General features: G+C 44.0%; 3 protein-coding genes across 6 annotated transcripts; 1 reads left to right on the top strand and 2 right to left on the bottom strand.

The window, feature by feature from the left end:
• The first annotated feature begins 2,939 nt into the window (after positions 1-2,939).
• Positions 2,940-52,068, top strand: PPEF2 (protein phosphatase with EF-hand domain 2). Its single transcript, XM_050945251.1, has 18 exons — positions 2,940-3,081; positions 13,326-13,398; positions 18,248-18,277; positions 21,166-21,293; positions 23,311-23,368; positions 24,959-25,134; positions 42,066-42,180; positions 43,232-43,278; positions 44,021-44,187; positions 44,276-44,312; positions 44,406-44,555; positions 45,827-46,168; positions 46,549-46,734; positions 47,491-47,633; positions 48,420-48,526; positions 49,013-49,176; positions 50,139-50,226; positions 51,485-52,068. Exons 1-18 carry the CDS (start codon positions 2,983-2,985, stop codon positions 51,700-51,702), a joined length of 2,328 nt encoding a protein of 775 aa, XP_050801208.1. The 5' UTR covers positions 2,940-2,982; the 3' UTR covers positions 51,703-52,068.
• Positions 52,069-52,832: 764 nt separating this feature from the next.
• NUP54 (nucleoporin 54) lies at positions 52,833-82,576 on the bottom strand. Of its 2 annotated transcripts, XM_050945252.1 has the most exons (13): positions 82,410-82,576; positions 80,149-80,310; positions 76,162-76,242; positions 75,903-76,040; positions 73,131-73,357; positions 69,429-69,616; positions 68,341-68,537; positions 57,331-57,385; positions 56,495-56,588; positions 55,073-55,180; positions 54,809-54,928; positions 54,281-54,391; positions 52,833-53,533 (listed from the first exon to the last, which is right to left on the bottom strand). In XM_050945252.1, exons 1-13 carry the CDS (start codon positions 82,459-82,461, stop codon positions 53,405-53,407), a joined length of 1,662 nt encoding a protein of 553 aa, XP_050801209.1. In that variant the 5' UTR covers positions 82,462-82,576; the 3' UTR covers positions 52,833-53,404. The 2 variants fall into 2 exon arrangements, with proteins under 2 accessions (XP_050801209.1, XP_050801210.1); XM_050945253.1 differs by lacking the exon at positions 80,149-80,310 and having other exon boundaries at positions 82,410-82,571.
• A 2,365-nt stretch (positions 82,577-84,941) lies between these two features.
• On the bottom strand, positions 84,942-120,651 carry SCARB2 (scavenger receptor class B member 2). Of its 3 annotated transcripts, none has more exons than XM_050945164.1 (13): positions 120,425-120,651; positions 115,737-115,894; positions 111,893-112,040; positions 104,733-104,921; positions 103,877-103,968; positions 100,379-100,498; positions 99,190-99,368; positions 96,623-96,741; positions 94,312-94,385; positions 93,075-93,126; positions 91,962-92,120; positions 91,761-91,831; positions 84,942-89,241 (listed from the first exon to the last, which is right to left on the bottom strand). In XM_050945164.1, exons 1-12 carry the CDS (start codon positions 120,539-120,541, stop codon positions 91,802-91,804), a joined length of 1,437 nt encoding a protein of 478 aa, XP_050801121.1. In that variant the 5' UTR covers positions 120,542-120,651; the 3' UTR covers positions 84,942-89,241; positions 91,761-91,801. The 3 variants fall into 3 exon arrangements, with proteins under 3 accessions (XP_050801121.1, XP_050801123.1, XP_050801120.1); XM_050945166.1 differs by having other exon boundaries at positions 91,756-91,831; XM_050945163.1 differs by lacking the exon at positions 91,761-91,831.
• Positions 120,652-121,896: the final 1,245 nt, after the last annotated feature.

A 121,896-nucleotide genomic window follows, 5' to 3' on the forward strand; every position in this document is an offset into this window, starting at 1 on the left:
CTCACCAGCGCTGCAACTCTCTAGTGTAGCCATGGCCTGAGGCTACTTAGAATCAAACACGTTGAGATACAAGTACAAAGCCAATATTCATAACAGATACAAAAATGATACACACATACAGACAGCATAATCATAACCAGCAAACTACAACCTTTCCATACACACCCCACTTGACCTCTTCTGTACAAGACCTGGTGGAACCATAGGACCTTGGTTGCAACAATGGTCTATACGATCACAGTTCATGTCAGTAACGTCACACCCTACCACTTAAATACTATTTTTATACTTAATAAAATCATTTTTGTTTGTTAGTAAACCCAGAGTAAGTGATTAATATCTGGGGGAGCAGACAGCTGTGCATATCTCTCTATCAGTGTTGTAGAGGGCAGACAATTTATGAATTTACCCTGTAAAAGCTTTATACAGAGTAAAACGGATGTATTTGGGGTTTGGATCCCATTGGGAACTGGGTATCTGGATGCTGGAGATAAGTGACCTGCTCAGCAGTTTTTAAAGTCTGCAGCTTTGGGGGCATGGACCAGACCTGGATCTTTGTTGCAGCAGGCTAATGTGTCTGGCTCAACAAGGCAGGATTCTAGAGTCCCAAGCTGGCAGGGAAAATGGGCTAAGAGGTAACTTCAGCGTGTCAGGTGACAGTCCCAAGGGGGTCTCTGTAACCGAACCCGTCACAGAAGGTTTTACTAACTTTTAAAAAATTTCATTGGCTTTCTAGCAGATTTTTAAAAGAGAGGGAACTGGTTTTTACTTGTATTTCTGGAATGCAATGTGCACTTTAAATGAATGTACTGATGAGTTTATTAATAATAAAAAGTCTCTGTTTTTGCTTGGCCAGTAAGAAAATACTGAAATAAAAATATTCAGCAGACCCTCTGGCTTGTGTAGGGCTATTTCGTTATTCTTCTTTCATCGGACATGTAAGGGGCCTGTGATCCACATCCATAGCGGAAGCCTCATGGTCTTCTCTTTAGCACCAGCCCTGAGTAAAATAAGCTGAGTGCTGGAGCAATCCCTGGGCAGGTTGGGATGGGCAGTGAGAACTCTGCAAGCACTGCTACAGCACCAGGGTTACAGCAGCTGGTGAGATTGCTGCTCCCCCATGGAACTGTGTCTGGTTAGTGGATAGGCCTGTGTTCTTCCCCCATCCCTCCCCTACCTCCTCTGAGTGGAGAAGGGCCATGCAGAGGTGTATTCTGCAGCACTCGGGGGCCTGGATCCTCAGTGCAGGCTCCATGCATTACGCCTCCCATGGGACCCTGGAATCAGACTGGTTCTCTTGTGTTCCAGCATTTCCTTGGCCCTTAATTGGACTGCAAGGTGATAGGTGATGGCAGGGTATGTTTTCCCAATGATACCCCAGAGCAATTTAAATTGCATTCCCTTAGCATTGCCGTAGAGTGGATGGAAATACTGTTTGTCTTTGATCTGAATTGCTGGTTTTCCCTGAAGATTACCACTCAATCTGAGAGGTGGTTCTTTATGCTAAAGGAGTGCGCAGAGCAACTTTGGACTGTGTTGTAAGTTATCATTTATGTGCTTTCCTCCAGGATAGAACAGCCAGGCGTAGCTTAGGGGATATAATGACACTGAGACTAAGGGGGTTGTGAATGAACAGCGGCTGAATTTCCTTTGCACAGTAGAAATTTTGCAGCTGTGTTCCCTTTGATCGTGCTGTGAACATGCACCCGTCATTCATTCAATTTGTGATGCTGTAGGAAAAACACAGAGTTGGGAGGATTGATTTTAGGTTAATATCTACCCTTATGGTTTCAGTGTTCAGGATCTGATTCCTAATAGGGCACAATTTTCATTGATCTCGGTGGGAATTTAGCCCGAGGCAGGACTGTAAGATGGAACTATAGGTTTTCAAATCAAAAGTTTCCTAGGTAAGAGCTGCAGTAACAACTCTGATTGCAATGTAGACCTACCCTCTGCCAGGGTAACCCCCAGGGCCTTGGTGAAATGGGCGGACATGGCATTCTATATTGAATACTGCACAGTAGGTGTATGCACAGCATGCTAAGATGCAAGCTCCACTGAAATGTACTCAAAATGACTGAAGACGAGACACATGCATGTTTTTCTGGCCTCCACCTGCCCCTTTCTCTTCCCTTTGGAATCACAGAACATCCATATGGTCCTTTCAGCCACGGCTCATGTGAAAAAGTAACAGTAGGCAAGTATTTAGTGTATCTTGACTGTCTTTCTACATAGTTTAAAAAAAAAAAAAGCTGGGGTTTTGCCTTTCTGATTTCCTGTGCAGGACACCTTTAATATAGCAGGACTTCAGGGATTGTTGTCTGGGTGTGGAAGCAAAGGCTGGGCATGCAGCCCTTCCGAAGTCTAGGAGGTTGGACTGCTGGATAAATTCAGACAGCATCTTAGTACCTGTAGTGCTCTTCTGCAATCAAATCTAGATACAATTCATTGCATAGCAAAATAATTTCCAAAGTGATTGCTCCCTTTAAAACATTGATTCACAGCGTCCCTTGCAATATTTTTGAATGGGTCATGTGAGCTTTTCCTAACGGAGCTTTATAGAAACATGCGTCCTTTATCTCATCATGCTGTATCTAGCTAAATGTCATTACGTACTTACCTACGTGCTCTACTTTTACCTGGATAAAGGCACTGCAAGCTTTGCTTTTGACCCAGTTTACTCAGGAGTGTCAGTCATTGAGATAGTGTCATAATTGATGTGATGGGAAGCAGAGGGTTCCAGGAAGAATGTGGGAATAAAGGAAGCCAGACCGATTTCTTAATTCCGTATCTACGTCACTTTAATTTGTAGAGCTGGCAGCCTCTCTCTCATTCACATATCTTTGCATAACAGCCACACCCAAAGCTGGGGAACCAGATCTTCAGCTGGTGTAAATAGGCATAGATCTATGGACTTTTCCTAGAGGTCTTCTGAGTTACATTCGCTAAGGATCTGGCGTGGAATCTTTGTAGTTTATAGATATGATCAGATTACTCATTGCGAGTAACATTTGTTGTGAATATAGCTTTTTTTTTTTCCTGTTTGCAAATGGATCCTGGTTTTGCAGATATTTGTCATCCGTAAGTACCCACTGAATAGTTTATGCAAGCAATTGTCAGTGTGGTTTGTTGCAAACAGTCTTCACAAACACCCAGCAGCAGTTTGATTACTCATGAACAACTAATAACAACTGAACTCCACTGTTTTAATTTGCCTTTAGGGTAACTGCTGTAAATGGTGTGTGCAAGTACCTTTTCTTTTTCTTTGTCTTTTTTTTTATTTTAGAGTTTGGTTGATTTTTGTTTTTCTTTTTCCAAGTGTAACAGGGCCCCACGAGTACCAAAGAGTTGCTGCTGCATATACAGTGTGACTTCTTTTATAATGGTTTCTTTGGGCAGTCTTTTCATTACTTTTCCTAAGCAGAGGATTGCTACAGGGAAAGATGACATAAATTCACTGGGATTCAGTACAGGGATGCTGGAACAATATATATAGTGGTGGTGCTGAGAACCATTGAACCAAACTCTCAACCCTGTATAGGATGGAGACCACTTCAAGCCAGGGCGTGTGGCAGCATCCCCAGCATCTTTAGTTCCAACACCACAATAAGGATTTTTGCATCTATGTGGAGGATGAACCCTTTAGAATTGCCATATACAAGAATGGTGGAGGAGGCTCCTTTCCAGTTCTCCGAATCTAGATTTTAGCTAGGAATGCAAAACTGCGTCCACTGGGATTCACATTTGGTTAAAAACGGTATTATATTCCCAGCAAGCATAGTGGTCCCAGACAAGATAAGTCAACTATGAATTTTCTAGCTATTAACTGCCCTGTGCTAGCAAGGGTATCTGCTGATGGCATCTGTATTACTTTGAAGCTTTTTGTCTGATTAATCCTAAAAGGAACCAAAGGAGGAACAGACAAAGCCATTCTGCAGTTCCAGGAACTGGGAGCTTTCTCTTTTGGGTTTTAATTTGCCTATGTCCCCTGCACTTTATTTCTGCACTACAAAATCCTGACCTGAGCAAGGGACCTTTCCTCCCAAAGTAGGGATTAAGTGGGAACTTTTCCCCCAGAGAAACTTTTCATGTAACAAAAGGCAGCAGGACGGTGTATAAGAGCTGGTTGCTCAGTTAAGACACGAGAGGCCGGTGTGCTACATTTCCCATCCATAATCCCTGCCAGTAATCCTAATCCATTTCAGATCTCTTGCCTTTTGTGTCACATGGGGAGGCTTTGAAAGCTTCTCAAAACAACTGTGCAGTAAATAAATCATAAGGTCTGTGCTCTCTTTGCGGACCAGCACATGTGCTTCATGCTGGACCTGCAAAAGGAAATGGGAATTTTCACAGAGTGGCTAAGGGGAAGATATGCTTGGAGTAGCTCGTTCATCATTTTAAAGCCTCAGATGGGACTGTACAACTAAATCATCTCGGAGACTTTTGATCATGTTGGGCGTCAAAGGCTGTTTATATACATATGTGCAAACACGCACAAACAACAAACCACATTAAAAAACGAAAAACCAGAGAGCTTTGAAGTGTTTATCCAAATAAATTCTTCTTTAAACTAGAGATTGGGGACAAGGTAAGTTTTCTATTTCTTCTTTCTTTGTAGCAGTGTCTTGTGTGATAGTTATTAAATAACTCCTGTGGGGGGAAGGGGACCTTGATAAAGTTCTTTCGCTATCAGCTGTGTGAGACACAGTGTTTTCTAAGCGCAGTTCTCTTTGCCAACACCCCAGCTGCTACTCATGTGCAGATGACTGTGTTTATAAAACATAACAACCCTTATTAGCCTATGTCTGGATCCAATTCTACTGCAGACAGTGGAATGTGTGTGTTTATTATCAGGAGATAAAGTCAAGCTGTTGGGTCTTTAGTGTAAGTTACCTTTAATTTTTTCTTGTTGTTGGACTTTTAATCTTTTTTTATTTTTTTTCTTGCAAAATCTTAATTTGTAGTTGGTGGTGGTTTGTAGATGACATGGTAACATCTTCCTTTTTACAGCAGGCTTGGCCACGTTCCATAGATGGTCCCACTACTTAGTAATGCAGTAGAATCCCGATTATTCCAACTCCCCCTTATCCTATCCAGGGGTGCTGGAGCAATTTGTATAGTGAGGATGCTGAGAGCCAATGAACCAAACCGTAAACCCTGTATATAATGGAAACCACTTCCTCAGATGCGTATAGTGGAAATTTCCAGGGGCAGGTATATATGCAAGCAAGCTACAGATAATGAGGTTAGTTCAATCAGGGAGGATGAGGCCCTGTTCTAGCAGTTGAGGTGTGAAAACCAAGGGAGGAGAAACTGGTTTCGTAGTTGGCAAGCCATTCACAGTCTTTGTTTAATCCTGAGCTGATGGTGTCAAATTTGCAGTTTGGCTGATGTACATAGCAGAGGGGCATTGCTGCCATATGATGGCGTATATTACATTGGTGGACGTGCAGCTCTACACCAGCGACACCATCACAGGACCTAATCAGATCAGCCACAACATCACCGGTTCATTCACCTGCACGTCCACCAATGTAATATACGCCATCAAGTGCCAGCAATGCCCCTCTGCTATGTACATTGGCCAAACTGGACAGTCTCAACAGAAAAGGATAAATGGACACAAATCAGATATTAGGAATGGCAATATACAAAAACCTGTAGGAGAACACTTCAACCTCCCTGGCCACACTATAGCAGACCTTAAGGTGGCCATCCTGCAGCAAAAAAACTTCAGGATCAGACTCAAAGAGAAACTGCTGACCTTCAGTTCATCTGCAAATTTGACACCATCAGCTCAGGATTAAACAAAGACATGCATCTGACAAAGTGGGTATTCACCCACGAAAGTTCATGCTCCAAAACGTCTGTTAGTCTACAAGGTGCCACAGGATTCTTTGCTGCTCTTTCAGTGATGAGAATCGTCACTCCAAAACAAAGATCTATTGTAGACTCAGTTTGATTCCTGACCCAACAGCGGAGTATATATGTTGTATTGGTAGGAGGTGTCGACTCTTGCAAGTCTTGTCTATATTTAAGTGCAAGGGTGTCATAAACAGATAAGTAAGAGTTAATAGAACAGAAGTACTTCATATCTCTTTTGCCTGTAAAGGGTTAACAAGATCAGTGAGCCAGGCTGTCACCTGACCAGAAGACCAATCAGGGGATAGGATACTTTCAAATCTTGAGGGAGGGAAGTTTTTGTGTGTGCTGTTAGATTTTGGTGGTTGTTCACTCTGAGGGCTAAGAGGGACCAGACGTGCAACCAGGTTTCTCTCCAGTCTCTCCGATACAGGCTGTTAAGAGTTCAGAATAGTGAGTACTAGGTAGATAAAGCGAGTTAGGCTTATGGTTCTTTTCTTTATTTGCAAATGTGTATTTGGCTGGAAGGAGTTCAAATTTGTATTTTGCGGAAAGGATTTTAATTTGTACTTGTATACTTAGGCTGGAAGGGTATTCCCAGTGTATGTAGCTGAAAGACCCTGTACCTATTCCATTTTAAATTTACAAAGATAATTTTTACTGTTTTTCTCTCTCTAATTAAAAGTTTCTTGTTTAAGAACCTGATTTTTTTTTGTTCTGGTGTGAGACCCCAGGGGACGGGATCTGTATTCACCAGGGAATTGGTGGGGAGAAAGGAGGGAAGGGGGAGAGAGAGGCTAATTTCTCTCTGTGTTAGGATTACTTTCTCTCTCAGAGAGAGTCTGGGAGGGGAAAAGAAGGAAGCGGAGGGAAGGTGCATTTTCCTCTCTGTTTAAAGATTCAAGGAGTTTGAATCACAGTGATCTTCCAGGGTAACCCAGGGAGGGAAAGCCTGGGAAAGGCAACGGTGAGGGAAAGTGTTTACTTTCCTTGTGGTAAGATCCAGAGGGTCTGGGTCTTGGGGTTCCCCGAGCAAGGTCTTGAGGGGACCAGAGTGTACCAGGCACTGGAATTCCTGGTTGGTGGCAGCACTACAGGTTCTAAGCTGTTAATTAAGCTTAGAGGAATTCATGCTGGTACCCCATCTTTTGGACGCTAAGGTTCAGAGTGGGGAATTATACCATGACAAAGGGTTACAAGACTGCTGAGCAGGGAAATGGCACTGTGCATATGTTTTAGTTTTTTTACGAAGACGTAACTTGTTCTGCTTTGCTGACTGGCTCAATCTGACAGGCAACGCAGTTGTCATTATTTGGTGCTTTTGTTCTTTCTTTATCTTGTGTTTTTTCATCTGTTGGGCTCTGGTTTGAAGAGTAGGTGAGTGTTCTTGGTCATTGTTCAGCTTTTTATCACTGTTGCTTTGCTTTTTAATATCTGCTTATTAGGATGGTCTCCATGCACTTAAACTGTAAACTCATTGGGGCAGGGACTGTCTCTTCTGTGTTTGTGCAACACAATGAGGTCCTTGCACAGGACTAGGGGGCCTAGGACTTTGGTAATACAAATAATAACAACACAACAACACAACTAGGCGGAGAAATGAGATCCCATGTTGCCATGCTTTTGACTGAGCTGTAGTTTTCCAGAAGTAAAGTCTTGTCCTTGAGGTCACGTGAGACAAGGCAGCGGAGGAGACCCAGGAGGGACGATCTGGCTCTGGCAGTAAAATTGAGTCGATGTCTAGGATTAGATGGGAGGATGTTTTCCAGGGCGGCGTTCTGGGATTAAAGCTGACTCTCAACTGGAGGACGTTCTGTGGTGCATCCCGGCTTGGGGCTGGTGTTACATTTGTTGTGATTCTTTCCTATGGCACCCAGCAGTGCCTCCTACCTCCACACATCCCTAAATCACCTGGCAGTGCCCCCTCCCCTCAATCACAGGTCCATGGCCCCTGCCTGCAGAGAGGGTGGGAGGGTCATGGGGAGGAGGCATGTGAAAGGGATAGGGCGGCGGAGGGGAAGTCCCTGTTTGACCCACTCCCTCCCCCTCTCACCTGGTTCATTGGGGGAGTCCCCTCCCACCCAGAGCTCTGTTGACTGACAACACTGTGGACCAGTCACGGCTCTCCTGTGAGGGTGAGGCTCTTCTCAGAGCACCCCACTTCACTTACAACCGTGCAGCTCAGTCAGGGCTCCCCAGGATAGCAGGAGGGTACCACTGCTTCCCCCCCCCACCCCATGGTGCCCCTGCAGTCAGCACAGGGCAGGGAGAGACAGTTTAGACTGGAATGTCCAGGGGTCCCTGTTTGGTGGCTGCTGCCCCTGCTGGCTGGAGTCTAGGGCTGGCTCCTCTCTGCAGTTTTTCCCCAAGGCCCCATGGTGGTGGGGATTTAATGCTGGGTTTACAGCTGCTGTTTGCACAGCTCTCACTTCAGTGGTTTTGCACCGTTCATGGCACCAGAACGGAACTGGATTTTCATATGTAGGTGAGAATAAGCTGTGCACGTGCCCTCTTATTGCAACGCCTTGTAGGCATCGTTACTTTGGCCTGGTCTACACTACGAGTTTACCTTAAATTTAGCAGCGTTAAATCGAATTAACCCTGCACCCGTCCACACAACGAAGCCCTTTACTTGATATAAAGGGCTCTTAAAATCGATTTCTGTACTCCTCCCCGACGAGGGGAGTTGTGCTGAAATCGACATTGCCATTTCGAATTAGGCATAATGTGGCTGCAATTCGACAGTATTGGCCTCTGGGAGCTATCCCACAGTGCGCCATTGTGACCGCTCTGGACAGCAATCTGAACTCAGATGCACTGGCCCAGTAGACAGGAAGAGCCCCACGAACTTTTACATTTTATTTTCTGTTTGCCCAGCGTGGAGCGCTGATCAGCACAGGTGACCATGCAGTCCCAGAATTAAAAAAAAGCTCCAGCACGGACCGTACGGGAGATACTGAATCTGATCTCTGTATGGGGAGATGAATCGGTTCTATCAGAACTCCATTCCAATAGACGAAATGCCAAAACATTTGGAAAAATCTCCAAGGCCATGATGGACAGAGGCCACAACAGGGACTTAACACAGTGCTGCTTGAAACTTAAGGAGCAGAGACAAGCGTACCAGAAAGCCAAAGAATCAAATGGACGCTCATGGAGGAAGGAGCGACTGACGACTGTAGCTATCCCACAATTCCCTCACTCTCCGAAAATGATTTGAATTCTGGGCTGAGCTCCCAAAGCCTGAAGAGTCAAAAACATTGTCATGGGTGGTTCAGGGTATATGTCATCAGCCCCTTACACACACACACACACACACACACACACACACACTCCTGTGAAAGCAAAGGAAAAAAATAGTTTCTCGCCTTTTTTCAATGTCACCATATGTCTACTGGATGCTGCTGGCAGACGCGGTGCTGCAGTGCTACACAGCAGCATCCCCTTGCCTTGCCTTGCAGACGGCAGATGGTACAGCAGGACTGATATCCGTCATTGTCGTCCTGTGGGTGCTCCTGGCTGGCCTCGGTGAGGTTGGCCGGCGGCACCTGGGCAAAAATGGGAATGACTTAAAGTCATTCTCTTCTTTAAGTTTTGTCTAATGGAGATTCAGTCCTGCCTGGAATATCATGCCAGCTGGAGGCTTCTGCCTCAGGCTGCTCTCCCAGTCAGCAGCACCGCACGGTCGCGCCTACCCCAGCCTACTCCTTGCTACCAGGGCTCACAATCAGATACTTAGACTTCTGCATTTGCTGCAAATAAAAAAATTAAGCTGCCATTTAGAACTGTCCCCCAGCATACATATCCTGGGACATTTTGTATTTTACCAGTGTCAACCAAAGGCCCACACACAAATGGAGATTCAGTCCTGCCTGTGCTTCTATCCTAGTGCTTGTCACAGAGTCCCGTTTCCAGCTATAGGCTGAGCAAGTGCAGAATGGTGGTTCACTGTGCTTCGCTGTAAGCCCAACTGCCCTCCGCTCCCCCCTTTGATCTTTGCTTGCAATGAAGTCAGTGTTGTTTCTTATTCCTGCATTCTTTATCACCTCATCACACAAATGGGGAGATAACTGCCAAAGTAGCCCAGAAGGGGTGGGGGAGAAGGGAAGCAACGGGTGAGGTTGTTGCAGGGGCACCCCCTAGAATGCATGCAGCTCATCATTTCTGCGGGATGTCTGGGGCTCTGACCCGGAGCGGCCATTTGCCTCTCTGGTTCTTTAGTAGGCTTGCCTGATATTCTAGGCAGGACTGACTCTCCATTAGACAAAACTTAAAGAAGAGAATGACCTGGGGAGTCATTCCCATTTTTGTACAGCAGCCCCTGACTGATCTCACCGAGGCCGGCCAGGAGCACCCATGACAGCAGCAGATGATACAGTATGACTGGTAACCATCTTTGCTAACTTGCAAAAGGCAAGGGGATGCTGCTATGTAGTGCTGCAGTACTGTGTCTGTCAGCACCATCCAGTAGACATACGGTGACAATGAAAAAAGGCTGAACGGGCTCCATGATTGCTGTGCTATGGCGTCTGCCTGGGCAATCCTGGGAAAAGGGCGTGAAATGATTGTCTGCTGTTGCTTTAACGGAGGGAGGATTGACTGACGACATTTACCCAGAACCACCTGCAACAAATTTTTGGCCCTATTGGGCATTGGGATCTCAACCCAGAATTCCAATGGGCGAGGGAGACTGCGGGAACTATGGGATAGCTACCCACAGTGCAACGCTCCGGAAATCGACGCTAGCCTCGGTACATGGACGCACACCGCCAAATTAATGTGCTTAGTGTGGCTGCATGCACTCGACTTCATACAATCTGTTTCCAAAAATCAATTTCTGTAAAACTGGAATAATCCTGTAGTGTAGACCTACCCTTAGTGTTTGTGAATGCACGTGTCCAGTTTCGGGAGGCAGGTGCAGAGGGCATGGAGAGGGAAAGATGATGGGCCCCCTTCCTCTAGAGCAAAGAGAGCCCCTGGCGGGCTGGGCCGGTTTGTGTACCAGCCGTGTCCACAGGTTCAGCCAATGGGAGCTGCTGAAGGGAGGGGAGTGTAAGACACATACAAAGGCTTTGCTTGCTGACATGGTGTGCTTGGGGCTCACTTCACATCATTCTCAGGCTATGACATCCCCAAATTCCCAATGAAAAGTCTCATGTATAATTTCATACAGTTGTCATCCCATATTTAGAAATGACTAAGTGGTGGCCAGTACGTCCCTCAGCCCGCGCCGCTTCCAGCTGCTCCCATTGGCCTGGAATGGCTAACCGCGGCCACTGGCTGCTGCGATCGGCCGAACCTGCGGATGCAGCAGGTACACAAATCGACCCGGCCCATCAGGGTCTTTCCCTGCACAAGCAGTGGAACAAGTTTGGGAACCACTGCTCTAGAGCTAGGAGGAAAAGCACCCCACTCCCCACCCAATCAGATGATTTCCGTGCTCTTCAAAACTAGTTGAGTTCTGGTCTGCCATTCCCACTATGAATCTCTCCCTTTTTTACCCCTCAGTCAGGTCCTTCCCTGCCACCCTCTGCTTCTCCTTCCTGGCCATCTTTCTGTCACCCAAGAACCCTGTTGACAGTAAACCCCATAGTTTTCACATTGCGCTGTCTGTGACCAATGCTTCACCATAAGTTGAATGTAGGTGGCTGAGAGGTTGGCAGAAATATTGCTGACAGACATGGTCCACGCTTCTTTCATGGCAGCTTCCTAAAACGTAGGCTCCTGTCCCACAAGCTTTTGTACTAAACTTGCCGCCTTCTATCGCAAACCAAAGCAATGCGTCTTCCATCCCCTCCAGTCTCAGAAGGAATGGACAGGAATACCTTAGCTGTGTTAGCCTTCGGGACTCCTCTGCTCATTCCAGTTTCTTCCGTACCTGGAAGGAGTATGAGCTCTTAGGCTGTGTCTGTGGTCTCCAAAATGAATGACAGGTTGAATGATGAAAAAGGAATCCCACTGGCTTGGTTTTTTGATTGTTCCCCAGAGTGAGAGATTTCAAAATGTGGCTGATTCCTAAAATGTGTGCTGGCTGGGTGCTGTCTCGGCACCCTTGGCAATAGTGAGAATTAAAGAGAGTGGCTGGGATCCAAGCAATTCATTGATGGTGTAATACCCCCAGGAGTAAAACCAGAAGGTGAAGAAAAGCGATATTTATTTAACAAAGCTGATTATTTTCTTATGACAGCTTGTTGTTTATTTTAGACCTGCCACTACTCCCGCTGTGATATAGCAAATAGATTTAAATGCCATCCCTGTCCTTTAATTCCTCATAATTAGGGATATATCTTAGGGAGAGGGCATGCTTATGTGTGTGTGCAAACACGGACACCCAATGGAATGAATGATGTAGTGCAGTCTCAGAAATATTTATTGTAATATGTCAGATGTTTCTGACCTGGGACAGGTCCTGATGAAGGGAGGGGAGTGTAAGACACATACAAAGGCTTTGCTTGCTGACATGGTGTGCTTGGGGCTTGCCTCGCATCATTCTCAGGCTATGACATCCCCAAACTCCCAAAGAGAAGTTCCATGTATAATTTCATACGGTTGTCATCTCATATTTAGAAATGACTAAACTTGTTCTGATTAACTTTATTGTAGTTAACCTTTCAGTGGACTACCTGATCCGTCCACTCCACTCCACCCCATGCATACACAGGAAATGCCTGCCTCCAGCCACCTTCTCAACCCATCTTTCCTGCTTCCAGGCTCATCTCAGACATCCTGTCATTTATCTGCACCTCTGCAACCTCTGATTAGTGTGACCCTACCATTCGGGTTGAATTTCTGAATGGACACTTGTAATATGCATTGTTTCCAGGTGAAAATGATCTAATTGCATGGCATGTTTGTGATCCTGACTGGCCTCAGACAAATCTATTTGGTCTGAATTTTAGGCAAATCATAAAATACGATCTAGGGTGCATAGATATTTGTCTAACAACCTTTAACTTTTTATAAATCAAACCAAGGTTCAGACCAGTTAGTCTTGTGGGTTACCTACTCTTTAAACATGGGAGCCTAAAGTTAGCCATCTACATCAATATGTTGATACCTAAGTGCTGTACCTGTTTTAGGCACATAATACAGACTTGGCATGTAGGTACCTAACATTCTAAAACATCTCTGTTTAATTGAAAAACAAAATACCTGCAAAGTTTCCTTCCCTATATCTGACCTGAAACTTAGAACAATCGAACTGGAGACCATGCCGAAAGAATACATCCCAGGTTGTGTGCAGATGCACAGTATGTTGGGAAAATTAGATGTCAGGGTTATACTTGATTCAAGAAAGACCACCTGTAAAGCTGTGGCTTCTGAACCTTACTGAGTATTAATATATTCAGGATTGTCTCCCAGCAGCTTGTGACACAGGGCACTCATCCTGATTCTGACTGAATGATCTTTCTAGTGCTGCTTACTTGATTTTGATGATACTGTATTTATTTGCAACCCCATAGAAACATCGTTTGGAGATCATGGGATGCGGTAGTTCCGCAAATTCCTACTACTTCCTGCGGAAATCGGAAAAAGGTGAGAGCGTCTCATAAAATATTTCAGTCTTTCCTGGTGGATTATAAAGGTCCTGCTAGAAAGTCACAAATATTCAGCATAGAGATGCATCAGCTGTATTTCCTGATGACATTGTGTGGCCCAGTTGTATAGTTGTGTCCCATAAAAACAGACATTCAGTTCCCAAAGAAGATAATGGTAAATAGCTTTTAGCTGAGGCTGAGATTAACGGCAGAGGCAAAGCTGTAAAGCAAGGCAAATCTGTTGCAGTTGTTGCTCATGTTAATTTGTCATTTACTGGTAAACATGCATGTATTGTGCTCCCACGCTCTGATAGTGAGAGCTGTGCTGGCGTGAACATGACTTTATACGGACTTTGAAACTGAAACCAAAACAAGGGCTGTTTTGTGCTGTGGATTTGCCAAACCAAACTGGGATGATGGAGAATTAAGCGCTTTGGCTCTTTTAGAGGTTAGATTTTGTGGTTAAGCAGGATGATAGTATCTATTTTAAATTGTGTTAATGCAATGATCTTCTTGTCTCGTCACTTGTGATTGGGCTTGACAGAGTTTGATTTTTAGTTTTTCTAATTAAAATTGATCACGGCAATGTTTATTTTTGAGATTTTTATTTTTCTGTATTTCAGTTTTCACAGATATAGCTTCATGATGCCAGCTATATGATGGCAATAATGTGTGTTAGTAGCTTTAATATAGTGTAAACTGATTTTTTGTTTGTTTTGGAAATAAATGAAATAAATCAGTTTCTCAACAGAATACACCAGTTATCTAAGGCTACATAACAGTACTGGAATCATTTTGAAAAAAATCAGTGTTTTGATTTTTACTTGTAAAGATTTTTTTTTTTAGCTGAAACCATTCAGCAAAACCACACACAAATTATTGCAATGTTTTGGTGGCACCAAATCTGCATTTATCGCCCAAAAAAGTTTCGGTCAAAAAACCTTGCCCAGCTGTAAATACAATAAGGCATCTAGATATCGATAACCATGGTATCTTAAGTTCAGTGAAGTCCATATATATTGTTATCCATGTTCTGTATGTTCCTATGTGTTCCTCCACATTCCCAAGTAATCTTGGTAAATGCAGCCAGTATCTTACATAAGTATTTTCTATGCAGTGGTGTTGTATCTGTGCAGTGGTGTTGTGTCAGTCCCAGGGTATGAGAGAGACAAGGTGGTTGAGGTAATATCTTTTATTGGAGCAACTTCTGTTGGTGAGAGAGCCATGCTTTAAAGCTTACGCAGATCCTTCAGAGCCATGTAAGCTTGAAAGCTTGGGTCTCTCACCAATAAAAGATATTGCCTCACCCACCTTGTCTCTCTAATAAGTATTTTGTAAACGTTAAAGAGCTCCATGTCACACAGGTACTCCTGGTACACAAACACAATAGATACCTTTGTATGTTCCATGTGCAGAGATACCCCTAACAGAGCATCTTAAACCTTTAACCAAGGCCCTGTCTACTATGCAGCCATGGTATTTGTTGCTGAGTCTATCAGATACCCTAGAATCATGCTTCAGAATCTTTGTTTTAACTGTAATTGTTTCCAGCCCTTATGGTTGTGACTACCACTTTGAAAGGATAGTTGAGTGTACACCTGTTCAGTACTGTCTTCCTGAGTCCATAGACAACCTGAAATACTACCTCTGAGTGGCAACAATGGCTTCCTTCATTTCAAATGCCTGTTAACTCTGAAACCTGCAGATGACACTTTAAATAGAAACATTACTAATTCCATTGCTGATCATTTTACCAGAAACATCCAGTTAATGTTTATTGCACAATCCCAAACTGCATCTCCAGCTGCCAAAAGACTGAGGTGCCCTGTACCCGGCTGTCAAAATAATTAGCTTCCGCCTTCGCATGCAGCTGCGCTAGTCAGTTAAAAATGAGATCTGTTGCATACTGAAAACTAGAACATAAAATGGAATTTAATTTAAAATAAATAAAACCAAGGAGACTGGTCTGAGTGTAATATTCATTTTCAGAGTTCATTCATTTAAAACCTGTCTGTTATTTAATGAGACCGTGATAGAATTTGTCTGCTACATCAGAGTACTACAGAACCAAAGGTGTTGCCGTGGGGTTCAGGCCCAGCTTGCTGCAGCATATACAGGGGCTTGTCTCTAAGAAACTGAACATAATCTTCAGCTTTTCTTCAGATGAGGAATCTGAGTTTTAAGCTATGCAAGTGCAGCTAGATATTGGATTTGTTGTTTGGTCCAAATTGTCCGCTGTGTCCACAAAATCCATGTGGATTCCCTGCCTCTGCAGCTGCATTACTGGTTTTTCCTGGACCTTTCAGATGCACTGCTGCAGAGCTGTGGATTAGAGCCAGATGGACACACATCATCTTCCACCAGCCCCATGGCCATTCTGCGGGCAGTAACCCTGCATTCTGTGGAATCACCTGGGAATGTTTCTGGTGGAAGACATGGGCTGCAGAAACCCTGGCAACATGAAACCTTGACCCATTAGACCCATGCTGCAGTGGAACCAGGAAGGGGACAGCCTGGACAGGGAGCCCAAGAAAGAGTGCAGAGGGCCAGAACTGCACACACACCTCAGAGGATCCACTGGACCCAAGCCCCTGTCCATTTCCCAGTGAGGTGATCTCCGATCTCTGTGATGGAACAGTGGAGAGGAAGCTCCACAAGAGAAACTTCAAAAATGTCATTTCACCGTACTAGATCATTTTCCATATCTAACCTCTGAGTCTCTAAGATGGGGAAAGCACTGCTATAAAACCAAAACCCCACAGCCTCCCCTTGTAGCTCTAGTGTGAAATTTCCACTTCTGTTGCTGTTATAATGAACAAGACCAGATCCTCAGCTGGTGTAGGTTGAGGCTGTGGAGATTCGCTGGGATACACCAGCTGTGGATCTGGCTATCTAGAGTTTTTCACCAATTCCAATTCCAGTTTCTTTATTTAAAGGCCATTCCATTCACTTAATATGGACAGGATTGGTTAAGCTAATTTTCAGTGAGGAAACCAAGTGTGTCGTTTGAGTCTCCCTTTCCCTTCTTTTCAGGCTTGAGATCATTGCGTAAGCTGATCCAAAGTGCCCTGAAGTTAATGAAAGTCTTACCTGGTGGACTTTGGATCAGGATCTAAGAGCAGAGATCTGCCTTTTTGAAGTCGGTTCTTTTTTAACCATTTGGGGCTTTCTCCATTTTTAATTCGTCTGAGAGTTTCCCGCTGCAGCCAGAGTCCCTGCATAATGTCTGAGTAAAATGTAACCCCATTTGTTTTATTAATGCTACAACAGACCACCAGGAAGCTGTCGTCTCTCTCACGTCCTACCTGCTGGTGGTTGGTTGACTTGGCCTCAAACTGATCCTATGTCTCATCTGCTTTTTGTACGTTGCCTGATGCTCCAATGTGATGTTTTGCTGAGCAGTGTGTAAACCCTGCCGCACATCCACCAAAGGACAGAATGGTTTTGCCCATTTGTCCGCATTGGGAAGCAAGGGCGTTGTTGCTTCCTTGAACTTGTTCTCCTGAGCACCCCAACTTTCCTGAATGTTTGAAATTATGGATTGTGAGAGGTGCCTGGTAAGTAACTACTGAATGGGGGTATAACCTTTTGTAGCTCTGACCCCTCCGCTGACTGAAGTCAGAACTAAACTCCAGTCTCTGCCCAGCATTCCTGTGTGCCAGGTACTTATTGCAGGGTGTCAATAGAAAACATGCTCTTCGGGGTGTGGGTGGGGGAGGGAATGGAGCAAACCAAGCCACTTGAAACACTAGGAACCAGGCAGAAAATAAGACACAGTTCTTTCACGTTTTCCTCAAAGTGAATGACATTGTGGTCAACCTGGAAAGGGTGAAATCTTCCATCTTGCTATACACAGCAGGGCCAGAGAGGCACTGGAGATCAATGAGGCATACGAGCAGGAACATGAAGGGGACTCCAGACTGCTAGACAGTTATCTAGGGTTGCCAGTTTTGGTTGGACGTGTTCCTGGAGGTTTCATCACATGACATAGTCTTTAATTAAAGATTAATCTTCAATTCCTGGAGACTCCAGGACAATCCTCAGCAAAAATGTCACTTGTGCCAGCGCCTATTTTCTTTTTGCATGGTAACTGTATTATTTGGGAAATACGGTAGTATGTGACTGTCGGTGAAGACTGCATTGCAATGCATGTGCAGAGGGGCAGTGGTGAAGATGTATATGGTCTTAATGTTGTTATTTCTTGACTTTTGTGTGTTTAGACATGTAACCTTAATGTTATCTCAGAGCAGGATAGATTCTGCCCTGCTTATGCATCAGTTTAAATTTGCCAAAATAATGCACCTTACTTCGTATTTTTGTTGATCTATCTTAAAGTTGCTACGAATCATACATCTTCACTTAGAGTAGGGAACCTGCGCTGTTGATTGATCTACTTTTGATACTGAGTAGAGGTTTGAAAGTAGGGTTTCCTTAATTACACAGGCCTTAAATTAAAATCAGTCTATTCAACTACCTAGTTGTATTTCTAATGTGCTCATCACTGTGGTATTGAGGCAGGTTGACATTCTTCCATGGAAGTTTAATTAAGGGATACTCCTGGAGAAGTCTCATTTGAGTGACCAGATTTGGTTATTAATGATTTCAGACAAGGTGAAAAGGGCAATATTTTATTCACCATTGATTTGGGTTTTATTGAATTGTATTTGCCACAATGAATGGGCATATTTTAGTTTCTTATTACCTCTGTTTGGGTTTGCTGAACAAGCAGAGTTACATACTTTAGTGAATAGTAAAGTATTGGTGTGTATCTGCTGTTCAGTTTACTGCCCATATCCTCATAAAATGTGGGAAAATCTGTTTCTTTTCTCTTTTCTTTTTTAATTCAGTGCAAACACTGCCAGATGCGGCTCACCCAGGTAAGTTGGTTGATTAGAACACATGGCTTTTTCAGTTGTGCAATTGTAATGATATATAAAACAGCACAACAAAACAGTTGCTTACCTTTTGATACATTAGCAGCACTAAATGACCCACATGTGCTGTTAGATGCTCAGTGTATGGTCACTATTGTATCTTTTGTGGATTTAGAAGATCTGGTTTTAAATGTAAATGACTGGTAACTCAATTTTCTGAGGGCTGTCTTTGCTGTTTCTAATGTGCAGTGACTTTAGGGAAAAAGAGAAGGCCTGTTTTACGTAGGGAGATTGGGTTTAAATTTCAGTCCATGAATTCAGTTTAAGACCCTTATATTGATCTTGGTTTCCCAGCTGACTTTACTAGGTGGAATGCCTTTTTCCAAAGGGGGATGAATACGTGGCAATGGGCTCTTTAATCTCACAGACTAAGGTCGGACAATATCCAGTGGCTAGAGGTTGAAATTATACAAATTCAAACCAGAAATAAGATGTATGTTTCTTAACAGTGAGGATAATTAGCCATTGGAATGATTTACCAAGGGTTGTGGGGTGAAGTCTCCATCGCTGGCAATTTTAAAATCAAGATGTGATGTTTTTCTGAAAGATCTGCCCTAGGAAATCTTGTAGGGAGGTTCTGTGGCTTGTATCAGACAGGAGGTCAGATTAGGTGAGCACAGTGCTGGCCTTGGAAGCTATGAATCTGCTGAGCGTGAGGATTGAGACCTCATCTCTCGTTTGTATAATCTGTCACTTCCAGCTTGGATTACTGCAGTGTGCTCCACGATGGGCTAACCTTGCAGATCTCTGGGATGCTGCAGCTGCTGCAGAACATGGTTGCCTGCAGGTTGGCCATAGAAAATACATTACACTAACAGTCCAAAGGCTGCACTAGCTTCCTGTTTGCCCCCAGGTGCAATTTCAGGTGTTCATTTTGATCTTGAAATCTTTGCCTGGTTTAGGTCCTCGCAACCTGAGCTATCTGCCTCCCTTCATGTCCCATTGCCCTGGTGAGATCAGCCAAGGTGCAGTTACTAACAGTCCTTAGATTTGAACAGTTGAGGTTGGTAGCCTCAAATTCACTCTAACCCACTAAGGTCACAAGTTTGCAGCCATTTATAGGGCAGCGTGCAAAGTGTATGTGTTCGTTGTGGCTTTTGACTGTGATGGCTTACAGTAGAATCTTGGAGTTATGAACACCAGAGTTATGATCTGACCAGTCAACCACACACTTCACTTAGAACCAGGAAGTACACTGTCAGGCAGCAGCAGAAACCAGAAAAAAAGAAATACAATACAGTACTGTGTTAAATGTAAACAACTAAAAAAATCGAGGGAAAGCAGCATTTTCTCTTCTGCATAGTAAAGTTTCAAAGCTGTTTTAAGTCAATGTTCAGTTGCAAACTTTTGACAGAACCACCATAACGTTTTGTTCACAGTTATGAACAACCTCCATTCCCAAGGTGTTCATAACTCTGGGGTTCTACGGTACTGGGTGTCCTTGTTCTTAGGGTTGTTCGGGTAGTAACTTGAAGATGTTGCCTTTGTGTTCTGGTTTTTATTAGCGCAGGGAATAGCTGTAAATTCAGGGATTGCTTCATGAATGAGTAAAATGCAAAGCTCTACAGATATATGTGTGCCAAGTATTAGCACGTTTCATTGGCAGGAAGCATGTTTCAAACCCAAGCGGTGGCTTTTATGTGTTTCCAGTGGTTCTGGGGAGTAGACGCTTGTTTCCTATACAGGAATGCATGGATTAGAGGCTTGCCTCAGAGTGAATGGACAAGACTAGCCTACACAAATGTGCTGAGAACTAGGTTAAAGCAGAGGTAGAGATTTCAGGTCTGCTTCATCACTGTGTTAGGCCAGTTCTGTGCCGGTGTAACCCTTCTGAAGTCAATGTAGTGACAGCTGTGTAAAACTGGAGTAGCAGTGATGAATCAGGCCCTGTATTTATTTGACTTAGAGCAGGCAAAGCCTAGCTTTATAGGTACTGGACAGGGTTCAGGCATGGGTTCAAATCCTGGCTCTGCCACAGACTCTCTTTGTGACCTTGGGCAAATCCCTTAATCTCCCCATGCCCCAGCTCCCATCTGTAAAATGAGAATAATGATACTTGAGAGTCAAAAGGTGGTGGAAATTGTCTATTTAGAGTTAAGCTTTTTGAGGCAGGATTTGGTTAAATAATAACAGTGCCATGAGGAGCCACGAGGGAGAGCTAGAAGTGTCTTGGAAGTCTCTGACAATAGAGAGAGATCTATGGGATCAGACTTTTCTTTTCTTTTATGACAGTAAAGAAAATGTTTCTTAGTTAGAATTTACCCTGAAGAACAACTGATAATGTCATGTTAACATCTGAGCTGGCTGGGAAATTTTCAGCAAAACGATTTTGGTTGGAAAACACTCATTTGTTGAAGTAGAAACCGGTCTGATTCAACTAAACTTTCTCGGGGAAGGTTTCCTGAGTCCAGGATGGAACTTAGAGAGGGAGAGAGACCCAATAATAGCCAAGAGCCTGGTGTTTTGGGCACTCACCTGGGATGTGGGAGACCAGGTTTAAGACCCTGCTTTCTCTGATTTGGGGCAGGGTCTTGAACCTGGCGCCCCGCATCTCAGGTGAGTGCCATAACCAGTGGGCTATTGGCTAGTCTCAGGTCTCTCTCGTTCTCTCATTTTTAAATGGGAAAAGATCTTAGTTTCATCCTGATACAAAACCAAATGCCAGAATGGAATTCTCTTTTTCTGGCCGGCCCGAGTTGATTCTTTCCTACGATCCACTCGTGAAGGAGAAAACTCCCTTCTTTCCCTGCATGGCTGGGAGGGAGAAGAGCACTTGCCCGGGTGCTGAGATACTGCAGCCCAGCTCTCTGGTTCTGTTCTTTGTGTCACAGCTTTCAAGGCCGCTGTCCTGATCCAAAGATGGTATCGACGCTATGTTGCCCGGCTAGAGATGCGCCGAAGGTGCACATGGAGAATTTTCCAATCCATAGAGTACTCCTGTGAGCAGGATCAGATCAAGGTATGGTGCTAAAGAGAAGGAGACAATGGAAGCATGTGCCCTCTGTCGTTGTCGTCGTCATAATTCTTATCAGGCCATGGAAGTGCTTAGTGCTTTGCAGACCTACACAGTCCTTTCCCGGAGACGAAGGCCCTGGGATAAGCCTTTCTACACCTGGTTTCAGTTCCCGATTGTGCAGCAGACTTCCTGGGCGACCTTGGGCAAATCGCTTACTTATCCTCTGTGCCTCTGGTCCCTATCTGTACAATGGGGATAATACAACTCCTGTTGTCTGTTTAAATTGAAATCTTTTTAGAGCAGAGACTATGTGCATGTACAGGGCCTTGCACATGCCATCTTTTAGCATTTTATCTAAATCCAGTGGGCCCTGATTGGGTTGAGGCCTTTAGGAGCAACTGCAATAAAAATTGAGTAGTGATGAAGACAAAATACAAGACCCACTGTGTGTGTGTGGGCGGAGGGGAATGGATGAGACGAGGGGAGGAGAAGGGTGACTGTGGGATCATGTGGTAGGTAGGTGAGTAATAGGCATATTTAGAGACTTCCACAATTGAGTTTTAAATATAGAGGAATTTTTTCACAAGCTTCTCTGTTCCCCTTTCTTGTGTTTGTTCCCTGTTCTGCCTGAGTAGACATGAGCTGCATGACACTGCCTGCCAATGAATGGGTGGCATCTTGAGACTTTTGAGATAGACATCTGAAAACTGTTTCTGTGGCTGCCTGGCAGGGAAAGTTGTCTCCTGCAATTAAATAGTAGCTCCTAATCTACTGCCTCCTTTGTTTATATTTCATACTTGGTATTAGTTAATGTCTGTTTTCTGGTAAGGTGTTGACATCCGTATGGCTTCCTAGTCCCCTTCTGGCTCTTTTCACATTGACTTTCTTTTGCCTGTTAGTCCCCGTTCACTTGTATATGATGGAAGCCAGAAATACTTAATCGTGAAGCCACGGGGAGCAAATGAATGAGACCGGGTTGGGTGTAATTTGGTGTCACAGCTCCTCTCTGAAGGTTTATGAACACCAGGAGGGAAGCCACATGAGCTCTTATTGCTTAACTTGGCTCAGCATCTTCTCACTTGTCTGCCGTAAGCAGATACTTACATCTTTTTCTTCAGCATGTGAGATATTTTACATCAGAGAAATGGTAGCTGAAGGGAAGATGGAAATCTGGATAGACCCTCAGAGAGGGATGCTATGATTTCTTGTTTTCCGTACCCCCATCTGCAAACTCTCTTGAAATAAAACAGGGTGGAGTGAAGCGAAGGTAGTAAGGAAAGCCCTGTCTTTTGCATGCACTCCAGAAGCAGTTATAAGGTAATGCTCATCTTCAGCCTGATCCAAAGCCCATTTACATCATTGGAAAGATTTGCGCTGTCTTCACTGGGCGTTGGATGAAGCTCTTTATTCTTGGTCTCCCAGAGCCAGATTTTTTTTACTGTTCTATACCCAATATGCTTCCAGTGGGCTGAACTCATCTGAAAATTTGGCTGTTAACAATAAGCATTAAATTGGAAATTTGGTTAATTAAATATCACTTGACACAGTGTATAATTAATTACTGAAACTTTCCACAGTGGGATATTTTCAGGCAAATGGCTTGGCAAGAGTTAAAAAAAAGATATGAATAAGAGCAGCATCGGTAGTTTCATTGCCCAGGGTAGAAATGAGCAGGACTATACTTCACAGTATGAATTAATAGCCACCTAGAGCTCATGGAGCATTTCCCCCCCATGTTGTAATATTGCACAATTGGCTGCATTTTGTGGGTTTTACATCTTCCATGGAATTATTTTACATTGGCCTCTTTGGGAGAGTGGATACTGGTCTATATAGACCACTGTTCTGCTCCTCAGTGAGAACAGGTGTGACTGTATAGACAGTGCAGTAGGCAAAGGAGGTTGTGGAGGCTCAGGTGAAAAGAGGAACTGTGTTCTGAAGAACACTCCATGGTAGAACTTTTAAAGCTTTAGCTCGTGTCTTAGGGTGATAACATGATGCTCCTTCTTGTCTTCTACAGCTTCACAACTTCTTCAGCTACCTTATGGACCACTTCACACCAAGCAGCAGCAAAGAGAGTAAGCCTGTGTATTCCATACATAGATATGGTACTTGCGGCACTGAAAGCTGCATGCTCAGTGCAGGATGTGGAGAGGGAGGTGGACTCACATGGCTCAACGCTGACACTTCCAGCTGATTAAGGAGTGACCTCACAGGGATCGGAAGGGAGACCTGTCTAGATGTCAGACGGACCCATGACTACAGTGCATGCGTTAGAGGGACCAGGATTATAACGCAGGCCTCAGGAGTTTGAAGTAGTGTCAGGAGTAAAATAGAGAGATCCCCAGGGGGATCTGGAGCAGCCATGACCCCTCTAGGAGTTGGGAGGGGGTCCAAAATATTATTGTTATAGAAGAGCTTGTCATTGTCAGATGTTCCCTAACTACAATAATCAGGGGCCTGTGGATTCCATGATTCTGCAGCTGCAGACTCCCCCCTTGGAGAACTTGCTCCAGAATCTTAATTTTCTTTAAAAATATTAAGTTTCTAGCCCTCGTGGTTGTGACAAGAACTGTAAAAATATGACTGCAAACCAATGCAGTGCTGCCTTCCTGAGTTGATAGACAGCCTGAAAACAATAGCTCTACAGGGTATGGGACTTCTCAGTTTTCCCCAGTGGTGTGTTAACTCTAACTATACAGGTAACCTGTCAGCATTAACTATTTCACTGCTGATCACTTTAGCAAATACATCCAGCTGATGTGCTTATCCCATCATCTCAAAGTGCCTCTCTCGCTTAACTGAGTGCCCCAACTTTTTCTCCCCCAACAAATCCTACAACATGATTCTGTGTTGTCACTACAAAATCCATTTGCGTTACACTGACGATCTGGATACAGAGTAAACTACATTGACTATTATATCAAAATAAATAACACAGGAGACCTGCCCTGGTTATACCATTCATTTTCACATTTAATTCCGGGGGGAAAAACACAAAAAACTCACCACAGACTGGCTGCACCAAATGCTGCAGAAATCAGGAGGGCTTTCAGAAATGCTTGCCATAGAGCATACTGGGCCTTGCCTACATCTAGTCCGAGTCATATCTAGAGCTGCTTGGAAAATTTTTGTTGAAATATTTTTTTTCTGTGGGAAATCCCCATTTTTGTCAAAATTGAAACGTTTAAAAAAATGTTGATTTCAGTGAAAATTCCTGCAGAGAGAGTTTTTTTCAAAATTTGAAAATAATTTCATTTTGGAAAATGCCCAAGTTTCCTTTCAGATGTCTAAATTTCATTTCGGAATTTCAAAATGAAAAGTTTCTAAAACCTCAAAGTTTTCAGAATATCTGTTTTATTGGAGATTTGAAAAATAGTTGTTTTCATTTTGCATTGGAATGAAAAGAAATTTCAAAATGTCGAAATTTCTTCCATGCAGCAAATTCTGAGTTTTGACCAGGTTGAGTTCCCTCCTCTCCTCCTAATGCAGACACAATCTAGTTTCTAACCAGATTATGTGCTTTGGAATCAAGACTAAAATGTTGAGAGGAGCCTGCTGAAGGGTTGTTCTCAAATACCTCTCCAGCCTGATGATCTTCAGCAAGTCATTGAATTTACACATTGGGCCCAATTACCGCCCCCTCTTTTCTTTTAAACTCCATCCAGGGGACTTCATTAGCCGCATGTTGACGGAGGAAGAAAGCTACAAAGACACAGAGCTGGAAAAACTCTGCGACTATGAATCTGTAGAGGTGCTAGATTCCTACACTGGACCCCATCTCTCCTTCCCACTGCTGCCAGATCATGCAACTGCCTTACTCGAAGCTTTCAAACAGAAACAAGTAAGTAACCCCAAAGAGGGACTGTAGTGGTTCCATGTCGTTGCACTGCTATGGAGGTGGGGTAGTAGAAGTATAATTCTAGGGGGTGATCTGCCTCTTTTTGTCCAAACACGTGGTCAGGAATATGAAGGGGAATTTTTTGAGAACATCACCTTCTTTTGCTCCATGGACCCACGGAACCTACATGTGATTATTCTGCAGGCTGCTGACCAAAAAGGTGAACAGAATGTTAGGAACTATTAGGGAAGGAATAGAAAATCAGACAGAAAATACCATATTGCCACTGTATAAATCCATGGTACACCCACATCTGGAGTACTGTGTCCAATTTTGGTCACCCCAGCTCAAAAAAGATATAGTGGAACTGGAAAAGGTTCAGAGAAGGGCAACAAAAATGATTAGGGGTATGGAACAGCTTCCATATAAGGAGAGATTAAATAGATTAGAACTGCTCGTCTTGGAAAAGAGATGACTAAAGGGGGATATGTTAGAGGTCTATAAAATCATGATTGGTGTGGAAAAATAACAAGTGTTATTTACTCTTTCCCAGAGTACAGAAACCAAAGGATACCCAATGAAATTAATAGGCAGCTGATTTAATACTGTACAAGCCAGAGGAATTACTTTTTCACAGAGCATACAGTTGTAGAATGTGTTGCCGTGGGAGGGTGTGATGGCCAAAAGTATAACCTTTTGAGGTCCCTTCCAGTTCTAGGAGATTGGTATATCTCCTATTATTATTATTATTATTATAACTGGGATAAAAAAATCAGGATAAGTTCATGGATCATCAGTGGCTATTAGCCAAGGTAGACAAGGATTTAACCCCATGCTCAGGGTGACCCTAAACCTCTGACTGCTAGAAGGTGGGAGAAGACTTGGTGGATCTCTCCAGAATTGCCATGTTGTTTGCACTCCCCCTGAAGCCCTGATACTGGCCAGAAAGAATACCGAACTAGATGGACCATTGGTCTAACCCAGTATGACCGTCCTTATATTCTTATGTTCAAATTTTTGGCATGTGTAAATGGGCACTGCTCAGTTAAATCAGTAGATTTGGATTCATTGACACCTGTAGAGACTTGGGCCTTACATATTTATCCCCGTTTGAATGGAGAGGTGAGCATCTGTTCACCAGCGAAGCCCTCTTTGTCAACTGATCTAGGAGCAGCTTTGAAGGGAAATCCATTCTCCTTGGCTGGAAGATGAAAGCTGTTATGCTTATAAGAAGCACACGGGATCTTTTTCAGGGGAAAAGGCAATACACTGTGTTTGTTGAAGATACAGCAATTATCATATGCACTCATTCAGACCCCCACACACTGTCCTGCCAGTCGAGGTTATAGTTACCAGTCCAGAGTCCGGACCACTTTAGTGGCCAGCTAGATTGGTCACGGGTAGGTAGGAGCCGGGTTTTGTTGGTCCCGATGCGAAGCTCCAGGGAAGTCTTGGCAGAACGAACCCAAAGTTTCGTGGCAAGGCATCCTGTTTATGTAGTGATTTTCCTTCATTGGGACCAATGAGTTTGCACTGTCCTGCTGTAATCGATTGTTATTTGACAAGTGCTTGTTTTTTTAAATTGTCCTTCTCATCCTTTATCTTGTTCTTTCATCCCGTCTCTCAGGGACTTACCCCATGTTGGTTTTGATCATCACTATCTTGTCCCCATTGATAGGTGCCTGTCTCATCTTTAGAGTCATCAATCTGCCCTCTGACATTTCAATAGGGGCGTGTTGCAGCCTTCTGGCGCCCTTGCGTCTGTCCTCAGTTCCTCCCTAGAACATCTGAATTGATTTACACAGAACATTTTGAACAGCAACATCAATTTGCAATGCAAAAGAAAAACAATCGTTGCATTCTTTTACTTATTTTAAAGTGCTAAACCTACAACAAAGTGGTGACCCTAAAAGGTTTGTTTCTGCCTTGAAATCAACCCAGACTCAGATTCTGGCTGATGTATCTCAACCAATAGCCCGTTAGGCCATTCCTTTCTGCTTTCAGAAAGGGTGGCTGGCAGGATATGGTCAAATCGTACATCAATACATTTAATACATGCTACATTATTATTCTTTATCCTTTTATTCTAAATTATACAAAATGCAAACATAAAATCCTACTACTACATGTTCCCCTTTTGACCCCTCAAGAACCATTCTTGAGTGGGTCATATTTTATACAACTGTTTCATAGCAATATACTGAGAGGCAATTTGAGCTTGTGGTTGTAATTTAACAAACATTCTTTTTGTCCAAGAGCACATACAACACATTCCTAGCAAGCAAACACAGGGCAATATTAACACAACTAGTAATGGGTGAAACATAATAGACAATATGCCCTTAGAGGTTGGGGACCAGCCTGTAAAACATCATACCAGTGATAGGCTGTCAAGTCTTTTTCAGACCTAGCAATTTTTAGCATGTCTCCATTTGCATGTAATATTTGAATGACACGCTTCCCTCTATGTTTATTGTAAAAACAGAGTCACCTTTGTTTCTGACAACAAGCGATCAGTTAGATCGTGCCAATCCAGGCCAAGGGTAACAGAGAAATTAACCAGGGTGGCGGTTTTAGTGCTCTTTGCTTCTTCTATCTTTGGTAAATAGTACGTGTGATTGCTAGTATATAATACACGGGCATTACATCTACATTCATCCACTGGGAGTTGGCTAATACTTGCATCCTCCCAGAATACTGGTTCCTAGGATGTAGCACATACACATTAGCCATTGTACAAACACGTGTCACATTTTCTAGTTCATCCCATACACATGTTCCTAAGGATGTGTTCTTGCTGCATGGTTCTGTGGTGACATGTAGGGACAAGCACACCCATTTCTGAGGGCTTCTGCTCCGTACACCCTCAGGTGTCAAATAATTTCTTCTCTTTCCCAGCCCACTGACCCATAACCCGGGGTAGCCAAAAAGATCCCATGGTTAATTTTGGGAGTGGGCTCACTTTCCATATTTCTGTTTCCACAGATTGTTGGTGAGCAATATCAACAATAATTTCACCTAATAACAATCAGGCTTAACCATGCTGGAAACATACTGCATCCATTCATGTTTGTAGGTGTCAAACAAGGTCCTCGTCCATTGTTTTAAAAGATGCGTTAATACCCAAACATCCCCAGATATTACCCAAAACATTTCGTGTTCAAGTGATGCTAAACTAAGAATTTGCATCTTAGTACATCCTGTGGCCAAGGCAGTTTTATTCCCTAATTCTGTTTGGTGTTTATACAGCAGTCAGGAAGTGGTGTTTAGTCACCACTACATATTCCATGTTGCTTTTTGGTTTCCCAGCCCTGTTTGTACCAAATCCACAGTAGTATCTGCCTGCTTGTGAATGAGACTAGCTTGCAGTTGTGACAAAGTACTTAACTTATTCTTATTGACCTCCAGGTCTACAGTATTCATAATTCCTGCTCCAAATCCAACTCCTCCTAATATGATGTCTACTACATCTCGTTTTGCTCGGCCATTGGGGTGTTGATGTGTTTTTATCAGGGCCGTTATAATAGGAAGGGAGTTGGGTGAACATTTGGGTTCCAGTTTAGACACTTTCAACTGAGTCCAATCCATGCCAATTTTTATTTTTATTAATAGTGGATTTAACAAGACTTTTACTGGATCACTTTGAGTCACAAACAATTTTGGTTTCTTTATCTTAATTGGAGTATAGCTTTTGAATGCACTGTCCGTGATCCAGGTTCTGGTGCATGTGTCTGGGAACCATAGGCTCAATTTACTATGGGGTATTGGACAGTACCCCACAATAACTGTTGTCCCTGTTTTAATAGGCTCATCCCATTGATATGGTAATTGTGGGTAGCTGAAACACCAGATGATATCCCCATAGGGACTTTCTATTTTAACCCCTGTTTCCCAGTGGTTTGGTATTCCTGTGGTGTTTATAAGGTGAACCTTAAATCCCACTTCCCCTTCCCAGGGATGGATATATATATATTTATATATATATATATAGAGAGAGAGAGAGGTATTTCCTAAGGGATTTAAGAGTTGGCTAGTGTTTTTATCATACCATTCCATGAGGATCACAGGTAGGAATCCGTGATTGGTTGGTGGGGAGTGAATTATTCCTTAAAGATTAGCGTATAAGGAGGGCTGCATCTTCTCCCATGATCGTTCGAATTATCTGGGCACTAAAAGTTCCCAGAGGCAGGTAAAGCCAGACCTTACGCTGGAGTCTCATTTTCTCTGCATTAAAATTGTGGTAGTGAAGCAGTGCCTTGTACTCAAGTTCCGGGATGTCCTTTTCTGCAAAGAATTCAAACATCATTATTTTTGTAAACAGTTTAATTTGTGAAACGTGTACCCATTTCAGTTTTCCATCATCTTCAATGTGGTATACCAGTGGGATAAGGCGGTCCACAATGGAGTAAGGGCCTATCCACTTTGATTCCAGTCGGTGGCCCCTTTTTCCCATTTTAAGGTACACGACTTGGTCCCCTGTTTCCCACAGGGCTGCCTTTGCAGGCCTTTATTTCTGAATTATGTTGTTCATGTGTTCGATGGCCTGATTAACCCAATATTGGAAGGTGGTTTTATCTTCTTGTACCTGTTTGAGCTGACATAACCTTAGTCCCAGATTTGGACCTTAGCGTCCAAAATCTGGGGGTTAGCATGAAAACCTCCAAGCTTAGTTACCAGCTTGGACCTGGTACCTGCTGCCACCACCCAAAAAATTAGAGTGTTTTGGGGCACTCTGGTCCCTCTGAAAAACCTTCCCTGGGGACCCCAAGACCCAAATCCCTTGAGTCTCACAACCAAGGGAAATAATCCTTTTTCCCTTCCCCCCTCCAGGTGCTCCTGGAGAGATACACAGACACAAGCTCTGTGAAACTACACAGAGGGACTCCCCCTCTCCGTTCCCAATCCTGGAAACAAAAAGTACTTTCCTATTCCCCCAGAGGGAATGCAAAATCAGGCTAGCGATCCAACACACAAATCTCCCCTTGATTTCTTCCTCCCACCAATTCCCTGGTGAGTACAGACTCAATTTCCCTGAAGTAAAGAAAAACTCCAACAGGTCTTAAAAGAAAGCTTTATATAAAAAGAAAGAAAAATACATACAAATGTTCTCTCTGTATTAGATGATACAACACAGGGTCAATTGCTTAAAAGAATATTGAATAAACAGCCTTATTCAAAAAGAATACAAATCAAAGCACTCCAGCACTTATATTCATGCAAATACCAAAGAAAAGAAACCATATAACTTACTATCTGATCTCTTTGTCCTTACACTTAGAAACAGAAGACTAGAAAGTAGAACTACTTCTCCAAAGCTCAGAGAAAGCAGGCAGACGGAAAACAAAGACTCAGAGACACAATTCCCTCCACCCAAAGTTGAAAAAATCCGGTTTCCTGATTGGTCCTCTGGTCAGGTGCTAGGTGAAAGAGACATTAACCCTTAGCTATCTGTTTATGACACGCCCCCCAAATTGCAGACAGTGGGGAAGCTCACTGGCGGCGATTTCCTTCTAGAACTTGAAAATAAACAGATTAATACAACACATAGACCTTTACATATACTCCTAAGTATATAACTAACAGACTTCTACATTTTAAGAACACTTTTTAACTACTGAATTCTGGGAAACTCTCACGGGAGAGTGCATCAGCTACTTTGTTAGAAGCTCCTGTGATGTGTTGAATTTCAAAATCAAAATCTTGGAGAGCTAAACTCCAACGAAGAAGTTTCTTGTTGTTCCCCTTGGCAGTATGAAGCCACTTTAGTGCAGCATGGTCAGTTTGTAGTTGGAACCGCCGTCCCCAAACATATGGGCGTAGCTTTTCCAGGGCGTACACAATGGCATAGCATTCCTTCTCACTGACTGACCAGTGACTTTCCCTCTCAGACAGTTTCTTGCTGAGAAACACGACAGGATGGAAGTTGTGATCTGTTGCTTCCTGCATGAGCACTGCTCCTATACCACGCTCAGATGCATCTGTGGTTACTAGGAAATGGCTTGTCAAAATCCGGGGCCCTGAGCACAGGGTCCGACATGAGCGTTGCCTTAAGTTGGGTAAAGGCCTTTTGACACTCATCAGTCCACTTAACTGCATTTGGCTGGGTCTTTTTGGTCAGGTCGGTCAGTGGGGCAGCGATTTGGCTGTAGTGGGGTACAAATCGCCTGTAGTATCCGGCCAAGCCTAAGAAGGATTGGACCTGCTTCTTGGACCGTGGGACAGGCCACTTTTGGATAGCATCCACCTTGGCCTGTAGGGGGTTTATGGTTCCTCGACCCACCTGGTGCCCCAGGTAAGTCACTCTGTTTTGGCCTATTTGACACTTTTTGGCCTTAACAGTTAGTCCTGCCTGCCTGATGCGCTCAAAGACCTTTTCCAGGTGTAGTAGGTGTTCGGGCCAGGAGTCTGAAAAAATGGCCACATCATCGAGGTAGGCAACTGCAAATTCTCCCAGTCCAGCTAGTAGACCATCTACCAGCCTCTGGAAGGTGGCGGGTGCATTTCGAAGGCCGAAAGGAAGGACATTGAATTCATACACCCCCGCATGGGTGACGAATGCTGACCTCTCCTTGGCAGGTTCATCTAGCGGTACTTGCCAGTACCCCTTGGTTAAGTCTATTGTAGAGATGAATTGGGCACGTCCCAACTTCTCCAATAGCTCATCGGTACGTGGCATTGGATAGTTGTCCGGACGAGTTACAGCATTTAGCTTACGGTAGTCCACGCAAAAGCGTATTTCCCCATCTGGTTTGGGTACCAGAACCACTGGAGATGCCCATGCACTGGTAGATGAGCGGATTATACCCATCTGCAGCATGTTCTGGATCTCCCGTTCTATAGCAGCTTGGGCATGAGGAGACACCCGGTAGGGTGGGGTTCTGATTGGGTGAGCATTACCTGTATCAATGGAGTGGTATGCCCGTTCAGTCCGTCCTGGGGTGGCTGAGAACAATGGGGCGAAGCTAGTGCACAGCTCCTTGATTTGTTGCCGCTGCAGACGTTCCAGGGTGGTTGAGAGGTTCACCTCTTCCACGCCACCGTCTTTTTTCCCGTCGTAGTAGACACCGTCAGGCCACTCAGCGTCCTCTCCCTGGACTGTAAACTGACAAACCTGTAAGTCTCTGGAATAGAAAGGCTTGAGAGAATTAACATGGTACACTTTAGGCTTTAGTGAGGAATTGGGAAATGCTATGAGGTAGTTTACAGCTCCCAGGCGCTCTTGGACCGTGAATGGCCCTTCCCATGATGCTTCCATCTTATGGGCCTGTTGCGCCTTCAAGACCATAACCTGGTCTCCTACCTTGAAGGACCGATCTCTGGCATGTCTGTCATACCAGGCCTTTTGCTCTTCTTGAGCATCCTTTAGGTTCTCTTTAGCAAGGGCTAAAGAGTGTCGGAGGGTGCTTTGTAGGTTGCTTACAAAGTCCAGAATGTTAGTTCCTGGAGAAGGCGTAAACCCCTCCCATTGCTGCTTCACCAACTGTAATGGCCCCTTAACCTCGTGACCATACACAAGTTCAAATGGTGAAAACCCTAAACTGGGATGTGGTACAGCCCTGTAGGCAAACAGCAACTGCTGCAACACTAGGTCCCAATTATTGGAGAATTCGTTGATGAATTTTCGTATCATGGCCCCCAAAGTTCCATTGAACCTTTCCACCAGGCCATTGGTTTGATGGTGGTACGGGGTGGCAACCAAGTGATTCACCCCATGAGTTTCCCACAGTTTTTCCATGGTCCCTGCCAGGAAATTAGACCCTGAATCTGTAAGGATGTCGCAGGGCCAACCTACTCTGGCAAAGATGTCTGTTAGGGCCAGGCACACAGTGTTAGCCCTGGTGTTGCCTAGAGCGACTGCTTCTGGCCATCGGGTAGCAAAGTCCACTAAAGTCAGTACGTACTGCTTTCCTCTGGGCGTCTTTTTTGGGAAAGGGCCCAGAATATCCACAGCTACTCGCTGAAATGGGACCTCAATTATGGGGAGTGGCTGGAGAGGGGCCTTGACCTGGTCTTGAGGCTTTCCCACTCTTTGGCATACCTCACAAGACCGGACATACTTGGCAACATCCTTGCCCATCCCCTCCCAGTGGAAGGACTTCCCCAACCGGTCCTTGGTTCTGTTCACCCCAGCATGGCCACTGGGATGATCATGGGCTAAGCTTAAGAGCTTCTCCCGGTACTTAGTTGGAACCACCAACTGTTTTTGCGGCTGCCATTCTTCCCGGTGTCCACCAGAAAGAATTTCCTTGTATAAAAGTCCTTGGTCTATAACAAACCGGGATCGATTAGAAGAGCTGAGAGGCGGTGGGGTGCTCCGTGCCGCCGCCCAAGCTTTCTGAAGGCTGTCATCCGCTTCCTGCTCAGTCTGGAACTGTTCCCTTGAGGCTGGGGTCACCAGTTCTTCCTCAGACTGTGGACTTGGGCTTGGTCCCTCTGGAAGTGATGTAGGTGATGGGGTTGTTTCCGTTGCTGGTGAACCGCTCTCCGCTGGTGCACCTGAGGGTATTTCAGGCTCTGGCTGAGCCTTTTGGGTATGGCTGTCTGTTGCTTCTGCCAGTTTTGGCTCGCTGGCGCCCTCTGGCGTTGAGTTTGAAGATGTAGTTGCACTTGCTGGTGCTGGTTGCTGTTCCAGTTCCGGGCCTGGGACTGGAGATGCTGTGGCTGTTTCAGTGGTAGGCATGGAATCCGGGTCCACTACCTCTGTCTGGGTCTCTGGTAACACAGACGGGGCCTCTGTGGACGGTTCAGGAACAGGAATGGGTCTGGAAGCTTGCCTGGTTTGGCTACGTGTAACCATTCCCACTCTCTTGGCCCGCCTCACCTGGTTGGCCAAGTCTTCCCCCAGTAGCATGGGGATAGGATAATTGTCATAGACTGCAAAAGTCCACATTCCTGACCAGCCTTTGTACTGGACAGGCAGTTGAGCTGTAGGCAAGTCTACAGCTTGTGACATGAAGGGGTAAATTGTAACTTTGGCCTTTGGGTTGATGAATTTGGGGTCAACGAAGGATTGGTGGATAGCTGACACTTGTGCCCCCGTGTCTCTCCACGCAGTAACCTTCTTTCCGCCCACTCTCAAATTTTCCCTTCGCTCCAAGGGTATTTGAGAGGCATCCGGGCCTGGGGATCTTTGGTGTGATGGTGGTGTAATGAATTGCACTCGCATGGTGTTCTTGGGACAGTTGGCCTTGATATGTCCCAGTTCATTACACTTAAAGCATCTTCCATCTGATGGGTCACTGGGCCGAGGTGAGTTACTGGAGACTGGTGAGGTTGAAGGGTAGGGTATCTGTGGCTTTACTTGGGTGGTATGTGGGGTCTTTGGCTGTCCTCGGTTGTAGGGTTTATGGTCTGTGTGCCCCCTGGGGTAATCGTTCCCCTTGACAGTAGCTTTCTTGCTTTCTGCCAGTTCCATCCATTTGGCTCCAATCTCCCCCGCCTCAACGATATCTTTGGGATTTCCATCTTGTATGTACCGTGTGATGTCTTCAGGAACACCATCCAAGAACTGCTCCATTTGTATGAGGAGGTTCAGTTCTTCCAAGGTTTGAATGTTGTTTCCTGTTATCCAGGCCTCATAGTTTTTTGCAATGCAGTAGGCGTGTTTGGGAAATGACACCTCGGGTTTCCACTTTTGGGTTCTGAAGCGCCGACGGGCATGATCTGGGGTTATCCCCATCCTGTATCTGGCCTTGGTTAGGAAAAGTTTATAGTCATTCATTTGGTGCTTAGGCATTTCAGCTGCCACCTCTGCTAAAGGTCCACTGAGCTGTGACCTCAATTCTACCATGTACTGGTCTTCGGGGATGTTGTACCCAAGACAGGCTCTTTCAAAATTTTCCAAGAAGGCCTCGGTGTCATCACCTGCCTTGTAGGTGGGAAATTTCCTGTGCTGTGGAGCAATATTTGGCGCCGGGTTGTTAGGGTTGGCTGGCACAGGCAGCCCAGCTTTTGCCATCTCCAGTTCATGTTTTCTCTGTTTTTCCTTCTCTTCATTCTCTTTTTGTTGTTTTTCCATTTCTTTTTGTTGTTTTTCCATTTCTTTTTGGTGTTTTTCCATGTCTCGGCGGTGGGCCGCCTCCTCTTCTTCTTGCTTCCTTCTGTGGGCCAACTCATCTTCTGCTTGTTTCCTTCGGTAGGCCACCTCTTCTTCTTCTAGTTTTCTTTTGTGTGCTGCCTCTTTGGCTGCCTCTTTGGCTGCCTGTTCTCTTTGGTAGGCTGCCTCTTTGATCTGTTCTTCTCTTTCTTTCATCTCCATCTCTTTTTGTTTTATTTCCAGTTGTCGCCTGTGTTCAGCTTCTTTGATTTGTTCTTCGGCCTCAATTTTTGCCTTAGAAGTCATGATTCCTGTTTTCTTGTGTTGGGGTGCCCTCCGGTGTTTATCTTCTGAACTGCAGGTTCTCTGTTGCCTCCTGAAGTCTGCCTAGCAACAGTGCCTTTAGCTAATTTTCCTTTTCTCTCTCTAGCTAATGTTCACTGAAGGGAAACCAGAAAAACCACTTTATTTGCATGCCTATAAGTGCTGGTACTTGCCTCCTAATGGGAGGGCTATTGCATGACAAAAGACCCTTAACATGCAAGCCACAAACTGCGAGAGAGAGCAGAAAAAAAAATTCTCTCTGGTTCCCTTTTAAAACCAACCGTTTCTCTCTGCTAAAAAGCCCTTAGCAGAGAAGAGAAAAATAAAATATTTCCACTGGCTTCTGGATTCTGTCTATATCCCACCAGCTGCACACCATGACATAACCTTAGTCCCAGATTTGGACCTTAGCGTCCAAAATCTGGGGGTTAGCATGAAAACCTCCAAGCTTAGTTACCAGCTTGGACCTGGTACCTGCTGCCACCACCCAAAAAATTAGAGTGTTTTGGGGCACTCTGGTCCCTCTGAAAAACCTTCCCTGGGGACCCCAAGACCCAAATCCCTTGAGTCTCACAACCAAGGGAAATAATCCTTTTTCCCTTCCCCCCTCCAGGTGCTCCTGGAGAGATACACAGACACAAGCTCTGTGAAACTACACAGAGGGACTCCCCCTCTCCGTTCCCAATCCTGGAAACAAAAAGTACTTTCCTATTCCCCCAGAGGGAATGCAAAATCAGGCTAGCGATCCAACACACAAATCTCCCCTTGATTTCTTCCTCCCACCAATTCCCTGGTGAGTACAGACTCAATTTCCCTGAAGTAAAGAAAAACTCCAACAGGTCTTAAAAGAAAGCTTTATATAAAAAGAAAGAAAAATACATACAAATGTTCTCTCTGTATTAGATGATACAACACAGGGTCAATTGCTTAAAAGAATATTGAATAAACAGCCTTATTCAAAAAGAATACAAATCAAAGCACTCCAGCACTTATATTCATGCAAATACCAAAGAAAAGAAACCATATAACTTACTATCTGATCTCTTTGTCCTTACACTTAGAAACAGAAGACTAGAAAGTAGAACTACTTCTCCAAAGCTCAGAGAAAGCAGGCAGACGGAAAACAAAGACTCAGAGACACAATTCCCTCCACCCAAAGTTGAAAAAATCCGGTTTCCTGATTGGTCCTCTGGTCAGGTGCTAGGTGAAAGAGACATTAACCCTTAGCTATCTGTTTATGACAGAGCCATTGAAAATAATCATGCTGGGTTCTGTTAGAGCTCTCTTCTTGACCCTGTACTAGGTAACTAGGATCAATCATTAGGCGCATTGGATATCCAAACAGAATTTGAAAGGGTTGAATTTTTGTCCTTAGTCTATTTCTGCTGCGGATGGCAGCCAAAATCAGAGGCAGTTTATCTGACCAGTCTTTTCTTGTGTGATTTACTTGACCTGAGGCCGGTATGATATATATATAGAGCTTTTCTTTAGTTCCGAAGGCTTGTATCATTTATTGTAAAGATTTCTCCTACAAAGGCTCCCCCATTGTCAGAATCTGTTATTTCAGGGGTGCTATATCTACATACTACCTCATTAAAGAACTTTTTGGCCAACACCCTGGTGTTGTTTTTAGTGGGAAATGCTTCCACCCATCCTGAAAAGGAATCAGTTATTACCAATAAGTACTGGAATCCTTCCTTACTCCTTGGCAATGTATCAATAAAATCAATTTGAACCCTGTGCCACTGCCCAAGCCTTTGTTGGTGCATCATGGGTTGCCAGTGCGGAGGACAAACCTTGTCCTGATTGCACCACACACAATTTTGCACCCATGTTTTAACATAATCTTCCATACACTCCCATTCTGCTACTTGCTTTAGCCTTCTTAAAGTCCCTTCCACTCCTTCATGTATAAACTGATAGCCTACATTAACTAACTCATGTCTTTCTGTTTTTCCTGGAACTCGGTTAAGATGGTCGTAGTGCCATCTGTCGGCTCAGATGCGTCAGCACAGACGTTCCTTTCCTGACATCTAGTTACAACTGCTATGTCGTGTTGTCAGGCTATTGTATCTACCCGGTTATTCCGCATGGCCTTCAAACCTGTTCCTTTACTGTGTGCCCTTATATGTCGCATCTTTAACTGTTGAGGGTTCTTTGTTACCTACTCATAAATCCATGTCCATTCCTCTGAATATGCAATATCCTTTCCATCTGCTGCTTTCCACCTGTTCCTATACCAGTCATGTATCCAAAACGGTATTCCCTTCACACAAAAACCACTGTCAGCATAAATATACACAGGCTATGGGGAATTTTCATATTGTCTTAAAAGCTGATAAATTGCGTGACACTCGGCATGCTGAGCCGATCCATGGTCTAAGTGTCCCTGAATGACTTCCTTTTCTAAGTTAATGGCAGCATATTTTACACATCTTTTCCCTTTTACTACCATTGCACTCCTGTCAGTAAACCAGACGTGCTTTTCTTGACCCCCGGGATCTAATTCTTCCAGTGGGGATGCCTCTACCAAGGCAATTCTTTGCTCCAGAGTGACCTTTGGACATTTATGTTGGTTCCCTTTTTCAATTAAGGCATGTGTTAGCATGTCCGGCTTGGACACCGGTTCTGTGGTCAGCCCTCTGTTAACTAGGATAAGCATCCATTGAGCCATTTGCGTGTTTGAGATTTTACCTCCCATCCATCTCCCTGACAAAATGTACTTGAGGGGAGTGTGGGTGCTTTGGATAGTAATAGGGGCCGTTCCTGTTGGGGGCTCAAAAGATTGTGCTGCCCAGACGGCTGCTAAACATGTACACAGGGATCACAATTCATTTCTGCTCCTGCAATTTCCTGGATTCATATGCTAGCAGCGCTAGCTTTCCCTCTTCATTGTTTTGTAATAGTGTGGCAGCCAAGGCCATGTTATTAGCCATCAAACTGCTACCAAAAAGGCTGTGATTCATCAGGGAAGCGCAGAGCTGGGGCTGTGTTAGCCTTCTGTTTTAAAGCGGAGTCCTGCTCTTCTCCCCATTCCCATTTTGTCTTTTTCTGTAGCAGTTTCCACTGTGGGTGAGTTATTTCAGCATATTTATAAATGTGTGGGCTAAGAAAACTGAATCCTCCTAGCAGAACACTTCAAGAGTGGGCATTGGTAGGGGCCAGCATTTCTACCAGGGCCCTGACCTGTCTCCCTTCTTGTCCAACGACTGCACCCAGGTGTGTAACCTGAGGTGGCACCAACTGAGCCTTGTCTAAGGCTGCTTTGAACCCCGTTTCCTGAATTTGTGCCAAAACGCTTTCTATCAGTGTTTGAGTTTGTGCCTCAGTTTCCCCAAATATCAAAATGTCATCTACATATGAAAGTGCAAAAGGCCTTTCTTGTGGACTCAGCTGGTCTGGCATATCCCACAACATGCCAAGGGGCAATAGCTAGGCTGTTGTGACATCCCTGGGGCAACTGACAAAAGGGCCATTGTTGCTCCTTTATTGTAAAGGCAAACTGATCTTGTGAGTCCGGATGTAGTGGGATGGCAAAGAAACAGTTGGCCAGATCAATAACTGAGAAATATTTAGATGTGGCTTGCACTGTTTGTATGACCACAATAGCCACATTAAGGGGTCATAGGGACGGTGCCCTTATTGATTCTTCTATAGTCAATTGTTAAACGCCAGGACTGGCCGTCTGCCTTTAGCACTGGCCGCACAGGAGAGTTAAAGGATGAATTTGTTTTTCGAATGACCCCCTGTTCTAATTCCTGGATGGTTTTTGCACCAATTGGGCCTCTGCCTCTCTCGGGTAGGAGTATTGTTTTTCAGGAGGCACAAATTCCCCAACAATCTTTAACACAAGAATTCGTTTTACTGCAATCTGTTTTCTTTTGAGTCCATGCTGAGGGGAATTTGAAGCGCCACTTTTCAGCTTGTTGAGCTATAAGTGTGGCTACTGGTCTCTCTCCTCCTTTTGTTAACATAACGTCCTGCCTGATTTTTCCTGAATGGGGAGGGGGAATTTCTAACTTCCAAAGAGCATCTCTGGGCATATTAATCACCACATTGTTTTTGAACAACCAGGCGGATCCCGGAATAATTTCATCAACTGTATCAGGTCCATTTCCACCTGAGACTAGGTTTCCCTTGAGAGGTTTTCCAAGCTACCTGTTTTAATCGTTTTCCTGCTTTTGGGGTTGTTTTGCGTAAGGATACAGCGGCTCCTGTATCTATTAAAGCTAGTGTAGGGGTATAGTCGCCCTGCTGAACGTACACACATGGCTGTCCCCCAGGATCCCAGGAGACTTTGCCTGTGAACCTCCAACTCTGTGCCCCTGCTGATGGTGGGGGTTCCCCATTCAGGCCCCTCTATTTTTGCCCCGGAAAGGGGATTGGGTCTGGGAAGCATTGCAGCAAGGAAGAAGGCGGTGGTGCACTAGGAGTTACACTAGCCACTTCTTTCGGTGGGGTTTGCAACCTCATGGCCTCCCTCACTCCTTCTAGTGTAGGGTTTCCACTGTTCTCGGTTTGCCCCGTGGTGCATTAGTGTTCGCCGGACTATCCGGTGAACCTCCTTTTCCGTGTGCCCACCTCCCTCCTTTGATTGCTGGGAGGAAGCTGTCTGACATTGTCAGAGGTCTGGGTATAACCGATCTCCTTGTCGCTCCCAGTTTCCCTGTCCACAGGATCGTCCTCTAGTGTATCCTCCTCGGGACCCCGTGATTCCCTTTGTGCTGCTCTCATTGGTGTATGTAACTGCTGGTTCTAAAGTAGCGACATAGGCAGCTCTTTCTTTTTTGGGTGGTTATTTGTTGGACCAAACCTCTTAGTTCCCCTAGGGGAGCTGGGCAACCCTCTTGCCAAATTCCAAGTCTCCAGGAGTAGTAGGGGGTTAGGGAAGCAGCAGTCTCTTAAGGATTGTACATTGTACACTGTATCCAGCGCTGTGGCATTGCCCATCTGTGTTAAGCCGGTCATTATCTGCATCAGACCTCATCGGGTTAAATAATTCTTGGTCTTCATTGGGCTCTTGGGTTGTGGCTACGGCTTGTGCTATGAAATTATGCCTGCCTATTTACTTTCCAAAAATTGCCGTTAGAATCAATATGCTTTTGTTCTCGTCGACTCTGATCCTACCTAAGACCACCCCCGAATCTCTGAAGCCGCGCAGACGCCTGTCAAGCAGCAGACTTCAATCGCATTCAGCTCTTCCCTTATTGCGAGCAAAAACGCATTCGAACACCATCTGGAGATAATCCCGTCTCTCTTATTTTAACTTCTCGTAGGTATCTTTGAGAATGTCTGACTGGCTTTGTTTTCATTCTGAATCAAATTTAAAACCCACCAAATTTCCTCTAATACAGAAAGTCTGGTTCCCGCCCAGCTCAGTGAACAAGGTGGTGGCTCCTTGCACAATGGCAGTTCTCTGCGACTTTCTCCCTCAAGAACATTTAAAAACATGACCTCTGGCATTGCTACAAAGGCTTGGCTAGACAAACAGTGAGCGTGCAGCACGCTGGGATGTAAATCTACAGCCCACTAACCTGCTGTGCACTAAGTATCCATGTGGTGCCTGCTGCTGTGTGCATTCAAAGTCCCATCATGAACGTTGATCTGCTCCACTGTGGAATATGGGTTGGTCAGTGCTCACTAGGTGAACAGGCAGGGTTCACTTGGACATTTAGTGCGCAGCAGGCTAGTGTGAGGTGGACTGACAACCTAGCTTGCCAGACACTAACTGTTCATCAAGATGTGCCCTTAGTTCAGCAGCATTAAATAAATCCTAGATATGTGTGCTGTGCCTGGACACAAGGCAACACAAAGTCACACTTTCTGAGGGGAAGACTAAAAATAAACAATGCCTGGAGGAGACTCTTTTCCCACCTGGACTATCTGGTCTGTGGCTCTCTGGAAGAGAGGCAGCAAGCTCTAGTGGATACTGCACTGGACTGGGAGTCAGGAGTCCTGGGGTCTGTCACTGGCTCTGTCACCAGGCTGGCGTAGGACCTTGGGCGAGTCACTTCCCTTCTCTGTTGCTGTTTCCTGTCTCAGCCTATGTCTGTCTCATCTGTTTAGTTTGTAAGCTCTTCCTGGCAGGGACTGTCTCTTCAGTGTATGTACCGTGCCTAGTGCAACAGGGTCCAGATCTCCGTTGGAGTTTGTAGGTGGTAACAGGTAACCACTAAAACAGCTGCCCTGGTCCTGTGCCACAACACCTTCACTCTCACTGTCTCTCAGAGGGCCAGATTTTTAAACGTGTTCAGGCCCCAGCAGCTCCCATTGCTCTCAGTGAGAGGCGCTGTTCAAAAGCTGGCCCCTACCATACTCCCATGTAGAAGAATTGCAGCTGGTCCTTCCTAACTTGGCTACTGCTATGTCAGCTGGGCTGGCCCATGTAAGCAGTCCAGATCTCCTTTCCCCCTGAACCTTTCCTGGTCACCCCGTTACCAGCAGTAGCACGTGAGGTGGCTCTTTCCATTTGGAAGTACCATGCTAACAGCTTGCTCAGTCCGTTCATTTCTGCTCCCCGAATGCTGTCGTGTGGTGAACTTCCCATTCTAATTCCCTCGATTTCTCCCAGTAGCAGCTCCACGCTCATTATGTCTTAAAGCTCCTGCACGAGACCAGGAGACATCTCATGCAGCTGCCAAACATCAATCATGTCTCCACCTGCTACAGTGAGGAGATCACCATCTGCGGTAAGAGCGCTCGAAAGGAAACCCCCTCGAACATCCAGAACTAGCCGCCACGCACACGTGGATGGTGGTGGTTCTTAAATGCAAAACAGTGTAGGCCAAATCCTGCTCTGTAATAGGTGTGTAACCCCAGTGAATGAAATGGTGGCGTATGTGTATAACAGAGCAGGATCTGGTGCTGTTACTTGTGGTGGAGTAGCTTCAAAACGGTATAGCTGGGTCTGTGTATGCAGTGGGACATCAGGTTGGATATCAGAGCTCACCTTTACCTGCTGCATTCAAGTCAAATCAAACCTAACCGTTAGAGGGCCTGAGTCTCCATACTGACCGGGCTTTGCTCAGCCTAGGGAGCTTTGTCAGTTGTATTCTTTCCCTAGTCTAGATCAGTTCAGCTGCTGGAATATAAATAGAGCGGCCCCGAGGCTTGGCCATGTGCGCATATTGTGTCAGTGAATCTAGTGATGCTAGTATTCAGGCTGCTATAGCTCTGCTAGAGCAGTAGAAGTTGTGGAAGGGAAGGGGGCTTGAGTGGGAGTAGATGCATTTTAATAAATGCATCCCATAATGCTCCACGGGAGCAGTTCAGGGGAATCCAAACCATAAAACCCAGTTAATCATTAAGGAGAATGAACAAGGCTTGTGGTGCATCCTAAAGAATTAGCTGCTTTATTGAATAGGCCCAGTTTTGCCATTAGTGTCTGTAGAAGGAACTGAAGGCAGAGCCTCTGTTAGTGCCCCTGGGCACAGGACTTGCCTGTGGGAGATTTGCATATGTGGACGGGAGTGCAATGCATGGTAAGTCGCAGCAAACAGTAATAGATGCTTCTGTGCGACTAAGAAGGGATTTTATTTTTTTAATGATTTGACCTTTTTTGGATGCTTTTTTCTGATAACAACCTCTAGTGGGTCCGGGAAGACGAAAAGCAGTGTTGATTTACAGAAAGCGATTTAATGGCCGTCCCTTTTGCTAAGCAACAGCGTGAACAGCTTTGCTTTGTTAAATACCAGGGAGGAGGAAAGCACGCCCTGAACTGAATGTCTTTTCATGTGTTAGGAGACTTGCATGGCCGGCTGGATGACTTGTTTCTGATATTTTACAAGGTACGTACTGTGCTTTGCTAAGAGTCACACTGGCCCGTCCTACGGCATTTACTCATGGGAGCAGTCCCACTGATTGCAGTGGGGAGTATCCTCCAGGATCAAGCTCTCAAAGCTGCTTTCTCACATTCAGCTCAGTTGGTTTGGAAATGGCTTCTCTAAACAGAAGCTTGTCCCTGGTTGTTCTTCAAATCTGTTATTACAGCTATTGTTCTAGTTGTACGTTTTTTCCAAGGGTTAACAGTCCATTTTTTAAAGCTAGAAGACAACACTTAACTGGTAGCTTTCTTACCACTGATTTGTATCCGTACGTGTAAAGTGATAGGAGGCTGCAGAGCAGATACTGGCCAAGGCGCTCAGGTGGGGTAAACGGGTGAGGATGTCAATGGAACTGCAGCCACTTGGATCACCAGAGGAGTCAGCCAATTGTATCACCAGCCTCCTTCTGCCTAATCCTTTACAGTACAGTTAGCATTATACTGGATGAAATCCCAGCCTTAGAAAAGTCAAGGGGAGTTTTGGCATTAACTCCAGTGGGTCTGGAATTTCACCACAGAGCACAATGACTAGAAGACAGTACTGGTTCTTTTCAGTTGCTGACATGTATGATAAAGATGCTGTGAATCAGGGAAGCTGGAACACAAATATATGTATGGGCGGCGGTTTGGAGAACACAGAGGGGAGGGATTTGCCGTCTGTCCCCTTCTCACCCTATAGCATTTGACCATATTTCTTGTTTGTGTAGAACGGCCTTCCCTCCCCGGAGAAGTCCTATGTGTTCAACGGGGATTTTGTGGACCGAGGCAAACAGTCCGTTGAGATCTTGATCATTCTCTTTGCCTTTCTCTTGGTGTACCCAAAGGAGGTTCATCTGAACCGCGGAAACCACGAGGACCATATGGTCAACTTACGGTATGGGCACGGACTGCAGGGGGGCATTGGAGTACTCATGCTCATTACTAAACGGCTACTCAAAATCATTTCTTCTGTTTCCATCTAGCTATGGTTTCACCAAGGAGGTCATGCAAAAATATAAGGTAGGTTTGCTTTGAAATCTCACATGTTCTTTCCTTTGTCTGGCACACGCTTCCTGGTGCTTCACCTCCTCCTTCCTGCCCTTGTCTTTCTAGGTGCATGGGAAGAAAATTCTGAAAATGCTCCAGAATGTCTTTTGCTGGCTGCCACTGGCCACCTTAATCGATCAGAAAGTCCTAATTGTACACGGCGGGGTGTCTGACATGACTGACCTGGAGCTGCTGGCCAAAATCCAAAGGCACAAGGTACATTTTCTTTCTGGATCCCTTGAAATACAAAGGCACTGCTGGTTTGTGATTGCGAGAGCTTGTTTATTTCTGGTATCCTGGCCATAGAGAATAAAAACCCAGAACATGGCTTTGTAGTGGAAGGATGTTTAGATCCCAGCTTGAAACGGACTGATTTGACTTAACTGAGCATGCACACTAGGTGTAAAGAGGAGCAGAATAGAATAGCCTCTGGGTTTCTTTCCAGTGGGAAGGATATAGTTTCTGTCCTGGCTTGTGATGTATTTTGATGTCGTTAAACGGATTGGCTGAGGCAGCCCCTGTGATCCAAAGGGGGTCAGTAATAAGGGTTAGGACTCTGTCCCCTTGCTCATGGACTGCTTTCCTTGGTAGCACCAGTCCTCTTGCTCTGCACCCCCTGGCTTGTAATTTCTTTTTCAACACTGGGCTCGAGATGGTCTGGTGTGGGTAAGGCACCACAGTGTGATTCAGGAAATGGGGGTTCTGGTCCTGGCTCTGCCCTAGGAAGATTCCGGTGACCTTAGACGAGTTACTGTCTCTCTGTGTGCTATGTTTCACCACACTTCCTGACTATGCAGGGGTTTGGGGAGGACACATTTTCTTCTGAGGGATCCTGCTGTGATAACACCCAAAAGATCTCTCCCTGTAACCCCAAGCCCAGCCAACCCACTCTCAGCTGCTGAAATGCTCTGTAAGCTCCCTTGTAGCTGATCAAATCCTTTCCACATCCCCTCCAGGAATGACAGGAGTCCCTGATCCCCCGCCTCCTTTAATCACTAAACCCTCCTCTTACCTTCCTAAAATCAAGTATCTTTTGCTTATCCGGCTCCCAGCCCTTCCCACTTTCAGCTGGTTTGATTTCTATCCAGGTGCTGGCATGGGTCTCTTGATCATAGGATCAACAGTGAGGCACTGCTCCCATTTTACAGATGGGGAAACTGAGGCATGGAGGGGTGACTTGCCCAAGGTCACCCAGCAGGCAGTGGCAAAGCTGGGAATAGAATCCTGTCTCCACTGGACCATCCTTCCCAGCAGCGCTAGCTCGGTTACATCCTATTTTGCATAGGGCCCCAAAACAGCTAGAGCCAGACCAATAAGAGAGTATGATTAATCTCAATTTAACAGAGGGGGAAACTGAGGCCAGGAGAGCTGCGTGACTTGGCCAAAGCCACAAAGGTGGAGCTCGTGTTGGAGCTAAGGTCCAAACTAGGGAGCTCCTGGCCCCCAGCCTGGTGCCCAGACCCACCCCTCTATCTCTTTTCTTTCAGTTTGTTTCTGTGTTAAGGGGCAAAAAGAGAAAAGAGAAGAGTAGACACGTGGACTCCAAAGTGATAAATGGCGAGAGCCCTGTGGGTGTCGATCCTCCGAGGAGCAGTTCTTTCCCTGGCTCATGCCTCCAGGCTGGGGTAGCTAGCAAGGCCAGCAGGACAGAGCTCTCCCAGTGGGTCCGGCAGACGGTTGAAGAGGAGCTGGAGAAGTGCCGCCGGCAGGTGGGGTTCAGTGAGACTCCGGGAGACAAGGAGCTTACCTGTGTCAGCTCCGTGACCATGACCGAGTCAGAGCTGGAGTCCTGTGAAACAAGCGAGTCTAGCCAAGAAGAATGGAAGCAGGTGAGTTCCACCTTGTGTCGTTTGTGTCTTAGAGAAGACTGCACTAAGAATAATTTAATGTTTGTGGGAAATTAAAGTCCTGGGAAGTCGTCTTCTCCTTTTAATATGTTGTTGCTAGTTTGCTTGTCTCTTTGGGGCAGAGACCATCTTTGTTCTGTGTCTGTACAGCGCCTGGCACAGTGGGGTCCTGGTTCATGATGGGTTCCCAGGTGTTCTGGCTATAATACTAATACAGCGCGTGGTTGTGTGTTGCCGCACTGTGGTATTGGAAATCTCTCAGTACTTAGAGGAAATGATACCTGTGGAATCTCAGATGCTCTGGTGTGTGAAGCATTGGGGCAACCACTGTATGGAGTCCTCGTATGTGTTTGATCTCTCAGATTGTAGATTTATTGTGGAGTGACCCCATGACTCAGGAGGGCTGTAAAATGAATACGGTGCGAGGAGGCGGCTGCTACTTTGGGCCAGATGTGACAGAGAACATTCTCCAGAAGCACAGTCTGCAGTTCCTGATTCGCTCTCATGAGTGCAAGCAGGAAGGCTATGAGTTCTGCCACAATCGAAAGGTAGCTGGCTAGGCCAATGCTATCGGGTCAGAGATCAGGGTGTTGGAGTGTATTTCCATACTATCGCTTTGGGTTTCTTTTCAGTTTTGCTTTAACTCTGAATTTCTTGGAGTCTAATGGTGCTTTTGTGGATAACTACTGGACAAAATGCCTGTATAGTTTTTACCCTGAAGTTACTGATATGTGCTTTCCACCATAAATCAGGTTTTGACCTGGGAATCTTGAACTAAATTAGACTCCAGTTGGATCTGTCCCACAGACGCTGCCCCTGCACACAGACTGACATGCGTCTGTGCATTGAAAAGTGCTGTATTTAGCAAAATGGAATCCTATCTCCTTTGTCACATATTTACCCCTGGGGCTTCCAAACAGATGTTCTGTTCAAAACTGTTTGCAGTTATGCCAGGTTTGAAAACTGCAACCGTGTTTAACGAGCAGACACAGGACCAAATTCTGCTCTCAGATACACAACTGTAAATCCAGAGTGACTTCACTGACTTCAGCAGAGTTAGTCTGGATTCGTAGATGTGTACCTGAGAGTAGTGTTGCCAAGAGAATTCAGTGGAGTCCAGTGACTTTAGCAGTGCACACAGAGAACATATATAGTTTTCATTCTTCCCTTCCCAAACATTATCCTTGAATTTCCTTTCCCCAAACAAGTTGTACTGCTCCTTGATCCGAGCTCTGATTGGTGAATGTGGATTATCTGTGTGTATTGTAAATAACTGTAAATGCCTGTCCATTTTTTTCATGTAGGTACTGACCATATTTTCTGCTTCAAATTATTATGAGATTGGCAGTAACAGAGGAGCCTATGTGAAACTGGGGCCGGACCTGATCCCTCATTTTGTGCAGTATCAAGCTAACAAGACAGCCCACACATTAACTATGAGACAAAGGCAAGACTTTCTAGTTTAGTGTTAGCCATGCTATTAAGAGATGAACTTTGGATCATCAAATTCTGCTTTAGAATTAAACCAGAATTGATTGATTGATCCAAAACCCCAGATGTGAAAATTCCTGAAGTTTTGAGAAAGTTTGGATCTGGATGAATCAAGATGGAGTGTCTTTCGAAAAGATGTGCTTTAATACACACAGAGAAGTTATGTGCTTGGGACAGGAATTGCTGGGTGAGGTTGTGTGTGTTGTGCAGAAGATGATCATAAACTCTTAATCTTGGGTCCATTTCCAGTCTTCCGTTTTCAGTACAAAGTGTAACTCTTGCTATTTACAAACTATTTGGAAGTTTGACTTGATCACTTCAGAAGCTGATCATCCAGCGTGTTGTCAGTGGCTGATCTCATCTGAACAACCGAAACAAGTGTGGACAAACCACACCTTTGTCACTGAATTAGGAATAACACGTCTATTCCTGGAACCAAGCGAGGCTCCTGAACTGATTTCTAGTTATGTGGGATGGTGGTGGGGAGTTTTGTAGCACTGGTCCTAGCGTTGTGATTCATGTTGGGATGAGATACACCAAAGCTATGTGGCAGGGTATCGTGTGTAATCTGATGTGTTGCAGTTTGGGGTTAACTTGCCTGCAACAAATGCTCTCCACTCATGAGAGAGAGATGAGTATGGCCAGGGCATGCACGAATGGTCCAGCAGGGGCAGATGCTCTTCATCTCGCTCCCATGTGATGAGCTTTTTCAAAATGTCTGCGTTTCTTCTGCTTCTTCTAGGATCAGCAGAGTGGAGGAGTCAGCCTTCCGTGCGCTCAGGGAGAAGCTCTTTGCTCACACGTCGGACCTCATCTGTGCATTTAAGGGCTACGACCAGGATGAGACCGGTAAGACTGTGCAAGGAAAGACCTTGATGTGCACTAGCGGGCAGTGGACGGGGTCCCAGGTGGGTGTCCCTCGTGTAATGGAGCACACAGTCTAAAGCAGCTGCACAGCCCTGGCTGACAATGGACATAAAGCAAGAGTGGGAAAACGTGGGACTTGGTGTCCAGGTTGCTGCTGTCTGTGTCTTGTTAACCCAGGCTTGTGTGCATGGAAACTTTGCTCTTAGAATGGGAAAAGATACCATATCTCTGCCTGTAGTGACATCCTCTCACCCCTATATCTGCTGATCTAGCTGCACCTTGGGGAGGAATGTCACTGCAGTGCAGAGTTGTAGGGGTGAAAATAAGGCTCTTTGAGGTCTCCCGTAGCCCATGGACGATATGATAATAGAACCAACAGGATTACTAAATAAGCAACACCGTTCTTTCCTAAGTGTGATTTCAGCCTCCGCTTCCCAAGCTGCTTTCATGAGTGTCCTTTTCAAACAGGAGCTATCACACTGAGTGACTGGGCAACTGCGGTCGAGTCAGTCTTGCATTTAGGACTGCCCTGGCGGATGCTGAGGCCACAGCTGGTGCGCAGCACTGCAGGGGGCCTGCTGGAGTACAAATCCTGGCTGGATTACTTAGCTGTGGAACAACGGAGCAAAGAGGTAACTAACGGTGCTGCCATTCCTCAGAGCACAGTTGAAGGCTTGGACAATGCAGCCCACTTGACCACCAAAATGACAGGGCCTGCAGATTCTATGCTCATGAGTGCATGAACGTGCTAGGAAAGCCTCGGTGGAGAATTTCTTCATGTAGGCCCTGATCCAAACCCCACTGAAATCGATGGGAAGATGCCCATGGAGTGTTAGAACAGGCCAATGAACATTTTATTCAAGTAGTTAATTATGTATTTATTTCTATTCCTTTATTTGCTTAAACACCAGCAAGTTAATCCTTTAATCCTCACAACAATCCTGTGAGGTGGGAAGGGGTAGATTTGTGTTCCTTTTATTCGTTTGTTAGGGTTCTTTTCATGCCCCAGGAAGTCACTTAGGGGGCCTAAAATTAGAAAAGAAAAGAGAAACTGGCATATTTAGATCCAGATTTGGAATAAGCCAGAAAATGAGGTGTGGAAACCCAGCCCACTGTGAAATTCAGGCCTGGATCCCCGTTTGGATTTAGAGTTGCTGTAGTGATGTAGCTCTGAGACATTGTGTTTACGTGTTGCTGGATTTAGGAATGGGCTCACCGCCAATCACTAAGATCGTAACTGTAGTGAAATCAGGTATCTCAACAGTATCAGTGCGCCTGGGTTTGCGTTAAGTGCTTACAGATGGGGGTCACACTGGGAGGCAGAGTCATACCCAGGAGGATCAAAATGTCAAGACAACCCCAAAAGATTTAGATCTGCCTACAGCTTAAGTATTTAGTATGGATTTCTAGGTGTTTCAGTTTGCAGCACAAGGTAACGTGAAAGAGTGATTCTTTTCAGGGTAGATGAATTGCTTTTATTTATGCAATGCAACTCGCATCACTATACAAAAGCCTGAAATACCAGCCTGAATACCAGCCTATGCTAGGACTGGGTAGTAAGTTTTAGCATAAAAGGAAATATGTTATCTTCCAGCACATACAGTCAAGCTTGCTAGAAACCATTTATCGAAACAGATCCAACCTGGAGACCATCTTCAGGATCATAGATAGTGATCATTCAGGTAAGGATGTGTTTTCTTCCCTCCCCCCTCTATTTTGTTCCACCTCACTTTTGGGCTCACACTAGTTAAACCTGAGAAATTGGAAGCAGTTTGCTCAGTGGTTTAAAGCAAGGTCTTGGGAACCAAAAATGGCCCTGTGGTTCAACTGAGGATGTGTCTAGTTTACTAACTGTGGATGAATCACTTCTTTGTGCTGTGAAAATGGGCTTATGTAGGACCTCAGTGCAAAAGGGATATAACGTATGAGGATGACTTTGTGGTTAAGGTACCCTATTGGGACCCAGGAGATCTGGGTTTTGTTCCCAGTTGTGCTATAGCTACCTTCTGTAATGGCAAGTTACTTAAACTCCAGTTATGCACCATAAGACAATGGTAGTTTGGTTAATGATTTCCAGGAGTGTAGGATTGAGGTTAAACCTGTCTGTGCCTCAGTCTCCCATCTGTAAAATGGGGATAATACTTGCCAGGACCTTCTGAAACTTAATTCAATAAATGGTTGTAATACACTGAGAGCACCAGATGAAAAGTGTGGTAGGAGTGTAGATTAATATGAAGTTATCTTGGATAAATTCACTAGAAAAGAATAAGGTACTATATGTGTAACTGTGAGGTTACATTTGATCTATCCTATTAGCTAATCCCTTGGGGGCAGTGGACCGCTAGCCAGCATCAACAATAATGGGAGAAGATTCAGACTTGTGCTCAGATCCCCTGCAATACCTATCCCATTATGTATGGTGAGCCCCAGCACCACAGTAAACAGAGCAATTTGAATTAACTTTTTATGCTGCTAAATTATCTGTAAGAGGGCACTGTCTCTTCTCCCCTCATCCCCGGTGCATCTCAGCTGTTTGGAGCTCTCTTCGTATCACAATGCATTAAACCTTTGCTTCATTTTTGCCTATTATCTGTGCATTGGTAATTATAACAAAGTGCTGGAGAAAAGTAAAGTAAAGTATTATTAACATGCATTAATTTAGCCTCTACACCCAATTGAGATATGGAGTATTGTCACCAGTTTATATATGGGGAAAATGAGGAATATGCAGTAACTGACTTCAACAGTGCGGAGTGTGGCTGAGCCCAGAACGAAACATGGCTATTCTGATTGCTGCCAGTTCTGTGCAGGAGCTCAACAGTTACCTACCTTTGTGCTGCTGAAGGGGCAGGCTCAGAGAAGGGCTGCATGGCCCCTTGTGCACATTAGAGGGCAGCACAGGACTGTCTCCAAACTGAATTGCGAGTTTCTTCCCTGCAGGGCTCATTTCATTTGAGGAATTCCACCAGACCTGGACGCTGTTCAGCTCCCACATGAACATTGAGCTCACAGATGATGGCATCAGTGACCTGGCCCGGAGCATAGATTTCAACAAGGATGGAAACATAGACTTCAACGAGTTCCTAGAGGCCTTCCGCCTCATTGAACACACTCACTGTGACGACAAAGCAGCACCTCCCACCAGCGATGGCTGCTAGTGGCTGCCGCAACAGCCTGAAATGCCACATGCAATGCCTTTCCGAATGGCACCTCTCACAACTTGTGGGGAGGCAGAACTGAGTTGCATTTTAGGCATCTCAGTGTTGACAGCAGTTACTGCCCATGTTCCAATTTTTGGTATGATAACTGGCCAAATAGGTAAGTTGTATTTTAAAAGGAAATGGAGGGAATTTGGTGATCAAGTAGATAGAAAACCCCACTGTTGGAATAAATAACACTCTGCAAGGGTATGGTGTAGCCTGTTACAGAAATGTCAGTAAATGGGGGTAAATTATTACAGGAGCATTAAAGTTTGTGAAGTGGAATAATTAGGAACATCAGCAGTAGCAGAAGTTAAAGTATCTAATAAAGTACAAACAAAAAAAATGCAGGATCTTTGTGTTTTAAATAGACTTAAAGCCAAGAAGCAACCATTAATGATGAGCTAATGTCACACCATCATGTGAAGTTCTAACTTCTGCATGAAGTGTTTTGTTTTTTTTAAATCCTGTCTGGCTTTAAAGATGTAAAGTGACAGAATCTGCCACATCCCTAGGGTAAGACACTCCAGTTGTTAACCATCTTGCTAAAATGTGCCTTTTCTAGTCTGAATTGGTTTTAGCTTTTGCTAGTGGATCTCTTTCTGCTAGAAAGAGTTAAACTTACAAGATAGATACTTTAAGAGCTGCTATAGAGGTTCAAGTAATTGACCCATCACCACTATCTAGTGCTGCAGCAGAAAGTGAGAACTTTTGTTCAAACTAACAGCAAAAAAATTTGAACAAATCAAGATTCACCCAACCTTCACAAATGTAGTATTGGCAAGGGGTACTGGTATTTACTAAGGAATTTTCACTTTGTTTGGGAACCCAAGACAGACATCTGTCAGGTTTGAGTAATTTCTTATTATAAAAAATTACTTCAAATAGTATATCTAGCGTAATGCGAATATAATGCAGGGGAAGAAGTCAGGCAAACCTAAGTTCTTTACAGTATGATGCTTGGTAGATTTTTTTTTCCTAGCACAAATCTGCTGGATTTGTTAGTCACAAGTGCCTTTTTACAAATCTCTACGTAACTTATCACAAAGTATAACTTTTTAGAAATAAAAAGGCAACAAGATGAAGGACACAATTTAAAGTAGACATTTTATTCTATTTCCTGAATAAGCAAAATGATATAAAAATATAGCCTTGCAGTCCAAAAACGGTCACATTACACTAAACACTATATCCACAACTTCCTCCCACAGAAATATTAAACATGTTTACAGTATAATGTACAAGTTTGCAACAGCCTAGTTTTTGTATGCAAAATTTTGTGATGTAGATTCTTTTCATGTTTTTACTCACTGCAAAAATGAAAATTTGAAAGGCAAGATTCCCTTAGCATTGCATGGAAGAACAATGCTGTTGTAAAAATGTACAATAGTACATAACTTTTGTAGCAGAACAGTATCTGAACAGATTCTTTTAAGAAAGCATATACAGCTTTATAAGTCTAAACCTTCCAAAGGTCATCAAGTTTGAAAAGCATGGAAGAGGCTTTGCTAGTCCAAAAGATTATAGCAGATACCAAATTTCTGAAATCCTATACTAAGATATGCATTTTATTTTTAACCTGGTCAGTTTCAGGCTTTGAAACTGAACCCTGAAACAAGGTAATGCATTTGATATGCCCCTAACAGTGGGCTAGGACAAGTCAACTGAAGATTCCTCCTCTGATAGGGATGCTCTCATTCAATCCATGTTCTATGAGTTTTATGTCTTCCAGGTCATCTTTTATTATGCTAATCAAATGACTTAGGCCTTCTTGTTGCTGCTTCAAATGCTAGAATAATTAAAGAAAGAATGCGAAAAAACACTTCAGCTGTAGCATTTATCACACAAAACTACAGGTCAGTCCACTACTTGATAAAAAGATCAGAACAGCTTTATACCATTTAGAACCTCTCAAATAACTTCGTTACTACAACAGCTAAGTTTACTTTTTGAAGGCACAAGTAATGTAGTTTTGTTAAGTATAATACATTTTCATTTTTACTATGGTCATGCTTGAAGGCCTGTGAGCTCCTTACCAAAACACTAAACTATGAGTTCACTCAGGGTTAGAGCTGGTTGGAAAAATGCAGATTCAATTACACTTTTGTCAAAACATAGCAAGTTCCAGGGTTGACAGTACTGCTGCAGAGAGCATGGAAGACCCAGCTAAAGCTAAAGGACTCTCAGCTCTAGGACCAGCCCCATCAGCTCTCTGGTGGACCAGGGAGCCTGAAGTCCTAGGACTGGTTTTCCAAGAACTGCATTTCTGAGTAGCCCCTACATGTGCACTGCTTGGGGTACCACAAGAAAACAACTTCACTGCACATCAGGATTGCCAAGAACAGAGCTCTTAGTCTAGAGGAAATGCGGCAACAGCATCAAGCAAATATTAAGTCCATTTGAGAGTCAAGAGGCATGCTGAAACTTCAATTCCAACACCACTGTTTTCCATCTTGTTATTTATAAGGCTGTGCACCCTCCACCCAAACAGGCTGTTGTAGAATTCTGCATGCAGTTCACCACAAGGAATACTTACTTGCTTGATTTCTTGTAAGAGATCTGCATCAATGTAGTACCTCTCTTCAGCCCTAACTGCTCCAAAATGATTTTGCATCCTGATCTGAGACATCAGTTCATTTAGTCGACCCTAAAAATAGATGGAAATCACACGTATTAGGATAGAAAAGCAGTTTCCCCTTGACATCCGTAGTCCTGACAGAAAAATGTACCATCAGCCAGAAAGTTTTGGCTCAGCTTCTTTTTTTGTTTGTTTTTTAAAGAAGAGGGGTGGGGGATATAATACAGTAAACAGTCTGATACTGTTCATAAAATTGCTTCAGTACTCCCTGTGCTGTCTTGGACTTTGTAAGGGCTTTTTTCAAGATTGGGTTTAGGACTTGCAAATCTGCTGACTCAAATCAACAGGGAAAATGTCCATGTTTTTCTTCATAGGAAGAAATACCAACTACAAATAGTTTTAACCCTGCTTTGGGGAGGTTGTTTTACAGCTTTATTGTAAGTACACCAAGAGCCTGTTTCTGTTGCAAGAGCTTAACTCACTCACCTTGAACTGAGTAGGTGCATTGAGCTCACATTGAATGGTGTCTAACTGTACACGAAGTTGTTCCTCATCAGCCTGAATGGCATAGCCACTTTTCCTTTGGATCTCTTGTTTAATTAACACCTGCAAAAGGAACCACTGAAGTTATGATCTTTGGAATGACTGAAAGGAAAAGGAATGGGAAATAATTTTCCTTTTACAGCTCTAAGTCTAGTCTGTTGCCAGTGGAACACACACATCAGATTACTCAATGCATCCAAGTGTTACCTGTAAGGTTCTATGAGAGAGATCCATTAGTTTCCTCTTGTACTGGGCTATTTTTGCCATGGTTGTGGTCTGATTTTTCTGCAGCTCACTAATATCTTCTGATATTATCTAGAAGAAAAATATGGTTGCAGCTGGAGGCCATCAAAAATTTATTTAAAAAAAATTAAATTAAAGACCTTCTTACAAGCAGGAAAATACTAGTAGCAGCATTCATTTTCCCTGCTATTAGAGTTTCAAAACAATGATCAGTCCTAAAGAGGCCATATTTGAGAACACCTGCAAAAAGAGTCATGTGATGAGTACATGATAAACTATCATGTAAGACTGCCATCATACCCTACTGTTTAATAAGTAGGTCTGTTGCAGCCCATCTCTGCCGTCACCATCATTCTGTTTTGTATGGAATTAACTGAATGTCTTAAATATTTATCCTGAACAGGAGAGCAGCCGAGGGGGCCTTAATCTGTCAGTACCCTTAACCCCTTTCCTGCTTCCCACTTCTGTCCCCTTAAAGTGAAAATATCTGTTCTGGTCAGGTAGTTACAGCACACCCATCACTACAGGATCGGTGCCCCAAATACGCTCCCCAAACTGAGGCTGTCAGGTGCTATGGCAGGAATTTTCAAGAGACCTAAAAGGTCTTACATACGCATCCCCCCCACTGAGTGGGGTGCTTGTCAGGAAGAGCGGAGTGCCTAATTTGGAGACACTTTTGAAAATCCCTGAACTAAAAAGAGTGGATTTTTGACTCTGTCATAGCCAAAAAGATAATTCTCTTTCAAGGGAGCAGATGAGAGAGAAAATATTCATACAAAGCAGAGAACAGGTATTTCTTAAGTCTGCCACTCCTACATATAGCATGGTGTCAAATGTCTGTTAAATCATATACAAGAGTCCTAATAGCTTCTGTAAGGGTTGTCTTGCAGTTCCTGTTTCAGCTTCAGTTAAGTCACCTACGCAAAGATATTCTAAATTCGTAACTACACAGATGCATGATTCAATGGGTACGTCTACACTGGAATAAAAGATGCAGGGCGTGGCTGGGCTGGCCCAGGTCAGCTCACTGACTCACAAGGCTCAGGCTGCGGGGCTAAAAATTGCTGTGTAGATATTCAGGCTTAGGTTGGAGTCTGGAACCCTCCCTCATTGTGGGGTCCCAAAGCTCAGACCCAAACATCTAAACAGCAATTTTACAGCTCCACAGGCCCTGGGTGTTGAATTACTGTGTAGATGTATCCTATGTTTCTCTATTATCTATGGTGGAAGCAGTTTAGAACTATTGCTAAGTGTAAATACTCCCCAGATTAGTTCTCAGCAGTTGGAAGTCAGGATTTAAGGCCACAGGAGTCACACTTTTCAAGTGTGAAATCCATTGTCTGCAACCGTGTTCAAAACGAATAGTGTCCAGAAGTTAACACTTACATCTAATCTGGTCTGATGCTGCTTAGTCATCTGATCTTGGACCTTTAACCTTCTCAGCAGCTCTTTGAACCCTACCATTGGTACAGGGATAAGCCTATGGGAACAGAAGAAGTGCTTCATTAAACAACTCAAGATTTACATCTATATTTAACAAAATATTCCTGTATTGCAGACTGTTCATTACAAGAATGAGAAGTCATTGTAATTACGGGTGTTAAATTCAAAAGTCCTAACCACTTATACTGACCATGTAGGAGATTTATTTAGAGTTGCAGGACTAACAGGGTAGGATTGATCCCAAAAAATGTGCTGGTTTGATGTTCACAGATACAGCGAGCTAACAGTTCTAAACAATTAACATCTACACTACAGCAAGAATTTGCAACCCAAAAATCAGACATGACTTCTGACCAAGCCCACAGTCCTCTGCTGCCACAGATTTACATACTAATAATTTTGGGGGTGCTGCATAGATTGTACATGTATAGTGGATTCTATACCATCTGTCTAGACTTTCTATATTGCTTCCAGAGAACTAATCAGCTCAGGAGAGAGGGGAGAAAGCTGCAGAGGGGGTTGAGTGCACTTCTTTCTTTCCCCTGGGTCCTAAAGGCAGATTTACTAAATTGGCATTTTTGTGAGGGAGATTGTGTTTGTGATTCTGTGGCCACCCTCTCATTACCTACTTTGTAGTTATCACATTATACGTTTGTACCCCTAAAAATATTATCTCCTAAAGTTACCTGAAAGTTATTTTAGAAAGTGTTGATTTTAAAGGCTAAATTCACACCGTATATCCATGTTCTTAAAAAAGAGAGAGAGAGAGACTGACTTACTTTTCAGGATCAGGATTATCCACTTTGGCCTGTTCCCAGATAATAGGATCAACACCTACAAGAGAAAATGGAAATTCTTTCCATAAGGACAATGTCAGTGGTGCTTCAATAGTTTTCACATCAAACAGCTGGTAAGTGATCAGATTTAATAATGCACAGCAGCCAGCAAACAGAGCTGTAAACAGGGGAGTTTCAGAGGGAATTCTCTTGGAGGAGCAGGTTTTTGTAGTTTGTGTATTGTCTTGTGTAGTTTGTGTGTGTGGAGGCTGCTAGGGGCCATGTGCTGGGAGAGCAGCTGAGCCAATATTAGGGGGCGGGGCTTACCTGATTAGGGGTCCTATAAAAGTAGCCAGCAAACAGAACTGTAAACGGGAGTTTCAGAGGGAGTTTACAGGGGGAGGTTGCAGGGGAGACTAGGACAGAGGAACTGACAGGCTAGGTAAGGGAGTGGGTGGTGGTCTGGTGCCTGCTGGGGGTTTGTGTTGTGTGTGTTCCGTGGACTACCAGGCTTTAGGTGGGAAGGCTATGACCGATACAGAGGTAGCAGTGAAAGACACAATGAGGATGACTGGATGTGGAAGCTGCGGCATGTACATGATCCTGAAAGGGGTACCTGAAAAGAGTTTTGTATGCATGAAGTGCCGCCTGATAGAGTGATGGAAGAAAAGATCGAGGACTGGAGATGCAGGTGGAAACTCTGGTCAAGTTTAGAAGGGAGTTCGAGCAGATGATGGAGCACAGACACGAGAGCGCTGAAGGGATAAGCTCAGACTTGCAGATGGAAACAGGACCGAAAAATTCTGAGGAGAGACTGCTGGGTGAGGAAAGTGGACAGTGGAAGCATGTGACTAAGAGAACCAGGCAGAGGAAAAGATGGGCCAGTGAAGGAGAAATAGAACTCAGCAACAGGTTTGCAGAGTTGGAAAATGAAGAAGAGGCACAGCATGTGGTCGCTGAAGGAGAGAGGGCAAGGAAAAAGAGAAGAGCTGTTAGTCCTACAGGAGGAGGGGAGGAGTCAGTGGAGGCAATACCAAATATAAGCCCCAGGAGGATTGCAAGAGTGAATAGGAATTGAGAGGACTTGCAGCCAGTAGGTGCAGGGGATAGATCGGAGAATCACACTGTCACCAGGAAAAGGCAGGTCTACGTGATTGGAGACTCTTTACTGAGAAGAATAGACAGGCCTGTAACTAGAGCTGATCGGGAGAACAGAAGGGTGTGCTGTATGCCGGGTGCTAAGATACAGGATGTGGACCTGAGGCTGAAAATGATCCTAGCGGGAGCGGGGAAGAATCTGTTGATTGTCCTTCATGTGGGAACGAATGATACGGCTAGATTCTCGCTGGAATGTATCAAGGGAGACTATGCCAGACTGGGGAAGACGCTTAAGGAAATCAAGGCTCAAGTGATCTTCAGTGGGATTCTGCCGGTTCCTAGAGAAGGGCGACAAAGGTGTGACAAGATTATGGCGATCAACAGATGGCTCAGGCAGTGGTGCTATAAGGAGGGCTTTGGGATGTATGGCCATTGGGAAGCATTTAAGGACAGAAGACTGTTCTCTCGGGATGGGCTTCACCTGAGTAAGGAGGGAAAGATTTCTAGAATGGAGGCTCGCCCAACTGATTAAGAGAGCTTTAAACTAGGAATTTGGGGGAGATGGTTGGGAGATGTCCAGGAGATCTCTACGCTGGAATTTAACCTTGAGAGGGAAGTAAAGAAAGAGGGGATACAGCCATGCACAGAAGAATTGACATAAGGAGGAAGGGTTGTGTGGATACCAGACTAACAGGTGATGCTGGTGGTAGAATGTCTGTGCCTAACAGGGTAGAAGAATGTCAGTGAAGCCAAATGGCAAAAATTAAGATGTCTGTACACTAATGCGAGGAGCCTAGGTAACAAAATGGAGGAACTAGAGCTACTGGTGCAGGAAGTGAAACCGGATATTATAGGGATAACAGAAACATGGTGGAATAGTAGTCATGACTGGAGTACAGGTATTGAAGGCTATGTGCTGTTTAGGAAAGACAGAAATAAAGGCAAAGGTGGTGGAGTAGCATTGTACATCAATGAGGAGGTTAACTGTAAAGAAATAAGAAGTGATGGAATGGACAAGACAGTCTGTCTGGGCAAAAATCACACTGGGAAAGAAAGCTACTAGAGCTTCCCCTGAGATAGTGCTTGGGGTGTGCTACAGGCCACTGGGATCTGATTTGGATATGGATAGAGACCTCTTTAATGTTTTTAATGAAGTGAACACTAATGGGAAATGTGTGATCATGGGAGACTTTAACTTCCCAGATATAGACTGGAGGACAAGTGCTAGCAAGAATAATAGGGCTCAGATTTTTCTGGATGTGATAGCAGATGGATTTCTTCAAGTAGTTGAAGAACCAACAAGAGGGGATGCCATTTTAGATTTGGTTTTGGCGAGTAGTGAGGACCTCATAGAAGAAATGGTTGTAGGGGACAACCTTGGTTCAAGTGATCATGAGCTAATTCAGTTCAAACTAGATGGAAGGATAAACAAAAATAGATCTGGGACTAGGGTTTTTGACTTCTCACAGGCTAACTTTAAAGAATTAAGAAAATTAGTTAGGGAAGTGGATTGGACTGAAGAACTTGTGGATCTAAATGCGGAGGAGGCCTGGAATTACTTTGTCGCAGCTGCAGAAACTATCAGAAGCCTGCATCCCAAGAAAGGGGAAACAAAACATAGGCAGGAGTTGTAGACCAAGCATCTCAGAGAGGGGATTAAGAAAAAGCAGAAAGCCTACAAGGAGTGGAAGAAGGGTGAGATTAGCAAGAAAAGCTACCTTAGTGAGGTCAGAACATGTAGGGATACAGTGAGAAAGGCTAAAAGCCATGTAGAGTTGGACCTTGCAAAGGGAATTAAAACCAATAGTAAAAGGTTCTATAGCCATATAAATAAGAAAACAGAGAAAGAAGAAGTGGGACAGCTGAGGATGGAACAGAGGTTAAGGATAACCTAGGCTAAACACTGAGGATGGAATAGAGGTTAAGGATAACCTAGGCATGGCCCAATATCTAAATAAGTACTTTGCCTCAGTCTTTAATAAGGCTAATGAGGAGCTTAGGGATAATGGAAGGATGACAAATGGGAATGAGGATATAGAGGTGGATACTACCACATCTGAGGTAGAAGCCAAACTCGAACAGCTTAATGGGACAAAATCGGAGGGCCCAGATAATCTTCATCCAAGAATATTAAAGGAACTGGCGCATGAAATTGCAAGCCCATTAGCAAGAATTTTTAATGAATCGGTAAACTCAGGGGTTGTACCGTACGACTGGAGAATTGCTAACAGTGTTCCTATCTTTAAGAAAGGGAAAAAAAGTGATCCGAGTAACTATAGGCCTGTTAGTTTGACATCTGTAGTATGTAAGGTCTTGGAAAAAATTTTGAAGAAGGACATTGAGGTCAATGGTAATTTGGGACAAGTTACAACATCGTTTTACTTAAAGTAGATCGTGCCAAACCAACCTGATCTCCTTCTTTGAGAAGAAGACAGATTATTTAGACAAAGGAAATGCAGTAGATCTAATTTACCTCGATTTCAGTAAGGCATTTGACACGGTTCCACATGGGGAATTATTAGTTAAATTGGAAAAGATGGGGATCAGTATGAGAATTGAAAGGTGGATAAGGAACTGGTTAAAGGGGGGACTCCAACGGGTCATACTGAAGGGTGAACTGTCAGGCTGGAAGGAGGTTACTAATGGAGTTCCTCAAGGATCGGTTCTGGGACCAATCTTATTTAACCTTTTTATTACTGACCTTGGCACAAAAAGCGGGAATGTGCTAATAAAGTTCGCGGATGACACGAAGCTGGGGGGTATTGCTAACACAGAGAAGGACCGGGATATCATACAGGAAGATCTGGATGACCTTGTAAACTGGAGTAATAGTAATAGGATGAAATTTAATAGTGAAAAGCGCAAGGTCATGCACTTAGGGATTAATAAGAATTTTAGATATACATTGGGGACACATCAGTTGGAAGCAACAGAGGAGGAGAAGGACCTTGGAGTATTGGTTGATCACAGGATGACTATGAGCCACCAATGTGACATGGCCGTTAAAAAAGCTTATCGGGTTTTAGGATGCATCAGGCGAGGTATTTCCAGCAAAGATAAGGAGGTGTTAATACCGTTATATAAGGCGCTGGTGAGACCTCATCTGGAATACTGTGTGCAGTTCTGGTCTCCCATGTTTAAGAAGGATGAATTCAAACTGGAACAGGTTCAGAGACGGGCTATTAGGATGATCCGAGGAATGGAAAACCTGCCTTATGAAAGGAGACTCAAAGAGCCTGGCTTGTTTAGCCTAGCCAAAAGAAGGCTGAGGGGAGACATGCTTGCTCTTTATAAATATATCAGAGGGATTAATATTAGGGAGGGAGAGGAATTATTTAAGCTTAGTACCAATGTAGACACAAGAACAAATGGGTATAAAATGCACATTAGGAAGTTTAGACAAAGGTTTCTAACCATTAGAGGAGTGAAGTTCTGGAACAGCCTTCCAAGGGGAGTAGTGGGGGCAAAAGACATATCTGGCTTTAAGACTAAGCTTGATAAGTTTATGGAAGGGATGGTATGATGGGATAGCTTAATTTTGGCAATTGATCTTTGATCATCAGCAGATAAGTATGCCCAGTGGTCTGTGATGGGATGGGATCTGAGTTACTGCAGAGAATTCTTCCCTGAGTGCTGGCTGGTGAGTCTTGCTCACATGCTCAGGGTTTAGCTGATCGCCATATTTGGGGTCAGGAAGGAATTTTCCTCCGGGGCAGATTGGCAGAGGCCCTGGAGGTTTTTCGCCTTCCCCTGCAGCGTGGGGCATGGGTCACTTGCTGGTGGATTCTCTGCAGCTTGAGGTCTTCAAACCACAATTTGAAGACTTCAATAACTTGGACATAGGTTAGGGGTTTGTTATAGAAGTGGCTGGGTAGGGTTCTGTGGCCTGCTTTGTGCAGGAGATCAGACTAGATGATCATGTCTGTCCCTTCTGACCCTAAAGTCTATGAATCTAAAGACCCACACTGCAATCAGCTGTGATAAGCTAAATTAATAGCTTGAAGATTCAGTTTATTAAGACGTCCCAGGCCCAGGTTTTGTGCAAATATCTGGGCCAAAGAACAGTTGTCAAGCTGTCTCATTGGTAGAGAGATGAAAGGAAAAAGTGAAAATGGTGATTAAACATTAAGCAGCAGAAAAAGTTGTCAGGAGATCACCAAAATCTGGTCCAAAAGGAATACAAAAATAATAGCACAAGCAACTAAGTTGTGTGTTAAACAAATCACAACATCAAAAACAAACAAACACACAAGACTTCTTTGGAAACCTCTATCAGTTCAGTCAGAGTGTCACTTATTTTGCCATTATTTTCCGTATATTAATGAATATTTATATAGCAATTTAATGATTAAATAATCTGTGAAGCTGGCATAAGACAAAGCAATGAAAAGACATCAGTTGGCTCCATCATTGCTGCTGAGCTGCCAAATGGGAAATCAAAAAGATCTAGCCATTACATATTTTTAGGACTGTCGATTAATCACATTAACTCACGTGATTAACTCAAAAAAAATTGTGATTAAAAAATTAATCACACTGTTAAACATTAGGTCACTTGAAATTCAATATTTTTGGATGCTTCTACATTTTCAAATATTGATTTCTATTACACAGAATACAAAGTGTACAAAGCTCACTTAATATTTATTATGAATATTTGCACAAAAATGGTAAGAGTATTTTTCAATTCACCTCATACAAGTACAGGAACTCTTTGCTTAATGTAGTTATGTTCCTAAAAAAATGCTACTTTAAGCGAATCCAATTATTAATTAACCCATAAGAGTTAATGTAAATGGGTGGTGGGGTTAGGTTCCAGGAAAAAAAAAAATTTTTTTTTTTTTACAGTGTGTGTAAATTTTAAACAATTTAATACTGTAGACAGCAATGATGATTGTGAAGCTTGGTTGAGGTGGTGAAGTCAGAGGATGGGCTATTTCCCAGGGGATGCCTTGCTGCTAAATGATGAACTAACACTTGGCAGAGCCCTCAAGGATTAACACATTGTTATTAATGTAGCCTCACACTCTACAAGGCAGCACAAATGGAGGGAGGAGACACAACTGATGCATGGCAATGGCTGCAAACGTTCCCTGGGGAAACTGAAGATGATAAATCCTCGCTATCCCACTGGAGTGCACCACTCCCTCCACTTACCAAAGTGCCAGGAGGTGCATGCATGTGTGAGATAGAGAGCCACTGTGTGTGGGGTGTGCGTGTGTGTGAGAGAGACACACACACTCTGCCCCTTTAAGTATGTTGACCCCACTTTAAGTATATTGCCTTTTTAAGTAGATCAGCAAGCTGAGAAAGCAGCTGTTGCCAGCAAGGTCTCTGTCCTGAGCCCTGTCCTGTCCACCCCTGCTCTGTGGAGATGGGGTACAGGAGCAGGTGGAGGGGGGACACCCTGACATCAGCACACCCCCTCCCCCTCACAGCAAGCAGGAGGCTCCCCCAGGAGCAACTCCAAGGCAGGGGGCAGGAACAGCACATGGCGCTGCCGGGGAGGAGACACCTGAACTGCCCGGCAAGGCAACTGACAGCCTGCTCAGCAGCTGCTGCACAGGGAACTTGGCAGGGCTGCCAGCCCACCCCGGTTCCAAGCCCCCACCAGCTAGCTCCAATGGGCTGCTCTCCCTACAAGCAGTGGACAAAGCAGATGGCTGCCAAACAATGTTATAAGGGAGCATTGCACAACTTTAAACAAGCATGTTCCCCAATTCATTAGCAACATAACGAAACAGTGTTAACTGGGAGGACCTTAAGTGAGGAGTTACTGTACTATACTGCAATCTTTATCATGAAAGTGTAATTTATAAACGTAGATTGTTACATAGCTGCATTCAAAAACAAAACAAGGTAAAAAAAAACTTAAGTCCACTCAGTCTTACATCTCATTCAGCCAGTCACTCAGACAAACAAGTTTGTTTACATTTAGGGGAAATTACTGCCCGTTTCTTATTTACATCACCTAAAAAAGTGAGAAAAGGCATTTGCATAGCATATTGCAAGGTATTTACATGCCAGATATGCTAAACATTCTTATGCCCCTTCATGCTTCTGCCACCATACTAAAGGACACGCTTCCATACTGATAATGCTCATTAAAAAAATGCATTAATTAAATTTGAGACTGAGCTCCTTGGCGTAGAATTGTATGTCTCCTGTTCTGTTTTATCCATATTCTGCCATATATTTCATGTCATAGCAGTCGTGGATGATGACCCAGCACATGTTGTTCGTTTTAAGAACACTTACACAGCAGATTTGACAAAATGCAAAGAAGGCAGAGATTTTTAAGAATACTTACAGCACTCGACCCAAGGTTTAAGAATCCGAAATGCCGTCAAATCTGAGAGAGACGAGGTGTGGAGGAGCATACTTTTAGAAGTCTTAAAAGAGCAACACTCCAATGCAGAAACTACAGAACCCAACCATCAAAAAAGAAAATCAATCTTTTGCTGGTGGCATCTGGCTCAGATGATGAAAACAAACACGTCGGTCCGCTTTGCTTTGGATTGTTATCGACCAGAACCTGTCATCAGCATTGACGCATGTCCTCTGGAATGGTGGATGAAGCATGAAGGGACACAGGATTCTTTAGCGCATCTGGCATGTAAATGTACTGCAACGCTGGCTACAACAGTGCCATGCGAATGCTTGTTCTCACTTTCAGGCAACACTGTAAACAAGAAATGGGCAGCACTATCTCCCATAAAATGTAAACAACCTTGTTTACGTGATTGGCTGAAGGAGGACTGAGTGGACTAGTAGGCTCTAAAGTTTTACATTGCATTCAAAAAGAAAAAAAGTTATTGTACATAATTTTCTACATTTGTAAATTCAGCTTTTATGATAAAGAGATTGAATTAAACTACTCACATTAGAGGAATTGAAATACTATTGTTTTTTACAGTGCAAATATTTGTAATAAAATATAAAGTGAGCATTAATTTTAATTGTGTGATCACAATTCACCTTATTTATTGCTTCACAGCCCTAAATATTTTATATTGTTTGCCTAGTTTAAACTAGTTTTCAGAACATCCTTGGGAAGTAGGCAAGTATCATTTTCAACAATAGGGAAACCATGAGATTTGCTCAAAACCACATAGCAAAGTTGGGACTAGAATTCTGATGTCTTGGTACCCAGCTCTGTGCTATCACCATTGGACTATATTATCTATCAAGGATAATGTGCTAAGATGCACACACTGAGTATATTAATTCACATAAAGTGAAGTTACAAAAACTAAGATAAGAATATAAAGGCAATAGCCCTCAAGATGCAGAAGACAAAGGAAGTGTTGAGATTTACTCCGATCACGTTTGTAAATTTCAGCTCCAGGCTGAAGGAGCATTTTTAAGAAAGTTTAGTTGGGGGGAGGGAGGGTGGAAAAGCCATTTTAACTGTTTAGCAACCTTAATTATGGCATTCTTTAAGTGAATGCTACTATTTATTCCTCCTCAGGTATACTGTTTTTCATTTCTTTTTATTAAGCCGTCTTTTCCTTGGTATGACCAGTGACCCAGATTATGCAGATCCCTCTATTAAATACATCTTTTGTATTTACTATGTTACTTCGGGTATGCATTCACAAGCAACATTAAAGTGCTGCCATGGCAGTGCTTTAATGTGGCTGTGTGGTCGTAGCACCAGCACTGGGGGAGAGGTCTCCCAGCGCTGTTAAAAAACCACCCCCACAAGGGGAGTGGCTACCAGTGCTGGTGCACTGTCTACACTGCCACTTTACAGCGCTGAAACTTGCAGCACTCAGGCGGGTGTTTTGTCACACCCCTGAGCGAGAAACTTGCAGTGCTGTAAAGTGGCACTGTAGACAAGGCCTTAGTTTTGTCTGCCAGTTTGAATATCATCCAATCAACTTTCTCTCAACGTTATGGACAAACATGTTAAATAAAATAGATCTTAATATCAAACCAAGTTAACATTTCCCCTATACCAGAGAAAATAAACCTTTTCCTATGTGTAAGGCAACTGTTTCTCTCATATATTGCATTTCTGGATAACAGTGCTGATTCTTCTGTGCAGAAGCATGCCAAACTCATTTTAAAATCTAGATAAATTAGTCCACAATGTCAAAGTTACAGTAAAGTTAATCTGACATGTCCTATGCTTCATCTGCACAATGCTTTTCTTTACTCTAGTTGCCCACAAATTAATTTCATTACCTGAAATATTTACTTATACCTAAACTAAACTGTTGAAATTCCTGCCTATCCAAAACATCCCATTATTTAGAGAATTTAGTATGTAGCGTTTACGGTCAGTTTTTTGCTTGTGTGCACGCACGCGGGTGCTGTAAGTGCAGGACCTACGCACAACAGAGGGAGTTAAGGATGGGGAAGTTCAACCTACACTTTCAAAGTCCAGTTTTTCAGAATGAGTTCAAATCCACCATGTAACTTTCAGCTAGTAAATTTGCTTTGCTCTTAATTTGTTACACATGCACTGTCAGTACAAAGGATGCTTTTGGAGGTCTGACATTTCATGCGCTATAGAAATGTTATTGTTGTGCATGCACTGATTTTTAAACAGATCTGGATCTTGTTACACTGGTGAAAACCTAACGTAAGGGTTTTATTTGTATTCCTGTAAGCGGCCTGTTGTGCTGGGCTCCTACACAAAAGATTGTTCATGCCCAAAGAGCTTAGAGTCTATGCACAAGATAAGGCAAACAGACAGGAGGAGAAGCAAGGAGGTACCAATGATACAATTAAGCTGAAACTTCGCTAGCTGCACAAATCAATAAAGCAGCAGTTCTAAAACACAAAGTGTTATTCCAAAATACACATCAGTAGTTTAAATGGACACTGCCAAGGTAAAAACAATTGTCAGATTTCTGTGGTAAGTTTTTTTTATACCTACTATAGTTACACCTAAAGTTACTATGCCTGAAAGAGACAGGACAGAAGTTACTTAGTGCATTGAACAGACTTTGTCCCCATATAGTCAGTTTCCCCTTTTCTGAGAGTGTCTCACAGAGCAATAGGGGAGAGAAAAATTTTAAAATGGCAAAACGCAGTAGCAGAACCACAGGTGTAGTACATAAGACTATTCTGAATTCATTTTTTGAAATTGGATTGGATTTCAGATTCAACTAAGGGAATCAAAGTTATCCTAATTTTGCTACCAAAGCACCTGATTTCCTGCTATGGAATGAAAGATAAAGATTGAAGTCTATTTTAAATGTTATTCTGGCCTTTACCCCCAAACAAAACAAACACCACATATCCAGAACATGGGCAACTTATTCCTTAACACAACTTATCCAAGCCAAAAACAGACTCTAAGATTTTGAACCTGGAGAGCAGGCAAAGAGTTATTCCAAATGTACACTTATCTTTAAGTGTGAGAAGATCCTACAAACTCTTCTCTTTAGGCCACAGACCAGTAAACAGAAGCCAAATATCTATGATATTGCAAGTGAACAAATGAGGAATCAAAAAGGTCACCGCACCCATCCAAAGGGATACAATTACTGTCTGTGCACATGTACTGATGTGTATTAGAGTCACTCAGAGAAAGTTGGGAGGAGTGAGAATACAGGTCCCTACGGTGTTTATTTTACCTGCAAAAGTTACTGTCCTGCCATATCACTTTTGCTGGACTCAGTGAAGCAGTTAATAAGATGAACTGAACTAGTTTAAGACTTGCACTGTTGTCTACCCCAGTATTAGATATTTGCATAAAACTTTGTATCATCAACTGAGCAAAATGAAGTTACATTGTTGGAAGGGTTAGAAATATTTGGAACAGACATGTCAGTATGTAAGGTCATCTTAAAAACTCCTTTGATTAAAAATGTCATTTATTCCAGTCAGTCACTTACTCTCCCGGACACCTGGAGAATGTGGAAGCTTGTTTGCCAACTAAGGTAGCACTTCAGTACATACCAGCAGGAGGGTTCTGTAGAAGCTGTTTGATTTGTGCTGGAGAAAGTTCCGTTCTGGCCATGGAGAGGGTAACTCCAAGTTGCTGCAGTGATGTTTTTATGTTAACTTGTTCAAAATGAGCATAGAGGGTTGTAGCTGGAACTCTCCTTGAAGTCCCATTTGGTGACCGTTCAACAACATAAATGACAACTTCAGTCCTGAACAAGCAAATGCAACAGAAAATTATGATGATACAAGTACCGTAGATTAGTTAATGTTTACGGAAATAATTGAAATACAATTATAAGCCTGGAGCCAAACAACAAACAGAACAGCATCATTATTTTCAATCAATACATTCCACTCAATTAAAAAAAAAGGCTGAAAATATTTACTGTTGACTAATATAGCAAACAAAAAAGGGAGCACAGGTAGTCCAGTGTAAAGAACAGTCCTCTGGCACACCACAGACAGAAGCAGCCAGTGACACTGTCAGTAAGCAAACTTAATTCCAAAGCAAATATTTCTGGGCTCCAATGCTAGAATACCATGTCAGCACTGGTTCCCCCTCGCCACCCACAAACAAACCAAACACACCACTATCTACCTTAAGTATCTTACTGGTGGGGCATGCCCTCCACTTTCTAAAATATTGAGTGCATTTAACCCAGTTGCAGTAACCACTACACACATCCCTGATTTTTCCTGCACGGCTGCTGAGCAGAGGAATCACAAGATAAATCTATTACCAGAACTTTACTGGCCTCATTAGTGATGCAAATTCTAAATAAACCAAGAAAACTGGATTTAATGATCCATCAGAAACAGTGGAAAAAAACTAAAAAGGGAAAGAAAGATAAAGAAAAAGGAGAGAGAGAACAGGACAAAGAAATGGATACTGTTGAAGAAGACAGAAGAGTACTATATTGAGAATATAAACATTAAAACTTTAAATATATATATTTGAGTATCCCTATAAGACTCTTAGAAGGAGTTTCAGCAGAAGCTTTGTACTGAAGCAGATTGACTTTAAGACAGCCAACACATTAAACACGCAGAGAAAACCAGATAGAGAAGGGGGGAAATTGCAGAAGAAGATATTAACGTACTGGTCATCTGGCAGTGTTTTAACTCCTTCTACATTGACCGAAAGGGTCTGGTTGCCTCCCAAAATTTTGTGCAGTGATTCTACTAGCTGCTGCTGCTGGTTTCGAATGTCTACTTCTTTTCTATTGAAGACTAAGACCACCAGGCCATCTTCATCTTTGTTGTTGGGCATGCAACTGAAGCCCACAGCCTGTGGAAAAAGCCAAATTGGATGTTGTTAAAGGTTCACCTGAAAGTGAGATACATCAAGACGTGGGTGTAGGAGAGGACAACACTTGCAGAACTTGTAAAATGACAGACCTCTCTAAGGCATGTTTCCAGCTATTTCTAAATATAACCATAGCATATGAATAATTTTACAGGCATTAAATACACTCCTACTTTCTAAAACTACATTTATTAAGCAATCAGTAAAGTCACTTTTGAAATGGTTGAAGTTTTCAAAAAGGTAAATTTTCAGAAATTCTCTGCCTTTGAGACATTTCGGCCTGTTGGGAAGATTCTAGGTTGAACGGAAATTGTTACTGTTTTGGAACGGAGAACAGAATTAAACATAACAATTTTATACATTTTCTAAAATGCAAATGTAAACATAGAAAAGGGAATTCTGACTTGTTATTCCTGGTATTAAAAACCCCTCATAATATAGAAATAAGGAAAAAGGAAGATAAAATCATAGAAATTTAGAACCGAACGGAACCTAAAGAGGGCATCTAGTCCATTCCCTGGTGCTGAGGCAGGACCAAGTATACCTAGATCATCCCCGACAGCTATTTGTTCAACTTGTTCTTAAAAAGCTCCAGAGATGGGGATTCCACAGTCTTCCTTGGAAGCCTATTCCAGTGCTTGACTACCCAAATAGTTAGAAAGCTTTTCTTAATATCCAACCTACATCTGCCTTGCTGAAGATTAAACCAATTTTTTCCTTGACCTACCTTCAGTGGACATAGAGAACTATTGATCGTCATCCCCGACAGCTCTTAATAGTTTTTCAAATACATCAGGTAGCTCTCAGTCTTCTTTTCTCAAGACTAAACATGCCCAAGTTTTAACCTTTCCACATAGGTCAAGTCTTCTAAATTTTCTTCTCATTTGTGATGCTCTCTTCTGGACTTTCTCCAGTTTGTCTACAACTTTCTTAAAGTATGACCACTAGAACTCGTCACAGTACTCCAGCTGAGGCCTCACCAACGCTGATTAGAGTGGGACAGTTATCTCCCATCTCTTACATATGACATGCCTATTAATGTACCACAGGATGATAGCCGCCTTTTTCACAAGTGCATCACTTCCAACCGCTGGAGAGTTCTGGAACCTCCACTCTATGCGGTATTGGCTGGAGTAGGAAGATACTGGGGAATACAACTCAAGGTGTACATATTGAGTGCTTCTGTAGGTGTAAGGCTTAAATGAAATAAAACAATCTTGAAGGTCAAGATATAACATTTGAGAACTTTAGTACACCCACAACAGTTCCTTTTCCATCTCAGTGTGTAATGATGGAGTTTTGAATGCTTGTATTTAAAAACAAAAAACACAAAACCCTAACCTTATCTTCTCTATTTTCTTTTAAAAACCTCTCTATCCCTTTCTGTGATAAAGATGCATCAGCCAAAGTGTGTAATTCTTAATCTTATTGCAACTCAATATCCCAACACAAAGAAACTCTGTTGTTCATACTATAACAATAGTAATTTTCAAAGACTGCAGGACAGTTTGAAAAGTCATGAATTAGTGATCATCATCCAACTTGCTTTAAGGCAACTGTTTTCATGCACTGAGGTGTTGTACTGTTTTAAGGTTCACATACACTGCTTCTTAGCACACTGGGGCAAGTCATTGAAATCTCTTTATTCCTGATACAATATAGCAAAGACAGTGAATTTTATGGAGGGGCTACAAATGGATCTTTAGCCTAGGATGCATGGCTGCACTTACAACTATTGTGCCAGCGTATACGCTACATTCATAGAAGAGGAAGTCAAACAAGATTCAGCAAGAGTTCCCTCAAAGCCATTTCATTTGGATACAAAAAGTCCATCAGCCTGAATCAACCCAGGGCAATACTCAAGGCCCTAGGACAAATAAGATTAAACACATAGCACAGAAATGCACTTTCCAGAATTAATGAAAAGCTAAATTTACGAGAAAGATGAAGTGTATTGTGCAATTTGCAGAATGCACTAGTAGTTCTCTGTTAAGAACAGTCCTCTTATAAGTGGGTGTAAAACTTTTAGAATTGATATCTATATTAAAGTGATTGTTCAGAAGTGTCAAGTTGCCCACAAGAAGCTCCTATTACTAGGCTGCACCATAAAATGCATTAAGACGACAGCCAAATACCTGCCATCTTGTTTTACACCCCTTTATGCATTTACTATACATAGGTTCGGTTTTAGAGAGTTGGTAATATTCTCCAACTTGTATATCTAAACCAAGTGTTAATTATGCAACAAACTATATTAACATTCAGAGTAAAAATTGCTTCTCTTAGGGAAGTATCTCAAATGCATACACAAAACCAGGCTTACTACTGTCTTTGGTATGTCTATTAATTGGTCTCTGGCTGAGCTAGAGTAAGCATCATCAGATCTGTGGAGGATGAGGAACCCTCTACTCTTTGCTGACACAGCAGAACTGGAAACTGGAAACTGGGACAAGGCATAAGGACAGCTTAAAGACTCCTGAGGATAAAAGCAGATGAGTTAAAATCAGAATAAGCTGGCCAGAATCTAGCTGATGCAGAAGAGAATATGGGCTACCAAAATGGTGTGCAGGCCAAATTTAGAAAACAAACAGTCTCCTGTTGCTGAGGTTGACACCGAGATCAACATTAAGTTTGTTGTTCTGGATATCAAAAAAAAATTATCCTGGTCTTCTAAAGCAGGGTTCTCAAACTGGGGGCTGGGACCCCTCAGGTGGTCACAAGGTTATTACATGGGGGGGCACGCTTGTGAGCTCTCAGCCTCCACCCTAAACCCTGCTTTGCCTCCAGCATTTATAATGGTGTTAAATATATAAAAAGCATTTTTAATTTATCAGTGTGTGCACGTGCATGTCACACTCAGAAGCTTGTACTGGTGATCCCTTTCACATAGAGAAAGTTTGAGAACCACTGTAAAGCTTAAAAATTAATTTGAAGACAATTTTAAGTGTCATATTTAAGTGATTAGCACCAGAAGAAATGCATTTCTAATGGATTAGTGCTCATCTTGGATGGTTAGTAACCTTAATTCTCCTAACACTATCCTGGAATATTTTAATCTGTTTTATTGCTCACATGAGCATGCATGTCATTTGTAATATATGGAGATATACCTCTCTCACAGAACTGGAAGGGACCCTGAAATGTCATTGAGTCCAGCCCCATGCCTTCACTAGCAGGACCAAGTACTGATTTTGCCCCAGATCCCTAAGTGGCCCCCTCGAGGACTGAACTCACAAGCTTGGGTTTAGCAAGACAATGCTCAAACCACTGAGCTCTCTCACCCCCTTCAGCAGGGCCTAGATTTTCAGCAAGCACACCACTCAGAGCTTTATCTCATGCATATCAGAATGGGACACATTACCTTGAAGAACATATGATGTTACATAGTTTAGCTATTGCTAATTCTAAGCAACTTCCATGATGCATTTAGGATTAAAACAGAAGACTGCAAATGGTCTCAGAATAAGAATTCAGATAAATACCAGAAATATCATACCTTAAATCTGCAAAATGGGTTTTCCTGCGTGAACTCCACTGGAGCAATGTTGCTGTTAAAATATCCTTTGCCTGCCCCCCAGAAGGCTTGCAACTGGTTCCACTTTGCCAAAATAGCATCTCGCTCATCTCCCAAGAGTGTGGGAGCAGAAAGAGCACTGGCTGTGTTTATCAGCTGGTTGGACTGGGAAGGTGCCTGCGTGGGCTGACTGAACAAGCCACCTAATGCTAAAATCAGATACAGAAAACTCAGTTCTTGAGGAAGAAAGAAAGATTAATTGATTAAGGCACACCACACTAGAATTTCTTATGCATTTGTCAGGGGAATACCAAGAAGTCTGTGGGTAAATAAGCAACACAAAATTTGATTTTTTGAATGACATTATACACCCCCCCCCACCTTCTTAAAAGTTCTGATAGAATTGTCCGACATTCAATTACAGAGAGACACACTTTTTAAAAGAGGTGTCTAAATGTACCCATTTGAGGGATGTTATTGGATAAACATTCTTGGATGCTTTAAAATCTGAAAGGTACATCTGTTATTGTGACAGCAATATTGTAAAGCAGTCAGCAGATCCCAGATCTATTCTTATGTACCTCTACCCCGATATAACGTGACCTGATACAACATGAATTTGGATATAACACAGTAAAGCAGTGCTTGGGGGGAGGAGGCACTGCACACTCTGGCGGATCAAAGCAAGTTTGATGTAACACGGTTTCACCTATAACACAATAAGATTTTTTGGCTCCCGAGGACAGCACTATATCGGGGTAGAGGTGTATTGATTTTTCTTTTAACCAAATGTGTCAACAATTCCTTCCTTTCTCATGATGCTGTCACTGCCACCATCAACTTTGTAAAGATCCTTGGTGCCAATGCTAAACCAAAAGAAGGGACCAGTATGATAAATGGAGATCCCAAGGTGAAGCACAGGTATTTCTGAGGGCTGCTATAATGGGGCTATGGAGATATGTATGCTATAACCAAGATGCTCAGAAGTCTCCTGGACTGACAGCAATGATCACTAATGTGCTGGATTCCTTTTTGATACATTTATGCTCCACTATCCAGAATCTGCTGGATCATCCTGGACTTCTTGGAGACCAAAAAGTAAACGGAACAGACTTTTGTAAACCTTTTAAGCTGCGGTCAAAAGGGAACACTGCCTGAATTTGAAATTGACAGTTGATGATGCTCTAAACGGATTCCTCCTTTACAGGAACGGAAGGAGGATGGGATGTGACTGCTTCAGGAGGCAGGGGAGGAAAAGAATTCAGTTTATAAAGTCACTACAAAAAGCGAGCTATGTTCAGCTCCACGCAGCCAGGAACTGCCAGTCTCTTGCTATGGGCCAATCCTTTAGGGAATGGCATAGCAATATCTCAAAGAGTTTGGCCTGGTTCTCTCGGTCTCTTTCAAATGAGGCATGAAAGGCCAAGTTCCACTGGAATTTAACCTACATGTTCTGTAGATAAAGAAAAAGGAGCTGAAATTTCTGTTTGGTCTACAGAGACCCTTGGATAAGACATTCTCACTCTCACACATGCCCTGATCTAGGCTATTCCCAAAGATATGCCTCTTGGAAAGGAAGGGCAATATTAAACTTGGAAAAGAACTACCTTACTGCAGGATTTCGCTTGCTCTACAGAAAACAATAAGGATGGCTACACTGCCAACAGAACAGCAAAGGCCATCCTGAGGCATGTTGTGAAGGTACCTGGGTATTATGTGGCAAATAGGAAATGTAAATATTGTTTAAAAGTTAACCAATTAAAACTATATCATTTAGCCAGTTAACCAAATAAAGAGAGAGGGGCCCACCCACAGGGCTGGGGGTTAAGGGTTAGGATGGGTTAACTGGGAAGACTAATGCTTACCAGTTAACTGTTCAACCGTTACTATTTTACGCCTCTAACTGCAAAAGGAAAAACCTCCAGGATGCTCTGTAGAACCCTTGCTCCTCCATCTATTCCATGAAATCCCTTGTAGTAGACAGACAGTGAACAGCATCAGCAAGATAAGTAGCAGATAACTCAAAAGGAACGGCATCCATCTCTTTCTTTGGTCCAAGGGGATGGACACTTTACTAGTACATTTTGAAATTACTGGGAACGTGCCAAAGTTTTTTGCTCTCATGCAGCAACCTGTAGCAATTTGAGCAAGAGGCACTTGAAATGTGGAGCCTGCCAAATGGTGAATTTTTAAGCATTTACATTAAAATGTCCAGGCTACTTGGTCTTTTTCTTCCACAACAGAGCAATCAATAGTGAGACTTGGGGGTGAATTTAGTGCTGAGTGAGGTTTAGTTGCCTCATCCCCCTCTTCAGGCTCTGGTGCTCTGTATAAAAGGCTTCTCAAACTTTTGTACTGGTGACCCCTTTCACATAGCAAACCTCTGAGTGTGACCCCCCCCCCTTATAAATTAAACACCATTATAAATGTTGGAGGCAAAGTGGGGTTTGGGGTGGAGGCTGACAGCTCACGACCCCCCATGTAATAACCTCATGACCCCTCAAGGGGTCCCAATCCCCAGTCTGAGAACTCCTAGCTTAAACTATGAAGGGTGCAGAGATCTGTAAACTCTTCACTGATGGTTCTGGGGACACAAAAAAGCAGCTTAATATATTAAGTTGCTAGAATTTTCTATTATTTGTCCATTACTCAAGTAAACTCATACTAATATTTTGATTACTCAGGAGTGATGAACAAGAGACATTTTGCTTACTAATATTAGCTTTTAAAAGAAACATAAGTCTTTGTACTTACTGGGCTGCTGCTGTTGGGTACTGAATCCTCCAAAGCCTAACCCAGTTCCTAAACCAGTACCTAGGCCAGTACCAGTTCCTGCTCCACCAAAACCAGTACCAAATCCAAAACCTTTGTTTTGGGTAGCACCAAACAGTCCTTAGAGGAGGGGAGAAAATCAAAGATTAACAGAAGATTTACATATGAAAAGCAAAAACAGATAGCATCAGTCTTGTAGAAGTTTTAAGTTTAATTCTAAATCAGGATGATGGTAGCTCACCAGTGCCTGTGTTGGTAGGAGCAGAAAAGCTAAATGCTGATCCAGGAGCGGTGGTAGTTGTCCCAAATCCTCCAAATGCACCTAGTAAAATAAATTGTACAAAAAAAACAAGGTGGCTTTGCCACATGGTTCAATCTCTTGTAGATCATGATAAACTGCACACTCCAACACAATGAGTTTTATGAAGGGAGATGCTGACAGATGAATGTGTTATGGCACAACCAAGTTTTTCTGATCAGTTATTTACTTTAACAATAAAGTAAACAGGAGAGAAAGTGGAGACAAGAGGCAATACATCTTTATCTTGTGACAAGTGAGCCATGGATATTGAAAAAAACAAACAAACAAGCCCCCCCCCTCCACCCACTTAGGCTTTAGTTAACTGAAGTTGCTCAGTGCCAGATGTGCTCTCCCCATCTACAGAAGATTATAGCTAGTACTAACTTTTGTCACATTAATTCTCTAGAGTAGAATAACTGGATTTTTGTGGGACGGGGTGGTACATTTTTAATATACAGGATCATTAAAAATATAAATAAGAACTACAGACACTTGGGTAGAACTAAGCATCTTACATACAATGGTTGCATATGAGCAAGAACACAGACAGTAAAGATGGAGTAAAATCCTGGAACATGTGGCAAAGCCAGTGTCCCTCATGCCAGCAGAAGGATGACATTCTGTGTCCCATCCTGCAAAAAGATTTAGGGGGTAGACTCCTGTGGAATTCCACTGACTTCCATGGATGAAGGGGTCTCCCTGTGTGGATCAGTTTTCAGGATCAGGTCCACAGCGTGGCACACAGGTTGTTAGGAGGATGGATTTGTCAGAATACTTTACAATGCAAAGGGAAGTGCTCGGTTCTTGAGAGGAACAGTCAAGGGGCCATACAGAAGAACCTCTAACATGTAAATACACCGCTACCTCGATATAACGCCACCCGATATAACACAAATTCAGATATAATGCAGTAAAGCATTGCTCGGAGGGGGGGAGGGTGCGCACTCCGGTGGATCAAAGCAAGTTCAATATAACACGGCAAGATTTTTTTGGCTCCCAAGGACAGCGTTGTATCGAGGTAGAGGTGTATGTAAGATATTTATATCTCAGTTCAGAAGCATGGGCTGAAGTGTCCTCAGTAAATTGAGAGCACCCCTAATTTTATAATACAATCTCTTCAAGTCTCTTACGCCAACTGTGCCATCTCACTGCCTGGCCAAAACAGCAGAACAAATACAAGGCAGTACTTTAAAAGACTTGACTGCGTAAGATTGAGTTATTGCCAAAAGATGAAGGGCTGTCAGGATTTCATATATGCAATGGGTGCCTTTACCACAACATTAATCCGAGGCACCTTGAATCATTACTCTTAACCAGCTAAACATAAGCCCACAATCTTTTATCAACAACAAAGAGTGGTCCTCTTCCATCTCTGAAATATTTGGAAACTGCAAACTTTCCTTCTGGGTGTGGATTTCACAGTGGTAATCCATGCCTTTGTGATCCCCCCTGTACACTACTGTAACACACTCTGTTTGGGATGGTCCTTACTCTGCATCTGTAAGAGCCAGCAACACCTGCATCCTCCAAGATTCACTGGCTGTATGAAGTCCAGCAAACATGCTTGAGGTTTTACTTTTATTAGCTAAAAATTTAAGTCAGCAGTTCCCAAACTGGGGTTTATGAATAGCTGGCTAGTCATATGGTGCTGGATCCCCTCTATTTCCTGCTGCTTCTACAGGTGTTCAGGCTCTTCATGAAGAGAGTCTGTAAAAGCAGCTGGAAACATGAAGAACCCAGACTAGATGCCTTTACTAGAGGCCTCTGCTACACAGTAGAAAAAACAGGAACCGTCCCCCAGGGAGTCGGGAGTCACCAACGGCAGAATCATGTCCTGGTACCAAGGTAGTATGCCTAGAGAAGCACAGGGAGAAGAGGACCAGATGGCGGAGCAGCATATCCAGTGCATTTATCCAAAAAGAGGCTAAGCAGCTCCTTATAGCTACTGTTCTGAGCAGGCAAGCAGCGGTGTTTTGCACCAGCTGCAAACATCAATAGGCTTTCAGGGGTAACTCTGTGTGGTATGCATTGCAATAATCCAATCTAAAATTGCTCAGGCACATATTCCTGATCCAGACATGTGTGAAAGTAACCATCACCTTATTAGTGAACAAAAGATGAAGTATACACTTCATTCCACTGACAAGCCTTGGGTCTCCTGGGGCATTAAGAGGTCAAAAAGCAATTCTAAAATGTACTCGTGGACAAAAGATAGAAATTCTCCCTGAACAGAGCCAAAAGAAGCCATCCCATTATACCTTTTAGATCCTTTTTTAACTCAGCAAAACGGATTATCAGTCCACTCTGATCCTACTCCTGAACTTGGCCAGGCAGCAGAAAAGCAAAGACACAATATCATATAGGTCAGATGAAAACAATGGAATCATAGCCCAAACTGATTAGTCTCCCCCAGGGGCCTCTTATACACATATGGAGCAGGAATGACAGCAACTCAAAGACCTCAGCTAAAAAGAGTCCACTATGTAGACCAGCTGTTGTAAAGCCATTTGTAAGTTACATGTAATAATTTTTTTTTTAAACTTAACGTAACGGAACAGCTTGAAATGGCATGTTATGTATGACAGGAAAGCAGTTATGAGTGGCAAAGTTATAAAATCTTAGTTAAAATTGCAAAATTATATTCAATCAGCAAGAGCTGTATATAGAAATATCAAACAGTATAGTGTACATGATTCAACAAATGGATATAGTCATTGGCAATGGACATGCCAGTTTATCAAAATACAGTTTACATCTGAATCAAAACAAATAATGATTTGTAAATCTATTAGATTTACCATCCCTGTGACACAGAATGAATCTCAAACCAGACTTAATTTTCAACCCAACTTGATTTTCACTCCTTCAGAGCATCAGCTTTATGCAGCTGGATGAAAAAGGTTTCCAGTGATAATTGTAGTATTAAACTGTTAATACAATGAAAACATGCATCTCAGGTTTGGTTTTAATTTAGCTCATATCCATTAGGAAAAAGGCAATTAATTAGAATTTGTACCAGAGTAAAATCAGTTAAACAAGATTTACATTATTCATCAGGTGCATGAAAGTGACATGGGTGCTAAAATACAAAAAAATGGTCAGACTGTGGAATGCATATAATTCCTATACGAGCAGCTGCAAGAACAAGATTGCGAGGCTAAACCTACATAAATGGAAACATGTATACCCCATATAAGGCACAAATATTTTCACATAAAAAAAGACTAAATTTAAAATAAATCAATGTGATTACTCAATTGACTAATTTACGCTGGATTGCCAATTCCCTTCAAAAATAACCAGTGTCCACATTAGGAAGAACAAAAAAGCTAGAGCATCTTTTAAAGACAACCCTGCATCTGTGCATCATTTCAGCAGATCAACAACAGTACTTGAACAGAGACAAAAAGCAAGGGCTACTGATTTTGTGCTGATCGTATACAATTTGTTTCTCCACAGAAACTAGTTAAGTGTGGTGGGTTCATGATAACCAACTGAAGTCCAATGAAGAGACTTAGGAAAGATGAAAAACATGACTACAGTAGTCCAAGAATCTAAAGTAAGGAAATGTGGCTTTACAGATTTACTGTAATTATTCAGTATTACCAATATCTGAACAAAGAATTGAGATTACAGTTTGCTAAATAATCAAGACTTAGATTTAGACTGGCAGGACACCATGGTTTATTTTGTTTTTAGAGAAAATGTGCATTTGACAGACCAAGTAATTTTCTTTCAACAGCTATTTCATGTTTTTAAAGTCATATTTAGAGATTTTGCTACAAGTTATTAAAAGCTTTGTTCTCTAAATTTGGTCTATACAAAAGGTATTAAGTAGTTTTTTATACTTAGATACCAGAGATCTGAAAAGAATTCTTGGACCCCTGCTATCAACATTCACTACAAACAAGTGTGTGTGTTATCTACCTGCACTTGCCAGACTGTTACCAAAATTGAATGGTGGCGCTGAGGTAGTGGACACACCGAAATTTCCAATATTAAAATTCACTGCAGGATTGGCAGTTAATCCGAAACCCCCAAAATTAAACCCACTGGCAGTGGAGTTTGCAGTCTCAAGCCCACCAAATCCTAACAGGTGGGAAGCAGAAAGAGAGCAGGCAGCATTAGTTTGAAGGAAAAAAAAAAAAAAAAAGTTTTCCATAGCCAGGGACAAGAAAAATAGAAATAGTTAAATTAAAAGCATAGAGGAGAGAAGTTATTTCATTTCAAATGAGATTCATTCATTTAACACAAACAGAGTAATCCAAAGCTTTCTGCTATTTAACCTATGCTGTTAGCGGATACACTTTTTTTATTTATGCTTTAGCTTTGTAAGACTTCTCTCCCCTCCACACTTATGCCTAATCTATACATGAAAGTTCCAGTCATGTAACTATGTCAGTCAGAGGCATGATTTTTTCTGCTATAGTTATACCAGTACAACTCCTAGCATGGATGCAGTTATATCAGTATACAAGTGACATGCTGGTTTAGTTATTCCCTCTCCCATATAGGAAAAGCTTTACACATAAAAAGCACATGTACACAAATGTAACAGAGTCCACTAGGGGAGTTGTAGCATTTTAACTATACTAGTACAACCAGTATAGCTAAAGCAGTACAACTTTCCAGGGGTATGTCTTCACTGCAGAGTTAATTTGGGTGATCAGCACTTGGGTGTGAGTGGCACAATGCAAAGCCATATTCAAGTGGGGCACCATACCATGTCCACACTGGTACTATACGCACTAGGACTTTTGTGGTTATATCCCAACGTTCTTAATACTGCAATAAGATGAATCATTCTAGGATTCTCTCTCAATGAACTGTGGGAGAAACCGTTTGTGTTTCTGTGCACACAGAAGGATTTTTGGGAAGGCATTAGAGAATTATCAGCACCTGAGAGTTTTAGCTTGTATCTACACTGCAGTATGGGTGGATTACCAGCCTGAGTGTAAGGAGCACTCAGATTTTAGCCTGTACCCTAGACCAGCTGGCCAGCTAACCAGCCTGGGTGTAAACACCACCACCAGTCAGGCAAGAGGTTTTTGTGCATGGGAGCCAGACTAGGGCATCACTCAAGTAAGAGCCTGAGTTACCTCTGCAGTGAGGATAAATACCAGGGCAGACAAAGTATTACAAGTCTAAATGCTCTGAAGGGGCCGGAAATGATTTGCCTTTTAGCACAACCTCTTAAAGCTTTGGAGCCTAGTTCACAAATAGATATATATCTAGACAAGCCACAAACACACTTACAAAGCTTAAAAGGAACACTCCCCTCCTCTGATTTCAAGTTGGATGTAGCCTTTCCTTTTCCCCACACCCTAGAAAATGTCACACAAATCATAAGCTATCTAGGGATGTCTCTTTAAATAAATAAAACTATTGTGGCTGAACATGAAGACTTTTGTGAATACTTGAATTACCTGATAATTATCATGACTGACTAATCAGTGCCAACTAGTACACATCATGTACATCCTCATCTCAGCTAATCATAATTAAACTTTTCATAATCACATTAAAATTTTCTATTCAAGACAAGCCCTGGTGTGTGTGTGTGTGTGTGTGTGTGTGTGTGTTTGTGTGTGTGTAAACACACACTGCTCAGACATTCGTGACCCCCTTTACTGCAGAGGTCATGAACCTCCACCGGGCTCTACTGAGAAAAGAACATACCATAATGTGACACTATCTGCAGAAGCAGCTTGCAAGGACTCTGGAGGGAAGGCTACGAAAATTTACCTGGGCCTCACAAGTCATTTCAACTGTCTAAAGATGTACGAGGGGCATGTCCTGTGCAGAAACAGCGCAGCGCCTGGAGCGCTGGGGGCAATGAGCACGGGGGGTGCCCGCGGGGCCGCAGCAGCTCACAGGACGGGCGCGAACCCACCGCCGCGGGTACGCAGCCCAAGGCGCCCGGCTCGGTGTTAATGCATCGGGACGGAGGGGAAGAGCCAAGGCTCGGGCAGGCGCCCGGCCGGCGGCTCCCCAGGAAGGCTGCGGTGTCCCAGGGAGGGGCCGGACCCGGCCCAGCTCCCATCCCGACGAGACACCGCCACCCGCCCCGCCCAGTCCCGGCGCTGGGGAGGCGCCGCTCCGGTTGCTAGGGCGAGCGCCAAGGAGCGGGCACAGCCCCTGCCCCGCCACCCCCTCGCGGCCGGTCTCCACAGCCGCCCCGCACTGACCTGTCGGATTAGCGGCGGCGGCGCCGGCGGCTGCCCCGAAGTTGAAGGCCATGAGGCGGCGCGGTTGGCGGAGTGTAGCCACCGCCGCCAGGCCCGGCTGGAAACGGTCACCCCAAGGGGAACAGTTCCGGGTAACGGCCCTGCTCCCGGAAACATTAATAGCCCCAGCAACCACCGCCTGAACTCACAGGGTGGCGCTGAATGATGACGTAATAAAATGCTCGTTTTTTGTCACCCGCAGGAGTGCCCAGACCCTACCTCCAAAACAGATGGGTGGATCACGTGCCACGGCGGGCCTCGCGCTCGGCTACGCCTTAGCGGTGACGTATTGGTGTCGCGCGCCTCTCAGAAGCGGAGCTGGGATTGAGGGGGAGGGTGGTGAGAGAACATTAGCTGTGGAACATACCAATCAGGCTAATGGAGGGGGGAGGGTGCAAATTACGGACTCAGGGCAATACCATGTGGCCTAGGAGGGGGAGGTGCGCTCTTGTGGCAACTGGCAGAGTGGTTAGAGCAGTGGGCTGGAGCCAGGACTCCTGGGTTCCATTGCTGGCTGTGCTGCAAGCGTGGGCAGGGGGGCCTGGTGTGGCTAGCCAGCAAGGTGAGCCCAGATCCCCAAAGGTGTGTAGGCACCTAGCTTCCATTGATGTCAACGAGTGCATGGGATGGACTTCACCCTGCTTCTCCACAGGGTGTAGTGGACGGGTGAACAACTCCTCACCTGCAGGACAGTTCCCCCACGCTGTCCCATTGCATGTTATACAGAGACCCACACCCCGCCACTGACGGCCACCTGGCCCTTGCTTTTCAGTCAGCTTTGTGCTTAATCGTTGGATAGGGTTACAAATTTAAAACTACAAGGGAGCCAGCAGGGTTACTGCCTTCCACAGACATGCCATCACATGTTCGGCCGTTAAAAAGAAACCTGCAACGGGGTCACAAGTCGTTAAAATAATTTTTACCTAACCCTAGATTAACACCTGTCCCATGAGGCCAGGTAAAGGATGATGGGCCAAATTCCACTTTTACATCAGAGCAACCCTATTGTAGTCACTGGGGTCACCCCAGCTTAACCCATCGTAATTTAGGCCATTCAGCTAGACCCTCCTTTCACTGTCACCAGCTTTATGCTGGGATAACTCCACTGACTCTACCAGAGATGGGAATCAGGCCCATGGGCAAATCTATACTGGAAACTTACTGTACCTTTTCTACTGAAATTTCCACACCAAACAGGTCACCATTTGCAGCCTGATCCTCTTTTCCTTGAGGATCCACAGCTCCTACTGCACAGAATATGAGATTTGGGTACACAAGGACTATAAATCAGGTCCTTGGTAACTCCCTAAAAACTCTCTTGCAGTTGAAATAGTTCTCCATACAAAATGGTTATTTTTCACCCACTTCTGGACAGAAAATGGTACCAACTTCTCTGGAGTCCTATATTCAGAAGGCATTTACTGTGGTTTTTCAAAGAAAGGCATGATGCAAGGGCAATTACTTATTTGTCTTCTAGCCCCAGATCCCACATACTGCTCCACACACTTACTAGGCCTCACTGGAATATATGCTCCAGCTATACAGGTGTGGGGGAGAAGTGGGGTTCACTTCCCTCTGAGCAGCATCCCAAATCACCAGTGTGTAGCCATAACTCAATAAAGAGCAGATGAAAGTCAACATTTTCATAAGTGTTCACTAATTTGAGTACCCTCAATTTTTGGGTATCCAGCTTGAGCCACTTACAACCTATTTTTCAGAGGTGCCAAGCATCAGCAGCCCCATTGAGGTCAGCTGCAATGGTGGGGGCTCAGTATCTTTGAAATGGTGCCCCCAGGCATCTCAAGTTGGGTACCAAATAATGAGGCACCCAAAATCAGTGGACACATTTTTAAACATTAGGCTCTTGTGTCTGGTGATTCCCCCTAACTAAAGACATCCAACTCACTGTATTGCTCTTTGTGAACCTGCCTCTCTATGGAACAAGACAGTGAGAAACTATGAGCAAAGGTATCGATATTCTAAATCACAGCACCTCCCTGGAAATTTACATAATCCTTATTTTACAATCCCAACTCTCTGGGTGTAATAAATGTCTCTCAGCCACATTCCACTGAGATACAAGCAGCTTTACTTTTCTCTTTCAGTGCCATCCCGACTCTTCTCCCATTAGAGTTAAGGGCTGTTTTGACTTCAAAATGAGAGCAGAGTTAGACCAATGCTGAGCACTCCTGCAACAACCCCCCTGAGGTGCCTACAGTTAGGTTCCTAAATCCATATTCAGGCACCTAAATCAGTGTCCTGACTTTTCAAAGTGGCGAGTGTCCACTACTCCCATTGATGTCAGCGGGAGCTGCTGGTGCTGATCACTTTTGAAAACAAGGTCACTTTTTAGGTGCCTAAATATGGATTCCAGAGCCAAAAGCTAGGTTTGAAAATATTGGCTATGAACTGTTTTCTTTCAAAAGGCACCAGATATACTCAGACATAAACCCAGAAGCTGTATAGTGAAAGAAAACACCAAGTTCATCACACTTTGTATAGAAACATTAACTTTTATTAATGCAACACTTGATCTGCATTAATAGTGGAAACAAAAATTGCTAGAGTCACAGAAAGTGAATCAAGTGTGCAAACATACTGATCATTGCTATGAGTATCTCCTCTTCAACAGTCAGCCTCAGGAAAACAAATACAAAACCCATCAACAAACAACAGTTGACAATTATCTCCTGTGAGTCTTCAATAATTAAAAAAGTATCTAACGCTGCCTGGAATCACTTCCACTGTGTGAAACAAACAATGCTTTACAGAACAGCTGAACAGAAGGATTGTAGATGGATAATCTTCCCTGGATGCAGGCACAAGTAATTCTTAATAGGTATATAAGGAACTGTCATGGTATAAGGAACTATCATACAGTGTTAGCACTCCTGCAAGATACTGAGCGTCTCACTCACAGTGAAGTAAACTGTCCTTTGAAGGATCAAACCCATGGCACTTTACAAATATTAATTCATCCTCACACCACCTCTGGATGGTGTATATATATATATATATAGGTAAATGTTAATAACTGTACAAATTACAACTCTGGTCTCCTGACAACCAGCCTTGGACTCTAATCACTAGACCGTGCTGCCTTTCAGTGTTAATTAGCTGCTATTGTGAGTTGCATGCATACATCCAGAGGAGAATGATATTCTTTGTAGGGTTTCTTTACAAGTTAACAGCTGAGAAAGATGAACAAATGGGATTCTGGATTTTTAAGGTACCCAGGGCAGTTTACAAAGAAACAATGCACAGGCCTGTCAAGGATAACTGCCCCTGCATATCAAATATACTGATCATCAATAACCCTTTATAAAACACAGTTGGGAGGTCTGGCATCCCATAAAATGGCTCTCCCACGGGTATATTTGACTTTTTGTATGTGCTGGATTGAGAGAGGTGGAATGCTCCATTAAGAGGCATCAAACTGCAATGTACCGGTTTCACAAAACTAAAAGGAAATAAAACAAACACACACTAAAATTTTATCATGCATCCTGCTTGAATGGAGTTTAGCTTTTAACTCTGTAGTCATTTTTGCTTTTGCCTTACATAGAAATGCACACACCCTTCTCCAAACTGCTTAATATCTATGCGTCTATTTATATCTGTAAAATACAGGATTTTAAAATGTGTTTGATGATGGCCTACGCCTGCTCCCACTGACGACAGTGGGAGCAGCGTTAGGCCACTGCTGACAGTTTTGGAACATCCCGCTTGTAACACAGACTATACTATAATTCTTACATGTGAGTTAGTAGCTGAGAAGTTCCAGAAAGAATTTGATGTTCCATGGACTAAAAGCCTGTGTCTATAAAGTACAACTGAATGTGATTCTGTTGGCATTTTGCCCACAGTGCTCACCTCTAACGGACATGCACGTGTTTTAAAACCTGATGAAAGTCACTTTGCACGACATTTAACAGATTTCCAACTGCACATTGGAAATTAGAAGGCGCAGCGAAACAGGACAACTGTACAGGAATGGACGTAACAGCAGCAGCATGCAAAAAATAAAATGGAAACATTTATTATTAAAATAACCACCTTTCCTCTATATTAGACAGATAAGACCTCTTCCCTATGGTCTAGTGGAGATTTAAGAAACAGATGTTCCTTGGGGGGAAATTCTTCAGGGCAAGATAGAGAATGGAAACATTGGAGCAATGAAGTAACAAAACCAAGAAGCAGCTTAATCTGCTGTAGCATATACACAAACATCTAGACACAGTCATTCAGACATTTGAAGAGTTCAGCTAAATCAATCAATAAACGGACAGGAATAATGAGCCAGATCCTGAATAGGTGTAAATTGGCACAGTATCACTGACTTTGATGGCACTCCATTGATTTACATCAGCTGAGGATCTGACCCAATAAGCAGAATGTAACATTTTAAAATGGATATGTTGGGATTAAATTCACCCCAGTGCAGAGGATCCTTGGGACAAAACCTGTTCCTGACTTCTCAGCTGAGTCCACGACTGCTTGGTCTGGACAGTGGAATGAGGACTGGTATTTTGCAGCAGGGCTTAAACAGTGCGTAGTCTCTCTGCTGGTCCTCTGCGCTAGGATGAATTTCACCCTGTGAGGCCTTGTTGTTTTATCAGGAATAATGCTTTCAAAATGACTTCCTCAGAAAATACCTGAGGTTTTTTAGATGATTTGTAGGTTACTGTTGTTGTGCACAGGTAGCTCTTTTACACAAGGTGCTAGATTCATACAATGATCTGACCTGTACAACATAAAGACTGAGACAGAAAGATGATCCTGGAGTTCCTGATTTAGCATAATGTACTGCAAAAGGCAAATGGCTCACTCGCAGAACACACGCTCTACAGCTACTGACTCAGTTTCCCCAGCTAAGGAAAGCTGGCCCTTAATCTGAGAGGGATGTAGCCTTTTACCAGCAGCACTGGGCATTCTGTAGCTGCCCCTTTCTGAATATAAGGAAGAATTTAAAAGGGACCCTGGGCCAAAGCTATTGGGCTTTTCCTTAGCTGGCAGGTTGATTCCAGAGGTCAGCCAAGGAAAGAAATAAAGGGCTCCTGAGACTCAAAGACTGGGGTGATGGAGAAGAGGGTATCTGCAACTGGAATCTACGTAAGTGGCAAAGGAGGAGTCTCCCCTCCCGCAGAACAACATTCGGGGTAAAGGTAGGGCAGAGTTCCAAAGCCCCTCATCCAAAAGGGTTTTCACATGGCATTATTTTCACCCTGGCCAATCACAGGGCAGATGAGGGCTGGACAGTTTCCTCTCATGAGGTTAAATGGAGATTTTCCTGCAGAGCAAATCCCTTGAGATGAATGGCTGTCGTTGGCTAGCCTGAGTCTCTCACTCATTGGGAACACACTTGCAGATCACAATGGGTTGGGATTTCCATTATGTACAGGAGCCCTTATCTTCAGCCAGGCAGCGCAGCAGATGCCTGAATTTGGATGATTATTATTTGGTTGGTTTTGGCTTGCACAGGAGAGGAGCCAGTCGGCTGAGGAAGTCAGCCTGGTGAAATGCCAGTATCTTTAGCTTTCTGTAACTGGTACAAATCTACAGACCACAGCACAGTGGGGCTCTGGCAGGACTTGGGCTCCTTGGTGCTACAGTAATACAGATAATAAATAATAATAGTAGAACTTTTCTGACTGGGACAGCCCAAAATGGTCTGGATTGCTGAACAATTGATAGGCTAACATCCTACACGGGAGTGTTCAGTCAGTCAAAGTATGTCTCCATTTTTCACTGACTTTATTTGATGGAAATATATTTGTGAGAATGCTCTTCCTCACAGAGAAAACAGGTACCTTATGATATTTTAAACTACCAGTATTTAAAAAAAACCATTTATGCTGCTTTCCTTTATGTTCCAAACATTCCGCAATACACAAGGTCTGTAGGTTTCCTAAATGTTTAATGCAATTACAAATACCCTTGCAGTGTCTGCCTGTACAGTGCTTACAGAATAGATATTTGTGAGACACTGACACAGGAAAAAGGAGAACGCTCTATTGTACCCTCAGCTAACCAACCCTTTGTATTCCAGTGTAAAAAATAATTAAAAATTAAAAACTTGCCAGGGCATTGTATTAATACCACACAATGGGATTTCAAACAATACTGGGACATATCAAGGTGCTATACGAAAATGTGCTATGAAGTACTTGGCTTCTTAACTGAAAACTAGATGTGATTAAATAGGCCTCACTTACCATTTTGGCTTAGATTCACAAAACAATTTTGGAGGTGAAAGGCATGATGGGTAACTAGTAAAACGATCCATTTACACTCTGTTAATAAGAAGCCAAGTGTACTCTACACAGAAGACAAAGTTAGACCCAGGACAGTATTTTCAAACATGCCTAAGTTCCATTTTCAAAAGGGACTTTGGAGCCCACATTACAAAGTTTACCCCACGTAATTCTAATACATGAATCAGGGTATTATACTCTCACTGATATAGTGGTTCTTAGCTTTTATGGCTTTCAACAGCACTGGGAATATTAAACACTAGTTAATAAAGCAGGATCTCAAGTCACTTTAATATCTGGTTTTAAAACTTACTTAGCAGCTGAGAACAGCTTCCTCATTCACTAGCATTTTAGTTTTTTCCATCTCTGTACTACAAATAATTATAATTAGCATGATGGGTTTTTAGATGGCGCTGAATGCCGGGTAGTGTCCGGTATTAGATCAATTTGCATAGTTTATTCACCAAGCTCACATGGGAAGGGGAAAAAAATGAAGATTAGGATGTCCTGATGAGTGGAGCCCTTTCCTCTTCAGAACTCTGAAATACAAAATGGCAAAGCAGAAAAGTTAACTGCAATGTGTTAGACAATGTGGAGCTGGAGGACAACAAATGTAAGACTGAGTTTCAAAGAAGAGTGATCCTGGTTATCATCATCCCCCAAGCCCAAATTCCATCCCTTGTACCATACAGGAACTATTAAGCTAAAAAAGCACTGCAGGGCAGATTGTGAGTGGTCTTTGCATAGATATTCAAGGGGGATGATGCAAGAATCCGCCCCAGTTTTGCTTAGCCTATGCCAGGCCCAGCACAACCGCAGCATATGCTCTACGGTGAGCACGTGGATTGTTCCTCATAGGACTCCCATTGGAAAAGCTGCCCCAAAGGGGCTGGAGAGGAGAAAAGGGCATGCCCCCTCTTCTCTGCATGGGCAAGTGTTGCTGGCCAGCCACGGAGTGGGGAGTGTGCTGCATCATCCTAGGGAATGGTGCAGCAGGCACATGCTGTCTGCATTTCTTGGAGATGTTTAGGGGGTGACACAGGGATCAGTGTTAGGGCAGGGCTTATTTAACATCCTCCAGGATGATGCTGAGAGTGAACAGCAGATTGACAAGATTACACTGGGAGGTGTTATCTGCGCCAGTGGGGACAGAGATAATTCAAAAGGGACCTACAGAGGGGCAGGGTCAAAGGTAGGAAATCTTGGAAAAATGCAAAATAATGCATCTTGGGAAAAAAAATCTGACACACACACACTCAACAGGAAGAAGAATCCTGGGAACCAGTAATGCTGGAGACTTAGGGGTGACAGAAAGCAGGGTGACAAGGCTGCAAAATGAAAGGCCAATCTTGGGCTGCATCTGCAAAAATATTGAGTTCCAGAGCAAGGAGGTGAGATTTCCTCTGTATGTGGCTGAAACCACCTCTGGAATGTGTGTGTTCACTTCTGGGCACCTAGACCGTGAATGACAGACTGGAGGGAGTTCAGAAAGGAACAACAAAAATGATGCGGGGCTGGAGAGACAGATTTAGAGGAAAGATTTAAAGAGTTAACTATGTTGAGCTTTGCTAAATGACAACTGAGGGGTGGGGTAAGCAGTATGATAATATTCGACAAATAGTTTAAGGCCATAAACAGGAGGGAGGGGAAAGAACTGGTGCAAGACAAGGGGGTATAACCAGGGCTGTATGATTTTCATGGCCATCACAGATTTCACAGTTTGAAGGAAAAAGCATAGCCTCTGTGAGGAAGCCTGAGCGACGTGGCTGTGATTGATCTCGCTGGGGCTGGGATGAGAGAGCAAGTAGGGTTGGGGCCTTGCCTGGAGCCCACAGGCCTGCTGCTAGGTTCTTAGGCTGAGCCTGCCAACCAGACAGGGAAAGGAAAAAGAAACTCAGGTGCTCAGGAGAAACAGGATCCACCTCTCCCATAAAGGAACCAGGACCAGAGTCATTCAATCATCCATTGCCAAAAAGCTGAGCAGGGGGCAAGAATGAAGCAAAAGTTTCCAAGTGGGAGCAATCAACATTTGAGTAAAGTCTGCAGAAAGAGCACACAGGTGTCTCTCTTGAGGTCTTGCCACAAAACAACCACCACAAGCCTAACTAATAAGCATGCCCAGGTCCTCACAAACTGAGAAACAGCACACGCATGGTTTGGGTGGGAATTCAGGATGCAGCTGCATGTGCTTTTTCGTGCAGTTGCAAGAACCTGTTTAGAAAGCAAAATACACAAAAAGCAAGACTGTCCTAGAGCAACAGCAGCTAGAAGTGGAAAAAGCCTACTAGGGTACCCTGTCTCGGATCATGAAGATGTCCCTAGTTTAGCATCCATACAAGACCACTGACGTAGGGTGAAGTTTTGGCTCACAATCTTTGACAGCATTGACAACCTTACTGCCAATTTTTTAATATAACAGATCAGAATACACATATGGAATACTAGTATCTGTGTCTGGTACTTTATTGTACAATTGATTGGTGGGGTTTTTTTTTAAGTCATAATGTGCATTTATAGCATAAGTTTGTGCTTTTGAGAAGTAATTTGGAGGAGCTGATCCACATTGTATTGTCTTTGTATCAGGTATATTGACACCTGGAGATGCTCAGGTTGTAAGATTATAATTGCTATTGAATGAATAAATATGGTACGGTCAGAGTTAAGGTTGTGCATTATGGAGTGATTTTCAGTTCTCTGAGGGGGACAGTATTGTTGAATGGCCCAAGAGGCAAAGCTGGGATAAGAATCTGAATTTGTCTGTAGTTTCTGGGTATTCAGAACTGGGCTGTTAGTTTAGATGCCAATTTGGCCTTCAGTTGGTTTGGGAAGAACACGGGGCCAAGAACCAGCCCAAAGTATTACAAGAGAACCTGAAAATCAATTTAATATTTTTTTCCTCAAAAGGCAACTGAACAGGGCTCAAAATGTCAATCAAATATGTAGGGTTTTTGGATCTTACCCTTCAGAGTTCACTAGACAGGCTTCTTTTTACAACTAGTGTTTATAGCTAGCAAAGGAATTAGAAACAAAACAAAATATGTATGTTCACCCACCTTACCATGTATCTTAAATTGGCTGCATAGCTTTGTTTGGGGGCACTTACTCTGGGTCTATTAACACTTCTCTAACCTGGAAAGAGCAGTTGCAACAAAAACAAAAAGCAAAATTGTTGTGGGAAACCAAAAGGTAAAATCAATGACAGACTAGTAAAACACAGATAAACACCAAGAAAGGAAGGTCAACTTCAGATGCTACTAACCTCTTCCTTTGTTCCAGGGGGCCTGCATATGAGCACAATGAAACAAATCCCCAAAATAATTCCTAATGCCATGATTATGAAGGGGATGCTGGTTACAACCGTGGCTTCAAACAGAACGCTCTTCAGTTTTTTGGCAGATGCTTCATCAATCAGAACACTCTGGAGGAACAGGGAGCATTGAGGAAGAGAAAAATGATACATTTCAATACCCTTTATGCTGTGCTCTCTTACTTAGAATAAGCATAAGAGGAAACAGCAGCATCCCCTCTGCCATGATGATTGTTTGATATGCCTCACCTCTGACTAGAACTGCTAGCTCTAGTTTAGAAGCTATAAGGATAAACTGGTCTGCATTTTCAAAAGTGACTAATGATTTTGTGTGCACAGCTGTAGGACACCTTAAAAGGGTTGGATTTTCAGAGGGAAGATGCTTTCTCTCCAGCACCCCACGGAGGGACTGGTTCACGAATCACCAGCATAGTTCTTGCAACAGCTAAGATTTCCCTTGGAGGTCTCCCATTCACGTGCTGACCTCACTTGATCTTACTCGCAGTCTGATCCTGCACACTGTTGTTGCCAAGAGGAATGTTTGCTGCCAGGAGCTGTCTCACTGAAGTCAATGGGACTCAAGACAGTAAGCACTACTCCCAGCTTTAACTATATGCAGGATTGGGCATTAATTTGGAAGCCCTCCCAGGTTCAGAGCATGAAGAGCCTCAGTGAGATAAAGCTCCTTCCTAGAGATAACCTAAACCCCTTTGTAAAGTCCCCTTTTGACACTGACTGCATCACAAATCCAAGGAATTCAGGGATCTATCTTCAGTGAAGAAACCTCCCTGGAACTCTGACAAACTAAAGGCCTGATCCATCAAACTTCTTCCCCATGAGAGGTATCACTGAAGTCAATAGGAGTTCCCACGTGAAGGGGAGTTTGCAGGACTGGGACCTAGGACAACGATCAACCAGAAATTTTATACAAAGAACTATTTCCTACCCCCCTGCTATTGTAAAATTAGGAGAAACATGGACACATTCCCCACTTTTTTGCAGGCCCAGTGGTATCTTCTTTCTAGACAGGCACACACTGCAATGGAGACCATTTACAATATTTACCTCGTTTACATGCACCACGGGGAAAACCAATGTTCTGACACGGCCTGTTTCACTGTGTAAAAAGACAACAAGGCACTGAGATTCTGCAATGATTTCAGCTTTCCCCAGACAGATTAGAACACAGCAATCAAGGGGGAAACCTTTCCCATGTGAAAACTTTAAACCTTTCTTATCTTTATTTAAACTTTTAACCTTCCTCTCCCTCAGATTAGGATAAAAATCAAGATCTAGAAACTGGAATGTAGTCTTTGTTTTTAAAGCAATAAAATATACTAGGGTTTCCTGGGGAGGAGGGGGAAAAAAGATCCATGAGAGGCTTATTAATAGCTGACCTCATGGAAAGTTTGTGCCAGGGAATGGGAACACCAACCTGAGTGGTTGTTGAAGGCTATACATAGCTGTGAAATATACATATGCAGTTATAAGAGACACACACCAGCTAAAGTGATGCCTGGTGTTACAGTGGAGTTATGTTAATGCTGCCAGCAATACTGGGATAGAAAGTGTTTCAATGAGAGATCTCATAGTGACTAGAAAGTACAGTACAGTAAATATGAGGAAAATGTTGTCTTAGGATCCAGTCCCCCAAAGGGATCTGGGCAGATGTCACCCTTTATATATTTTAAAGTGCCTTGTACATACAGACTTGTGTGGGAACTTTGAAGTGTCAAGCTGAAAGTGAATGAGCGTCCTGTAAAGTTTTTAACTAGTTCCTACTACCATTCTGACACTAATTTGGCCTCATCAGCTGGGAATGTGTTTGGCATTTGCTGTGGCAGAAATCGTGGCTGTGTGTGGGTACACGTCCATTCCTGTGACAGTGTGTCTCTTATAAAACTCACATAAGGACAGTCGGCCAGATCCTCAGTCGATGTGAATCTATTTTATTGACTTCACAGAAATCATGCCACCAATACGTTTAGGTTCTTTGTCACATAGTGTGTTTCACATTTAGGCTTTCGCAGTTTGAAAGATATATTCAGAAAACATAGCAGGGCCACCGTAGCTTGCGACAGCTCACACCTGAGTCTTCAAGTTGTTGAAATAACGACAAATTGCCACTGTGAATGTGAAATGAGAAGAAGGAGCTACCCTGCCATTTTCTAGGTCAGATCCTATTGGACTGAACTATCTCTACAAATAATATTTTCCCCAAGGACTCTGAAGACAAAGTCACTTCAAATACGAAGTCAGGCGAGCAATCCTGAAATCCCCACTGCTAGAGGAGAATACTTACATAAATTCATCTAGTTTTCTGACAAGAACATTGATCTGCATTCTCTTGGCTGCTTGTACAACTATCCCTGTCAGCTGTGAAAGAAAGGGAAACCAAAAAAAAATCATTTTTTTACTCTAAAATATGATTTCAGCCCAATTTTTACAGCGGGAAGGAGTTGCTTTTAAGATGATAAAACAACACATCTACTAGTTAAGATGGAATTGGATGGGTTTCCTATCTCTTTATAGGAGAATTAGGTAGATGCATGCTAGGGGATTATTTTTATTTGTATCCATCCATCCAGATACTTAGATGACCCTCATTACTATAGAACCTGAGAGACTCTAGAGACCCCATTAATACAGAAGCTCCAACTGAGCCTGGGGCACCCTTCTATAAGGCACAGTACAAACACACAGTTAAGAGACAGTCCCTGTCCCAGTGTAAACAGATAAGAAAGACAAAGGGTGGGAGAAAGGAACTGCTATTCGCCCCTATTTTACAGATGGCGGACTGAGCCACAGAGAGGTTAAATTGATAGGGCCAAAGTCACACAGGACATCTGTGGTGAAGCTGGGAATTGAACCCAGAGTCCTTGTACCTTAACCATAAAACAAATTGCTACTACAACCCAAGACAGAGTGATGAAGCTGGCTGCACTGCCACTGAGAAGATCTGTGCAAAATAATTCTTCTGTGAGTTGCAATAACAATAATCAATCTTCATCATAAACGCTGCAATGTCTGGCGTGTTGGAGGAAGAAGATTTTTAAGTGTAGAGGTGGCAAAATTTAGCTTTAATTTTTTTGGTGGGGCAAATCACACACTAAGAAAGAAATGTGTAAGAAGGGATTGGGCAGTCAGGAACCCGCTGACATCAAGAGTTTGGATTCTGAACATGTGCACTCGTGCTCAGAAAGGAGCTGCTCATGCTGAAGCAGAAGGAAACGGTACCTCCCAGCATCCTGAGTCAGATTAGTTTCCCCCTGTCATTATGCTGGTCATTCCTTTATTCTTTCCCCTCATTCTGTTTGTTTACTGTTCTGTTCTCCACTGTACTCCTTCACATTTTCACTTCCAGGCCACTGCTCTGTTGCGTGGGTTTACGGAAGAGTAGATTTTTGAAGCCACGCATCAATAGGTACCATAATAATACAAATGCTGTGCCAGATTCAGTGGTCAACAAGTCATCCTTGTGACTCCCCTGGGATGCAAAAGAGCTGTAAACCCAGCTAACAGCTCTTTGACCAAGGCCAGCAACTACTTGGGCTTATTGACACCCAGGGATGAATGCAGAGCCTCCATCTTGAACTTCTGGGGCAGTATGAATGGATTTAGCCTCTTGAGGTGTAAGATTGGTCTCCAGTCTCCTGATTTTTTTCGCCCAGAGGTAGATAGAGAAGATTTCACTTTCTCTTTCTCAGGGGAAACTGGGCAATGGCTTGGATGAATGTGAGATGAAAGCTGGAGCCCGTGGAATGTTCGTCGCGCTATGAGCCAGGAAGTGAGAAAGAGGAGAGCCAAGTGAAGAGTGAGGGGGTGTTCTTGGAATGCTATGGTGGCTATGATGGAAAACACCAGCTGCATGGAAACAATCTCCACCCTTCTCAGGCAAAAAGAAATCCTGTCCCATACAAAGGGAAAACTTCCTGTCAAAACCTGTCCTTGAGGAGGGTACCTAGCGTGGGTGGGTTGATGGGAAAGCTTGAGATAGCGAGAACAGCAAACTGATCCTTTCTGATACTGACAGCTGTGGAATTTGGAGCAGAATGGTCCTGGGGCTTGGAGTGGGAAGTGCCTTTCTAAGGAGGTCTGGCTGGGGTGTGGCTCTGCTGAAGAGGTGGAGAGGGCTAGTGAACAGCGCTTAGAGAGGAGATTGCCAGACCAGGGATGAAACCAGAATAAACACTGTGAAACCTCTGGCTGCCATTACATTACATTCGGCATCACATATAAACTGGATGCCAAAAGGAATAAGCTTTAAGGACTCAATTCTGAGTCAATGGGAGCCGGATCAGGGCTTAGCATCTTCCTTCCTTCCTTGCCTAAGGAGTCTATTCTACAAGCCCGTATCTTTGGAGAAGTCTGGGATCTACAAACACGACGCTCTAAGTGCACAGGTCAGCACTCCTGTATTGCTTTTTTGAGTAGAGCTTGGTTTACTCTCTCAAGGGTCTGGTATCAACAGGACAAGGAGGACTGTGTGATGCCCCCTAGTCACTGTAGGGCAGATTGCTAACTGGAGGTGGCTGCTTTCATTTATTCACTTCATCTAGTGGAGGGAGAATCAGAGACCCTGCAAGCCATTTCAAAGGGAATCGCATACTTACAGGATTGATGTCCAGAAATGTTTCGTGATCCTCCTTTCTGGGATGCATGCCCTGTATGTCCTTAACATACGTCTCATCTGCTTGGTAAAAATGTGGGGCCGATAAAAGGATTGGGACACCTGGAATTTTAAACAGTTAAGTTTTCTAAAGATAACAATGCATCAGATCCCCATTCATCCAGTCTATCAGTGTGGCCAGGAACAAAAATAAGATACCGCGCACACACCATGAAACAACTTCCAATAGTAAAAAGTAACACTAACATACATTCCCAGAATCCAGTAATAAATAACTGAAGAAAACTGGTTTCTTTTGGAGCCCATTCACTTCATTGGAAGCACTTTACAGAAGGCAGCACGGCCTGGTGGATAAGGCACTGAACTGGGACTCAGGAGACCTCGGTTCTATTTCTGGCCCTGCCGTTGGCCTGCCGGGTGACCTTGGGCAAATCATTTAATCTTTCCCTGTCCCAGCTCCCCGTACAAGCTCTTTGTGAAGTGTTAAGAGATCCACTGATGAAAAGTGCTATATAAGAGCTAGGTATGGTTATTTATTATATTCTTATGGTCCATCAACACAACAGATTCCAACCTAGTTCTGGTGTATACTATCTAGGTTCTTACACTCTCATCATTTCAGTCATCGAGGGCCTTCCAGCAGTGCATTAAGCAAGGTGACTAACATCTGTCACATGTAGTTTGTTTTCTCCCGAGGGCTAGGCCCTCATCCAGCAAAGCACTTGGGCACACAGGCAGTCCCACTGAAGCCAAAAGAGTTACACTAATTGATACTAGCTGAGGATCTATCCCGGGGTGGCCAATCTGTGGCTCCGTAGCCACATGCGGCTCTTCAGAGGTTAATATGCGGCTCCTTGTATAGGCACCGACTCCAAGGCTGGAGCTACAGATGCTAACTTTCCAATGTGCCAGGGGTGCTCACTGCTCAACTGCCTGCTCTGCCCCAGGTCCTGCCACCACTCCCCCACCTTACCCCAAGCCTGCCATGCCCGCGCTCCTTCCTGCTCCCCACCAGAGCCTCCTGCGCACTGCAAAACAGCTGACTGCAGTGGGTGGAAGGTGTGGGGAGGGAAAGTGGGGGTGCTGATCAACGGGGCTGCCAGTGGGCAGGAAGGGGTTAGCGGATGGGGGGCTGCTGACGTATTACTATGGCTCTTTGGCAATGTACATTGGTAAATTCTGGCTCCTGCTCAGGCTGGCCACCTTGGTCTAGCCCTTCATGTCATCCATGCTGTGAGCCCACACTACACTTCTGAGGTGTCACTCATGTTACAGTCTGGTCACTTATGAACCTGTGTAACTAAGTACATGAGCAGTCTCATTGCACTGATTAAAAATTATTCTACTAGGACTATTTTACTCCCAACACAGATAGGGTCTAAGGACATTCTAAAGAGGTGTGATTACAAATTTTATGCCAATAGAACTAACCTTCACAAAGCACACACAGAAAGCACTGAAGACAGCACAGAACGCGACTTTCACACGCTGACTGGGGAAGTGACATTTACTGAAGCAGAACTTGCCCTGGGCCAGCCAGGTCTGATTAGTAAGGAGGCACACCTGAGCAGGAAACACCTGGCCCTGCAGCAGGTGTTCTCAAGAACAGAAGTAGCTGGGAGTGACTAGGCTCTAGCAGAGAAACTGAAGCTGGGTGAGTGAGGCAACAGGCAAGGAATGGCCTGGGAGAATGGATGGACCTGAAAACTCTATTTTGAATGTGTTGTTAAGTTAATAATGCAGGAGCCCCTAAGTGGGAGAAAGATTGGGGCCTGGAAGCCAGAGCCTGAAGGCTCAGCTCCAGCTAGGAAAGGCTGGGAGTAGCTTGCTAAAGCAGGGAAGATCCTGAACACCACGGGAGTTTGGGGCTGTGCCCAGTTTAATGGTGGCGGGAAGGCTCTTGTGTTGAAATTTTGAAATGTAAGTTAATAAACCAGACCCTGAGGAAAGCTATTGTTGGATTTGTAAATAAGTCTCTTTTTGAGTTTACTGAGGAACCAAGAGGGGAACTGGAAGTGAGGAGCTGCTGGCAGGGCTGCCTTGAGGCCACAAGGGGTCACTTGGGCAGAGGCTACTCATTGACATGTCCCATCTTCATGGAGGGGAAATTCACCCAGTACAGCCAGCCAGCATGAGGCCTATGCACCAGGGTCAAGTGGTGTATAGGCCCCATACTGAATTTTGCCCACTAAGAAGTGACTGTGCTGCGTAGAGCATGGCTGGCTGTGACTGCTTTTAACTTTACAGTCTGGTTCCTAGGATGTGCTTCTGACTCCAGTCTTTATATGATGTACACTAGAGCATGAGAAGATGACATCATTCAGGAATGCTATTTCAGATCAGTTTTCTTCACTACTGGAGCCTTTTAATAACAACTGGTGATACTGGGCTTGATTCGGCACGATGTTGGACTCTCGGCTCCCAATGACTTCATGTAGAATTGAGAGTGCTCAGGACCTCACAGGATCAAGGCAATTGCCCCAACATGCTTCAGTTAAACGTGAAAATGTGCTGCCCTAGAAGTATTCCCCACACTCCTTGGCTACATACCCTGCTTGCAGACGCTGACGTTCAGCACACCTGAGCCGTGGCAGTTTCCTGCTGGCACACAGAATCCTGCATTGTCTGGGTTCACTGATGTATTGGCAAACACCTTTTCAGGGGGCACAAACCGATAGGCAGGGATTCCAGACACACTCACAAAGCTATCAAAGGTTATATACAGAGATCTGTGGGGAAGAAAAGCAAGAATCTGAATTGACAGACACAAGGACTTAGTAACCTATGCTGTATAGCCTTCAAAGTGGCATGTGTATGCCCATTTGGATTTACGGTAAGCTACAGACCTAATCCAAAGCTCACTCAAATCAGCAGAAGCCCTTCCACTAACTTCAATGCACTTTGGATCAGGTCCTATACACCTTGTTGTGGTGCTGCATGACCCTTTTATTAAAAAAATGGAGCTCTGGGGCACAGATGCCTGGCCTCAGAAGGGTTTCTCAAGTGGTCACGATTATCTTTTCAGCCATACGATTTTCAGTGCTGCAGCAGCTGTTTTTGTGCCACAGATCTCACAAACCACAAAAGCAACAATGAAAAGAATGGATGGGGGGAGACAGTACCAGCAGGCCCCAAAGAGGGCAATTCTTGAACCCCCAACATTGCCTGGATTCATCTAATGGGGGTTATTTTCCTGATTTAAAAAGAAAGTCATGTCAATTTTGTTTTCAAATGGCAGAGAAACCTAGGAGGAAGGAGGCTACTAGGTAGGATGGCAAGAGAAAAGTCCCAGGCTTTCCATATCCCATTACTTGTGTATGTGTGCATGTGCTGAATGGTGGAAGTGATGTCACAGAATGATGCATTCTGGAATGTCTTTAGCAAACGAGGAAGTGCAAGAGGATTTCACAGAGGGAAAGAGAAGTTTCAAATAAGGTCTGTTTAGCATGCTTGTGCTGTCTCCTCTCATCCTGCTGAGTGAGGGAATTCAGCAGATATTTCAGGATGTAACTCAAATTTTCATTTTACTTTTATCACAAATAGTTCATTTTTAAACTAGATGTGACTTGGATTTTAGGGCTAATTCACTCCTACTTGTTAGAGTGAATTAATAAAGGACAAATGTATTTAAGGAATAGAGCTTGTAAAACATAACACTAGGGGAAAAGATTTCATCTGAAATCTCAGAAGGATCCAGGTGAACAGTTTGATACGTTACGTTTGGAATTCCTCTCCTTACCTGCAGAAATCAGAAGAAAAGACATAAATTGTTTCATCTGTGCTTATCAATGGGTGGAAAGCACTTCCATCTGTCCCATTAATCATATTACATGACTCTGTGGTCCACCAGTTCAGTGACCTGCAGTAAAAGAATCAGAGAGAGGGAATGAAAGAGTCAAAGAATTATTGAGCAAATGGTGAGTTAATTACTGCTTGGTTGGCGTGGGAAGGACTGGGAGGGCCTGACTCTCATTCACTCTGAAAATATGTCTACACTGCAGTCAGAAGTATGATTATAGCTGGGTAACAGTATCCGCACGTGCTCCGATTGAGCTAACATGGCTATAGCAGTTAAGACACGGTGGCACAGGCTTCAGTGCGGGCTAGGAATGCAAGTACACACCCAGGTTTCTGGGCGGACATGTAAAACCCATACTGGGGTCTATGCCATTATGGCTTCACTGCAATTTTTAGCTGCACTAGCTAGATTAATGCTAGTGTAGTTATGTCTACCTGCGCTGTGATCAGACCTCGGATTGCAGTGCAGACCTACTCATAGCGCAACAGCTCTGGCAGTGTATACGGGGCTTAAAATGCACATAAATTACACTTAAATCCCCTTTACGTTGGGGCTTTAGTGTAACTGAGAATCTGGTTCTGAGTATATTGCCCAAGCAAAAAGTTGCTGGCAAACATTTTAATTAACAGCTCAGTGTTTTGGGTTATTCACTTTGGGCTTGTTTATGAGCCAGACCACATGTCAAGCAAGCGTGCAGGAACCCCCTTCTGCTTCTATACAGGCGTTGGGATGGTGCTGAATTGGTGTGGCCGTAATGAATGAATGGTGAGAGAACATGGCTTGACATGACTGAACTGTGAAAGAGGATTCTGGGAGCAGAATCCTTCTCTTAGCATCAGGCAGATGCCAGAGGTGAAACTGCCTGGCTCCATGCTGCCTGTATGATCAATACTGATCTTTAGGTCAGCAAACAAGTCCACTTGAAAGCAAATAACACATGTAGAATATCCTGAGTGGAGCATGAGCTGACCGGGGCATCTCGACCCTGTTGAAGGACATCACACAAGGGGCTGAAGTGAATGATTGATAAGGGAGTGAATGTGGGGTAATGCTCAGTTGGCACCACTCTGCAGTCTCCTCCGAAAGTAATAACCAGGTAAAAATTAGTAACCACACGCCCACTGGGCATGCTTTTAAGACATGTGACCCCTTTGAGGGAAAAGAGTATAAAAATCAAACAAATTAAATTACTGCTGGGTAATTTCTTAATTGACGCTTGAAGAAGCTGCTAGACAGAGTAGCCAAAACTCTGTACCATGGGCTCGAGTAGGACTGTGACCAGAGGGGTTTCCAGGCAGCCAAGGCCTGGCCTTGAGAGAATTCAAGACGAACCAGAGGGCTGAGGAGACCAGACCTGGAGGGAAGAAGTCATCCATAGAATTGGTAACCACCACCTCTGTTTGCCAAGCAGGAACTATGTGAGGCTAGCACAGGGCCTGTTTGTGTACGTTTGTGATGGAGTGGCTCGCTAAGAGGAATGTATCGCTCTTAAAGTATAGTTCTTAATGTCTAACATAGGAGTTATGTGCTTAATGTAACCTTTTACCGCTTGTGTAATCCCTTCTCAAACAAACTGCACTGTATGCAACATAATTACTGTGGACCTTTTTCACTGGTATGACAGTAATCTGCTCCACTGAGAGACATTAAAGATCCATTCAGGGGTAGTAGCCCCTTGGTGCCAACAACAGGCTCTCCAGACCTTGGGTCCGGACGCAGAGGAGTAGACAAGGCTACTTGCTGGGAACATGGGGTGGAGCCTCTAAGGCAAGGCTCAGACCATTCCCCACTACCTGCTACCCAGAGTAGCTGACCAGCTGCAGGGTGTGGGGAGCTATCCCAGGAGCAAGGAAGTAGGGGATGACTGTGACTCATCAGAGATATAACATCTCCTGGGTGGGGCAGTTTTATGCACCACCCCTTGCTCACTACTGTATCTAAAGTCACAATCTACCCCTTTGTGTGAAAGACACCAGAAAACAGCAACTAACAAGAAAATGTAATGGAGGGAAACAGCAAATGGAAGCAGGATCCAAGCATATTCACTCCAAATAAAAATAAATGTCATTTTTACTATAGAAATCTGCAAGAGTACATGGATGGGTGCTGACTAGCAGGAAACACTTGGAGCGAATCTCCAGCTTGAATGCATTAACACAAGCTCCACCACCCTTTTTATTAATATTTATTGTATACTTAATAAAATCAAAGGGAAAACTAAGCAGTAGCCCACAATACTGCTAAATACTCAGTGAATATGATGTAGCAGATTATTGGCAATAGTTTTAAAGTTCAAGCTGATTCTATAAAATCTGTACGCAGAGAAATACGTCAGTTTCTATATGGAGTTTGTAGTTATAGTTCCCAACTTTTCAGCAGAGCTTTGATATCAAGTCAAGTCAAAAAGACCAAAAGGATCACAAACTAAACCCATGCATGTCAGCCAAGTAATAAAGCCCTTGGGGTGCGGGTGAACCCCACCTGCAGTTGACCTGGCCTAGCTACATCACAGTCAAAACTATAGAGCCTTGTCTCCAGTAGGATTTTAAATCAACTGCACCAATGTACAAAAAGACGATTTTGCACAGTGAAGACATAACCCAAGATGATCTGTGTAACTAACCCCTGCTACAACTCTAGTGACGATGAGGCAGTTGCAGTTTTAACTATATACCTTGGCCATCTAATCCTGGTTAAAACTACAACTGCCCCCTCTTTACTAGGACTGTAACATGGGCCAGCTGAACACAGGACAGGTTAACACGTTTAAAAACTCACCTTTCTCCCAGGGAAGACCAGAGCCCAGACAGAATGGACTTGGTCTAGCTGTTAAACTCTCCTTTCATGACAGAAACAGCCCTGTTTGCTAGAAGTTACACTCACTAAAACCGTACTGACTCCAACATCCACCCCTCCCACTTCTGGCTGCCCAGCGTGCGGGTTTGCTTGTGCAGGCAGCAATCAAAATCCCGGGGTTTCTCCTGACCAACTGCAAGTTGTGGGAGTGTCTCTCTCTCCCCATCTATCCACCTAGGTACTTATACTGCCTCCATCCCTGTAGCATCTGAAATGATAGCAGCAATGACCTCTCTCAAAGAGGGTGCAATGTGTCTGTGCGGGGGTATGGCCACACCGCAGCCCCCTTTCTGCACCAGCTGGTGGCCTGAGGGCAATGGTGGAGGGAGTGAATGCAGCACCCATGTAAAGGGTATAGTAGTTGTGTTGCTCCCCCAGCACCCTCCAGGTGCATTCTGCTTGCCTCTGTCCTCTGCAGGACAAGGCTAACTTCCTGTGAGCTGTGAGATTTGAGATGTGCAGAGAGCCTGTCACTAAACTGGCTTCTTTGTAAAAATATTAGAAATGAAAGACGCTGTCTCTGCTGACTGAAAGGTCTCAAAGGAAGTGTGAAGTTTCACACTGTCCGATTCGACAACTTACTCTTCTCCTCTCCACTCCACAATCTTCGAGAAGTTCAGGTAGTTCATTTTCCCACTGAGAACAACATATTCACCGTCATCTGTTCCATTCATCTAGAAACACAGAAAAGTTCATCTGCACAGTGCTGGGCCACTCACTCCCTAGGGCAGCTGGCTGATGCACTAGAACAGGGTAGTAGGTGTCTACTGTTGGGCTACTCTGTTACCATGCGCTGGACTCTGCTGGGGGCTGCAAGCTAATTGTTGACAGAGAGGGACGGTCAACCAAAGTATTCCAGATGATTTCAAGGAGAGAGATGAGGTATCCAAGATATCTATGGCCCAAGCCATAAAGAACTTTAGAGACTGAATCAACACTCGGAACTGCAACCAGAAACAAACTGGCAGTCAGTACAGTCTCTCTAGGGCCCAGATATTTGTATGCTCCCACAATGAAATGCTACTAAGTAAGTGGGCAGACACATTCTATCTCAGCTGAATTTTCCCAGTGGTTTTCAAGGCTAGTCCCACAAACGACATTATAGGGGACTAAAGCATGAGCAACAGTGGTACGGTCCACATCTGAATAAGGAAACTCTGCAACCTCCTAACCAAGCATGGGTGGGAAAAAAAGCATATGTGGCTCTGCTCAGGGACTCTGAATCTGAGTGGTAAAAGGCAGATGTCGTCCTCCAACTGAAGAGGCAGCTATCCCCACTGTCATATCTCCAGTTGTTTCCCCACAACCTCCCCATAATGCTTGCGTGTGACCCTGACATACCCTTTACAACTGGCCTAGCAATTACAGGCTCAACTTTGCGTCAATGACATGCTATTAATTTAAAGCTCTGGAAAGCAAGACATCGTAGACAAGTTACCTTATTAAATAAGCCAAACTCTGAATCAATCTCAGGATGAAACACATGAAGGGCTGACAAAAATTTGTCCTTGTAGCCCCACAGTAATTCATGGACAGTGTGTGTCATAAACAAGTTTTCTTGGTATAACATTAGGAGAATCTCTGTGGGTAGCCGAAGAGAAGTTGATTTGGTCCATTCCATTGCAGTCTGATACGAGAGAGGAATAAAGGACAAGTTAATACAGTATTAAAATAAAATGTACTTACACACACAATATCAGAACAATGTATAGGCATGAAGCATATTTTCAACCTTATGACTGAATGATAACAGGTAATTTACTGGTCACTGGGATTCTTTTGATATGTTCTTATCGATATCTACTTTCACAGGCCCCAATTCAGCAAAACATTTAAGCCCTTGCTTAAATCCATCCCTATTCAGTAAAGCACACAAGTTTCATTCCATTACGCTAAGCATATCCTTAAGAATGTATATCAAGTTAAATGTGTGTAAGTGACCTGCTGAATCGATATTGGCCAGAATGATTGAATTTTAGTTTCAAGATGATGTGGCTCCAAGGCATTAAACCAAAGTACATGCAAAAATGCTTTGCTAAATGGAGGTGGTTTGCTGAAGCACAGTAGCCTATTGACCTCAGAAGTGTTTGAAATTTAGTTTTAAAAAAGAGGTGGCTCAGAGTTGTGAAACCAAATGCGGATTAAATTCTATAAAAGGCAGCCACTCCTCCAAAACGCATGGACTGGCTGCATCACCTACTAAGTGAAGACAGTACATGCTGAACAGAATGGAGTTTATTTTTCCTGTAACTTTTGGTACATTGCACTTTCTACAGCTCAATATAAGAAGTGAAGTTAAACAGATAGTTAAAAGTCAAGTTTCTTATGTGAAAAAAGAGCAAAACTGACATAAGAACAGGTTGGTACAAATCATAGAACTGGTACAAATCATAGAACTGGAAGAGACCTCGAGAGGTTATCTAGTCCAGACCCCGGCACTCCTGGCAGGACTAATGATTACTTATGGCATCGAAATCATGCTATCAACAACAGAATGGAAACATGACTGTTACTAGCAAGTTTCTAGCCTGATTTCCCATACAGTTGCGGGCAGGGCAGGGCAGGATTCTTTTCAGGGAATCGTGTTAGTCAAACAGTGCAAGAAACTACTTCCCTAGGTAGTCCACAATAGAGTTTTTGTAGCATCGCCCTCAAAAAAGAAACCTTAGTTTTGTCCAGGTCAGGGAAACTGTGCTTGCAAGAGCTGCATTCAAATGCGCTAACATGAATGACCCCTGTGTGGACCGCGGTGGCTAGAGTTAGGCTTGGCAGAATTTGATTTTTATTTTATCATTTTGACAGGTAATATCAGCGGTTATTTTCAAGCATTTTCTTCAATTTTTATCAATTTAAATTTTCACAGTTGTGGGAATTTACGAGCGTGATCAGACAACAATTACTGAACGACAGCTGACACTGAGATTCAAGAAGTTAAAGCTTTATAACTGCTAAAACACAAACTGGCAACATCGCCTGTCAAAATGTACAATGTAAATATCCTTAAATCAAACTCCAATACGTTCTTACGCAGTATTTTTCTTACTTTGCCTAGCTGTACATTTTGATGATCATCAATGGAAATAGTTTTCGTTGGGGTAACAAGGTGGCTTGCCCCACGATTTGGAGAGCCTGGGACTAAGCCAACCCTGATTACGGAACGAGTCCCACTGAGGGGAATAAGGCAATTCCCTATAAACTACAAGGGAAACCCAAAGAGCTGTCACTATGTCAGTAGACACGGCAGGGAAAAAAGGCTCCTGCAGGATCATGACACCAGGGAACTTGGAGGGTAAAGCCCAGTGTGCAGGAGGCTACAGGTGAGGGAGCAGGAAACCCTAATTCTGTTTGGGACTGGAAGGCAGAGCCCCAGTGAGAGAGAGCTAGGAGATCAGACTGGGGGTTTGTCTACATCAGAAAGTTGCAGCGCTGGTGAGGGAGTTACAGCGCTGCAACTTAGGAGGTGTACACATCTGCAGGGCACCACCAGCGCTGCAACTCCCTGTTTGCAGCGCTGGCCGTACTCCCGTTTTGTCTCGGGTGTAGAGGATCCAGCGCTGGTGATCCAGCGCTGGTAATCAAATATAGACACTTACCAGCGCTTTTCTTGACCTCCGTGGAATAAGCAGGTATCCCAGCATACCTGAGGAAGCCTCTGGTAATCAAGCTGGTCTCCTTCCCCGGTTTGCTCTCGCGTTCCCCGAACCCCGAGCAAGCAGGTCTCCTTCCCTGAGGTTTGCTGGGTGGTTCCGGGAACGCGAGAGCAAACCGGGAAAGGAGACCAGCTTTGCCGCGGTTTGCTCTCGCGTTCCCCGAACAAGCAGGTCTCCTTCCCTGAGGTTTGCTGGGTGGTTCCGGGAACGCGAGAGCAAACCGGGAAAGGAGACCAGCTTCGCCGCGGTTTGCTCTCGCGTTCCCCGAACCCCGAGCAAGCAGGTCTCCTTCCCTGCGGTTTGCAGGGTGGTTCCGGGAAACGCGAGAGCAAACCGCGGCGAAGCTGGTCTCCTTTCCCGGTTTGCTCTCGCGTTCCCGGAACCACCCAGCAAACCTCAGGGAAGGAGACCTGCTTGTTCGGGGAACGCGAGAGCAAACCGCGGCGAAGCTGGTCTCCTTTCCCGGGTTTGCTCTCGCGTTCCCCGAACCACCCAGCAAACCGCAGGGAAGGAGACCTGCTTGTTCGGGGGTTCGGGGAACGAGAGAGCAAACCAGGAAAGGAGACCAGCTTCGCCGCAGTTTGCTCTCGCGTTCCCCGAACCTCCCTTGAAGCCGCCCAACAGCGCTGCAGTGTGGCCACATCTAACACCACTTGCAGCGCTGGTTGCTGTAAGTGTGGCCACTCTGCAGCGCTGGCCCTATACAGCTGTACTAATACAGCTGTAACAACCAGCGCTGCAAAATTTTAGATGTAGACATGGCCTAGGCCAGAAGAGCCCTCAGGGGTGAGAGAAAATGCCAGAGCTAAGTATGGACTTCTTCTTTGTGTTGTTGGTATGCGCTTTAGTTTGGGACTCTGGGTTGTTGTGAACTAGTTCTAGTATTAAGCTAGCCCCAGGCAGAGGTACTCTTAACCACAGAAAGCCACTGTGAGTTCTTAAAGGGCATATCTAGATCAGGGGTGGGCAAACTACGGCCCAGGGGCCGCATCCAGCCCTCCAGACATTTTAATCTGGCTCTCGAGCCCCAGCTGGGGAGAGAGATCCAGGGCTTGCCCCACTCCGCGCAGCTCCCAGAAGCAGCGGCATGTCCCCTCTCCGGCTCCTATGCATAGGGGCAGCCAGGGGGCTCTGCACACTGCCCCCGCAACTCCCACTGGCTGGGAACCACAGCCAATGGGAGTTGTAGGGGTGACGCCTGTGGACACGGCAGCATGCAGAGCCACCTGGCCAAGCCTCTGCTCCTTGAGGTAAGCACCGCTTGGAGCCTGCACCCCGACTCCTCCCGCGCCCCAACCCCCTACTCCAGCCCTGATCCCCCCATGAACCCTTGTGTAGTTGGCAAATAATGCTATGCCACTGACTAGCCAGTAGCTCAGATATTCAGTGCTGGCCATCAGATAGCCAGCTTCTAAACAAAAGCTTCTGGGCTGGTCAACACCAAAAAGTTATGTCAACCCAGCTACGTCGCTCATGAATGTGAAAAATCCACACCCCTGAGAGATGTAGTTAAGCCAGCCTAACCCCCGGTGTAGACATTTCTAGGTTGATAAAAGAATCCTTCTGTGGACCTAGCTACCACCTCTCAGGGAAGTGAATTAACTATAGCAATGGGAGAACCCCTCCTGTCACTGTAATGAGGGTCTACACTGAAGCTCTGCAGCAGTACGTTTTACACTGATGTATCAGTGTCTTCAAATGATCATTAATAGGACCCTACCAATTTCACGGCAGTGAAAAACGCATCATGGACCGTGAAATAAGCCCTTCCCTATGAAATATGGTGTCACCTTGTTCCGAGGAGCACCCCAGCAAAGGGGGCTCCCAGCTCCAGCTGGGCTGGGGAGGGACAGGACTTGTCCATCCCCTGCACAGCTGCTCAGGGGAAAAGGGAGATCAGACCTCATCCCTAACTCCAGGAACCTCCTGAGGCTGCAAGAAGTTCTGCAGCTGCTGACTTCAGAATCCAGCTCTGAAGGCAGCGCAGAAGTGAGGGTGGTAATCCCATGACCCCCCTACAACTGGTTTGCGAACTGCCCACAATCCCCTTTTGGGTCAGGACCCCCACGGCTACCACACTATGAAATTTCAGATTTAAATATCTGAAAATGTGAAATTTACCAATTTTCCAATCCTATGGCCGTGAAATTGACCATAATGGACCCTGAATTTGGTAGGACCCTAATCATTGAGCATCCAACTCCACCACAACAAAACTGCTGCCTGAGTTTCTGCTGCTAGCAGTCACCCAAGTCCCCTGCCCTGTATTGTGAATTAGTGTCAAACCTAATGAAGTTACATTCTGGCATATGAGCTGAAAGTCCAACTGCTAATGCAAATTAACTCACCTGAGAGTTGTTGGTTTTTTAGTTTTTTAGAGAAATTATCAGCTTCTACACAAAATAATTGATTTTTACATAAAAAACAAGGAGAAAACTTCAAAACTCTAAAATCTTATTTTTAACAATAACTTTTTTTTAATGCCAAACCCTCACCCATGGAATTTGCTTTTACCCAGCTTCTTACCTGCAAACTGAACCACAAATAAAAACAAGTGACTGAGTTACAAGAGATTATTAGTATGGTTGAGTCTAAAAGTGCAATTTTTAGATTGCATGCCACCCCGTTAAATCTACTGCAGGTGGGTCAGGGAGATAGCACCCTTTGTCTCGAGTAGCTGACATTGAAAAAATGCTTGATTTTGCAGTCCTTACTCATGCAAAACTACTATTGAGGTCAATAGGAATTTTTGCCTGTGTATGCACTCTAGGACTGCACAAAATAGGGATTGGATAGCAGACTCACGCAGTATGAATTGTTTTAGAGCCGACCCCAAAGATCTGTTATGGCTGGTTTCAGCTAAGAGAAGCTGGCCATGACATTGTTTCATTAACATTGTTGTCACGCGTTAAATGTTCAGGTGCCTACCCTGCAACTGAGCACCCCCTTACGTGCACACTGAGCAGTTCTAGGTGTGCAACTCAGCCTCATCTTCTTCAGAACGTAGCCCATCAGGTTAAAGATTGAAACAAGCCTTTGAATATGGCTCTGCACACAGCCACAAGATGGAGCTGGTGCCCGATCAAGCTGGGAGCCACAACTTCTCATTTGTTGTTTGCAGGGTTGTTGTACCCGTGATGGTCCCAGGATATTAGAGACAAGGTGGGTGAAGTAATATCTCTTATTGGATTGACTTCTGCTGGTGAGAGAGACAAGCTTTCGAGCTTAGGTGCGGTCTGCACTAGGAAATTAGGTCGGTATAACTACATCGCTCAGGGATGTGAAAAATCCACACCCCTGAGCACTGCAGTTACACCAACCTAATCCTTGGTGTAGACAGCGCTAGGTCTACAGAAGTTGATCCAATAAAAGATATTCCTTCACTTACCTTGTCTCTCTAATGTCCTGGGACTAACATGGCTACAACAACACTGCACAGAACAAATTATAAGTCGTGGCTCTTTGCAGAGCCATATTCTGTCTCTAGAGGTTTGTTTCCATCTTTAACCTGGTGGGGATTTTCCAGGCTGCACAGCTCCGTATCTTACACTGTGATACCCCAGCAAGCCAGACTGCCTAACGGGCCAGGACCTGCGCTTTGCTTTCTCTCCAAGGGTTATGACCAGAACTGCAAGTTACCACACAGCTTCTTCTAAGCAAGCACATTTATTCTTAAGGTAAAATCATTACAGAGAAAACACATTAAAACCGTAAAAGAACCTACACGCATGCTAAAAAGCCTAGCAGAGGTTACCCCCAATCCAACCTAGGGCTCTGGTCAAAACCCACCACTGGGCTTTCCCCGCGATTACAAGTTCATCTGTCTTAGATCCAGAACAACAACTGAGACTGGGCCAATCAGCCACTTATTTATGCAGCTTGGGCATTTGATTTTGGCCTTCTGTAACAGGCAATCAGCACACAATGACCCTCTACTCAGGGCATAGCTTCAAAAGGCTGTGGTTTTGCATAACTGGAGAAGAGGATTTGCATTAACCTCTTCCTATGGATTCCCCAGGAAATCCACTTAACATATATTGTCTGAAAAGTCCATACTTCTCTAGCTCATTTTCAGTAGTCTCTGGTATTCCCAGGTCTTGCATCTGTCACATCTCCTCCTTAGAGAGGTAACTTATATACAATCCCGGCCCACATTTATACATAAACATAATAAAATAAGGTCTTTCAAAGATATTACAGGAAATTGTCCTATCTGTCACAGTGACAAGAAACAATATTCTTGTAACACATAACCTTTAGTCAAAAAATCATTAAAATATTAACCACTGTATCTGGCTTTTGCATATTTCTTTAGTATAAGTCCTGCCTGTACGGGTATAGCCAAGAGCTGTCGAACAGAGTCAGACAATGGACCTGATTCTTTGCCCTGCACCTTGTGCAGTCAATTATATCAGTGCAAAGTGGGTGTAAAACACTACCACTGTGATCTGGGATCATTTTACATGTATTTGAACTGGTGGACAGGACTCCACAAAGTGCAGGGCGATGGAGAATCAGGCTCAGTTCCTTTAAGAGTATCTGAGGACTTCTGAGATCAAGTTCCTTTTTTTTTAAATGGGGTAATGCATCCTTCAAAATGAGACAGCAGAGCCTATGAAAGGACTGAGAGTGGTATGGTCCAGTGGTCTGAGCAGAGGGTTGGGATCTAGGAATGCCTGATTTCTAATCTCTGTTCTGACACGGTCTGCCTCAATGGCCTTTTAACCTCTCTGTCGCCAGTTCCCCATTCATTAATGGGGATAATTCTTACCTATCTCAAGAAGTTGTCATACAAAGAAATGAGCTGGAAATTAACAAAACGCTTTGAAGATGAGAAATACCATGCATATAAGTACAAGTTGTAGCCATATGTCAGTAATAGCCACTTGTCAGTAGTATTTCAGCCACCTGTCAGTAATATTCCAGCCATAAATACAACAGAACTCACCACTGCAGGAATATTTACTGTCCGGATCAGATCAACTTCAGGGTCTCCAACAGACTTCTCTGGTTCAAATACATAGGTCTTTGGGTTCACAGAAGAGACTCTGGTGCCATTGTCCAAAATATGAACATTCGCTCTTGGCCTGTACTCTCTGGGAGATAGAAAATTTGACTCTTAAGGAAATTTTCACTGGTACAGATAATATTTATTATGGCTACAGAACTCTTGCTTTAAGTGCATAAAAAGAAAGGGTGGGATTTTCGCAAGCACTCAGCCCTGGTCTAACTCTGCTCTCACTGAAGTCTGGATTCCTTTGGATCCAAAGGAGGAAGAGTTAGGTCAATGCTGAGCACTTCTAAAAATCCTGTTCACCTACCAATGTTCTTAATGCAGTCTAGTGAGTTTACTTTTTTGCTTTATAAATGACAATGGGAAAAAAAGGAAGATTACAGCCCAAGACAACACAAAAAGATTTAAAGGCCCAATCTAAGGTTCTGCACATGAAGTATGGATTGAAAACTATAGTTTTGCCTCTTCACTGTGGGCAAATTCATGCCTCCTGTGCAGAAGGTCAGTGCAAGGTGTATGTTCCGCTTAAGCCTCATCACCCAGATCCAACTGACACCAACAGGGGAGTCTTTCCATTGACTTCAGTGCACTTTAGATCAGGTCCTATGGGCTTATGTGAGACAAGACTGTGGAAAAGGCCTTATGCTGCTCTCTGCACAGGGATCAATTTCACCCTAGGTTCTTGAATATGCCAGGCGAAACACCGGCCCCACTTAAGTCCACTGGATTTTTTCCACTGATTTCAGTGGGGCAGGATTTCACCTCTACAATACTGTTTACCATCCCAAGCAGCAGATGTCCCAGGATTGCTCATAAACAAGCCTAATGCATGAGGTGGAATACTGCCAGCTGATCCGATCAGAATTCCAGTTGTCAATGACTTTGAAAAGTATGCCCCACCCTTTTACAAACATCAGCAGCCACCATTTCACAAACAATATATATGAAGTTCTGCGGCACTGGCTTACCCAATCTCCAAATTAACTGTGCCTAGAACTGTTACAAAACAAAAGCAGGAGAGAGAGATATAAATGTCAGGTTACATGCTTTGCCAGCATTTCTTTATAGCTGTATAAGAATTTGGTTACATCTCATTAACGCCACACCAGCTCCTGAGTTAAAAGGATCATATGTTGCCTTTTACAAGGGTTTCTTCCTGAGCAAACGTGATCAAGGCTGTATTTCATACATTTCAACTCCCATGTTCTATGCCAACTGCTCAAGAATCTTCGGAAAGACAAGGTGGGTGAGGTAATATCTTTTATTGGACCAACATCTGTTGGTGAGAGAGAGAAGCTTTCCAGCTTACACAGAGCTCTTGTTCAGGTCAAGAAGAGCTCTGTATAAGCTCACCTCTCTCACCAATAGAAGTTGTTCCAATAAAAGATATGACCTCACCCACTTTGTCTCTCCAATATCCTGGGAGCAACACAGGTACAACAACAGTGCATACAAGAATCTTCAGAGCATTCTAACCTACACACATGAACATACAGCTATATTTGTATTTAATTTTTTTTTCCCCCTCAAGAAAATGGTTCAACCTCTAAGCTGTTTAGAGAGATGCTTATGTTCCATGGAAAATATTCCAGTTAGAAACCAGCCATTCCCCCTGTCCCAAATGTTTATAAATGACAGATCCACCACACTTCAGCATCCTCAGTATTTGGGAACATTTTGAATTGGCAACACTTCCCATTTGACTTGGCAACAGACTATCATGGAAGCCAGGACTTGAATTGGAGGAGAGGGGTTAGAAGCAGCTCCCAATTTCTATGTCATAATCAGTCTGAGAAATCTCCCACTTCTAAAAGGCTTGGAGGAGAAAATAAAACTCACCCCTCAGGGTTCCAAGGGTTGAGTCTCAAAGATTAAAGAGGAAAATCGTCAATATGGCAAAACCAGACAAAATTAAAGAGCATTTCCGAGCCCAGCAAGTTTGGACAGATGAGCAGGCTGCGCTTTACAATAAATTACTCCTTTGATCTCCAGCCCGTAAAACCAGTAAATACGGTTTCAGGTGACTAGAGAGACATTCACTAATACTATTTTTGGCTCTAGCTAGATCTGAATTTTGCAGCTTATGCCCATCTCTGCAATTACAACAGCCCTATTGAATGTCCCTGTGTTTACTGGGTTTACAGCCTATGAATCAAACACATGATTTGTTTAAAGCTATGTCATCTATCCAGCATGCTAAGTTTATAAATAGCCCTTCAGTACTGTCCAATCTTGTTTATGTCAGTCACAACACTGCTCTCCCCCTGCCCAATTTCAGAGCATGTCCACTATCAAGGCAGCCTGCACTGCCCCTGCCCGCCCCCCCCCCAAAAAAAAAAAAAACAACACACACACAAGTGCAGGTTTAGTTTTAAGCATGATTTAAGCACTTATGTGTTTAAAGATAAGCATGCACTTCTGTGCTTTGCTGGCTTGTGGCCCGAGCAAGGAGCTTGATATTTCTCCTCCGTCCCAGTGGGAAGCAGCCTACAATGGCCCCCACGTGACACAGCCCTAGAAATGCCAATCAATCTGCTGGAAAATAGAACTTCGGCTTCCGGTGTTTCTGTATCAGATAGACCCTATCCTGTACAGGCAAGTCAGAGAGTGAATCATAGACCTTTGAAATGTGCAGCCTGGCTCACTCACGTCATACCCAAGTAACTGAGACTGAACCTGCACCACACAGCCCCGCCTCCTGCACACTGACTGCAAAATGACATGTCATGAGAGAGTTCTTGCCAGGGGATCTATACACCAGCCATTCACGCTGTGTTTCTCCACATGCATACGCCTGATCCACCAGCTACAGCACCATTCCTGATTCTCCGTCTTCCATCCCAACTGACTCTGGGGCCAGTGGGCCGTGGCAAAGACTGAATTCTCGCAGGATCCTTTCCCCAGTCAGCAGGTTTCCACCCAGTTCTACCTGCTGGCTTTCTGGCTTGTGCAGCCTCGTAAATTTGTGGGGGGAAGGGAATCACAGCCTGAGAAGCATGACAGGAAGGTGGCACCCAGGGATGTGTCATGGGTGCCAGAAGGCGGGGGACTCTGTGTCACTTCACATAGGGCCCTACAAAAACTAGAGCCCTGTTTATCTGTCTGACACACAGGAGAGTGCCTCTGATTAGTTGTAAGTGCCACACTCTGCCAGAACACTTCACATGGAGATGCTGCAGCAGTGGTTCCCAGTGGCATGGGTGTTGCATGAGCAAAGCTTCCAATGCACTGGGATGGGAGCCAGAAGGGCTGGAGGGAGACTATGTGGAAGGAACCAGATTAGCCACCGTGACGAAATAAGGAAGGAGGAGAGGCAAAGACTGCAGGAGGGGAAAGGAAGATGAGAGAATAGCAGGAGAGGCAGTAAGAGAACGAGGATGCTGAGTTTGGAAGAAGAAAGGCAGAGGGAGAGAAATAACATGGGTAGGAAAGGTGTGTGCAAAGACCAATCCGGCTGTGAAACATTAACAAACAGGCCCTCCCTTCAATTCTCGAGCATCCCTTCAAACACTAGGGGCCTGATTTCCTTTCACTCAATGGTCCCCAAACTGTGGGACAGAGGAACGTTCAGGGGGGCACGGAGGAGACCGGAACAGACCCCACAGGGGGCAGAAGGAAAGCACCAAGCAGCCCCACTAGAATGCCCTGCCTCCCTTGAGTAAACTCTCCAGCACATAACATATCAACAGGGTTGGTTTTTTTGCCAAGAAGCCTGTCACGGTTGCCCCGACCCTCCCAAGTTTTATTTTTGCAAATACAGTAAGTGATATAGACTTACCTGTAGGTGTACGGCCCTATTTCTTCCACAAAAGGGGTCTCTCCATTGACCACTTCTAGAGGATTGACCACGTTAAAAAAGTAGAACTGCATGTAGACTGGTGGAGGAGGGTCTTCCCAGAGGTCAAAGGTTTCTGTGCCATTCTTTAGTACTGTTCCCTACACAATAAAAAAAAGAAATCACATGGTTGCTGGGCATTCTGTGAAGATTCGCTATAGGAGAGAGATGAGACGGACTCGTGAGTTGCCCTTGGACTGAAGCTGATGAGGCCCTGCAAATACTTCTCTGTGGGCTTAACTTTAAGCATGAGTAGCCCCACTGAAATCAAACATGTGCATTAGCCTTCGCAAGGCAGGGGCCTAGAGCTGCAGAAATTCTCATTCTATTTCCCTCAAATGTTTGTGTCTTAAATTCCCTGGCACGTAGACTTACCAGCCAGAGCACAATGAACTATGTCCATGCCAGCCAATACTGGCTAATGAGGTCCAGCAATGCCTGTGCCTCAGTGAGAGAACAGCTTCGCCCCCTCCATTTGGTTTTATTTGGGGCACAGAAATCTTTTAAATTATTACTGAAATAAAGGACCTTATTGTCCTCACATAGTCAGTCCTTCTTGAATACTACATTGGGTCAGATTCTGACACCCTTACTCATAATGAATTATCATTTAGGCCTGGATCCTCAAAGGTATTCAGACACCTACATAACTTTGAGGATCTGGGCCTTACTCCACAGGTGGTTTCTTCCAGCTTAGATGCTACTAAACCAGAGTCAGGGTATCAGAATCTGTCCCTGTATTAATTCTGGGTGAAATGCACTCCTCCATACTTCTTAACCCCTTAGGCATTTCTCAGCCCCTCTGAAAATCAAGGCCTTAGACTGTAAATTCCTTGTTGCATTACCTTCAGTAAGATCAGGACTGGGACCATCATGCTTAAGCGGGGCATAGAGTGTTGCACAGAGGTGAATGTAACCATCTGTATACATATAAATACAACTCCGAATTTACATAAACTGAGGGAGGTTTGTCTTTGACTGTCATCTTATTACAAGTCAGATATAGTTATACAGTAATGACACACTTTAAGCTTTATCCTGTCATAAATGATCAGGTATAACCTGACAGGATCCCTCCAGTATGCACCCTGGGGTCCTGGGTTCTCTAATTCATAGAAATTGGGAGCAGTAGGCGGGGGAGCAGGAGCAGGAACAGAAACAGCTAGCTGCACTGGGGTTTTTCAAACCCTTTGTTTTTAGTTTTCTAACTGGAACAATTTCTGAAGACTGCTTTGCACTTGTGAAAATAGGGACAAAGGATTAAGGGCCTTTAACAGGCTGGCAGTGTTTACATGGAACCTTCCCCTCCCACCCCAGAGATGTTGATCCTGCCAGGGAATGCTAAATTCAATGGGTTCTGCTGACTCACCGAAGCAAGTGGATTTCTATCCTCTGTGAATATAGAGGAGATGGGAGCTGACATCTGGAGATGGAGGACGTAGAGTCTGTGGCAAACAGCCCTGAGGCAGGCATCCTACTAGTGCTCAGACTAGGAGAGAAGCTGAGCTTTGTCTTATTGTTAATTTCTTTGCTAATAAACCGAACTCCGGCAAAGGGGTGAAGTTTTGACTCAGCTGCGTGTGAAATTTGTTTTAGGCATGAGCACTTAGTCTCAGTCTCCAATCCTGCAAGTTACTGAGGGTCCTCACATTTATGTGGACCAGGACTTAACAGCTGTTTTAGCAAAATCCCTGGCTGGGCCTGGGTTCCTTTCCCACCCCCATTAAAAAGATTTTCCTAACAAAAAATGAGAACACAAATGCACACAGATCCATCTGCTATCAGCTCATCTTGTATTCTATAGAAGTCTATACAAGAATGTCCATAAATCCCTGTTATTGTAGAATCATTTAACTATTGTATTGGCAATTCATCTATAATTGTGGGGTCGGGGTCTGAATGCCACCTTTTTACATTTCCTCTAGAAACATGATATACAAGTCTCATTCCAAACATGCTCATTTTGTTTTGAAAATGACATTACAGCTATGATGCAGCAGTGCTATAAAAAGAGAAACTAAATCAATATTGGAGAAAACGGTTTCAGCTCCACTGAAGTCAATTCAGGGATAATTCTGACTCACTATATTAAACCGTTTAAGAAAAAACACAGAGAAAACCATATCTCCAATGCTACATTACCAGGAGGCAGAAGAGGGGGAAATAATCTGCAACTAAATGGATCACATCTCCAGCCGCTCCTTTTATTTTTCTGGGAAAACACATTAAATATTGTAAACACAAGCTCAAAAGCAGAAAGGCCTGAAGAACTGCCAACTACTGGTTGGTGCTTATAGGATCTTAATTTCATTAACACAATTTGTTTCTCGGACGCATTCTGGGTATCCCAGCCTCAGTTTCTGTTTCCTTTCCACTTACATTTTTATTTTTGAGTGGTTAGATTGATAGAATGAGCTTGGGATGGCTGTAATATTTCGGAGTGGGAAAGCAAGCTGGCCCAAATCCTCAAAGTGTTTGGCCACCTAACTCCCACTGATATCTAAGACAAAGGATTAAGGCCCTGTAACAGGCTGGCAGTGTTTGCATGGAACACCCCTACACTGAGAGATGTTGGTCTTGCAAAGGAATGCTACATTAAATGGGTTCTGCTGATTCATCAAAGCGACTGGATTTCTATTCTCTGTGGATAGAGAGGAGGTGGAAGTGGACATCTAGAGTGGAGGATGTAGAGTCTGTGGCAAACAGCCCTGAGATAGGATATCTGGCCCATCAAATTATGTAACACACCACTTCATAACCATAGTAATACACAGGAGTTACAGAGTGCTTTTCATAAAAGGATTTCAAATTATGTATTCTGAATAAGCCACATGTATTACAGAAAAATTATTTTAGAAATGTTTTGTGGAGTTATTTTTTAATTCCATGGGGACACCCCGTATTTCTGACATCCTGTTTCCTGTAGGTCCTGATGTCTTAGGCCCTGATTCTGCAACTCATTCCATGCAGGTGGACTCCTGCACCCATGCAGAGCCCCACTGATCCTTCCTTACAATTCATGCTAGTGGATTAAATATTAATTGTTTCCCCACAAGCACGCCAAAGAGCCTAAGAAGTTGTAACACCTGGGAATAGTTATGTTCCCCTCCTGCAAGGTTTCGTTCTGATTTTTCAAGATGCCCACACTCCTTTATGCTAGGAGACGATGGCCTGGTCTACACACAAAGTTGCACTGTTTTTGTGTGATTCTTATACCAGTGCAACTTTGCATGTGAACTCTCCTACATCAGTTTCAACCTGTCTTATACCCATTTAGTTTGCACTGGTAAATTTTCAGGGTCAAGCTAAACTCAGAGAATCCGTTTTAAAAAGAGTGAAGAGAGTTCTCACCCACAAGGAGCACAGGCTTAACTAAACTAATTTAAGTTAAACCAGTGCAGCTTCTGTGTTTAGACAAGTCCTTTGTCAACACCACTAACAACAGTACCCTGCAGTGCTTGGCAGCCTGGGCTGAGCTTCAGAAGATCTGGTTTCTAATCCCTGCTCTGCCACTGCTATATGGACATGGCCAAATCATTTAATCTTTCTGCACCTCAGCCTCCCCATCTGAAAAGTGGGGATGAGGACACCTATCCTGCTTTGTGATCTAGAATTGAATAGCACTGTATTATAACCAAATATTATTAATGATTAGCACGAAGAGTGTGCACTTACTGTTAGGGCTGATATCAGTAAATAATGATTCCTACTATAACCATTTTTTAAAAGTAACCATTAATGTTAATCAAATTGACCCATCTTGACTCCAGACTAGAAACTCTGGACAACAACCATTCAGAAACAAAGGGCAGATAGGAGGGGAGAAAAAAAATTATACTAAACAACACCCAGGAATTAATTTTAAGTGTTTTTTAACACTGATAATCACATGTTATTATTAGGTTTAAAAATACTGAATATTTTTTAATGATTTGCCTTGGCGATCCTAGCCTGACCACAAATAAAGCATTGATCTATACAAAAGTCAGGAAAAGTTGAGAGAAATTTATCAGCAAACATGAAGAGAGAATTATTCAAGATAAATGTCACTAGGACCGTATAAGTTGAACTGTAAGACAGCAGAAACTTAAAGCTTTATATGCTTTTCACCACTTACTTACTGCTGCTTTGGAGGATGTCCCTTAATTACAGTCATTACAGCTTCTTACATCTGATTACATTTTACACTATTTTAAAATCACACATCTCACATATTTAGGCTTCCCGGGCGAGAGGGAGGCTTATTAACACAGAGTGTTGTGGTTTTTTTTAAGGCAGCCCTTGCAGTCTCAAAGGATTTTCTGCTGTATTTCAACAGGACATTTAAAATCAGCCGGATTTAAAATACATTTATTCTGAGCTTTCTCATTGCAGCCCAGGGACAAGCTCCCCAGATCTCACCCAGAGCCTGATTTCATGGCACTGCTCCCCACCCTACCTGGACTCCAGTGATGCTCTGCCTAGGATTACCCAGGCCTCGAGGGAAGCCGCCAAGCTCCATCCCCCGCCTCTCCCCTGGCGAGATGTAGAGCCAGCAAAGGCCGCCTGCGTCTTGCGAAGGAGACTGGCCCCGGCTGCGCTTGCAGCGAAGTCTCCCCCGGCCCTGCCTGGCTCGGGCGGGGGGCTCTCACCTCTTTCACTTGCAGGTCCACCGCTCTCTGGAGGACGTGGGCCACCAGCAGGGAGACGCTGGCGACGAGCAGGGTCACGGAGAGGATCCCCACCGCGGAGAGGCAGCACTTCCTCATGGCGGCCGCGCGCACACACACACAGAGCCCGCACTGCTGCTGGGGAGCCGGAGAGGAGCCTGCCCCAGCCGCTCTCCGCCTACGCCAGCGCGCGGGCGGCCTGAGGCGGTGCTGCTCGGCCGGGCACCGAGGCGCCGCCCGCCGGGGGAGCGCGGCGCTGCTGCGGCTGCCCGGGGAGGGCTGCTGCGGGTTTCGGTTTCCTGGGCAATCGAGCGGGGCGGGGGCGAGAGCGCAGGGCAGCGCAGCCAGGCCCTAGTCCCGCCCGCCAGCTAGGGGGATGAGACAGCAAGTGTGGAAACCCAGGACAGGAGCGTGTGCGGGGAATAGGCGCCTGTATAATTAAAAGCCCCAAATATCAGGACTGTCCCTGTAAACTCGGGACAGCTGGTCACCCTGTGCCCAGCCTTCTCTGCCGCATTGTCCCACTAGGGTGACCAGATGTCCCAATTTTATAGGGACAGTCCCGATTTTGGGGACTTTTTTTTAAATATAGACACCTATTACCCCCCATCCCCCTGTCCTGATTGTTCACACTTGCTGTTTGGCTCCCTTATGTCTAAGTCTGTGAGACATAGACATAAGAATGACCAGATAGCACCTGTGACAAAATGGGACAGGTGGTGGGGGATAATAGGGGCCTATATAAGAAAAAGGCCCCAAAAATGGGACTGTCCCATTAAAAACCGGACATCTGGTCATCCTAAATGCCCAGTTTGGAAGAGTCTTGCCTCTCCCTCTGAAGCAGCTGGGGCTGGCCCCCGGATGAGCTGGATTTCTGATCTGGACCAGGCTGGCCATTCCCATCTGTTTTTCTGCGGGTTGTATTTATATAGTGATCAGCTCTTTGCATCTGTGGGTTCACGTATTGAGACTGCTTTTTCTAGTGCTGGGAGAGCCAATTTGGCAGGGTGAGATAGTTTGAGGGAGTAACAGCAACAGAACATGAAATACAATCAAATGGAAGAGACAAAAATGCACTGGAATGGCTCTGGGCAGGGGGGATCTCTCTGAAGATTTGTTTTCATTTGACTTACTTGGGACTGAGTGAGTCTGACAGTGTCAGTACAGTACTCACACAGAGCACAGGTGGGACATGAAGAGCTTGAGAACTGTAAGCTATTCCACGGAGGTGGTCCACATTACACAGTTAGGACGGCTTAACTACATCACTAAGGGCTGTGCAAAATGTCATTCCCTATGTGATATAATTAAGCTGATCTAACCCCTGGTCTAGACACCTCTTGAACAGAAGAATTATTTCCTTGACCTAGCTACCGCCTCTTGGAGAGGTAGATTTACTATAATGAGAGAACCCCTTCTGATCCTGTAGGAAGTATCTACGCTATAGCTATGCC

The sequence above is a fragment of the Gopherus flavomarginatus genome, chromosome 3, assembly GCF_025201925.1.
Source record: "Gopherus flavomarginatus isolate rGopFla2 chromosome 3, rGopFla2.mat.asm, whole genome shotgun sequence".
NCBI lineage: Eukaryota > Metazoa > Chordata > Testudines > Testudinidae > Gopherus > Gopherus flavomarginatus.

Coding starts and splice junctions, on each gene's coding strand:
- NUP54 (XM_050945252.1), bottom strand. CDS start 82,461: ATGGCCTTCAACTTCGGGGCAGCCGCCGGCGCCGCCGCCGCTAATCCG. Junction 73,358..75,902: donor TACCCAACAGCAGCAGCCCA/GTAAGTACAAAG, acceptor ATCTGATTTTAG/CATTAGGTGGCTTGTTCAGT. Junction 57,386..68,340: donor TCTACAGAACCCTCCTGCTG/GTATGTACTGAA, acceptor TTTCTCTTGTAG/GTGTTGATCCTATTATCTGG.
- SCARB2 (XM_050945163.1), bottom strand. CDS start 120,541: ATGAGGAAGTGCTGCCTCTCCGCGGTGGGGATCCTCTCCGTGACCCTG. Junction 104,922..111,892: donor CAGTAAATATTCCTGCAGTG/GTGAGTTCTGTT, acceptor CTCTCGTATCAG/ACTGCAATGGAATGGACCAA. Junction 92,121..93,074: donor CCGTGGTGCATGTAAACGAG/GTAAATATTGTA, acceptor CTGTTCCTCCAG/AGTGTTCTGATTGATGAAGC.
- PPEF2 (XM_050945251.1), top strand. CDS start 2,983: ATGATCAGATTACTCATTGCGAGTAACATTTGTTGTGAATATAGCTTT. Junction 44,313..44,405: donor AGGTCATGCAAAAATATAAG/GTAGGTTTGCTT, acceptor TTGTCTTTCTAG/GTGCATGGGAAGAAAATTCT. Junction 49,177..50,138: donor TGGAACAACGGAGCAAAGAG/GTAACTAACGGT, acceptor GTTATCTTCCAG/CACATACAGTCAAGCTTGCT.